General features: G+C 36.3%; 11 protein-coding genes and 2 non-coding genes across 18 annotated transcripts; 8 read left to right on the forward strand and 5 right to left on the reverse strand.

Moving 5' to 3' along the window:
* The first annotated feature begins 4,732 nt into the window (after window positions 1-4,732).
* LOC116204117 (uncharacterized protein At1g28695-like) lies at window positions 4,733-14,280 on the forward strand. Its single transcript, XM_031536198.1, has 3 exons — window positions 4,733-4,888; window positions 4,995-5,402; window positions 13,640-14,280. The coding sequence occupies exons 1-3, from the start codon at window positions 4,733-4,735 to the stop codon at window positions 14,138-14,140; spliced, it is 1,065 nt and encodes a 354-aa protein (XP_031392058.1). The 3' UTR covers window positions 14,141-14,280.
* A 6,515-nt stretch (window positions 14,281-20,795) lies between these two features.
* On the reverse strand, window positions 20,796-38,212 carry LOC116206220. Of its 2 annotated transcripts, none has more exons than XM_031539033.1 (3): window positions 38,079-38,212; window positions 21,792-22,182; window positions 20,796-21,595 (listed from the first exon to the last, which is right to left on the reverse strand). In XM_031539033.1, the coding sequence occupies exons 2-3, from the start codon at window positions 22,072-22,074 to the stop codon at window positions 20,928-20,930; spliced, it is 951 nt and encodes a 316-aa protein (XP_031394893.1). In that variant the 5' UTR covers window positions 22,075-22,182; window positions 38,079-38,212; the 3' UTR covers window positions 20,796-20,927. The 2 variants fall into 2 exon arrangements, with proteins under 2 accessions (XP_031394893.1, XP_031394894.1); XM_031539034.1 differs by having other exon boundaries at window positions 21,792-22,177; window positions 38,079-38,198.
* On the forward strand, window positions 37,763-45,364 carry LOC116206219 (uncharacterized protein At1g28695-like). The gene is made up of 3 exons (XM_031539032.1): window positions 37,763-38,009; window positions 38,091-38,498; window positions 44,596-45,364. The coding sequence occupies exons 1-3, from the start codon at window positions 37,854-37,856 to the stop codon at window positions 45,133-45,135; spliced, it is 1,104 nt and encodes a 367-aa protein (XP_031394892.1). The 5' UTR covers window positions 37,763-37,853; the 3' UTR covers window positions 45,136-45,364.
* Window positions 45,365-47,420: 2,056 nt separating this feature from the next.
* Window positions 47,421-47,492, forward strand: TRNAW-CCA. The gene has a single exon. It is a non-coding gene; the product is annotated as a tRNA-Trp (tRNA).
* An 11,089-nt stretch (window positions 47,493-58,581) lies between these two features.
* Window positions 58,582-68,915, forward strand: LOC116203288 (uncharacterized protein At1g28695-like). The gene is made up of 3 exons (XM_031534963.1): window positions 58,582-58,804; window positions 58,910-59,317; window positions 68,213-68,915. The coding sequence occupies exons 1-3, from the start codon at window positions 58,652-58,654 to the stop codon at window positions 68,711-68,713; spliced, it is 1,062 nt and encodes a 353-aa protein (XP_031390823.1). The 5' UTR covers window positions 58,582-58,651; the 3' UTR covers window positions 68,714-68,915.
* A 20,098-nt stretch (window positions 68,916-89,013) lies between these two features.
* On the forward strand, window positions 89,014-96,211 carry LOC116202644 (uncharacterized protein At1g28695-like). The gene is made up of 3 exons (XM_031534240.1): window positions 89,014-89,567; window positions 89,682-90,089; window positions 95,596-96,211. The coding sequence occupies exons 1-3, from the start codon at window positions 89,418-89,420 to the stop codon at window positions 96,133-96,135; spliced, it is 1,098 nt and encodes a 365-aa protein (XP_031390100.1). The 5' UTR covers window positions 89,014-89,417; the 3' UTR covers window positions 96,136-96,211.
* Window positions 96,212-98,355: 2,144 nt separating this feature from the next.
* On the forward strand, window positions 98,356-103,385 carry LOC116202261 (uncharacterized protein At1g28695-like). The gene is made up of 3 exons (XM_031533740.1): window positions 98,356-98,814; window positions 98,896-99,303; window positions 102,625-103,385. The coding sequence occupies exons 1-3, from the start codon at window positions 98,659-98,661 to the stop codon at window positions 103,162-103,164; spliced, it is 1,104 nt and encodes a 367-aa protein (XP_031389600.1). The 5' UTR covers window positions 98,356-98,658; the 3' UTR covers window positions 103,165-103,385.
* A 3,888-nt stretch (window positions 103,386-107,273) lies between these two features.
* TRNAW-CCA lies at window positions 107,274-107,345 on the forward strand. Its single transcript has one exon. It is a non-coding gene; the product is annotated as a tRNA-Trp (tRNA).
* A 1,125-nt stretch (window positions 107,346-108,470) lies between these two features.
* LOC116205359 (trihelix transcription factor ASIL2-like) lies at window positions 108,471-109,968 on the reverse strand. Its single transcript, XM_031537940.1, has one exon. It carries the CDS (start codon window positions 109,802-109,804, stop codon window positions 108,743-108,745), a length of 1,062 nt encoding a protein of 353 aa, XP_031393800.1. The 5' UTR covers window positions 109,805-109,968; the 3' UTR covers window positions 108,471-108,742.
* A 5,947-nt stretch (window positions 109,969-115,915) lies between these two features.
* Window positions 115,916-116,797, reverse strand: LOC116203070 (agamous-like MADS-box protein AGL62). Its single transcript, XM_031534736.1, has one exon. It carries the CDS (start codon window positions 116,616-116,618, stop codon window positions 116,043-116,045), a length of 576 nt encoding a protein of 191 aa, XP_031390596.1. The 5' UTR covers window positions 116,619-116,797; the 3' UTR covers window positions 115,916-116,042.
* Window positions 116,798-121,156: 4,359 nt separating this feature from the next.
* LOC116205518 (dol-P-Man:Man(7)GlcNAc(2)-PP-Dol alpha-1,6-mannosyltransferase) lies at window positions 121,157-128,565 on the reverse strand. Of its 2 annotated transcripts, XM_031538146.1 has the most exons (20): window positions 128,390-128,565; window positions 128,203-128,288; window positions 127,886-127,927; window positions 127,745-127,790; window positions 126,720-126,806; window positions 126,184-126,239; window positions 125,253-125,370; window positions 124,970-125,028; window positions 124,764-124,835; window positions 124,412-124,475; window positions 124,225-124,328; window positions 123,337-123,408; window positions 123,156-123,242; window positions 122,995-123,062; window positions 122,524-122,592; window positions 122,360-122,442; window positions 121,976-122,075; window positions 121,768-121,833; window positions 121,505-121,598; window positions 121,157-121,422 (listed from the first exon to the last, which is right to left on the reverse strand). In XM_031538146.1, exons 1-20 carry the CDS (start codon window positions 128,424-128,426, stop codon window positions 121,342-121,344), a joined length of 1,491 nt encoding a protein of 496 aa, XP_031394006.1. In that variant the 5' UTR covers window positions 128,427-128,565; the 3' UTR covers window positions 121,157-121,341. The 2 variants fall into 2 exon arrangements, with proteins under 2 accessions (XP_031394006.1, XP_031394007.1); XM_031538147.1 differs by lacking the exon at window positions 121,157-121,422 and having other exon boundaries at window positions 121,503-121,598; window positions 121,768-121,844.
* A 2,583-nt stretch (window positions 128,566-131,148) lies between these two features.
* LOC116204049 (nucleoside diphosphate kinase B) lies at window positions 131,149-133,192 on the forward strand. Its single transcript, XM_031536100.1, has 4 exons — window positions 131,149-131,385; window positions 131,640-131,688; window positions 131,778-132,009; window positions 132,760-133,192. The coding sequence occupies exons 1-4, from the start codon at window positions 131,335-131,337 to the stop codon at window positions 132,872-132,874; spliced, it is 447 nt and encodes a 148-aa protein (XP_031391960.1). The 5' UTR covers window positions 131,149-131,334; the 3' UTR covers window positions 132,875-133,192.
* A 94-nt stretch (window positions 133,193-133,286) lies between these two features.
* LOC116204048 (ELMO domain-containing protein A-like) lies at window positions 133,287-137,130 on the reverse strand. 4 transcript variants are annotated; one of them, XM_031536099.1, is made up of 10 exons: window positions 136,907-137,130; window positions 136,403-136,599; window positions 135,437-135,531; window positions 135,096-135,164; window positions 134,610-134,725; window positions 134,451-134,505; window positions 134,230-134,350; window positions 133,976-134,023; window positions 133,740-133,834; window positions 133,287-133,627 (listed from the first exon to the last, which is right to left on the reverse strand). In XM_031536099.1, exons 2-10 carry the CDS (start codon window positions 136,485-136,487, stop codon window positions 133,526-133,528), a joined length of 786 nt encoding a protein of 261 aa, XP_031391959.1. In that variant the 5' UTR covers window positions 136,488-136,599; window positions 136,907-137,130; the 3' UTR covers window positions 133,287-133,525. The 4 variants fall into 4 exon arrangements, with proteins under 4 accessions (XP_031391959.1, XP_031391958.1, XP_031391957.1 ...); XM_031536098.1 differs by having other exon boundaries at window positions 136,403-136,619; XM_031536097.1 differs by having other exon boundaries at window positions 135,437-135,540; window positions 136,907-137,127.
* Window positions 137,131-144,179: the final 7,049 nt, after the last annotated feature.

The following is a 144,179-nucleotide window of genomic DNA, read 5'->3' on the forward strand; positions in this document are numbered from 1 at the left end:
AGATTGGGAGAATGTTTCCCACTCGTAACCTAAAATTTGAAAATAAAAAAAAACTTGCATATATTCTAGTTCTATTTCAAATATTTTCCCTATGAAATTTCTTTTGATTCTTCTAGACAAATTTGAGGAATGAATTTTTTTTAGGAAATAATCGATCCGAGGACCAGATCATTTGTCCCGATGTCTTAACCGAATCACTTACTACTTTATTTAAGTCGAATTTAAAATACAAACAAATGGGTTAGAAAATGTAAAAATTAAAAATGGAAATTTTAAAAAATTAAAGCAGTCGCTAGCACATTGATCGGATCATAACAACTTGATCTTATGTCCAGACAGATTGATCGAATTATCTACTAACTTGTCCAAACCGTACTTAAAAATACTGATGAAGGGGGAAAAATATAAAGTAAAAGAATAAAAATTTAAAAATTGAAAAAAAAGCAGTCGTGAGTGAGGAAAAGCGTCCCACTCGCCAGCTTGTCCTAGAATGGGTGCTGAAATCACATATTGGTTAATTGTATTACTTTTCATGTCTTAGAAACATATGGTCCTATATTTGGCTCAGTCACGGATTATTGTAGGCATTATCTACTTCTCCAAAAAGGGTCTTTATTTAATCATTTTGGGGCTAGCTAGATTGCTATATATTACACCTGTCCGTGTTGCATTTTTTTTTTTATAATTTCTTTTGCCGAGCTACTCTTCTTCTTCTTCTTCTGTTTTTTTATTTTACTTTGAGAATTTTGCCGAACTACTTTTATTACTTACTTGGATCTATAACTTATATAAATTATTATCGCATTAACTGTGTACGTGATTGCGGTACTATATAATTGACAGAAAATCTTCTATATCACCCGGGGCATTGCATGAGGTTTCTACGCGGTACATATAATAGTTTGTCTATATATAGACTCAGTGAAACAACTAAACTCAAATACAGATCATCATTATGTCAAAATAATATCTAAATCGGATATATTGAAGTAAACCAATGATCTTAGTATACATATTTCTATTTTACCTTTCAGTATAATATATGCGACCTGTACGATCTTAGTTTTAAATATTTTATTTTCTAATATTGTCTCTAATAATGTTTCTTCCTACCATGCGGGTTCTTGTGGACCCGTTTGGGTACATGCACGCGTCGAATGACTTATTATTGACTTATCATGGTCAAAATTGGTGCAAAATGAACAATTTGGTCACGAGATACTTTGGTTAAGTTCTTATTCTCCGATCCGGCATCGACCTGCTAAAAAAATATCATATCAATTCTCCTTCTACTTTTTTCTAAAACAATTTCGAGAAAGAAAAGCTTTGAAGAAAAATTTAAGGAAGGACAGAGCTATAGTTTCAAATTAAGGTGAATATAGGACAATGCCCCACAGTTGGAGATTTTATTTTTTTTCCCTCGTAATTAGGAAAACCTAGATAAAAGACCCGCGCATATGCACATCTTTAAGTTATTAACATAATAAAATAATCGATAATCTATATTTAAAATGACAATTAGTATTATAATATTTTTTAACTCCAAATCACAAAGTAGAAGTCGAGTCAATTCTTCTGATTGGCTAGAGAGTTTATTCTTTTGTTCTCGTAGGGTTTGAGAACATGTGTGTTTGTTAGAATGTATATATTTTATTCTTGATACTGGAGAGCCTGGAGATGATTGAGGTTTTTTTTTTCTTTATAGATCACAAATAAAACTTTTTACAACTGACTCTGGAAGTACTATCTTAAAGACAGTTAATTTAACAAATATAACATTGTCAATACCTTTTATAATATAAAGTACTGACACCCAGTCACAACCTATAGTATGAAATTCTTTTCATAATTATGAAGAACATCTCCACTATGTCAAAGTAGAATTCTAGTACTATTGTTTTTGCTTCTGATGTAAAGCAAACACCGTAATCGATTTAATCAACTTTAAAAATTGTAAGATTTGTTTTAACGCACATGTTCAATATCTCTTCGATGACTTCCTTCGATGAGAATCACCCACCATAGTCTCTTTTCTATTAAAAATAATAATTACATTTAACTTATTATAAATGTAAATATATAACCCCTTAATAAGTGTAGGTCCTTGCAAATTCTGTGGCAGCATGATGTCGTGCCACATGCTACGTCCTTATTGGTGGCGAAATGAAAGGTCATGCAACGAAAACCTCGCTTTGTCCTACGTGGCGCATCCAAGCTTATTGTCTTAGTTTTTATAATTGTGCAGATTTAAGATCTTCTCTTATATATATTAAAATTAAATGGAATGCAATAAATGTAGTTGAATATAGCTAAATTTCTTAATAATTGTAATTAAAAGAAAATTCAAATAAAATAAAGAAACAACATAATCTATACATATAGTAAAATTAACTTGCAAGCAATAAATGCACTTCAATTAATTAAATGAGAATTATTAAAAAAGTAAATCATATTTTCATATTATGAACATGATATAATTCGAAAATAATAAAATACTAATAAGAGAATACACAATCTTTTTTTATGGGGTAAGAAGAATACGCAAAACACAATCTTTTAAATCAAAATCCATTCATATAATAAAATTAATAGCAAGCAATAAATGCACTTCAATGAATGCAAAATTATAAAAAAGTAAATAATATTTTCAAAATTATAAACAAAATCTAATTTGAAAATTAATAAAATACTAATAAGAGAATAGACAATCTTTTAATCATGGTAAGCAATAATAAACAATAAGAATTATAAAATCTTACAATATACCAAGGAAGCATATAATGTTAAAAAATGAAATCTATGAAAAAATGTAATGGGCACTTTTCTTTTTATTAGAATGATACCTTTTGTTTTGTACACAAGTTTGATAATCATGTTAGACAGAGTGAATTAATAATGTATATATTAATATTATAATTTTAAAATTATAAATGGTCAAATATAATACTAAATATATAGATAACATTTTTAAAATGTTCAAATATAGTACTAAATATATAGATAAAACACACCCGCCCAATGGACGAACGATTAGTTGTAAAATTATTATTAGATCGCTAAACTTACTCTAATTTTATTGTTTAAATTATTTTCAATTAATAATTAAAAAATATTATTATTCTTAATAAATATATTGATTGTTTTAAATGTGAATACAATTATAATAACTGATATATGAAAATGAACCTGTGCAAAGTAATGGATAGAGCACTAGTATTGTTATGTAATTTAAACTACTCACACGAGAGTTTCTTGTTCAATCAATAAGAGCTTCCCATTTGACCAATGAGGATGACTCGTTCGTGAACCCTCAACTTTTTGTGAAGTGTCCCGTCGAGTCTCTGCATTAATATATACTTTGACTTTTTAAATTTTTATTTTCAAATTTTCATAAACATCTTCTTTTTCCCTTCTTGGGAAAGCAATTCTTTGTGATAAATTCTTCCTCTTTCGATATGTATGTTGATTGTAATTATGATTTTATTATTACGCAAATCAACTTTTAATTAAGCATTATTGATTTTTTTATTTTCCAATATTTTTCTATATCATATATCATTATTTTTCAGGGAAGAAATTTTTATATTAGATTGTTCCGCTTTACTGCTATGTATATATTTTAATGATAATTTCATTTATTATGCACCTCTGATTTGAAATGAATAATTTTTTTTTGGTTTTTTGCTAAAGCCACAGACAAACTATTTGAACATTTTGAAATTTAATTTATAAGATATTTATTAATTTTCCCATAAAAATAATTATTAAAATTTTAAAAATGTGGTGCCCCGTGCAACATGTGGGTTTCCATGACTAGTTATATATAGTAAAATCAATTTAAGTGCAATAAATTTAATTAAATAAAGCTAAATTCACGTTAATAATTATAATTAAAAGAAGATTAAAACCAAGAAAGGACAATTAAGCTATTCAATAAGATAAAATAAATGAGACCTGGTTCACAATATTAATGACGGTTACAATTAATTTTTTTTACAAATGAACATTTCAAATTTTGATTGGGAAAAAATATTTAAAAGAAAACTTCACCAAGAAAAATGATGGGAAGATATACTTAAAAAAAAATCGGGTGTATAGAATTAGTTGCATCTGAATTGAAAATGTTATGAAATGACAAGGAGTTACAATGAATAAAATATTGAAAGTAGAAACCAATCTCATTATACAAAATAGAGGACTTTAAAAGACTCAAAATTGGTGAAAATTTTATAATTTCTTAATGCAATATGTGTTTTTAATTTCTTTGAAGATATTGTTGATCATAATTATGCATGGAAATATACATTTTTAATTATTACTCTTTTATTTGGTCATATTTATTGAAATATTTTAATAACAATGAACCAGTGAAAGATTTCAACTTATTATAAGCAATAAGATGTTAGGTAATATTCCTAACAAATCCATGCAAGGCGCGGAATATTGAACCTAGTTTAATTTATTATGCGAGGTTTAGAGGTTCCTCTGTTTATAGGGTAAAACCTTTGGCTCATTAATGTAGCTGCCAAAATTTATGGTTGTGTATATATTGGTCCCCATCCCCAATTGCCAATACATTCCCTCCACTAATGTTCCGCTGCATAGCCATAGCATCGCATCAACGTGACTAGAACCGTACATTATATAAATCATTAACCAGAAGTTTGGTTCAACACGTATTTCAGATTTCATTCGAACTGATCATCGGGCCATCGAAGCGGTAACATTGTTCATGGAGATCTCCAAGACCTCTAGCCTGAACCTCACAATCCTCGCCCTCCTCTTGATGACCGGGCTTCTTTATATCTTCCTCAACTCTAATTCATCTCCAATCTCACTTTTCCCTACGAGAATTGCATCCTCGTCCTGCTCCGAACACAGAATACCAGTATGCTTTCCATTTTACATAGTATTTTTCTGTCAATGATTCGTCATAAAAATATGTACATTGTGAATGCAACATGAACGTGGTTATTATCTTAACATTATTTCAGGCAGAGTCTGCGTCCCATGAAGCCCCGCCGCCAGATGACCTCGACCTTGCACTGAGAAGGGCCTCCATAGCAAACCGGACCGTGATCATAGCCATAATGAATAAAGCTTATGCGGATCCTGCAAACTCGGTGGACTCAGACCAGACCATGCTGGACCTGTTCTTGGAGAGCTTCTGGCTCGGGGAGGGCACGAGGAAGCTGCTCGACCATGTCCTGATTGTGGCAATGGACCGGACGGCCTACATGATGTGCAGCTTCCGCAGGCTCAACTGCTACAGGTTAGTGACGGAGGGTGTCGATTTCGCGGGGGAGAAGCTCTACATGTCAGAGGATTTCATCAAGATGATGTGGAGCAGGACCATCTTCTTAACTGACGTTCTGAGACGGGGTTACAGCTTCATTTTCACGGTACATATATATATTCATTAAATTTTTCTTGATTATACAGAAAATCGTAATAATATATTGATGAATCGTTGGCACTGTATCAGACCTAGATATTGACATGTTAAATTTTCGAATACGAGGTGATACATAACGTAAAATGTTCATCATAAAAATAATAATTGATTAAGATGGATCATATTATGATATATTTAAGAATAAATCAGTAAATTGATGTATTTTTTAGTATGTGCATGGTATCTGGAAGCCTAAAAGTCTCCGATTAATCTAATTTGAGTTGGGTCGGACCACTAATGGGGTAAAGCACTCCAAGTATAGATTTTCTCCATTTACAAGACTCAAACATAAAACCTTAATTAAGAGGAATAAACGTCGAATCGAATAAACCAAGTTAATTGATGTATTTTAACCAAGCACCACTTCTTCATAATTTTCTTCTTACCCTTTCTCTTTTCTTCCTCTCTCTCTTTCGCGAGTGGGCGGGGGAGAGATCGAGCTTCAAGAAATAAGGAATGTTTGTTATCTCTAATTTTCGTTTTACCATATTTGTTACATCATTCAATAATAAAACTAAACTATTATGGTTCTCACTCAATAACGAGAGTTAAAAAAATTTCATCAATTTTGTATTTACCATAAAAGTTTATTTAATAACCAATATGGAGTCTAATTGAAACTAATAATCTAAATATAAAAGAAAAAAATTATGAACTCTTTACTAATAGTAAATGATCCGAAATTTTCAAAATCAATACTAATTGATATTTCATATAGTATAAAAGCTAACATTCTTCTCCACTAATCTTAATTTGAAATTTGAATATTTAGAATTTAAAAAGTACGATCGTAATTTAATAGGCTGTGTAATTGGCCTGCTAATTTATGTAGGCAGACTTTACTTGCAGTAGGCTTGATATTCATTAAAAGTATCTTGTAATCATAGACAAATCAATGCCTAAGCAAGAATTAGTATCCATCAGACTGGTCTAATTTTGCGTCGTTAAAAAATAAGGACATTTCTCATCCCATATAAAAAGAGACTACTTAAATTACTTATAAATTGAAATAGACTTTTTACTAACACAAGTGCGAATCTTGTGACTGAATAAATGATAATATTATCTCTTAGTAGGTAAAACTCACTGAACTTAGATTAATCGAACCTATTAAACTTTTGAAGGCCATGTGGTGCATACTCACTGAATTGGTCGATTCGATCGGTCGGACCGAGAACCAACACTATGACCGGTCTGTCAAAATAGTTATGATTGGAGAAGGAATTGAACCTTAGACCTCCAAGCTATTACAGTGAAGTCTTTCACTCACTAATCCACTGAGCTATCAAGTTTTTCTTGTGCATTTTTTACCACTCCTTTGTGATTTATCTTAGTGACCATCCTAAATGTCTATTCATAACCGCATTTTAATTATTTTTCTTAGTAATATTGTAATTATTGCGTATTTATCAAATTATAATTATTTTCATTGGTAATATTATTATTTATTTAATTTTTTTATCAAACGTGCGGTCTGACCCATCAAACCCCCAATTGAACCCATAAACCCATGAACCCATGCCTTAATCGGTTCGATATCCGGTCCAGTTCTGATAACACTTTTTGCATACTGCAAAAAAAAGAAAAAGTCTCGCATAGTTAAATTAAATTAAAAATTAAAAAAAATTAAAAGGGAAGGGTGGTTTCCACGGGTGGGGGAAACCCACCCTATGGGAAGGATGGACTTTTTTAATTGTTTTATATAAACTATTTTCCTAATAGTGTTTAGTTTTAAGAAAAATTTAGTGAAAAGCTAATGAAAAACATATAGGCAATAAAAAATGCAAAACTTGGCAGAAAATACACAACTGTTTATGGACACAACTTTCGACTTTTTCTCTATTTAAGAAAGATAGTAAATTACTGGTTTCTTTTTTCTATTTAACCTTTAATTTTATTACTTCCATTTTTTTATATAAAAACCTATACTTTGACTTCTAAAAAGGATCTAATAAGAAAACATAAAAAGCGGTTTACCATATAACTAGGAAGTAGTCCGCACTATGCCACGGATATCAAAGAACTCCTTTTATCAACAATTAATATTTTCATGCGATTGAAGTTAGAGAATGGATATTAGTAATCAATATAGCATGACTCATTTTAAAACTGATTCAACACTCTAATTTCGGATTTGTTTCAATGTTGTGAACATACATGAATGTGGGGGAAAAATAAATGAGAAGCTTAATTAAACTAGTGAACTTCCACGTGTGTTGCACGTGAAACTTTCTTTGATAAGATCAAAATCTATAATACTTGATCGACATAATATATGCTTGAAAAAGGATACACAAATTAATGGACCACAAGATATTCATGAGTTTAAAATCAAGAAAACTCTTTTAGAAAAAAAAATATATAAATTATAAGTAAATTAATAATATCTCTTTTGAATGAATTTATAACCATTTCTAGTAAGAAATACATTCTTGCTTTAATTTATAAATAAATAAAATATAAAATAGTTAATAATATATATGAGGGTTGATGACTCAAAAAAGTAAAAATTTGCCCCATTCATTATTTTTAGTATGAAATTTTTTAAGGGAAATTTACCTAGAATTACTCATGGTTTACCCGTTTTGTCAAATCTATCATATGTTTTTTTTGTTAAATCTATCCCATGGTTTACTTTTTACATCAAATTTATCCTGGCGTTATCTTTTCCGTCGATATCTAATGGCCGTGCTGATGTGGCACCCACATGGCAAGTGTGGCCCACTATCCCTCCACGTGCCACGTCAGCACGGCCGTTAGATGTTGATGGAAAAGATAACGTCGGAATAGATTTGATGCAAAAAGTAAACCATGGGATAGATCTGACAAAAAAAAGCATATGATAGATTTGACAAAACAGGTAAATCATGGGCCATTTGGGGTAAAAACCCCCATTTTTTTATTGCACGAAGAATTACAAATTATGAGTTTCGTATCACGTCTAGTATGCTATCATTTCTCCGTCAATTTTAATGGATTGTTCTAACATGGCACTAATATGGTAGACATGACACATGAAAATCTTCCAAGTGGACACCATAGGTATTTAAATACTAAATTAAAAATAAAAATTATTAAACATAACTATTAATAAAAATACTTAATTTAATTTAATAAAATAAAAAAATAATATTAATTTCGATGAAAACATATATGTATATATATTGATAATAGTATTTACATATGTGTAATATAAAAGGAGTATATACAAAATTAGCATACTAATTACAAATCACTATATCTAAGTATATGTACCAGTTTTTGTACAATTTTACGAAATTATCTCAATTATAAAATTGCTCAAATTTTCAAACTCATATCTCTTATGTTGCTCCTCCATCAATTCACATGTCATCTTCCACTCTACTTTTTACTTATTTCTCCTCAATTCCCATTCTATATTTACCTCAATCTAAGTTATTTTTCTTTTTCTTTCACTAAAAACATTATTTTTTCAATTTTCATCACAATGTTTTAAATTTTTTAATAATAGCACAACTATGTAGAATTACAAATGGTATATAATGATGAAAATACAAAGGGAAAGTTTTAAACTATGTTTTTTTCACACTGCATGTAGTGTTGGTACATAATCTAGTATATGAATGATAAAAATTTGATAAGCACAATTAAAATAATAGAATGATTTTTAAAAATAAAATTAATGCAATTAAACTTATAATTAATTTAAAGAAAATATTTTCAGTTGATATATTTTTCTAACTTGATCTTTAATTTCAATAGAATATCCTAAAGAAAAAACAGCGAAATGAATTTAAATTTTTAATAAAATTTTACAAAATAATTAATAGAAATATTATCTTCAAGAATAGTCTTGCAATGACACCCATAACTCGAAAATTAAGAAAAACCCGACCCAAATCGATCAAAAAATTCGGAAAATTAAAAATCTTAAGGGTGGGTTTAAGTTTTAAAGAAAGAAAATCCAAAGTTGATTGGACTCGATTTTATGTATATATAAATTTATATATTATAATTTATACTCAACAAGTAAAATTAATAAAAACAAACAATACACTTGAGATCCCACCTAAGGTACAAGAGTAAATTTAATTTGAGTTGTAAATTGATAAGTTGTATTGATAATCGATATTAGATTTATATTGGAAGCAAGTTACCTCTCATTTTTTACACACATACCCTTGAGGATTAAGAACAAAAATGTACCTAGAGCTCGTGAATGGAGGACATTGACATCATAAGAACTCTAAGCTTGTGCAACATTGTTAGTAGGTGGTGGTGATAGACACTATGGTAGCAATGGCTAGAACGGTAGCCAATGTTTGTGGCCAAAAGAAAAGAAGAGAACAAGAATATGGTAAGAAGAAGAAACTTGAGATAAAAGAAAACAAAATAAGATAAAAAAATAAATTAATGATATAATATATCTTTTCTTCGAAACTCTTTTTCTCTTTCTTTCTTTTTTATTCTCCCAAATGCGACTTTTGTATCCATAGAATCCCATAAAAAATTTGATTGGCACTTTGAAAACAAATTACCGACACCATAATGTCCTAAATAGTTTTTTGAATAAATTAATATAAATTTTGAAAAATTCATAGACAAATTGTTTGAATTTCTTCGGTATTTTTGAAAAGACATAATCACATGATATATGTCAGTAACTCATTGGAAAATATTAATCTATAAAATAATCTTTAATAATTCTTAATATAAATTTTGAAAATCCATACAAATGTAAATAAGAAAGGGGACAGATGAACTGTGAACGTTGAAAGGAAAAGTTATTTTATATTTGATACATTCGTCAGAGTAAATAATCATGAAAAAAAACATGCTAGGTAATTTTTATAGAAATCGAAAGGTCATGTGAAAAAATAGTTATAAGTTGATTTTTGAAACTTTAAAAAAAATAAAGGGATTATGGTAGAAGAAAGAGAATGCGCGAAAATTTTTCCAACGACTTTCAAAGTCAAAGAATAAGAATAATTAAAAGGAGAAGTAATTAAAAATCGAAAGAGAAAGTAGAAAGAGATACAAATGTAAATAGGAAATGGGGAGAGAGGAACCGCGAGCGTTTATTGAAGAAGTTATTTCATATTTGATACATTTGTCAGAGTGAATAATTATGAGAAAGCACATGCTAATTTTTATAGTGACAAAGTATGAAATAGTGCCTTGAAATCGAAAAGTCATGAGAAAGAATACGCCTAAGTTAGTTTTTTTATTAAAACGAATGAAAGGATATCAAGCTATTTAAAAAATGTAACGTTTAGAATCATTCGTATTATTTAAATAAAGGGCAAAATAATAATATTATTAATTTACCAAGGGCAAAAGAAAAAAAAAAGGTTGGAGAAACACTTTGAGAACGGTTGTACTTTAGAAGAGATGTACAAAGTTTAACTCGGCTAGAGCAATGTATGATATAATATGTGAGGCAATGAATATTAAGAATGTGCAATGAATTGAGAGTAAAAAATGTGTGAAAAAAATTATACTAACAGAGCACACCAAAAGTGTGTGAGTAAAATGTATGAAAAGAAAAGTAGAAATTCATGAAGATACAGATTATTTTTTGGAACAAAAATTGAGAAAACATGAATTTTTAGAAACAACAACGTGATTCATAGCGATGAGAGAAAAAATGTATGAACTTGTTAGGAAAATAGATGTTGAAAACAAACATATGATGCTCGAAATTTTAAAACTTTAAATCGTTATGAAATAATAATAAAATAAACGTAACTGTGATAAATGGCTAACTTGATTGAGAGAGATGCGAGACGATAAAACGTCCAAAATGAGCAATGAATAGAAAGATCATGTATATATATATATGTGTGTGTGTGTGTATACATATATATATATAGTAAAAATGCGCGTTCAAAAGTTATGAGCTTATAAGTTGGGAGGAAAAACGATGGTATAGGAGAATTTTTGGAATATTAAAATTGGAGAAACTTGTCATGCCTTTATACATAGTATAGATAATAATATAAGATAAGCATGATATCACAAAAATTTATATGAAATCTTAGAAATAATGATTAAATAGATTTACATGAAAGAGGGAGAAAAAGTGAGGAATATATATGAATAAAAAGTGCAAGATCAGAAGGAAAAAAAATGCAACAAATTAAAGGTTGTAGTAAGTTATAGAAACTAAAAGAAAATTGTAAAAAAGCAATCATTAGGAAAGTCCACTAAGCCATATGGCTCCCTAAGGTTAGGATGGATCGATATTAATGTATAGTTAGAAAAATAAAATATATATTTCAAGTAATAGGTGGTTAAAAATCTATTTAAATAGTTTTTATTTATTATTTATGCTTTTAATTATATAGCATTTTGTTTAAAAGGGTAAAACAGAGAGTTGGAAGAATTAAAATAAATCAAACTAAATACCTATATTGTTATATAAAATATCATACATAATTTACAAACAAAATTTAGTTCGACATTATTAGTAAATATATATATATATATATATATATGTATACTTGAGTTTATAAATAAATTTAATGAAATTGAGTCATGTTAGACTTCCTGAAAATGGAATTAACTCATTTTATCATATAATGTATAATAAATTTTTTAAGATTAATTAGTTGAGATCTTATAATTTTATTAGTTATGAGTCACAACAGTATTCTAAAAATATGTATGTATAGAGAGAGAATAATTTAATGATAATATTTTTTGCTTAGTAAAAAAGACAGAGAAAAGAATCGAGAGATCCATTAGAACTAGACATCATAATGGAGAAATATTCTAACACTCTAATAGTACCCATTTCGTCGCTATTTCTCTACGAATTTATAGAGATAAAAGTTGTGTGTGATTTATCAAAAAAAAAGTTGTGTGTGGTATTATTTTGAGAACAAATACGTATGAGTGTCAATTAATATATAAATAGTTAAGACGTGATTTTTTTTTTTGGAGGATGTATGAAATATCAAAAGAAGGGGTAAAAATGAAAAACAATCCAAATTTGTGGCTAGATTTTAAAAAAGAAGAAAAGAAAAGGTTAGAATGAAAAAGAAAGAAAAATGTGGGACACGTGTCCTTGTCTAAGTTAACACTGCTAAAACAACTGTTTAGTTTTATTAAAGATAACTTACCATAATAAAATTAGTATCCCAAAAATTAATTAAACAAAATGTGCATAGCATATGAGAATGCGTTCAGTGTAATATTATATTGGAGATTTTACGTCCAATATTTCATGATTTTTTCATTTTCTCAGATCTATCTCATGCTTTAAAATTTTATTAGAAAAGCCTATAGTTTACTTCTTGTTTTAAATCAATCACAGTGTCAAGTTTTCCGTCAATGAAATATAAGTGGGCTCCAAACATATCTTATAGTTTTAATTTTTTTATCAAATTTATTCCATTATTTTAACTTTCTTCTCAAATATATCACGGGCAAAGGGTCTCGGTGGCAAGGATAGGCCACTTACGTTTCACGCTAGCAACACCGTTAAAAATTGACGGACAAATAATGTTGGGATAAATCTGAAATAACATGAAACCATGGGTTTTTTTTTTTGCCATGAACTTTTTTGAGTAATTTTTAAATCATGTGATTAATTTGAAAAATGTGATCAAATCATGAAATATATGACGTTAAAACCCTATTATATTTGTTTGTTTGACAAATGTCGGTACTATGGAACCATGGAGTTGACACCATGATTTTTCCCCATAATTTATATTAGGATTTATTAGGAAAATTGTATATTTGACCAAATACCTTTTCTTATTTTTCTATTTTAGTTCATTTTCTTGTTTTTTTTCGATTTCACACGATATCTTTATTTGCTTTGATATTTTAGTCTTTTCCCTTTTCTTTGATCATTTCACCATGTACCATTTGCTGAATTTTCTGTTTTCATCATTTTATTTAATTTCCAATTTGAGAAATTCAAATTAATGGTTTCTAACAATTTCATCCTAGACTACTAGTTCTCTCTTTTTCTTTTTAATCGTGTACTCGGCGTTGTGCACTATGTTTGCCTTATTTATATTATTTAATTTGGCATCAAAACGCTAACATGACATTTAGTGGAGTAAAAAATTATTTCTAGAAAATTAATTTATTAATTCCTGATTCTTATTAATTAATTAGCAGCTGATACATTCACTAGATTTGATATATTCTGAAAATTAACAAATTTCTTTTTCCTCCTTTGAACAGGATACAGACGTTCTGTGGTTGAGGAATCCGTTTGGCCGATTAAGCAGTAATGAAACCGAAGATCTCCAGATCAGCACCGATTATTTCAACGGTGACCCTTGGTCGGAGGCAAACTCCATCAACACAGGCTTCTACTTCGTGCGATCAAACAACCTGACAGTCTCATTGTTCGAAAAATGGTACTCCATGAAGGACAACTCTACGGGAAAGAAGGAACAAGATGTCCTGTTGGACCTAATGCGATCGGTCACATTCAGAGCACTGGGACTTAAAGTTAGGTTTTTGGACACCCTTTACTTCAGCGGGTTCTGTTCCAATAGTAGAGATTTTGAGGCAGTCACCACCGTGCATGCCAACTGCTGCCGAACCATAGTCGCGAAGATATTAGACCTTACAGCAGCTCTTAGGGACTGGAAGCGCTACAAGTTTTCAAACCGGAATGGCACAGCTCCTTACGTGTGGTCGAAGCATGTCAATTGCTTGAAATCGTGGAGCCCATAAATAATATGGTTTATTAGGGCATAATATTTGAAATTTTTATATTTAATTTATAACGAAGAAAAGAATCTTATCAGAGTTATAAATAGAAAGAGTAGTTTCATTTGTTATTATCACATTAATCTGTATTTAATTACATATCTATCTATATAATCTAAATCTAAATACTATAAAAAAGTTGTCTCTTTTAAATTTAAATACTATAAAATTAGATTATTTCTGAGTAAGATGGGGAACTTTCCTCATTTCTCGTCACGTGATATGAGGAAACACCAATCAAAATGCATGAAACTGGGAACTTGGTGATAATCATTCGAATAGTTACCATAATTATTCTTCATTATAAAATTCTTACTGGTTCTTCCTCACCACGTCATTTGAGGTACGATCATCTAAAATTTTCTCCATTAGCTTATGTTAATACTTATATTTTAATTTACTAGTAATATAGCACATGTTGCACGTGCCAAGTAGCAATTTGCAACTCACATAAATACAGTAAGTCATTTTTTTAGGTAAATTTCGACTGATTATAAAATGACCAGCGACACTCTTCCTTTCAAAAATTAGTTCCACTTGGTGACTTTGTTATGGAATTGTCATGGTCTTGCTAACGATAATGCGGTGAATACCATTCGAGATCTGATAGCAACACACCGTCCTGATGTGCTGGTGCTCACGGAGACAAGACTAAACCTTAGCCGTGCACGGGTGTTTGCAGACAGATTCCCGTTTGATGGCTGGGAGGCTACTCCAACTATAGGACACAGAGGCTGAATCCTTCTTTTGTGGTGCTCGGATTTTGTCCTCGTTAACACTCTTGAATACACGGAACAAGAGATTCATGTCATTATGGGGGTAAGAAATTCTAACTTCAAGTGGCTTTTTTCTGCAATTTATGCAAGCCCTAGGCTAGAAGAAAGAAGAGTTTTATGGAATAATCTAGAGTCTGTTGCTTTACTGCATAATATGCCTTGGTGGGTTATAGGTGACTTTAATGAAGTTTTAAATGAATCTGAAAAATTGGGTGGTAATCCAATCTGCATGTCTAGAGCACTCAGGTTTGCCGAGGTCTTAGATAATTGTTCCTTTACGGATTTGGGTTTTTCTGGTCCCCGTTTTACCTGGACCAATCTTCGTCAATTTGGGGGCCTCATTCAAGAAAGGCTAGATCGAGTGGTAGCCAATTCTGCTTGGAGATTGTTATTCCCTAACGCTAAGGTCCATCATTTACCTCGAGTACACTCGGACCATTGCATAGTGCTGGTGAATTTTAATCCTCTTCCTCGGTTTAGATCTGATAGGCCCTTTAGGTTCGAGACTATGTGGCTGTCTCATCCCCCTTTCAAGGATCTAGTCAGAGAGGCTTGGGAGGAGGGGGATAATAATCTTTCCTCTTCTGTTAAATGTTTTGCTCTTAGGGCGTATCAATAGAACATTGATATTTTTGGAAACATTGTTTTTATAGAAAAAAGAGGATTCTAGCAAGGTTAGAAGGTATCCAAAAGAAACTTACTTTAAGACCTTATTCTTTTCTTGTTAATTTGGAAAAATCCCTTCGTCAGGATTTCAATTCTCTCCTTAGAAATGAGCATGATCTATGGCTTTTAAAATCTTGTTCAGAATGGATTTTGGAGGGTGAGCGTAATACAAAATTTTTTCATGTGTCTACTTTGGTCAATGGGCGTTGCAATAAGATTACTGCTTTGAAAAATTCTGTGGGGGAATGGATTTCAGATCCTGTCCAGCTTATGGGGTCTACTAATCAATTTTTTATTGACCTTTATACTTGTGGCTTTTCTGAATCTCATCTGAAATGTTCGTGTGACATGAATGCTTTAAAACCTACTCCTGAGGATCTTTTTCAAGCCCTGCTTGCTCCAGTGAATGAGACTGAAATTCGTGGGGCCCTAAATTGTTTAAAACCTTTAAAAGCCCCTGGCCCTGATGGGCTTCACCCCATCTTTTTCCAAAAACAATGGGATGTGATTGAGAATTCTCTTGTGGAATTTGTCCAAAGAGCTTTAAAGGATAGAACTCTCCCGGAAGGGGTCAATGATACTCTCATTTCTTTAATTCCTAAATGCCTTAATCTGGAGAGTATATCGCAATTTCGCCCTATTAGCCTTTGTAACACTAGCTACAAAGTCATTTCTAAGATTTTGGTTGGTCATATTCGTCCATTCCTTGATAGTTTCATATCGCCCTTCCAATCTAGTTTTATACCGGGGAGAAGGGCTAGTGACAATGTTGTTATTTTGAGAGAAGCCATTCATACCATGAAAAAGAAGAAAGGGAAAGAAGGGCTTATGATCTTAAAATTAGATTTGGAAAAGGCTTATGATAGACTCGAGTGGAGTTTTGTTAGGAATACTCTTGCATTTTTTAACTTCCCTGAGTCTATCATTCAGCTTATTATGCATTGTATTTCTTCATCCAAAGTGAATGTGCTTTTTAATGGGGGCCATTTAGCTTCCTTTCTCCCATCTCGGGGACTCCATCAAGGGGATCCTCTTTCTCCATATCTCTTTATCTTGTGCTTCGATTATTTTTCTCATTTGATTGACAAGGAAGTACAAAGTGGAAATTGGAAAGGGTTTCGTCTTTCAAGAGGTTCTCTAACCATTTCACACTTGTTTTTCGCGGATGATATCATTTTGTTCGGGAAGATGGATGATCATACTTGCTCTTCTATGGCTAACCTGCTTGATCTTTTCTGTTCCTTATCTGGACAAAAGGTAAATAGTGCGAAATCTCGGATATGTTTTTCTTGTAATGCTTTGCCTAATTCGAGGAATAGAGTCAGCAGTCTATTTGTGCTATCAGAGGCTTCTAGTCTAGGGATATATCTAGGCTTTCCCATGGATATGTTGCTAGTTTCACAGGATCTACGGAAGCGAAAAAGAAACAAAAATTCAAAATTTCCTACCCGTGAAACTAATTCCAAGACCTATTAGAAGAATAAGAGTAAATAAAAGCGTACCTGGAATATTTAAAATTGTCGACCGAGCGTCCCACGGGTGACGCCTCCACTAGTATCCACACCGACTTTGTCGACGAGTTTTCGAGATCGGCGGTGCTAGCGGCCACTACTCGAAAGAAACACCGATGCAATACCCGAAATTTTAAGACTAATGGACTTAATTTGAGTTGAACAATTCAACCCAAATTATATAAGCTTTATATGCATACACATATATTCACGCATACATATATGTATCAGAACATATATATATATATAAAGCATACACACACATTTGCATACACCTGTATATATATATATCTATATCATATATATAAGTAAGTATATATGTATGTTGTCCCCCCCTTTTATAAGCAACAGGGGGAGGAAGAAATCAAAACCCCACCGATGTGGGATAATGAGAATTAAGAGTTTGAAATTGCCATGTGTCATCACATGGATCGTGCATCAATTGTGTCCATTTAATCTAATAAATCGAGTCTAATTAATCGACAAATTTAATCTCATTAAATATCCGATTAATTGGTCGCACCATAAATCATCTAATCTCTATTAGACGATTTTGTTTGTTTCAAAATATCTCATCAATTTAGTCGTAGTGTATGACCCTGTAGGTTCCCAATTACGTTGATAGTAATATCGAAATCTCTATTTCAATATCACAAACAGTGAGCGGCATCTAGCAATGCATCGCTGTTACTCAAGTAATCGGAAAGTCAATTTCTCGACGAACCTTGTGACTTACGTTACCGTGTAATATAATCCATTGTCCTCTATATCTCTATTGAGCCCAAGGCATGGTCGATGACATCCTTGTATGGCTCAATATCTCTCTTTCTTGGTTTACCGGGTAAGTCTATTAGAACAAATGAGTTCGATATCATTATATCGACTCATTTGGGTATGCATACACTTTTAGACTTAACCACCAAGTGGCCGTGAGATATCGCTCCCGTTTCGTAGGAGGGACAAATCCTATCTTGGTCACTCACATTCTTTTCCATGTTTTATGGCATACCCAATAACTATCTTTATAACCAGCCTGTTACGGTGGCGTTTGACAGTATCAAAATATACGACATTACACGTAGGAATCCATGGTGACCTCAAGTCAAAGGACCATTACACTATAGTCACTTTGAGATATGCTAATGACAGTCACGTAACAACCCATGTAGCAATCTCATGGCAGATCAGTCCAATACACATTACTCTTAATATATACATGTGGTGTGATTTGATATCTCCATATCCATGACCTATGAGACTTGGTCATCAATCAACACCCACACTAGTTTAACCGTATTATCGTTGTCCTAATTAACGATAATACTTTGACTATGGACATTTAGGAATAATGTTCGATAATTATAGGATCTCACAATCAAGTCACACTTGATGCCTATTGAACATACTATTCCAAGAACATTATTGTATAAAATCATATTTAGCGCAATCTACACAATAACAGAAATGCCTCGTATTATACTGAAATAGATATCATATTACAGAACTGATGATAGATTGCATCTAGGGCATACACCAATTCCCAACATATGTCGGCCACTAAGTCCAGTTCCTTTAGTTTCTTAGTGGATAAAGTGAAAGATAAACTCGGGGGGTGGACGTCTAGGCTCCTATCCATGGCTTGGTTGTGCTGTCTTGATTGATTCTGTGTTAAATGCAGTTCCTTCCCATATTATGCAATGCACACTTCTACCCCAAAATGTGTGTGCAGCTCTTGATCGTCTTGACAGGAACTTCCTTTGGGGCTCTTTGGAGGAAAAAAATAAACTACACTTAGTGGGTTGGGATACAGTTACACTCCCAAAAAAAAGTGGGGGTTTGGGTATTAAGAGTGCAGAGGGCCGTAATCTGGCCTTGCTTGGGGGTTTTGCTTGGAGAGTCCAACAAGACAGCAGGCCTTGGACTCGCATCTTATGTCATAATTTTCAAGTGAGGCCTTGACCTGGAAAAGGGTGCTCCCTGAATAGATTGGCCCTGCAGCATGGTAATTTTGTTTGTAGCTTGGGTACTAAATGGGCCATTGGAGGTGGTCAAGAAGTTAACTTTTGGTTTGATACTCGAGCTGATGCTGGACCACTAAGGTCACTTATCTTGGGACCTCTAGTTGAAAGGGAAAATAACATTTTTGTGGCTGATGTTCTCAAACAGGACGGATCATGGGACTGGGGAAATATCTCCTTTCATATCCCTGACTCGATTTGCGATGCTATTCTCAGTGTCCCAAGGTCTATTGGGAGCCATTCAATGGATATTCAAGTGTGGAATTACTCGAGCAATGGCCAGTTTAACACCAAATCAGCATATGAACTGGTTTGTGGGCGGGACCCTAAGGTCCCTGATAAAGAATGACAGTGGCTTTGGAAAACTCTCTCTCACCCAAGGATTATCAACTTCCTATGGCTCTGCTGTCATGAGAAAATTGCTACTACAAACTTGTTGCATCATAGGGGCATGAGAATCACTCCTACTTGCTCCATTTGTCATAATCATGTTGAGGATATCTCCCATGTTCTCAAACAATGCCTGGTAGCGATGGATTTCTGGAATTCTTTGGAAGTCCCTCTCTCAAAGCGGGACACTTTCATATTGCTTATTTGGAAGAAACGGGATGAAACTATATTTCAAAGAGCTTCAAACTCCGTAAATCTTCCTAATCTTTGTATCTGCAAATCAGCATAGTTCCAAGCACTCTTGTCCAGTACGGTTATTCGGACGACTCATTCTATGAACATTGCCTGGACTTCACCACCCTCGAGATGGATGAAGCTTAACACGGATGGGTCGGCCTCGGGTAACCCAGGCCACGCTGGGGCTAGAGGGGTTTTGAGAAACGAGTTAGGTCGTTGCATTCGAGGCTTTGCTTTGTTTCTAGGAACGACCAACAGCCTTGTGGCAGAATTGTGGGCGATACGTGAGGGGCTTGTTATGGCCAAATCCCTGGGTATCCGGTCACTTTGGGTTGAGTTAGATGCCAAGGTGGTTGTGGAACTAATCTGGGGGTCATCTCAAGATAATTTCTTACTAAAACCTCTTATTGATGATTGCAGGGAACTCGGGAGACACTTCCGAGAGTTTCGGGTGCAGCACGTTTATCGTGAAGTGAGCAAGGTGGCAGATGCTCTTGCATGGATTGGACGGGACACCGGTCAAGACCTCATGTGCTTTGATAATCCACCATCAGATGTGGCAGCTCTTGTAACTTATGATACAATGGGGATTTCTTCCCCTATATTTGTACGAGACCACACCACGGATATGGTTAGGGGACTAAGTTCGTTTGATTAATGTTATTTCCTTTCTACCAAAAAGAAATGCTAGCTAACTTCGAGTTCTCGCTCAAGTCCTACTGTTGCGGTGGCTTCTTGGCTGAGGGAAGATCTCGGTCTATGAAGATCTAGACTTGAATGAGACCAAGGCAAGCCTCGATTTTAGAGGGAAACGGATAGCCTTGCTTGGGACCCAATCTATCTATCTTTCAGCCGAAAGATGCACGATGCTACATTTGCATGTCATTTCTGCAGTAATTGCTGCAAGTGAGAGATACATTTCCCTGGAACATGCAATTGCCATTTTCTTCACCGGATATGCACAATATACTATATATACGATCAACCAGCACACCAGCATCTTCATCTTCATGAGCTCTTACTTGCACAAACAATGCACTTACTATTTCACCAATTTTCGTCATTTAATACAAGAACTCAGCTCATCATTTAATAGAAACACCGTGGTAGGGATTGACAAAAGTAGCAGATGAAGATGTGAGTTTCCATATGGTCATAGACACAGTGGTCTCTTCTGGTGCTTGAGGCTGCGCACCTTCTTGAGAAGCCCTTTGCGCCCGGGGAAGGGGTTATAAACCTCTTCTAGTTCTACCATATTCTTGTTTGATCCCGACCAGGATGCCTCTTCTTCCCCTTCTCCTCTGCCCCCATCGGCATTGGCATTGGCGTTGGCATTGGCATTGGCATCAGTATTTCTGCCTAGCTTCTTCATCACCTCATCAACTACGTTAGCCCCAGACTTGAATCCGTACTTGTGTCTCTCCGATCTCTTCGATTTCAGCCTCTCCCTCCTCTCTCTCCTCCTCTTCTCCTCTTCTGACAAGACGAGCCCCCCTCCACTTCCACCTCCCCCTGTGATCCTGAATCCATCCCCTCTACTTGTCTCACCTGATGCACTCATCAAATCTCTACCTTCTTTGCCGTTGCTCGAATGAATCCTTCTGGGTATCCTCCCACCTTTGGATGTGCCTAGGAGCTCGAAATTCACCCTGCTCCAGCCCACCTTGTCGTTATTATCCCACCCGAATCTCTCACTGATCTCCAGCAGTTCGGAGACAGCACTCTCAGTCTTCGATGTGGTGGCCCTATTCCCGTTGAGCAGCCCTTCAGCAAACTCCCACTCGATTTTGTCCTTGTACACCGGATCTTCAAGGACCTCATCTGTTGTGCCAGGCCACAGTTATTCGTTCACTCATTAGTTTACATATATTTAACCCAATCGACTATCCTCCATCGTAAAAAGAAATAAAGATCGGACTGAACAGACGACAAGGGGAATGTATGGATAAAATGAGAGAGAGAGAGAGAGAGAGAGAGAGAGAGAGAGAGAGAGAGAGAGCATCATATATAAGCTCACCCGCTAACCTGGACCACTCCTCGAAATCGCGGGCTCGGAGGTTCTTGGATATCCACCGGAGGTAGGTTGAAGGTAGAGTTCCGAGCATCTGGCCTTTGTACTTGCCGAAGTCCATGACTCTGTCTCGGGCTGGGATGGCGGCGGCAATGGTAATGTGGGGTTTATTGATAAAAGGTCCACGACTGCGAGCTGCCAACCTCATGGTCCGATCGGATGTGAATCTTGGGAATAATAAGAATGATGAAGAAGAAGAAGAAGGACTGGGAGGAAGGTAAAGGATCATTGGGGTAGGGTTCTAGGGTGCAGTTTGGCGTAAGAGGCGAGTTATCAATTCTAGTGTAGATGGAGGGGAAAGAAGCCTAAGTTGGCGCCAATAATCCAGAAGTCTGCCCTAATACGATAAAAAAGCAAACCAGAAACTCACCGGTCACAAAGGTCTAGCAAGTAAGATACTCCGACATGTAAAAGATTAGAAACTAAAGATCAAAACCAAATGCACCAGCATCAACCTATGCAGAGGAATTAACAGATCAGCCATCGGCATCCAACAGCATCCATGAGAAAAATCAAACAGAAGGGGAATTTTTGTTTTTTTGGGCCTAAACCGACAAAGAACCAATTACAAGGTAGCAGCTCCTTTTGATTTTTCTCCTGGGGCTCTCCGAAATTGGGGGAGGAAACAGTCAATCTGAAGATGTTTCGACAGAGGAAGGACATAAAAAAGCCATCAATTACCTCCATTTCACACGGACTCATACACCAGCTACCATTTCAAGACCAAAAAAGAAAAAAATCCCCCAGAAATGCAAACCCAGAGGCGCTACTACTGAATCAGACAGAGCAGGAAGAAGCAGCAGACCGCGGAAGAAAGGGAAAGAAAGCATACCCAGATCGCCAATTTCGAGCTAAGAACCTAGAAAACTAAAACGAGGTAGCGGCTATAGATTTTCACGTGTCGGAAGGGAAGGGGAATGATGCGGGGAAGGGCATAACAGGGAGAGGAATGGTATATGTAGGAACGGATTGATTCTCGATGAAGACTACAAATTATAAGAGAACAATTAACAGAGAAGCAAAAATGGGAGTAGACTGCAGTTGAGTATACATACCTGAAGAAGAAGGAGGAGGAGGAGGAGAGGGGGGATTAATGGCGGAAGGACAATGTAATGAATCGAAGGGAGGGAGAGCAGCAGGTTCAAGTGGGACGGCCGACGGAGTAGCAGGAGACGGAGCATTGATAACGTTGGTGTCCGTTAATAATGGTGCTCAAAATAACCAATTAGCCGAACCGAACCGAACCGATCCAAAGGAGAATGCAAACGATTTAGGAGATGGGGTGGTCGATGCTCTAATCCCGACCACCACTGCTCCAGACAAGGTAGCTGCCAGTTTTTGAATTTAGAGAAAATATTCAATAAGATAACTTGAAAATACGAGGTCAAAATTGGAAAAATGAAATACAGAGTTGCCGAGTGAATGCAAGATCGATTGTGTTGATTTAGACTTAAAATTTCAACATTTAAATTAAATGTTAAAATTTCATTTATTAAAGTAAGTTCTTTAATAGACAGTGAATTATTTCCTGCCAAGAAGGAAAATGAAGGCAGTAATAGCGAAGATTAGCATGAATATTTTCATTATTGCTTACCATGTATAGTTTATGTATTTTAGTCATGTATAGATAGTTTACATACTTAGAACTCTGTACATCACTATTTATTCTAATGAATTCACCTCACACAGCAAGTGAGGATTTAGCTAATACACTGTTCTTTATGGTATCAGAGCTTTAAACGGATAACTCCGATCAGCTCATCTGCTTCCGCTCTTTCTTTCTTTTTTTTTTTTTTCAGTGATTATGGCTGACACCACATCCTCACTCGACTCTTCCTCATCTTCCTCTCTTACTTCTTCTGCATCCTCATCTTTCATCATACAAACACCGTCTACTATTCCGACGATTCCCGTCAAACTTGATGGCCAGAATTACTTATACTGGAAAGGTGTTATGAAACCTTTGCTAGCTACCTACGGTTTGCTAGACCATGTTGAGGGTCGGGCTACTGCTCCTAGCAAGACAATTGTCGGTACTGATGGTGTTCAATTCTCTAATCCTGACTTCCTAAAATGGGAATCGAGAGACAATTTTGCTCTCACCTGTGTTATGCTTGCCGTCACCGAGGCAATTGGGGTGACTATCCTCACTGCTAAAACCTCTCACGAGGCCTGGATTTCTCTGGAACGTGCCTTTGTGAATCAGACAGCTGCACAGGAGGATTTACTCGATCAACAATGGCGTGATTTGAAGAAGGGCTCTAAATCGATGGCTAAATTCATCAATTCGGTGAAGGAACATGCTCTTAGATATGCTCAGATCGGGAAGCCCAAGAGCACTGCCGAGATCAACCGCCGAGTTTATACCGGTCTCGGCCCGGAATGGGAACCCATCGTTCTAGCTCAATCCGAACGCATGCTAATAATCAGCACAGACGAGCTTCAATCGCTACTCGTCGGGCACGAAGAACGACGCCTATATGCAGCTAGCCATGGCGCTCCGTCTTCGTCCGAAAGTGCCCCTCTCTCGGGGATTCTTGGTCCTCCTCCGGTCGAGATTCACTACACTGATGGCCGAAGCAACCACAGCGGTCGCAACAAAGGCAAAGGAAAAGGAGGAAAAGGCAACGGGAGAGGAGGAGGCTCGGCATGGGTGTCTGATCGAGGGACAGGAAGAAGAAACCCTAATCAAGGGGGGTCGGGTGGAGAAGATAATCGACTCGGGTCGGGTTATGACAGCACGGGTCAAGCTTACTCGGGTAGCTTACTGTTGGGAATTGGTGTATGCCCTAGAGGCAATCTATAATCAGTTCTGTAATATGATATCTATTTCATTATATTACGAGGCATATCTGTTATTGTGTAGATTGCGCTAAATATGATTTTACACAATAATGTCCTTGGAATAGTAGGTTCAATAGGCATCAAGTGTGACTTGATTGTGAGATCCTATAATTAATGAACATTATTCCTAAATGTCCATAGTCAAAGTATTATCGTTAATTAGGACAACGATAATACGGTTAGACTAGTGTGAGTGTTGATTGATGACCAAGTCTCATAGGTCATGGATATGGAGATATCAAATCACACCACATGTATACATTAAGAGTAATGTGTATTGGACTGACCCACCATGAGATTGCTACATGGGTTGTTACGTAACTGTCATTAGCATATCTCAAAGTGACTATAGTGTAATGGTCCTTTGACTTGAGGTCACCATAGATTCCTACATGTAATGTCATATACTTTGATACTGTCAAACGCCACTGTAACAGGATGGTTATAAAGACAGTTATTGGGTATACCACAGAGCATGGAGAGGAATGTGAGTGATCAAAATAGAATTTGTCCCTCCTACGAAACGGGAGCGATATCTCACGGCCACTTGGTGGTTAAGTCTAAAAGTGTATGCATACCCAAATGAGTCGATATAACGATATCGAGCTCATTTGTTCTGATAGACTTAACCGGTAAACCAAGAAAGAGAAATATTGAGCCATACAAGGATGTCATCGACCATGCCTTGGGCTCAATAGAGATATAGGGGACAATGGATTATATTACACGGTAATATAGGTCACGAGGTTCGTCGAGAAATTGACTTTCCGATTACTTGAGTAACGGTGATGCATTGCTAGATGCCGCTCACTGTTTGTAATATTGAAATAGAGATTTTGATATTACTGTCAACGTAATTGGGAACCTACAGGGTCACACACTACGACTAAATTGACGAGATATTTTGAAACAATAAAATCATCTAATAGAGATTAGATGATTTATGGTGCGACTAATTAATTGGATATTTAATGAGATTAAATTTGTCGATTAATTAGACTCGATTTATTAGATTAAATGGACCAAATTGATGCACGGTTAATATGGTGACACATGGCTTTTATGTGGATTAACATGTGTAAGGACACATGTCATAAGGGAACCTTAATTCCCTAAATCCCACATCGGTTGGGATTTCATCTTCACCCCCCATATTGTTTATAAAAAGGGGCAGTAAGCATGATTATGATTATATATGCTTATATATAAAAGCGCACACATATTATATATATATGCTAATATATATATGTACGTGCATATATGTGTGCATATAAAATATATATAATTTGGGTTGAATTGTTCAACTCAAATTAGGTCCATTAGTCTTAAAAATTTCGGGTGTTGCATCGGTGTTTCTTTCGAGTGTTGGTCGCTAGCACCGCCGATCTCGAAGACTCGTCGACAAAATCGGTGTGGACACCGGTAGAGGCGTCACGCGTGGGACGCTTGGTCGACAATTTTAAATATTCCAGGTACGCTTTTATTTACTCTTATTCTTCTAGTAGGTCTTGGAATTAGTTTCACGGGTAGGAAATTTTGAATTTCTGTCCCTTTTTCGCTTCCGTTGCGCCCCGTGGAACTAGCAATTGGTATCAGAGCCTAGCTAGTTAGAATCTGAGTAGATAATAGCATAAAATATGATTTTATGCTTGGTACTCGTGTGATTATGTTTGATATTTGCGGTGCATGACTGTTAGACATGGACTATGTCCTAGTTGTGTTAGTATAATAGTTATACGTGTGGACTATTATGTAATAGTTACTTAATAGTGTATAGTGAGATCGATTAAATGTTAATCAAATCCCTCAAAATATTAAGTCCATAACCTTCCACCGTGTAACGCTCGTCAAGACCAAGATCGATGAGTGTGTAGACCTTGCCTTCGCAGGATGCCCTTATCTATCCTAGTAAGACGTTGTGTTTACCAGTGGGTCGGACTTAACTGAGCAAGCCTAATAGGATTAGGAGTTCAGAGGCATGTAGTTGGGCATCGATCTATAAGATAGATTTGAATAAGGAGTTATTCACCCAACTAATCAAGAGTTGCATGTGATGCAATTGGGAAAGTGAGTTCCCTACCTAAATAGCCAGTTCTGGGTGAATCAGCCCTCGCTGACTCAGAGCTTGGTGAGATATGGATCTTGAGCTACTATGAGAATGATATTCTCTGAATCAAAACTGAGGGTCATTGATTTGATATAAATAGTGGGAGCAATATTTATAAAGTCCTCATTAAATATTGTTGTGTCATAATACTTATTTTGTATATTTCTATGGTAGTTACCATGGCAGGGAGCACTTCTAGTACTTTCTGTTTGCGATCCGTCCTTGATAAGGACAAACTGTCAGGGAATAATTTCCTTGGTTGGTATCGAAACTTGAGAATTGTTCTCACCCAAGAAAAGAAACTATATGTCTTAGAGCAACCTCTTCTTGCGCCACCACCTGACGATGCCCCCCAAGCTGAGAAAGATGCTTATAGTAAGCATCATGATGATGCCGTAAACGTCGGATGTCTCATGTTAGTCACCATGGACTCGGAGCTTCAGAAGCAACATGAGAACATGAAGGCGTACGATATGATCGTGCATCTCAGGCAGCTCTATCAAGAGCAGGCCCGACATGAGAGATTCGAGATCTCTAAAGCACTTTTTCAGGCAAGGTTGACTGAGGGTAGCCCGGTGGGTCTTCATGTACTCAAGATGATTGGGTACGTCGAGACTCTGGGAAGACTGGGATTTCCTCTGGGTCAAGAGTTGGCCACAGATTTAGTCCTACAGTCGCTGCCCAGCAGTTATAGTCAGTTCATCATGAGCTATAATATGAATGACTACAATAAACCATTGCCTGAACTGCTTAACATGTTGAGAACAGCTGAGCATGATATCAGTAAGGGGACGTCTGTTCTAATGGTCCAGGGGACCAAAAGAAAGGGCAAGGGCAAGAGTAAAGGCCAGAGGGCTAAAGGTGCATCCAAGTATGACTTGGGTGCGTTGAAGCCTAAAGCCAAGGTGGCAAAGAATGATTACTGCTTCCATTGTGGCAACACTGGACATTGGAAGCGGAATTGTAAGGTATACCTAGAGGAGTTGAAGAAGAAGAAGGGAAGTGAGACTTCTACTTCAGGTATCCATGTTATAGAGATCAATGTATCTACTACTTCTACATCTTGGGTATTAGATACCGGGTGTGGTGCTCATATTTGTGGAAATATGCAGGACCTAAAGAACAGTAGATCGTTGGCAAAGGGCGAGGTGGACCTACGAGTTGGAAATGGAGCAAGAGTTGCTACATTAACTGTAGGGACTTATCACCTAGTTTTACCTACTGGGCTTGTATTAGATCTTAACGACTGTTATTATGTACCTGCTATTAGTAGAAACATAATATCTGTTTCTTGTTTGGACAAGAAGGGATTTTGTTTCACTATAAAGAACAAGTGTTGTTCTATGTACATGAATGATGTATATTATGGCAGTGCACATTTAAGTAATGGTCTGTATGTTCTTGATCTAGATACGCCTATTTATAATGTGGAAACCAAACGGCTCAAATCTAATGATTCGAACCCGACTTACCTCTGGCATTGTCGTTTAGGCCATATTAGCGAGAATCGCATCTCTAGACTCCATAAGGATGGATTACTGGACTCGTTTGATTTAGAATCGATCGAGACATGCGAACCTTGCTTAATGGGGAAAATGACTAAGGCCCCTTTTACCGGAAAAGGTGAGCGAGCTAGTGATCTTTTGGCTCTCATACATACCGATATATGTGGACCAGTGAACAAGCTTGCTAGAGGTGGGTATCTCTACTTCATTACATTTACTGATGATTTCAGTAGATTTGGATATGTGTTTTTGATGAAACACAAATCTGAATCCTTTGAAAAGTTCAAAGAATTTAAGAATGAAGTGGAGAATCAGTTGGGTAAGAGCATTAAAGTTCTTCGATCAGATCGAGGAGGTGAATATTTGAGCTATGAGTTCGCTGACTATCTTAAACAGTGTGGGATTTTATCTCAACTGACTCCACCTGGAACACCACAATGGAATGGTGTAGCTGAGAGGAGGAATCGAACTTTATTAGATATGGTTCGATCTTTGATGAGTCATGCAAACTTACCTGACTCCTTCTGGGGATATGCTCTACAGACAGCTGCTCTCATATTAAACAATGCTCCGTCGAAATCAGTTGAAAGGACACCATATGAGATGTGGTATGGGAAACGTCCCAAGATGTCTTTTCTAAAGATATGGGGTTGCGAAGCTTATGTGAAGAGATTGTCTTCGGATAAGCTTGGCCCTAAATCGGACAAATGTTACTTCGTGGGGTATCCTAAGGAAACTCGAGGATACTATTTCTATAATCCCATCGAGGGCAAAGTGTTTGTCGCTCGAACTGCGGTATTCCTTGAGAAAGAGTTTCTCTCCAAAGGAACTAGTGGGAGGAAATTAGAACTTGGGGAATTTCTACCACAAAATGACATTGACCAATCGACGGGCGATGTTGCAGAACAAGTACCACAAGTTGTTGTGGCACAATCTTCTACACAGGTGACACAGGAGCCTCGTAGGTCTAGTAGGATACGTCATGAGCCCGAGAGATATGGATTTCTCGTGACTCAAGACAATGACGTATTGCTCATAGATAATGATGAGCCTACAACCTATGCGGAAGCCGTAATAGGCCCAGACTCTGAGAAATGGCTGGAGGCCATGAAATCTGAGATGGAGTCCATGTACACTAACCAAGTATGGACTTTGGTTGATCCACCTGAAGGGGCAAAACCCATTGGGTGTAAGTGGGTCTTCAAGAAGAAGACTGACATGGACGGTAATGTGATTACCTTTAAGGGTCGACTTGTGGCAAAAGGTTTCAGACAAGTTCATGGTGTTGACTATGACGAAACCTTTTCCCCGGTAGCTATGCTTAAATCCATCAGGATCTTGCTTGCAATTGCAGCTTATTATGATTATGAGATCTGGCAAATGGATGTCAAAACTGCTTTCCTGAACGGGAAGCTCCTCGAGGATGTGTTTATGACACAACCTGAGGGTTTTGTCGATCCACATTGTGCCGGAAAAGTTTGTAAGCTACAACGGTCTATTTATGGGCTGAAGCAAGCTTCTAGGAGCTGGAATCTTCGTTTTGATGATGCAATCAAAGAGTTTGGCTTCATCAAGAATGAAGATGAACCCTGTGTTTACAAGAAGGTTAGTGGGAGCGTAGTAATCTTCCTGGTGTTGTATGTAGACGACATACTTCTGATTGGGAATGACATTCCTTTCCTACAGTCTGTGAAGACTTGGTTGGGAAGGTGTTTCTCTATGAAGGACTTAGGCGAAGCTACCTACGTGCTAGGTATTAGGATCTATAGAGATAGATCCAAGAGACTGCTTGGTCTAAGTCAGAGTGCATACATAGATAAAGTGCTTCGGCGATTTAGCATGCAGGATTCTAAGAAAGGGTCGCTGCCTATGTTACATGGCATAAGCCTTTCGAAGGCTCAGTGTCCTTCTACTCGAGAAGAGAGGGACCGCATGAATAGGATTCCATATGCGTCAGCTATTGGATCCATCATGTATGCTATGTTATGCACTCGATTAGATATCTCGTATGCTTTGAGTATGACGAGTCGATACCAATCAGATCCAGGTGAAAGACACTGGATTGCAGTAAAGAACATCCTTAAGTACTTACGAAGGACTAAGGAGATGTTTTTGGTATATGGAAGCGAAGAAGAGCTCGTTGTAAGAGGTTACACCGATGCTAGCTTCCAGACCGATAAGGACGACAGTAGATCGCAGTCAGGGTATGTGTTTTGCCTGAATGGAGGTGCTGTGAGTTGGAAGAGTTCCAAACAGGAGACAGTAGCCGATTCTACCACAGAGGCCGAGTATATTGCTGCCTCTAACGCTGCAAAAGAGGCCGTTTGGATCAAGAAGTTCGTGACAGAACTTGTTGTGGTTCCTAGCATCGCAGACCCAGTGGATCTCTATTGTGACAACAATGGAGCCATTGCGCAAGCTAAGGAACCCAGGTCTCACCAGCGATCCAAACATATACTCAGGCGCTTCCATCTCATTCGCGAGATCATCGACAGAGGAGATGTGAAGATATGCAGAATACCAACAGATGAGAATCTCGCAGATCCACTTACGAAGCCTCTTGTGCAGCGCAAGCACGAGGCTCACACTAGATCTATTGGCATTAGACAGATGCCAGATTGGCTCTAGTGCAAGTGGGAGATTGTTGGGAATTGGTGTATGCCCTAGAGGCAATCTATAATCAGTTCTGTAATATGATATCTATTTCATTATATTACGAGGCATATCTGTTATTGTGTAGATTGCGCTAAATATGATTTTACACAATAATGTCCTTGGAATAGTAGGTTCAATAGGCATCAAGTGTGACTTGATTGTGAGATCCTATAATTAATGAACATTATTCCTAAATGTCCATAGTCAAAGTATTATCGTTAATTAGGACAACGATAATACGGTTAGACTAGTGTGAGTGTTGATTGATGACCAAGTCTCATAGGTCATGGATATGGAGATATCAAATCACACCACATGTATACATTAAGAGTAATGTGTATTGGACTGACCCACCATGAGATTGCTACATGGGTTGTTACGTAACTGTCATTAGCATATCTCAAAGTGACTATAGTGTAATGGTCCTTTGACTTGAGGTCACCATAGATTCCTACATGTAATGTCATATACTTTGATACTGTCAAACGCCACTGTAACAGGATGGTTATAAAGACAGTTATTGGGTATACCACAGAGCATGGAGAGGAATGTGAGTGATCAAAATAGAATTTGTCCCTCCTACGAAACGGGAGCGATATCTCACGGCCACTTGGTGGTTAAGTCTAAAAGTGTATGCATACCCAAATGAGTCGATATAACGATATCGAGCTCATTTGTTCTGATAGACTTAACCGGTAAACCAAGAAAGAGAAATATTGAGCCATACAAGGATGTCATCGACCATGCCTTGGGCTCAATAGAGATATAGGGGACAATGGATTATATTACACGGTAATATAGGTCACGAGGTTCGTCGAGAAATTGACTTTCCGATTACTTGAGTAACGGTGATGCATTGCTAGATGCCGCTCACTGTTTGTAATATTGAAATAGAGATTTTGATATTACTGTCAACGTAATTGGGAACCTACAGGGTCACACACTACGACTAAATTGACGAGATATTTTGAAACAATAAAATCATCTAATAGAGATTAGATGATTTATGGTGCGACTAATTAATTGGATATTTAATGAGATTAAATTTGTCGATTAATTAGACTCGATTTATTAGATTAAATGGACCAAATTGATGCACGGTTAATATGGTGACACATGGCTTTTATGTGGATTAACATGTGTAAGGACACATGTCATAAGGGAACCTTAATTCCCTAAATCCCACATCGGTTGGGATTTCATCTTCACCCCCCCATATTGTTTATAAAAAGGGGCAGTAAGCATGATTATATATATATGCTTATATATAAAAGCGCACACATATTATATATATATGCTAATATATATATGTACGTGCATATATGTGTGCATATAAAATATATATAATTTGGGTTGAATTGTTCAACTCAAATTAGGTCCATTAGTCTTAAAAATTTCGGGTGTTGCATCGGTGTTTCTTTCGAGTGTTGGTCGCTAGCACCGCCGATCTCGAAGACTCGTCGACAAAATCGGTGTGGACACCGGTAGAGGCGTCACGCGTGGGACGCTTGGTCGACAATTTTAAATATTCCAGGTACGCTTTTATTTACTCTTATTCTTCTAGTAGGTCTTGGAATTAGTTTCACGGGTAGGAAATTTTGAATTTCTGTCCCTTTTTCGCTTCCGTTGCGCCCCGTGGAACTAGCACTTACCACATGCTGGCCCGACTAATCTTGGGCCCAATAACTTACAACATGCTGGGCCGACTAATGCTGGGCCTAATTTTGGCCGGCCCAACTTACTTCCTTCTTCAGCCCGTGGCCCATCTCCTCTTGGGCTAAATCAACATTTTGGATCAAGGCAACACTTCAGGCCCGGTCCATCTGCTATATGTCAGATTTGCAATCGCGCTGGCCACACCGCGCCATTCTGTCAGTTTAATCAATTTTCTGGGGCTCAGGCTCATCTAACCTACGGCTCCTCTCCAACACTTTATGATCCAGACTGGTATATGGACTCAGGAGCTACACATCATGTGACTTCAGATTTCTCTAATCTTAGTGTTCGTGATGCCAATTTAAGTTCAGATCATCTCCATGTGGGTGATGGTAAATCTCTTCCAGTTTTAGCCTCTGGTTCTTCTACTATTAAACTTCCTTTACGACCTTTGCATTTGAAACATATTCTTTATGCACCTAATATTTCCAAAAATCTCATTTCTATATCTAAATTTGCCAAAGATAATACCTGCTTCTTTGAGCTTCACCCAGATTGTTTCATTGTGAAGGATCGTCATACTCATCAGGAGCTTATGCGTGGCCCAGTTAAGGATGGACTTTACTGTTTCCACCCGGGAGGCAGGCACATCGAACGTCCTGAAGCTCATCTCTCTGTGTCTGGATCTAGTGTCCTATGGCATCAACGCCTTGGTCACTCGTCTTTTTCCACTATTCGTCATGCATTAAGTACTTCTTGTTCTCTGAATAATGATCATATTGGTCATATTTGTCCTGCTTGTCAAGAAGGAAAAATAATAAATAATTCTTTTCCACCTACCTTTCATAAAAGCACATCCTTATTTGAGCTTATTCATACAGACATTTGGGGTCCTGTACCAATCACTTCTCATACTGGTCATCATTACTATATTCACTTTCTTGATGATTATAGTAAATACTCATGGTTTTATGTTCTCAAATCTCGATCTGATGTACTTAGTGTTTTTCGAGCTTTTCGGCTTCAAATAGAGAATCTCTATGGACATCGAATCAAGTATTTTCAATCAGATGGTGCGAAGGAGTTCTTATCTGCGGATTTTCAATCTGAACTGCAGAAAAATGGTATTTTTCATCGTATCTCGTGTCCTCATGTTCCTCAACAGAATGGTTCTGCTGAACGCAAACATCGTCATATTGTTGACATGGGTCTTACATTACTTTCTCATTCTTCCATACCATCAAAATTTTGGGATTTTGCTTTTGAAACAGCGGTATACCTTATTAATAGGTTACCTACTAGATCTATTAATTCCAAATCTCCTTATGAAGTACTTCATGGCAGTCGACCCGATTATTCTATCTTACGGGTATTTGGATGTCTCTGTTTTCCATATTTACGTCCTTACACCCGTCATAAGCTAGAACCTCGATCCCAACCCTGTATTTTCCTCGGATACCCTTATCACTATCAGGGTTATCGATGTCTAAATCCTACCACTGGTCGTATTTTTTTATCTACTCGAGTTGTTTTCGATGAGCATTCCTTCCCTTTCAGGACAGGTGCGCCTATCTCGGTGGATGCTGATCGATCCTCTTCTAGCCCCGCATTTGCTACTGGTATGTCTTTTCCCTCTTCTTCCAATATCAGTTCCACTTCTATTCCTATTCCATCATCTGTTTCTATGCGCATCCCTAGCTTCAGTGATCCCGTCACTTTACCCACTGAGTCACCTGTATCTGCTCCTGAGGTTCATAACCACTCTACAGATCCTACAGTTCAGGTTGAGGATGCTGTGGGTGCTGTTGTTGCACCTGCTACTCAGAACACTCACAGGATGATGACGAGGTCTAAGGATGGTACTCTGCCTCCTCCTCGATTCTCTATCTCTCGCCACCCTTCGGCTTTTTCTGTTTCTGCTGCGCTACAGGAACCTTGCACATTTGCTCAGGCTAGCAAACACTCTACTTGGCGAGCAGCGATGGAGGAAGAATATACAGCATTACTCCAGAATCACACTTGGGATCTTGTCCCACCTTCCTCTGCGCAAAATGTTGTTGGTTGCAAATGGGTTTACCGCATCAAACAAAAGGCCGATGGCACTATCGATCGTTTTAAGGCTCGACTGGTGGCAAAGGGATTTAATCAAAGAGAATGAGTCGATTATTCAGAAACATTTAGTCCAGTCATCAAGCCGGTTACCATTCGGACAGTTCTCTCTATTGCTGTCTCGTCCCAGTGGCCGATTCGACAACTAGACGTGAAGAACGCATTTCTTCATGGGCATCTCGCTGAGGAGGTTTATATGTCTCAACCTCCCGGTTTCATCGATGCCTCTCGTCCTAATCATGTCTGTAGACTTCGCCGATCTCTTTATGGACTCAAGCAAGCTCCCTGGGCCTGGTTCCAACGACTTAACACTTATCTTCAGAAACTTGGGTTTTCGGATTCCAAAGCTGATCCCTCGTTGTTTATCCTCCGAGGACCTACTTTTCTTGTCTATGTACTCGTCTATGTTGATGATATCATCCTGACGGGAACCCCAGGTGCACCCTTCCACTCCATAATTACTGCCTTACAACAGGAATTTGCCATGAAGGACCTCGGTCCTCTTCACTATTTTCTTGGAATGGAGGCACGCACTGATGGTACTGGACTCTATCTCACACAGTCCAAGTACATTCATGATATCTTAGCTCGCACTTCTATGCTGGAATGCAAGCCTATCAGCTCTCCAGTCTCATCAGGATCTCGGCTTTCTCTTCATCATGGAGATTCTTTTCCAGACCCTTCTCTCTACAGGAGTACAGTTGGTAGCCTCCAGTATCTCTCGCTCACCAGGCCTGACATTGCCTATGCGGTAAATCAAGTATGTCAGTTTATGCACTGTCCAACTACTGTTCATTGGATAGCGGTGAAACGTATCCTACGATATCTCAAGGGTACAATCACATACGGCCTTCATATTCGTCCAAGCCCTATCTCATCTATTCATGGTTTTTCGGATGCTGATTGGGCGGGTAATCCTGATGATCGTCGTTCTGTCAGTGGTTTCATTGTTTTTCTTGGCTCCAATCCCATCTCTTGGAGCTCCAAAAAGCAGAGGACAGTTGCCCGATCGAGCACTGAATCTGAGTATAAGAGTCTCGCCAATGCTACTGCGGAGATTCTATGGCTCCAGTCCCTACTTCAGGAACTTGGGGTTTCACAGCATCACCCTCCGACTCTTTGGTGTGATAATATCTCTGCGATTTATCTTACGGCGAATCCCGTCTTTCATGCTCGAACCAAGCACATTGAGATTGACTATCATTTTGTGCGGGAGTGTTTCATGCGCAACCAACTATCAATCCGCTTCATTCCTTCCGATGACCAACTAGCTGATGCACTCACAAAAGGCTTATCTTCTTCTCGCTTTGTTGACATCAGCTCCAAGCTTCACGTGGCACAGTCCCCGTTCGGCTTGCGGGGGAGTAATAGCGAAGATTAGCATGAATATTTTCATTATTGCTTACCATGTATAGTTTATGTATTTTAGTCATGTATAGATAGTTTACATACTTAGAACTCTGTACATCACTATTTATTCTAATGAATTCACCTCACACAGCAAGTGAGGATTCAGCTAATACACTGTTCTTTAGGCAGAAACACACATCAAAAACTTCCCTTTGGTTTTACATTTTAACTCTAATTTTAATTTTTTTCACTATACAATAAAAATTAATAATACAATTATTACTTTTTATTTTTTAATTTTTTTAATCATTCAATTTAATTTTTAATATTAAATTATTTTGCATATCTATTACTTTTTTCACAATTTAACAACACAATCATGATTTTTTCTCAACTATTTATCATTTTTTTCATACTTTTTTTTTCATAATTTAACAACATAATCATTATAATCCAATTAAAATCAAAATTCAATTCTATTTAATTCTAAAATTAAACGCATCACAGCCTTCAAAAGTTCAGCTATTGTACTCTCTGGATAAGGATAAACAAACATAACAATGAGAGCCCCACTAAATTCCAAAATACCATTTTCTTTTATTTTGCTGGAAAGATTCTTAAATCCGAAATATCAATTACTCTTCATGTATCTCAAGAGATGCATGGAATGAAACCTGACTATATATAGATTACTTTACTATATACAGATTATAGTAGATTCTAGCAAATATGGACTTTGTTCTACATATTTACGACCTTGCAGGGCAAGACAATAGTAACTTGTTTGAATTGTAAATTATGGATTGTTATGGAGGGTTATCATAATTCATCCCTTCATAATTATTCATAATCTGCAATCTAACCAAGTAGTTATAAGAGAATTTGAAGAGTCAAAGGAGTGAGAAGATGACTACAGAGGAAAGCATACGATAAAGAAGGGACATTGTGCTATAGTGGTGGCAAGAGACAATGCAGATATCATGTATCAATGATGGAAGTGGATATGCATGAATTTAAATTAAAAAAATTCAATAATTGATTGTCCTTTTTATCAGAAAACAATTTTGACAAAGAAAAGCTTTAAAACAAGAAAGGACGGTGACATGACCCGTAATATCGTGGGCTTCTCTTTGATTTTTCTATAGGCTTTACTTTTTTAGGTAGATGTATAGGCTTTACTTTAATCTTTTGTTTTCTCCCGTAGTTAATGAAAACCTTAACTATGGTTAATTATGTGAGGCATTGCAGGTTTCTCTGTTTAATTTATGAGCACCGCTAAATCATTCGAATTGGGAAGTGTCGAACACTTTAGATGGGGTTGCATGGAAAAGCGTGCACATTTAATTCATACGAGAGAGTCGAAAGCCTTATTTGGATTGTAGATTAAAAAATTTTAATTTTACCTTTAATTCAATACATTATATAATAAAAATTCATATTTTTTAAGTAAAATATTTTAATTTTAATTTTAACTCAACACACTACACAATAAAAACACACGTTTTTTAAGTCAAATTTATAATCTCATCTTATTTGTCATTTTTTTATAATCATAATCAAAATCAAAATTAAAAATCAAAATTATTTTAATTCAAAAATCAAATTCACCGGAAGGCTCTTTCTAAGAAAATAGTAGGAGAAAAAGTAATTTCCCTTAATTTATAGGGCAAACTATTGGCTTGATTAATTAAGCTGCCAAAATTCATTGGTTCCCTACTAAACTTCAGATGCATACCATTCATTCTACTTTTTCTTCCTTTCCTTCCTCTCCTCTATTGTTTCATGGAGAAATCCAAGACCCCTATTCTGAACCTCACAATCCTCCCCCTCCTCTTCACTGGGCTTCTCTATATCGTCCTCATTTCTAATTCATCTCCAGCCTCACTACTCCTCCCGCCGAGGGCCACATTCCCGGCATGCTCCGGACACAGAAAATCGGTAAACTCCCCATTTCTCTTGCTAGTTTTTCATCCCTCCGTTGTAATGCAACACAAACATGGTTCTTACCATTAACTTCAGGCAGAGTCGCCGGCTCATGAAGCCCCGCCACGAGACGACCTAGAGCTTGCACTGAGGAGAGCATCCATGGGGAACCGGACCGTGATCATAGCCATAGTGAACCAGGCTTACGTGGACCCTGCGAACTCGGAGGACTCGGACTGGACCATGCTGGACCTGTTCCTGGAGAGCTTCTGGCTCGGGGAGGGCACGAGGAAGCTCCTCGACCATGTCCTGGTCGTAGCATTGGATCGGACGGCCTACATGATGTGCAGGTTCCGGAGGCTCAACTGCTATAAGTTGGTGTCGGATGGGGTCGATTTCTCGGGCGAGAAGCTCTTTATGTCGGGGGACTTCCTCAAGATGATGTGGAGACGGACCAATTTCTTGACTGACGTTCTGAGACGAGGTTACGACTTCATTTTCACGGTATGTTCTATGTTTATATATTTTGTTGATTTGCTCTAGAAATTGTTAATAACTCTGATTAATATGGCATAGCCTTCCTACTAAAAAAAGAAATTGTTAATAACTCTGATTAATATGGCATAGCCTTCCTACTAAAAAAGAAATTGTTTAATAACCCTGATGAGTATTGGAATGACGCACAAGATGCAAATTGAGGTAAAGATATAAGGCCTTGTTTGGACAGTAAGAAAAAAACTTTAACTCAACACACTACACAACAAAAACACATATTTTTCAAGTCAAAAATTTTAACTTTAATTCAAAAGACTATACAACAAAAACGCACGTTTTTCAAGTCAAATTTATACTCTCATCTCATTTGTCATTTTCTAAAATCAAAATCAAAATCAAAATCAAAGTTATTTTAACTCTGAAACCAAACACACCATAACAGTGCGTTTGATTTCAGAATTAAAGTTTTGAATTTATAATTTTGATTTTGATTATAAAAAAAGATAAAAAAAAATAGAGCCTGTGGACCCTATCAATTTTGTTATGTAGTGTATTGGGTAGTGTATGAAATTGTATATTGAATAATATACGGGGCCACCAATTTAACTTCGAAAAAGCATGTTTTGTTATGTAGTGTATTGAGTTAAAGTTAAAGTTAAAATTTTAAACCGCGACTTCGAAACCAAACGGAGCAACACTTCTTTCGCAATTGAAGTTTAAGATTTTAACTATAACTTTAATTATACTCACTATACAACAAAAATTAACTCTTTAAAATAAAAAAAGGTGGACTCATACATAAACTCACATATAAATCAATTATATTCAATTCAATCTTTAATATTAAATTCTTTCAACTATTCATTATTTTTTTTATATTTTTTATCATAATTCAATAATACAATCATTACAACCCAATTAAAATCAACATTCAACTCAACTTTAAAATTAAACCTACCTAATTCATGTTAAATAGTACTTTAATTCTCGAATAAATAATATAGACACAAAACCGTCAGTCCAATCACCCCTACGCCGATGCTCGAAGAAAGCATCGGTCCTAGATCCCTTTCCCACCGCTTTCAACTATTGTCATTTTAGAAAATTGAAAATTCAAACACCTTTTAAAACAGTTCACCAAGCTTAATAAAGCGTGGGTGTGTTGGATAAATTTTTATATAAAATGAGCTTAATTTAGATTTGAGTCCACCTTCAACACAAAAGTCTGTGGGATTATTGTCCTCTTACACCTCCAATTGTTCTCTAACATTCCGTCCTTACGTGGTATCGTGTTGTCTTAAACGTTCTACATAGCCTAAACCATTTGACAGAACCACTCGTATACACACATCCGACCTCACTACAAAGTCCCAAAATTGGACACAACAGATGCTTGTTCGAGGCGTAAGCTACGCTTATACTCGAGCCTACGGGTCGTACGGACCCACACATACACACACATTATGCACGGTACGTGTCCAAGATTGTTATCTTGGGCTCTAATACTAGCTGAATAATTTTTATATATATAAAATGATTTTAATTCGAATTTGAGTGCATCTATAACCTAAAAATCTAAACTTGTAAGTTGCTGGACTTTTATCTCATATAAACTGCTCAATATTTCTTTGTTTAACTGGTTTGGGACAATTGCCCTTTCATATCTCCAATTTTTCTCCAACATGGTGAAGGTCTACCTTCGTTTACGCTTTTGAAAGTATCGAGTTAGGACGGTTACGTGTTAGTTTTGACTATGCTTTGCCAAGCATCGGCAAAAAGTGTGGTTTAAAACCGACACTATAGTGAAATAAATATATGTTGGGTATAATATATACCCTCATCTCTTGAGGTTTTATTGAATGACTCCATATATTTTTTAAATTTATTAATATTTTTAAAATTATTTCATTATTCTTAAAAATTTGTATGATAACAAATTTATTTGGGAAATGTTTCCGTGGTAAATGCTACTACCACTCCAACGAAGTTACGGACGATCTAGTTTCATAGTTTGTAGCATCAGGTGGTGGTGCGGTGGCCAACAAAGTCTCCATTTCGAATTCTAAATTTTAGAGTTCCTAGTTTAAAATATTGATGTTATGATTGAGGTCTCGCCAACTGTAAATGCCATCATTGTAGATAACTGAAGGCTTAAATGTCCTCCGACGATCTCGAATGGGGTATCTACAAGCGTTATTTTTCTTTTCTTTTTATAATTTTCATAATTTTAAAAAGATATATTTCATTCGCAAAAAACAAGGGTAAATGTGGACCAAGTGTGTTAGGGGTGTACGAGTCCGGGTATTCTGTTTTTTTCACGATATCCGGACTCTACCCTGTAAGGAACGCGTTTCAAGATTTTGGAAATGGACCATACCTTATTGAGTCATAGAATTGGAACCTATCCGGAACATGCATGATACCATGGATCCGGGTACCTTGTTGGAACCTGTAAAATTTCATCCGTAATTAGTAATAACGCAAAATCGAATGTCGACATAGATTTAGATTTTTTAAAATTAGTGACTATATTTTCTAAACATATGAATATCTTAATATAACTATATATATAATTGAGAAATTATTATCCGGGTCACAGTATTGGTTCCGGTTCCGATTCTAAGTACTATATATGCAAGAATCAAAACCAGAATATGTTTTTCATCGATTTCTTATTTTAATACTCGGATCTTACTCAATTTTTAATATGAGTTATCCGGATTCTACCCTAATTGGTAGCTTTCCATCAGTTTCGGATATACCCGGTATCCGTATACACCCCTAAAGTGTGTTACCTTAAGAATAATTTTAAATAAAAGATAGGGTAAAATTGAAAAAAAAAACTAAAAACTAAGGACCAATAGAGTTTTTCCTTTAGTTCACATGGTCAAAGGGGTGCGGGGTGCAGAATGAGAGAAGGTATGATGGAACAAAATTACTTTTGATGGTAAATTTTTATTTTTATTTTTTATTCACGAAGAAAAACTTTGTTCATATATAACTTTGTTATTGTAAATAACTGTGTTCATATATAAATAAGGGGAAATTCAAACATGACATCGAGTTACGATGACACGCTTTGTACTTTAATTTAAATACTTAGTACTTTAGTTCAAATGTTTGGTATTTTTGCTATTTGTGATGGATTATATAAAGGGTAAATTGTACTGGTGGATCAAAATGTTTTACAAATGTTTCATTATGGTCTAAAAAGTTTTTTCCGCTACATGATGGTACAAAATATTTAAAAGTTGTTTTATAATGGTACAAACCGTCAACTCGAGCTTGACGCCGTCAAGCCGACGCTGACAAGCCGACGCTGACGTGGCTACTACATGTCACTTCCTTGCTGACGTGGCCGAAAAATTTTAAAACTTTTAAAAATAATTTTAAATTGTAAAAACTTTTAAAAAGAATTTTAAATTTTAAAAACTTTTAAAAAAAATTTAAACTTTTAATTTAAAATTTAAAAGAATTTTTATTATTTTAAATTAAAAATAATTTTTATATTAAATTAAAAATAAATTAAATTTAAAATTTAAAATTTTTTACAAAATTATTTAAAATTATTTTTAAAAATAAAAAAATTATTTAAAAAAATTTAAAATTTTTTTAAAATTTTTCTAAAATTTTACTCTTTTTTTTTTTTTTTTTTTGTATTTTTTTAAAAGAAATTAAAATATTTTAAAATATTTTTTTCAAAATTTTTACTCTTTTTTTGTATTTTTTAAATTTTTATTTTTATTTTTTAGGACTTTTTAAAATTTTATTTTCTCTTAAATGACGTGGCATACTATGATTGGTTCCACGTAACAAAAGTGACACATAGGACACGCCACATCAGCTAAATGTTAACAGCGTTAGGGCCAATTGACTGTTTGTACCATCATGAAATAACTTTGAAACATTTTGTACTATCATGTAGCGAAAAAAACATTTTGGACCATAATGAAACATTCGTAAAATATTTTGGACCACCAGTGCAATTTACCCTTATATAAAATACTAAATACTTCAATTGTAATACTAAATCCTTCAATTCGAAGAAGAAGTAAAAAAATATTTGTACTAATCAAGATTATTAAAAGTACTTAAATACTTGAACTGAAGTACTGAGCGTTTGAACTGAAAGTATTAAATGTGTTACGGTAACTTGATGTCATGCTAAAAAGACCCATGAATGAAACCGATGATGCGTTTGACACTACAATATTGAATATTGAACTTTGACATTGCTCCAATTCCCCTTCTTGGGGATGCAGTGAATTTAATATTGAATGGCGAGCTCGACCATGGTATGATTCCTCCGATCGGACTTATCGGGGAGGCAATGAATTTAATATTGTTTGCTCCACTTTATCGTGTAGGCAGTGAATTTATTTGACTTACAATGCCCTAGAGGTGGAATTGTCATGAAACGACTGTCGATCAATAACAAGAAGAATTTAGTGCAGTAAAACTCATTCTCGATTTGTAGTAATGAAATACTAGAGATACCCAACAATGAGATGATACAAGTCGCGAAACAGATTCCGATCATGTATAACAAAAGAGGGGAACCACTGTCATGGAGCTTATAGTGATGAGAACATCAAGGATGTACTTGGACTACCTAAGGTACAGCCCCTTGGAGTAGAACTAAAAAGGCAAAGCCAAAATTTATACGAATAATTAGAAGAAAAATTATACAAATAATTAGAATTATCATTGTTTCATAAACTTTTTTTATTTAAGTTGGGCGAAATTTTAAGATGACTGGGCATTACGATGACATATTTGGTATTTTAATTCAAATATTTAGTATTTTTTTCAAATATTTAGTATTTTAGTTTGGTATCAAAACACTTGAACTAAAATACTGACTTGTTGATAAAAAATACTAAACAATTGAAATAAAATATTAAACGGTGTCACCGTGTCACCATGTCATGCTAGAAAGACCCTGCAGTTGGATACAGACACATAGCTCATCAAATTACAACACATAAATGTCTGTCATATTTTATGGAAAAAACCAAACTTTTAGCTGAGGTCAAGGGTTGTCTACCCAACCTCAAATTTCACCAGTAAGTTAAAATCAACTATTTTCACATCATTTGATGGGAGCCTTATAATTAATCCGTCCCCCACCATCTAGTTATTTCCCATATCTTATTAATTAACTAAGAGCATCCCGTATTACGAGAGTGTATGAAAAAATTAGCCATCTATATATCAGTGCATTACGCGATTGTGTGAAAAAAAAATTAACAATCTCTATATCTATATATAAAAGTAAAACAAATTACGTCAAGTGATAAATACTCATAATAAATGTTATCAATATTCTAAAGTAAATACTATAATCACTAAATAAATATTATAAGTAAATTACACAAAGAATAAATAAGTATATTATACAACAAATAATTTCTCATCATATATATACAATACCACGCATAGAATTAAAGTATAATAAACAACTAAAAATTATTTTAATTTGTTTTGGGTCCCTCAAGTTTTTAATCATGAAAAATTGCTTAGAAAAAGCCACCACAAGCCACCACATTAGCTTTCTGTCTACTTTTTGACGGAGTATAGACAGGCACGCGCCGTGGAGTGAAAAATTTTATTTTTGTGTGCTATACAATGAAATCGTTTTGATTTGTGGTGCAGCGTGAAAAAATTTTACTTTTCATGCAATATGGTGAAATTATTTCAACTTGTGCTGCAACGTGAAAAAGGTCTCCATACTATGTTGTATAGTGTAATTTTACCTAAAAAAATTTATGTTAGTAAAGTGGCACAAAATGTCGACTCATGATCAAGAGATTATGAGTTTAGTCCTCACAAATGGGACTTATGTGTATTCTTTTATTTATTTTTTTATTTCTTGTTCTTATATTACGCCATGTGTGCCTCCCTTATGACCGGAAAAAATTATATCGTCGGAACTTTTGGGATTAATAACTATGGTATATAGCTTATAGTTAACGGAATTTTTGGGAAAGAGCAGGTGTTATATATTGCATTATTTTTCTAATTGACCGAAGATAGCACTGGTAGCAGTTAACTTAATTTTGAACAGTTCATTTTCATTTTCAATTTTCTCCTTGCCTTTGAACAGGATACAGATGTTATGTGGTTGAGAAATCCGTTTATCCGATTAAGCAGTGACGAAACTGAAGATCTCCAGATTAGTACTGATTCGTTCAACGGTGACCCTCGTTCCGAGGAAAACTACATCAACACAGGCTTCTACTTTGTCCGATCGAACAACCGGACCATCTCATTGTTCGAAATGTGGTATTCCATGAAAGACAATTCCACGGGAATTAAGGAACAAGATGTCCTAGTCAACCTAATGCAATCGGGCAATTTCAAAGCATTGGGACTCAAGGTTAGGTTCTTGGACAGCCTTTACTTCAGCGGATTCTGCACTGATAGTAGAGATTTCGGATCAGTCAGCACAGTCCATGCCAACTGCTGCCGAAGCATAGTAGCCAAGATATTCGACCTCACAGCGGTCCTTAGAGACTGGAAGCGGTACAGGTTTTGGCATCGGAAGTCTGGATATGCTCGGAATGAAACCTTTCCTTACAAGTGGTCGAACCATGTCGGCTGCCTGAAGTCATGGGGGATACCAATAAATAACACGCTTACTTAGGGGAATTCTGGAAGAAGAACGCTCTAACCATAGCAGCATATTTATTTATAGGATAACATCTCCGAGTATCCGTTATCTTCCGATAATAATAAAATTCAAGGAATATATGTTCTCAGTGATTAGGATTAGTCTAGACTAGATATAGTTGGGATTATATGAGTGTTTCACGATAGATGCAAATTCCAACATTTTCCATCGACAAATACCCATTGAATATTTACTCACGAAATGCCCTACATTATTGTCATGTCATTTTCATCCCAAGACCTACGCACACGTAGGAAAGTTGTAGCAACTAGGGCCATAAGAAATTCATGGCGCACTGCCAAAAAGGTACATAAGAATGTCTGTCTTTTCGATTAGCCCTTTTGTTTCTGGTCATATATTTCTTTTCTTGCTTTTTGGATTACAAATCAGATTCACAGAACTATATAAGAAAACTAGAAAAAGGGAAAATAAAGGAGCACCATGAATATGAGAGTAACGTCTCTCACTGTCAATTGGACATGCGATACCACTACATCCGATCTCCTTACTCTGCTCTAGTCGTATTTTCATATAGGGAACGGTGTCAAGATTCAATGTTGATGACTCGATCTCCACATCGAGGGGTCTCAAACAGGCTTTGCCAATAATTGATGAGGCGAGTTGACGATATATATGCATATATGTTTGTTTGACAAATTGCAGTACGAACCATGGCCTGCACACTGCTTTCTGCCGACACATATATAATATCCATATTTACATGTTTCTATGTACATTTTCTTGCTGCGATACAAATCTTCTGTAATATCTTTCTAACCTTCGAAAACTTACAAGAAAATTTTAAGGAAAAATATGAATATACGAATAATTAAAATTTATCCCCGTCTTATAGATACTTTTGAATTAGATGCAGACTTTACATATGTGATGAGTTCGATGTTATTGGTTATATCTGTTCCTTTACGTCTCATAGTTTTTCTTTCCTAGCTACTAACTGATGATCAATTACGAGATCTAAATGGCTTAGTATCAAAATATTATGGGCTCCAACCGATCGAGGTCGCTAAATCTCAATCTAATAACTGCCACAAAACCAAACTTTGCTTAGGTCAAGGTTGCCTACCCAAACTCAATTTATTTCACCGTTTGATGGAAATCAATTATTTTTCACTTGATTTGATGGGAAAAGGTTTCAATGGGTTACCCCTCAAGAACTAATTTCCCGAGTCTAATGAATTAACAGCTCATAGATTAGAGTTGATAATGTCAATAGCAAGTATCGTTGCCAACCAAATTCAAGGATTCTTTTTTCCTTCCAAATGATCAGGTGATTTGTGTTGTATCCCGATGTTCATGAATTTATCTAATTACTTATTCTTTTTGGGCGAGAACGAGAATGAAATCCATAATTAACATAACCTTTGGGTAATAGAGCTGGTGTTATATGTTGCACTACTTTTGTATCCTCTGATGTTTCAGTTGTAGCACCTAACAATTAATTTTTGAACAGGACATCGATGTTATATGGTTCAGGAACCCGTTCGCCCAATTAAGCGGCAACGAAACCGAAGATCTCCAGATCAGCATCGATGTGTTCAACGGCAATCCCTGGTCCGAGAAAAACCTCATCAACACGGGCCTTCCACTTTGTTCGATCAAACAACCGAGCTGTCTCCTTGTTCAAAACATGGTACTCCACGAAGGACAATGCCGCGGTGAAGAACAGGATGTCCTGCTCGACCTGACGCGACGGGGCACATTCAGAGTATTAGGACTCAAGGCTAGGTTCTTGGACACACTTTACTTTAGCAGGTTCTGTACCGACAGTAGAGACTTCGGATCAGTCACCACAACGCACGCCTACTGCCGAATCATAGTTGCCAAAATATTCGACCTTAGGAAGGTTCTTAGGGACTGAAAGGGGTACAGTTTTTCGAAACAGAGGGCAGGATATGCTCGGAGTCGAACCATTATCACAAGTGGCCAAAGCATGTCGGTTGCTTGAAATCGTGGAAAATACCGAAGAATAATACGATTCATTAGGAGAACTCCGGATGAGGAACGCTCAACCCACACCAGCATGCATATATATAAGATAACAACTCCATGTATTCGGTCTGATGACAATGATCGAGGAATTTATATCTTGTGTTTAGTCTTAGATTAGATACAGTTGGGATTTATAACTATATGAAGTCTCATATTGTTTTTATTTATGCAGTATTTTTACAAAGTTATATGGTTGTATGGTTAGTTCCTTATTAAAATAAGAAAATGGGCACATTCTTAGCATCCAAGGATCCGTGGCGCAATGGTAGCGCGTCTGACTCCAGATCAGAAGGTTGCGTGTTCGATTCACGTCGGGTTCAAATCCCTTAATCAGGTCCTAATTCTTATTTTTGGCCGCCTCCCATTTCGCATCTTTTCTTTCCTCCGACCTGCAGCTTCAGTTTTAAGAGAAGTTAATCCTCTGCAGCAGTTGAAGCAGATCAACAACCTCTGCTTTCGCTCCGAACCAGTGGCCCGTCTCAATTTACCTTCGACTTCGCATGTGCGGTTTTAATGCTCATTTGCTATTTGAAGTTTTCAATTTCAACCTTAATATCCTTCCTTACTACAAAAGTTGATCTTGAACCAAGTCACTTTGATGCCCTTCAAATCCATTTGCAGAGAGAAATTCTGGCTCTGCTACTGCTAATTGTTTCCTCTGAAACTGAGGCATCCGTATAGTGTATAACCTCTCACTGATTACTGAGGTCCTGTCATTGTCCACTCCTTTCTTACAGCAATACACATGAAAAACTGCTCGTTTAATGTGCTTGGATGACCAAAATTCAGCTCAATTTTAGACCACCGACTACATTGGAACGCTCTCGCTTGATTACGATATCTTCCCTCTATTTTCAGATATCCTTCTCATTTGACAGTGTAATTCCAGTAAGGAACCCATCGAAACTGCAAAGACCCGCACTAATATTCTCAGCAGAATCTGCAGAAATACCGACTCTGCAGTAGTTCCATGCCTGACACAACCACTTGATCTTTGATCTTAGTTCTTCATAAACAAATATGTGACTGTGTCACGAATTGGCAAAATTCAGAACGATGTAGCCACCGCCTCGATTTGCATGCAGTTTCGGATTTAGACTTCAAACTGAACTGCTTATTGTTGGTTAAGTAACAACTACACGCAAAGAACATTAAGCAGACATGCAACTTCATTCTAGCACTGATGAGTAGAAGATACCAATCGAGTTAGTCCTATGACAAGACAGAACATATACTGCAGTAGTTCGTGAAGACATACCACATTCCACAACAACTATACCTAGTCGGGAGTGCAATGTAATTCCGGATTCAACATTGCCCGAACAAAAGATAATCTTTGCAAAACCTCAATCATCCATACTTCATGGTTTAAGACACCAACTGCTAATTATCGAGACAGCAAGGAGGAAAGAAAGATAAAGGAGAGTGAAGAGCGAACAACACTGGGTGAATTCGAAAGCTATCACTGCAAAGAACCGCCATAAGAAATTCACAAAGAAGCTTGAGAACTATCAATTGAGAGTCAAGTTCCCACTCAAAATCTCCAGGTATCCAATCCGATAATAGTAGTAATCAAGGAATATATGTTCTTATTGATTAGGACTAGTCTAGATATAGTTGGGATATATAAGCATGTCATGACTGAAACATTTGTTTGACTTTGACCACATAATATTTCTAGTGAGTTTCAAATTAATTTACATACTGTAGAGAAAGTGTGCCCATAGAAATCTTAATTTTTCGCTTAGTCACTTTCCCATGGTTGGAAATTACTGAAGAGTTTCGTTTGTGTCGTGAAGTTATGGGAACCAATCACATGACTTACGGGAAGCAGTCGGTCCTCTCTCTATTATGGGACTCGAGAGATTAATGGTCATATGTATGTTTAGGGCACAGAAGTGGAGCAAGCAATTTGGAATTAAAAATAATGCACGTTAACTAAAATGGAGGGTCACTTTAGACATACACGAGCCCTGGGATTGGTAAACATTTAAATTGAATTTGATCTGAAATAGGGATGGATCGAGGGGGTTAGTTGTCTCCTTAAAATTTTCGATGCTAAAAGAAAATTTATGTATATTAAGTTTTTGTTGAAATTCCTCATGTCCACCCCCTAACTCGTGGAAGTTACTATCCTATTTGTTCCTTGAAAGAGTTTACCCCTAAGTCCAAATCCTGGGTCTGACCTTCATCTGAAGTAAACCCAGCTTTTGTCAAGTCAGGATTATTGTTGCTTTTCTTTCAACTAAAGATTATTTAAAAAGAATTAACTGTATCTGACTAACTAAAACTGGCCAAGAGACAATCACATGGATATGCATTTACCATACGTGTGTTAGTTCAGGTGATTTTACACTTTTTTTTTTTCAAATCTTAAGCATGTCTCAGATTCGAGTTCTATGTACGAAGAAAGATCAATCAACTGGGATTGAATTTCAAATATAATGTGCCTCAAACAAAACGAAATAAAGTACACAACCAATTTTCATAGGTTGGATATTTCAAGGATGATTTTCTTTGTTAAAGCTTACGTGTATAGGCGTGTTTCACATTTTGACTTCTATGTTTGGCCTTTGCCCTTTTGGTATCTTTTGACAGCTGGTTACCCCCTGGGTGAGGTAATGAACATTACGTGCTATATGTGCCTTTGCCCTTTAGGAATTTGGGTACAGCTTCTCGTAATGCGGCTAAATATTCAACGAGCACTAGATGAATAATAACTAATTAAAATACAAGTAAAATTTATAGGATCATTGGATCATGTTTACTGCTTATATATATTTTTATTGAATATTATACGATTCTTGACTGAATATTTACTCACGAAATGTCTTACATCATTTTCTTTTTCTTTTTCTTTTTTTGGTAAATTGCCCTACATCATTGTTGAGTCATTTTCATCCGGAGACCTACGCACACCTAGGAAAGTTGTAGCAATTAGGGCCATAAAGAAATTCATGGCACACTGGCGAAAAGGAAAATAAGAATGTCTCTCTTTTCAATTAGCCCTTTTGTTTCTGGTCATATATTTCTTTTCTTGTTTTTTGGTTTCTGTACCGACAGTAGAGACTTCGCGTCAGTCACCACCGTGCATGCCCATTGCTGCCGAAGCATAGTTGCCAAATTAGTCGACCTTAAGATGGTTCTTAGGGACTGGAAGTGATACAGGTTCTCGAAATGGAGGACGGGATACGCTTGGATTCGGACCATTCCCTACAAGTGGTCGAAGCATGTCGGTTGCTTGGAATCGTGGAGGATACCAAAGAAAAATACGGTTCACTGGGGGAACTCCGGATGAGAAGCGCTCTGACCATACCAGCATTCGTATGTATAAGATAACAATTCCATGTGTTCGGTCCGATGACAAAGGAATTTATATTCTTGTCGTATAGTCTTTAGATTAGATATAGTTGGGATCAATATCTATAAAAATTATCACATTATTTTTTTCTTATTTATGCAGTAAATTCAGTTACAAAGTTATATGGTTCCATTTATGGTTGTTTCCTTTTGTGGATATGTTTGAGGATTACCCTTATAACAATACCCAATTTTTACTAATAAAGGTTAACGGTTCGGTGCTTGTTCCCCTTAATCAAGGTCTCGGATTCGAGTATTAGGAATGAAGAAAATATTTGATTGAGAAAGTTTTACCCCTTAGTGGACTGACTTAGCTTAAACTTGATTAATCATAGTCCGTTGGGTTTCTGGATACCATGGTACTCACCGAAAATACTTTATTTTGATATTGATTTTATCCGGCCAAAAAAAAATTCACCTCACGCTTATCATTGGGGGAATTCTGTCAAATGAAGTCTAAAGTTCATAACATACAAATGGAAGCTTGATATTATGTCTTGCCTCTTGCATTCATCCTCCAGAAAGCATGGGAATCCATGGAGACATACTTTTCATGACCAAGATCTTGACATCCGCCATCCGGCAACTTTTGAGTTCATTAGAGGCAATTGCTGACAATTACTTTTCTGAATTAATCTATAATAATAATAATAATAATAATAATAATAATAATAATAATGATGACAATAATAATAACAATAACAATAACATATATAAAAGTGTGAAACTCACAAAAGTATTTTTAGATTTTTCAAAATTCCAACTTTGCCCTTCAATGTATATAGACATTTTAAAATGTCTATCTTGCCCTTTCAATGTATTTGAACAAATTTTAATTGTTTTTGCACCTTAATTATTGTAACTAAAACACCTCTTCAAGTGGTATCTCTTTGTAACTATTGGTTTTTTGGGTTATTCCTAATTCAATAATATAATTTTATTCTATGAAGCTCAACCAATATTTCTTACATTACAAAGTTCTGAATTAATCCTTGGAGATTTTTATTTTACATTAAGTGTATATGGGAAGTTATTTACAGAAAGACATGACTATTGAATTATTGGAGATAAGTCCCCTTAGTTGTAGAAAGTCATGAACTTTAATTATAAGGATGTGTTGATTCATTTTGTGATTGAATGTGTCTATTTATTGAAAAGGCACGATAGTGATGTTTCACTAATATAAATATTCATTTTTTCTCAGTTTTATAATATTTAGAAAATTCTCTTGTCTTTCAATAATTTTCTCTCCATTATCTCCGAAAGTCCTTAAAAAATATTCCAAGATCCAAAACCTCATTTTTGTTTCAAAATTTTCCAAGAGCACCCGAAAGATTTTCAAGTTTTTCGGATTTTCTATTTGAGTGCATATTAGAAGATTTTGAGTGGTTCATTATATCTCCGGGAGTAGGACATCATCACTCTATTGCACCAAGGTAGTAGCGGAAATCAACTTTGAAGTCAACGCCTTCCATAATGTGCCTCGAACCGGTTCTGCATGCAAAACTTTTCCTCATTTTTCTTAGTTATTAATTGCGTGTGTTCTTCCTGTTTTGTTTCTTTTTGTGAATAAAGTTCCAACATTCTTCCCTGTTCCTTTCCAGATCAGTCTATATTAATGTTCTAAATAGTTTTTTCCCCTTTTATTATAGAGTTAAATTAACGCAACAGTTATTGGACGAAAAGGTATTTTGGTTGCCTTCATTTTGCGATTCATTAAAACCTATACTTATTGAATTAGTATATGATTCATTAAAACCTTTTAGAATTCTGGATTGATCTGAAAAATTGAAAAGAGTCGCAGGGACTAAATTGAAACAGCGTGAAAAGTTTGTAAAATCGGGTTTGGAGTAATTCCGTTTATCAACGCGGTCCACAAACAATTATCTCACTTTATTATCACCCAAACAATCATTAATATACGAAAATGAGGTCCTATACATGCCACTAAGTCGGGATTTATACCAAGTTCAGAAGGAAATCAGATCGCAGGAGTTGGGTCGGATGACCCGATCAAGTCTAGCAGACCTGACTGGTCGGAAAAACACCCGGAAGGAGGATCTGGGCGGCTGGAACGACTCTAGCGGCTTCTCCGGGCTGGCGCGGAAGCTCTGGGCTCTCTAGGAGCTACCGAAGGTGGTCGAGAATGACCATCAGCCGGCGGGTACCTGTTTAAACCCGAAAGAGAGAAACTGACCCAGTTCAAAAAAATGGAACAAAGAGAAGGAGAGGCGATCCGGGTGGCTCCGGCGGTTCGGGTGTCGCGACTTTAGGTTCCTGAGACGTCCTGGTGATCCGTTGGAGCAGTCGTCTGGTCGAGGAGCGAGGACTTGTCCGTATGTGTCGTGGAGCTCTCGGCTGAGGGAGTGAGCTGAGAGTTGAAGGGGGACCACGGAGCTGAGAGTTGAGGGCGTGGAAGAGGTTGCGGATCAGGGAGCCAAGGGGAGAGCGAGGAGTCGTGAGAGTGTGTGAAAGTGTCGGTGAGTTAGGAGTGTGAGGGTTTTCTTCGAGCTGGGGTGAGCTGTGAGGTTTTTTTGGTTCTCCGAACTGAGGGCGTCCGCGAGCTGAGGGCTTGACAGGAGAGGGGCGAGTTGAGGGTTCAAGGGGAAAGAGACGAGCTGCGGGTTCGAGGGAGGAGCCGAAAAGGGGGTTCGAGCTAGGGGAGTCAGAGAGAGAGAGAGTCCAGCCAAGAGAGAGAGTCCCAGATCCTTTTTTTAGGGTTTTTCCGTTAGGGTTTCTTCATCTCCGCCCGTAAGGAAAAGAGGGAGCGGAGGGCTTTTTTGTTTTTTTTTTCGAGCCCGCAATGTTGCGGCTAGGGTTTCAAAAAAAAATGAGAGAGAGAGTGAGGTGAGTAGCTAGGGTTTTTTTTTCTATGGTTTTTCGGCTGCCTTCAATGAAAAGAATAAGAGAAAAAGAAAATGAAGAAGAAGAAGAAGAAGTGGGGGCGGGATCTGGGAAACGATCGGGCAGGGCAACGGTCATAAGTCCTAACCGACTTCTGACTGGGTCTGACCGGTTTGTCCCTTTTTTTTTTAGATTTAGAAATTCAAATTTAACGCGCGTAAAGATTAAAATTCTCGTCTTTGCAATTGGATGTTAAAAAAATGATCCGGGACTGGTATTGTGTTCGGAAAAATTTACAAATCAATTTTATGCAATAAAATACTTTTCAGCCTTAATTTTAGTCCCAGATTTTGAAAATTGACATTGACGCACGTGAAATTCAAAGACTACCCCATGGGGTATTTTTTTTCGAAAAAATGGTAAATTAGCGTTAAATTGAGAAAATGTCATATTTTCAGAAGTCGTGAATGCTCGAGTAATTAACCGAAAATACTTCCCTCATACAGGCGACAAAATGATGATTTTGCTCCTCTGGAGCCGGTAGATCAAAATGGGGTGCTGAAAGCTACATTTGAAGGAAAGTTTTCCAGTATTATACAATTTTTACATACAATTTGAAGGACATATGGAGATTATGTTTAATTTCTATTCCTGCATATTAAATTAATTACAATATTTTTATATTTAATTAAATAAAAAATAAATAAAAAATTTCACGTGTACCTTCTAGTTATACAAAAGGTGTAGTACTTATAAAAAGATCATGCTAATATTGAGGATTAACACTAATAGTATTTGAAATTTGAAAACCATGGTATTTCGTTAGAGGGACATTAAGTACAAAGAGAAGAAAAGGAGTACCAAGCGTTCCTTACGTTAGTCCTCAAAATTCCAGGAGTTGTGGTACTTTTATGAAAGCGCGTAATACTTATTATGAAAAATTAACCCTAAAAAAATTAAAAGTATATACTTATGATAAAATTTGAAAATTATATTACCTTGTTACAGAAATATCAAATATAAGCAGAAAGAAATGGAGCACCAAGAATTCCTTAACTCAATACTAAAATTAAGTTGTGGTACTTTTATTATAAAACGAGTAGTACTTATGAATTCATATAAAAAAGAGTAGTACTTATGAAAAAACCATGCTAGTAGTTTGGGTAAGAACTAATAGTACTTAAAATTTGAAAATCTAAGTAGTTTATTAGAGCTACATTAATCACAAAGATGAAGAAAAATAGAGTATTAATTGTTCATGTGCTTAGTACTAAAATTTACAAAAATTGTGATACTCCTATATAAACGCATAGTATTTATGACAAAACATTTCTCATATTGAGAATATAAACATAAGCAAAGTTCAATTGAGATCAATAAATACTTCTCAATGTAAACTTCACTTGAAGTCATCAAATGCTCTTCAAGTAAATGTAATGATTATCAAAATAATCTATAAACATATAAATATGAAAATTGATATAAAAATTATTTTCATTCTATTCAAAATATTTAATTGAGCGTATATGAATAGATTATTACAAAGTCACTAATTATAATTTCTGGTCATGTGTAAGAAATAAAAGTCTCACGTATAAAAATGTGAATATCGAAGAATACTACTTTAAAAAATATATATATATGGAAAACGAGTATTGTCTAAACTAAATATATGTAGTAAATAAATATGCAATACAATTATCACTAATTAAAATAACTTTATCTGAAAATAATTAAGTCAACTCGTACATCGGATTTGCAAAAGATTTCTTTGTAAACACTAATTCTACGAACTTATGTTCAAAAAGAAAATAAAAGTATGATTTTAAAAGTAAGAGTATCATTAAATGTTATATTAAAAGTTGCCTCTAAATTATTTAATTTTACCCTATTATATTATAAATTATTGTCTGAAATTTGAAATAAACTAACTTTTTATTGTCCTTAAGAATTAAAATTTTTATTAAAACTGTTAAATTTATCATTCAAAACAAGTGCAATGCAAGGGATTGAACACTAATCCTATATAATAGTACCTAAAACATTTCAACAGAAAGACATTAAATACAAAAGGGTACCAAATGTTTTTAGCTCAGTACTAAAACTATTTAACATATGTAATACTTAAACTATTTAACATATGTAATACTTTGTTTGGAAAAGCTAGTACGTACTTGTACCAAACCTTATAATTAATAGTACTAATTTTCGCATGATAGTTAGTACTCTAGTTCATAATGCAGTACTTTACGTTAGCCAATAGCCGAGTACACGTATTATAATAGTCTATAAAATACATAGTCATCTGGGGAGTTTGCTACATGCAACTTGAACCTCCGGTATTGCTTTTCCACCACTGGATCTTGTTTTTGAGAATCCAAGGGTGGAGAAGGCCTTTGTCATGGTGACATTTATTATATTATCGATACTGAAGAAAAAATTATTAAAACAATGAAAGAAACAAAAAAAGAAAACAAATTAGATTCACTTTGCACCCTGATTCTTGTATCATCTACGGGTTTGAAGTCCGTAATAGTGCCTATTCAATCTCTCGGGATGCCTCGCATTAAACTCCTAGAACTAAAAAATGCAAGCAGTTTGAGTCTTTGACCTACTTAGCTTGCTGATATTAAGTCATTTTTGTTCTCATTTTATCCTGATCGCTCATCAGAAAATAAAAGAAATGGTCAGAAGAAAATAACTTGTTGAGAGGTAATTTACCAATTTTTGTATCTTCTTAGTAAGGAAAAAAATATTAAATATAATTATTTGCAAATTTAATTCATAAATATTAACTTAAAACTAACGTCAATGTTTAACCAGGTTACATGATTTTAAATTATTATCAATTCTTATTAATTTTTCAATCATGTAAGTGGCATTACCTGCGCTTCGGTGTCACTCGGTGTGGCCAGCACGGAGCCAAACTTGCCACGAAGAAAGTGGACTGGATGCTACCGTGTCCGCCTTTTCCAATCACGGCAGTCTATCATCTAATTAGTCCTAATACTATGTTCTCCAAACTTGACCGTCGAGCTCTAGAGGAAGGGGATGTTATGCTTTTTACTTTTTAGTAAGTCAATCGATCATGAGAGAACTAGCGCATGTTATTTTTTTTTTAATTTTGTTTGATTTAAATTTGATATTTAAAATATCGTTTCATGAGAGTGATTAATAAATTGTGTTTCAATATCTCTCCAATTTATTGCTAATGCAATCACAATATAACCTCCACATGTTAGCTCAAACTAATCTCTGATCTGGTGTTAGTTGCTTCAGACTAATAATGTAAATTCTCCTTTTTTCCTTTTTAAAACAACTTAGAGATAAGAAAATTTTGCAAGTAAAAGGAAAAAGACGATTAGAGAAAAGGTGAGAGGAAAGGGGGGGGGGGGGGGGGGGGGGGGGGGGGGGGGGGGGGGGGGGGGGGGGGGGGGGGGGGGGGGTTGCAATTGCCAACCTGAGATTCTCAAATCCCCCAATTATACATATATGGTGATGTAGAAATTCATATATTATTCCATAAGTAATGAAAATGACCCCTAGAAGTTAAGAATTTTTTATTATTTGTCTAATTAAATGCCCCCTTAGATTCATAATCAGATCGGCCAAGAAAATGCCCCCGAATGCATTTTGCGTGCTCAAATGTTTTTGCAAATCTAATGCAACTACCTAATTTAATTGAAAAGGAATGACTATATTTTAGAAATTTCAAAAACTAATAATAAATAATCATGTTCCAAAAATATAATATATTATTGAAAATTTATTGGCAATTTAAAATTTGAATTTAGTAGGCGGAGAAAATTTTAGTAATTTATATATAATATATTATTTCTTATTTGCAAATATTAGAATTCCAATCCATGCAGTATCCTAAATACTAAAATCCAGTTTTCAAAAACAAAACAGTGGAAAGAGAAGAAAATCACAGTGAAGTAATTGAAGAGAAGAAAGTCACGGTGAAGAAATTAAATTGCAAATGTTCAAAGCAACGACGAGTAATAGCTAACCTCTTTCTCTTTGAGTTTTCTCACAAATCTTCATGGCATTATCTACATTTATTTTGATTTTTTCTTCTGTGAAAGATAAATTTTTTAGCATCGAAGATTAAAAAAAAATTCTTGAATGATTTTCAGATAATTAGACCTCGTCGAGACTATTTGTAATTTATTCTGCTTTTCTTTCAATCAATTTGATTTTTCCATGTCGGTATTATACATTAAGTATAAATATATATATATCCCCATTTTGGTTTTATCTTTTGCCCCACCAGCAAATTTTCTGACTCCGTCCCTGGTGAGGACAATGACCCACAATATCGTGGTTTTTTCCCCTCTCGTGATTGGTGACAAAATTCATCGTCATGTAAAACTTTCTCTAATTATGCTCACAAAATTCATCCTCGATGTGTATGTCTCCAACTACGACCAATCTATTTGACTCCATTAAGAAGGAGTGTAATGCAACATCACGTTTTCTCGCCTAAGAGTTTTCATTAATTTCGCTTTCAATTTTTATCAATGATACTTTTTAATTATATCATTTCATTTTTTTTTTTTTTGCGTGTGCGTGGGGGTGGGTGTGCTTTCTTTTTTTTTTTCTTTTTTCTTTTTTTGAATAGACTAGGGACCAAAGTCAAACAAGAAAAGTATATTCCTTTTTCAATTTCGTTTTCTCTTTTATTAGATTGACGGATCTCCCTCCAAATAGAAAAAAATACATTGGCTCGTATGAACTTCAACCCGATTACATAATCAACATGACAATTATTCTTCTTTTTTTATTACAAGATAGGTTGATATTAAAACAATAAAATAGAAATCCTAACAACTAATAAAAAGACATCGGTTATCAAAAGAGGCGTAGCGTAGTGGCGCACTCCTATATTTAGTAAGCAAAAGTTTTCATGTTCAATATTTAGTTGGATTATATGTATTCTTTTATTAGTTATCATGATTTTATTTTATTGTACTAAACTCACAGGCTTCATTCGTAATCGAAAAAATAAAAAAAATATTGATATGAACTTAGAACCTCTTGGCTCAATCCATTATGGGTCTACTGGTTATTTAATAGTTATTATGATGCGAAAGCGTGTGGGAGAATGCTATGTTCTCTTTTGATTCTTCTTTCTTCTTTAACTTGTTATGAGTCCTGATCATGTTGTGCATCCTCCAATGAGTGTACATATATATATATATATCATTAACCAAAAATTTGGTTTCACAGCTCAGGTTTAATACGAACCGATCGGACCCGGTAAGCATCGTTCATGGATATCTCCAAGACCTCTATTCTAAACCTCACAATCCTGATCTCCCTCCTCGTCACTGGGCTTCTCTATATCTTCCTCATTTCTCCATCTTCAACCTCACTCTTCCTCCCGAGGACTGCATTCTCGGCCTGCTCTGGACACAATAAATCAGTAAGCTCGCTCACCACTCCGCTCAATAGTTTTTCATCCCTCCGTCATAGGACACGCATTGCGAATGCGACTTGGACATTGCTATTATTTTATAATTAATTTCAGGCAGAGTCAGCAGCCCATGAAGCCCAGCCACAGGACGACCTCGAGCATGCACTCAGAAAAGCCTCCATGGCGAACCGTACCGTGATCATAGCCATAGTGAACCAGGCTTATGCAGACCCTGCAAACTCGGAGGACTCAGACAAGACCATGCTGGACCTGTTTCTGGAGAGCTTCTGGCTCGGGGAGGGCACGAGGAAGCTCCTCGACCACGTCCTGGTTGTGGCGATGGATCGGACGGCCTACATGATGTGCAAGTTCCGGAGGCTCAACTGCTACAGGTTAGTGACGGAGGGTGTCGATTTCGCTGGGGAGAAGCTCTACATGTCAGAGGATTTCATCAAGATGATGTGGAGCAGGACTATCTTCTTAACCGACGTTCTAAGACGGGGTTACAGCTTCATTTTCACGGTACATACATATATTCATTAAATTTTTCTTGCTTATAGAGAAAATCATAATAATATATTGATGAATCGTTGGCACTGTATCAAACCTAGATATTGACATGTTAAATTTCTGAATACCAGGTGATACATACCATAAAATGTTCATCTTAAAATAAAATAATTAATTAAGATGGATCATATTATGATATATTTAAGAATAAATTAGTGAATTGAAAAATATTTCAATATCTATTTTGAAAAATATTTCAATATGCTTTTTTAATAAATAAATTCATAAGCATCACTTTTAATCTCTAAGTGGATTTAATATTAACATAAAACTTGTAATAGCCTTTAAATATTCCAATTACGGTTTCAAGAATGTACAAGCATTTGTAACATTGGAAATTGGAAAAAGAAAATAATTTAATTAATTAAATTTGAAAAGATTATAGTTATTCCTAAATTGCATTACATTTTTTTAATCTTTGAGTTTATTTGGTGTTGGCAAAATTTTTTTTAGATATTCTAGTTAATAACGATTTTCTTGTGAAACCAAATATTGGAAAATGGAAATAATTAATAAATTGAATTTACAAAATTATATTTATTCATGTATTGCATTAATTTTGAAATCCATCAATTCTTGCATTAAAGAGGGTATAGAAGATGACACATGAAGATCAATTTATTTGCATCAATATGGGTTGAGAAGATGCCATGTTGTGGAATTTAGAGAAGTCAAATGTAATACATAGTAGATTTCAGTGATGGTAAGAGTGACATTTGGCGAAACCACATTCATTCTCTCCCTTCATATTGGCATTATATATTACATATAGATGATCATACAATAAAACTTATTGTGTTACATGGCGAGGTAGGATAAAAAGAATTTCTCCAAGTGGAATAAATTAGTGAATTGAAACATATTCATATTATGATGATACCGTAAAATGTTCATATTAGTGCATTGACATATTTTTTGGTATGAACATGGTATCGGTAAACCCAACAGTCCCCGACTAATCTAATTTGAGTTGGATCATATCACTAAGGGGATAAAACTCTCCAAGTATAGATTTCTTCATTCACAAGACTCGAACATGAGACGCCTTATTTAAGGGAAAGAAGTACCGAACCGCTTGAATTGAGTTATGTTGGTAAATTGATGTATTTTAACCAAGTACCACATCTTCATAATTTTCTTCTTACCCTTTCTCTTTTCTTCCTCTCTCTCTTTCGCGAGTGGGCGGGGGAGAGATCGAGCTTCAAGAAATAAGGAATGTTTGTTATCTCTAATTTTCGTTTTACCATATTTGTTACCTCATTCAATAATAAAACTAAACTATTATGGTTCTCACTCAATAACGAGAGTTAAAAAAATTTCATCAATTTTGTATTTACCATAAAAGTTTATTTAATAACCAATATGGAGTCTAATTGAAACTAATAATCTAAATATAAAAGAAAAAAATTATGAACTCTTTACTAATCTTAATTTGAAATTTGAATATTTAGAATTTAAAAAGTATGATCGTAATTTAATAGTCTGTGTAATTGGCCTGCTAATTTATGTAGGCAGACTTTATTTGCAGTAGGTTTGATATTCATTAAAAGTATCTTGTAATCATAGACAAATCAATGCCTAAGCAAGAATTAGTATCCATCAGATTGGTCTAATTTTGCATCGTTAAAAAATAAGGACATTTCTCATCCTATATAAAAAGAGACTACTTAAGTTACTTATAAATTGAAATAGACTTTTTACTAACACAAGTGCGAATCTTGTGACTGAATAAATGATAGTATTATCTCTTAGTAGGTAAAACTCATCGAACTTAGATTAATCGAACCTATTAAACTTTTGAAGGCCATGTGGTGCATACCACTGTTATCAGATCGGTCGGACCGAGAACCGACACTATGACCGGTCTGTCAAAATAGTTATGATTGGAGAAGGAATTGAACCTTAAACCTCCAAGCTATTACAGTGAAGTCTTTCACCCACTAATCCATTGAGCTATCAAATTTTTCTTGTGCATTTTTTACCACTCCTTTGTGATTTATCTTAGTGACCTTCCTAAATGTCTATTCATAACCATATTTTAATTATTTTTCGTAGTAATATTGTAATTATTGGGTATTTATCAAATTATAATTATTTTCATTGGTAATATTATTATTTATTTAATTTTTTATCAAACGTGCAGTCTGACCCATCAAATCCCCAATTGAACCCATAAACCCAAGAACCCATGCCTTGATCGGTTCGATATCCGGTCCATTTCTGATAACACTGGTGCATACTGCAAAAAAAGAAAAAGTCTCGCATAGTTAAATTAAATTAAAAATAAAAAAAAATTAAAAGGGAAGGGTGGTTTCCACGGGTGGGGGAAACCCACCCTATGGGAAGGATGGACTTTTTTAATTGTTTTATATAAACTATTTTCCTAATATTGTTTAGTTTTAAGAAAAATTTAGTGAAAAGCTAATGAAAAACATATAGGCAATAAAAAATGCAAAACTTGGCAGAAAATACACAACTGTTTATAGACAAAACGATATGAAAGTACATATTTTAAGTTCTAACAACTTTCGACTTTTTCTCTATTTAAGAAAGATAGTAAATTACGGGTTTCTTTTTTCTATTTAACCTTTAATTTTATTACTTCCATTTTGTTTATATAAAAACCTATACTTTGACTTCTAAAAAGGATCTAATAAGAAAACATAAAAAGCGGTTTACCATATAACTAGGAAGTAGTCCGCACTATGCCACGGATATCAAAGAACTCCTTTTATCAACAATTAATATTTTCATGCGATTGAAGTTAGAGAATGGATATTAGTAATCAATATAGCATGACTCATTTTAAAACTGATTCAACACTCTAATTTCGGAATTGTTTCAATGTTGTGAACATACATGAATGTGGAGGAAAAATAAATGAGAAGCTTAATTAAACTAGTGAACTTCCACGTGTGTTGCACGTGAAACTTTATTTGATAAGATCAAAATCTATAATACTTGATCGACATAATATATGCTTGCAAGAGGATACACAAATTAATGGACCACAAGATGTTCATGAGTTTAAAATCAAGAAAACTCTTTTAGAAAAAGAAATATATATAAATTATAAGTAAATTAATAATATCTCTTTTGAATGAATTTATAACCATTTCTAGTAAGAAATACATTCTTGCTTTAATTTATAAATAAATAAAATATAAAATAGTTAATAATATATATGAGGGTTGATGACTCAAAAAAGTAAAAATTTGCCCTATTCATTATTTTTAGTATGAAATTTTTTAAGGGAAATTTACCTAGAATTACTCATGCTTTACCCGTTTTGTCAAATTTATCATATGTTTTTTTGTCAAATCTATCCCATGGTTTACTTTTTACATCAAATTTATCACAGCGTTATCTTTTTCGTCGATATCTAACGGCCGTGCTGATGTGACACCCACGTGGCAAATGTGGCCCACTATCCCTCCACGTGCCACGTCAGCACGGCCGTTAGATGTTGACGGAAAAGATAACGTCGGAATAGATTTGATGCAAAAAGTAAACCATGGCATAGATCTGACAAAAAAAAACATAGGATAGATTTGACAAAATAGGTAAATCATGGGCCATTTGGGGTAAAAAACCCCATTTTTTTATTGCACGAAGAATTACAAATTATGAGTTTCGTATCATGTCTAGTATGCTATCATTTCTTTGTCAATTTTAATGGATTGTTCTAACATGGCACTAATATGGTAGACATGGCACATGAAAATCTTCCAAGTGGACACCATAGGTATTTAAATACTAAATTAAAATAAAAATTATTAAACATAACTATTAATAAAAATACTTAATTTAATTTAATAAAATAAGAAAATAATATTAATTTCGATGAAAACATATATGTATATATATTGATAATAGTATTTACATATGTGTAATATAAAAGGAGTATATACAAAATTAGCATACTAATTACAAATCACTATATCTAAGTATATGTACCAGTTTTTGTACAATTTTACGAAATTATCTCAATTATAAAATTGCTCAAATTTTCAAACTCATATCTCTTATGTTGCTCCTACTTTTTACTTATTTCTCCTCAATTCCCACTCTATATTTACCTCAATCTAAGTTATTTTTCTTTTTCTTTCACTAAAAACATTATTTTTTCAATTTTCATCACAATGTTTTAAATTTTTTAATAATAGCACAACTATGTAGAATTACAAATGGTATATAATGATGAAAATACAAAGGGAAAGTTTTAAACTATGTTTTTTTCACACTGCATGTAGCGTTGGTACATAATCTAGTATATGAATGATAAAAATTTGATAAGCACAATTAAAATAATAGAATGATTTTTAAAAATAAAATTAATGCAATTAAACTTATAATTAATTTAAAGAAAATATTTTCAGTTGATATATTTTTCTAACTTGATCTTTCATTTCAATAGAATATCCTAAAGAAAAAACAGCGAAATGAATTTAAATTTTTAATAAAATTTTACAAAATAATTAATAGAAATATTATCTTCAAGAATAGTCTTGCAATGACACCCATAACTCGAAAATTAAGAAAAACCTGACCCAAATCGATCAAAAAATTCCGAAAATTAAAAATCTTAAGGGTGGGTTTAAGTTTTAAAGAAAGAAAATCCAAAGTTGATTGGACTCGATTTTATGTATATATAAATTTATATATTATAATTTATACTCAACAAGTAAAATTAATAAAAACAAACAATACACTTGAGATCCCACCTAAGGTACAAGAGTAAATTTAATTTGAGTTGTAAATTGATAAGTTGTATTGATAATCGATATTAGATTTATATTGGAAGCAAGTTACCTCTCATTTTTTACACACATACCCTTGAGGATTAAGAACAAAAATGTACCTAGAGCTCGTGAATGGAGGACATTGACATCATAAGAACTCTAAGCTTGTGCAACATTGTTAGTAGGTGGTGGTGATAGACACTATAGTAGCAATGGCTAGAACGGTAGCCAATGTTTGTGGCCAAAAGAAAAGAAGAGAATAAGAATATGGTAAGAAGAAGAAACTTGAGATAAAAGAAAACAAAATAAGATAAAAAATAAATTAATGATATAATATCTCTTTTCTTCGAAACTCTTTTTCTCTTTCTTTCTTTTTTATTCTCCCAAATGCGACTTTTGTATCCATAGAATCCCATAAAAAATTTGATTGGCACTTTGAAAACAAATTACCGACACCATAATGTCCTAAATAGTTTTTTGAATAAATTAATATAAATTTTGAAAAATTCATAGACAAATTGTTTGAATTTCTTCGGTATTTTTGAAAGGAAATAATCACATGATATATGTCAGTAACTCATTGGAAAATATTAATCTATAAAATAATCTTTAATAATTCTTAATATAAATTTTGAAAATCCATACAAATGTAAATAAGAAAGGGGACAGATGAACTGTGAACGTTGAAAGGAAAAGTTATTTCATATTTGATACATTCGTCAGAGTAAATAATCATGAAAAAAAAACATGCTAGGTAATTTTTATAGAAATCGAAAGGTCATGTGAAAAAATAGTTATAAGTTGGTTTTTGAAACTTTAAAAAAAATAATGGGATTATGGTAGAAGAAAGAGAATGCGCGAAAATTTTTCCAACGACTTTCAAAGTCAAAGAACAAGAATAATTAAAAGGAGAAGTAATTAAAAATCGAAAGAGAAAGTAGAAAGAGATACAAATGTAAATAGGAAATGGGGAGAGAGGAACCGCGAGCGTTTACTGAAGAAGTTATTTCATATTTGATACATTTGTCAAAGTGAATAATTATGAGAAAGCACATGCTAATTTTTATAGTGACAAAGTATGAAATAGTGCATTGAAATCGAAAAGTCATGAGAAAGAATACGTCTAAGTTAGTTTTTTTATTAAAACGAATGAAAGGATATCAAGCTATTTAAAAGATGTAACGTTTAGAATCATTCGTATTATTTAAATAAAGGGCAAAATAATATTATTATTAATTTACCAAGGGAAAAGGAAAAAAAAAAGGTTGGAGAAACACTTTGAGAACGGTTGTACTTTAGAAGAGATGTACAGAGTTTAACTCGGCTAGAGCAATGTATGATATAATATGTGAGGCAATGAATATTAAGAATGTGCAATGAATTGAGAGTAAAAAAAGTGTGAAAAAAATTATACTAACAGAGCACACCAAAAGTGTGTGAGTAAAATGTATGAAAAGAAAAGTAGAAATTCATGAAGATACAGATTATTTTTTGGAACAAAAATTGAGAAAACATGAATTTTTAGAAACAACAACGTGATTCATAGCGATGAGAGAAAAAATGTATGAACTTGTTGGGAAAATAGATGTTGAAAACAAACATATGATGCTCGAAATTTTAAAACTTTAAATCGTTATGAAATAATAATAAAATAAACGTAACTGTGATAAATGGCTAACTTGACTGAGAGAGATGCGAGACGATAAAACGTCCAAAATGAGCAATGAATAGAAAGATCATGTATATATATATGTGTGTGTGTATATATACATATATATATATATAGTAAAAAAGCGCGTTTAAAAGTCATGAGCTTATAAGTTGGGAGGAAAAACGATGGTATAGGGGAATTTTTGGAATATTAAAATTGGAGAAACTTGTCATGCCTTTATACATAGTATAGATAATAATATAAGATAAGCATGACAACACAAAAATTTATATGAAATCTTAGAAATAATGATTAAATAGATTTACATGAAAGATGGAGAAAAAGTGAGGAATATATATGAATAAAAAGTGCAAGATCAGAAGGAAAAAAATGCAACAAATTAAAGGTTGTAGTAAGTTATAAAAACTAAAAGAAAATTGTAAAAAAGCAATCATTAGGAAAGTCCACTAAGCCATGTGGCTCCCTAAGGTTAGGATGGATCGATATTAATGTATAGTTAGAAAAATAAAATATATATTTCAAGTAATAGGTGGTTAAAAATCTATTTAAATAGTTTTATTTATTATTTATGCTTTATATTATATAGCATGTTGTTTAAAAGGGTAAAACAAAGAGTTGGAAGAATTAAAATAAATCAAACTAAATACCTATATTGTTATATAAAATATCATACATAATTTACGAACAAAATTTAGTTCGACATTATTAGTAAATATATATATATATATGTATGTATACTTGAGTTTATAAATAAATTTAATGAATTTGAGTCATGTTAGACTTCCTGAAAATGGAATTAACTCATTTTATCATATAATGTATAATAAATTTTTTAAGATTAATTAGTTGAGATCTTATAATTTTATTAGTTATGAGTTACGACAGTATTCTAAAAATATGTATGTATAGAGAGAGAATAATTTAATGATAATATTTTTTGCTTAGTAAAAAAGACAGAGAAAAGAATCGAGAGATCCATTAGAACTAGACATCATAATGGAGAAATATTCTAACACTCTAATAGTACCCATTTCGTCGCTATTTCTCTACGAATTTATAGAGATAAAAGTTGTGTGTGATTTATCAAAAAAAAAAGTTGTGTGTGGTATTATTTTGAGAACAAATACGTATGAGTGTCAATTAATATATAAATAGTTAAGACGTGATTTTTTTTTGGAGGATGTATGAAATATCAAAAGAAGGGGTAAAAATGAAAAACAATCAAAATTTGTGGCAAGATTTTTAAAAAGAAGAAAAGAAAAGGCTAGAATGAAAAAGAAAGAAAAATGAGGGACACGTGTCCTTGTCTAAGTTAACACTGCTAAAATAACTGTTTAGTTTTATTAAAGATAACTTACCATAATAAAATTAGTATCCCAAAAATTAATTAAACAAAATGTGCATAGCATATGAGAATGCGTTCAGTGTAATATTATATTGGAGATTTTACGTCCTATATTTCATGATTTTTTTTCATTTTCTCAGATCTATCTCATGCTTTAAAATTTTATTAAAAAAGCCTATAGTTTACTTCTTGTTTTAAATCTATCACAGTGTCAAGTTTTCCGTCAATGAAACATAAGTGGGCTCCAAACATATCTTATAGTTTTAATTTTTTATCAAATTTATTCCATTATTTTAACTTTCTTCTCAAATATATCATGGGCAAAGGGTCTCGGTGACAAGGATAGGCCACTTACGTTTCACGCTAGCAACACCGTTAAAAATTGACGGACAAATAATGTTGGGATAAATCTGAAATAACATGAAACCATGGGTTTTTTTTGCCATGAACTTTTTTGAGTAATTTTTAAATCATGTGATTAATTTGAAAAATGTGATCAAATCATGAAATATATGACGTTAAAACCCTATTATATTTGTTTGTTTGACAAATGTCGGTACTATGGAACCATGGAGTTGACACCATGATTTTCCCCATAATTTATATTAGGATTTATTAGGAAAATTGTATATTTGACCAAATACCTTTTCTTTTTTTTCTTTTTTAGTTCATTTTCTTGTTTTTTTTCGATTTCACACGATATCTTTATTTGCTTTGATATTTTAGTCTTTTCCCTTTTCTTTGATCATTTCACCATGTACCATTTGCTGAATTTTCTGTTTTCATCATTTTATTTAATTTCCAATTTGAGAAATTCAAATTAATGGTTTCTAATAATTTCATCCTAGACTACTAGTTCTCTCTTTTTCTTTTTAATCGTGTACTCGGCGTTGTGCACTATGTTTGCCTTATTTATATTATTTAATTTGGCATCAAAACGCTAACATGACATTTAGTGGAGTAAAAAATTATTTCTAGAAAATTAATTTATTAATTCCTGATTCTTATTAATTAATTAGCAGCTGATACATTCACTAGATTTGATATATTCTGAAAATTAACAAATTTCTTTTTCCTCCTTTGAACAGGATACAGACGTTCTGTGGTTGAGGAATCCGTTTGGCCGATTAAGCAGTAATGAAACCGAAGATCTCCAGATCAGCACCGATTATTTCAACGGTGACCCTTGGTCGGAGGCAAACTCCATCAACACAGGCTTCTACTTCGTGCGATCAAACAACCTGACAGTCTCATTGTTCGAAAAATGGTACTCCATGAAGGACAACTCTACGGGAAAGAAGGAACAAGATGTCCTGTTGGACCTAATGCGATCGGGCACATTCAGAGCACTGGGACTTAAAGTTAGGTTTTTGGACACCCTTTACTTCAGCGGGTTCTGTTCCAATAGTAGAGATTTTGAGGCAGTCACCACCGTGCATGCCAACTGCTGCCGAACCATAGTCGCGAAGATATTAGACCTTACAGCAGCTCTTAGGGACTGGAAGCGCTACAAGTTTTCAAACCGGAATGGCACAGCTCCTTACGTGTGGTCGAAGCATGTCAATTGCTTGAAATCGTGGAGCCCATAAATAATATGGTTCATTAGGGCATAATATTTGAAATTTTATATTTAATTTATAACGAAGAAAAGAATCTTATCAGAGTTATAAATAGAAAGAGTAGTTTCATTTGTTATTATCACATTAATCTGTATTTAATTACATATCTATCTCTGTATAATCTAAATCTTAATACCATAAAAAGTTGTCTCTTTTTAATCTAAATACTATAAAATTAGCCTCTTTTTGACTAAGGTGGGGGAGCGGTGCTAGTTTCACAGGATCTACGGAAGCGTAAAAGGAACAGAAATTCAAAATTTCCTACCCGTGAAACTAATTCCAAGACCTACTAGAAGAATAAGAGTAAATAAAAGCGTACCTGGAAATATGTCGACCAAAATTGTCGACCAAGCGTCCCACGCGTATGCCTCACCGGTGTCACACCGACTTTGTCGACGAGTCTTCGAGATCGGCGCGGCGAAGTCAACAACACTCGAAATGAAAACATGACACGTTTATTATATGACTAATGGTACCTAATATGTGAGTTGAACAATTCAACCCAAATATATATATATAATGCATAATATGCACATATATATGCACATGTCACACTATATTAGCACATATAAATATGTGTATATTAGGATGTATCATATTATATATAAAGTATATGCATATACACACATATATATCACATATCACATCACTACATAATAATCAGTATAATGGCAGAATGTACATGCCCACACGAGTATATGATACATTAAAATAAGCAGTTTACTATAGATATGATGTGTCATACATGCAACATGTGATCGTTGTGTGTCATAATCTGATAAGTCAGTATCTATATAATCGAATGAATCAATAATCGCTCATCAAATTAATCGATCATTATTGAAATTGCCGTCACATGGATCGTGCATCAATAATCTATCAATCTCTAATTAATCGACAAATTAATCTCATTTATCCGATTAATTGATCGCACCATAAATCATCTAATCTCTATTAGACGATTTTGTTTGTTTCAAAATATCTCATCTAGTCGTCGTGTGTGACCCTGTAGGTTCCCAATTACGTTGATAGTAATATCGAAATCTCTATTTCAATATTACAAACAGTGAGCGGCATCTAGCAATGCATCAATGTTACTCAAGTAATCGGAAAGTCAATTTTCGACGAACCTCGTGACCTACGTTACCGTGTAATATAATCCCTTTGTCCTCTATATCTCTATTGAGCCCAAGGCATGGTCGATGACATCCTTGTATGGCTCAATATCTCTTTTTTGGTTTACGGTTAAGTCTATCAGAACAAATGAGCTCGATATCGTTATATCGACTCATTTGGGTATGCATACACTTTTAGACTTAACCACCAAGTGGCCGTGAGATATCGCTCCCGTTTCGTAGGAGGGATAAATCCTATCTTGATCACTCACATTCCTCTCCCATGCTCTGTGGTATACCCAATAACTGTCTTTATAACCATCCTGTTACAGTGGCGTTTGACAGTATCAAAGTATATGACATTACATGTAGGAATCTATGGTGACCTCAAGTCAAAGGACCATTACACTATAGTCACTTTGAGATATGCTAATGACAGTCACGTAACAACCCATGTAGCAATCTCATGGTGGATCAGTCCAATACACATTACGCTTAATGTATACATGTGGTGTGATTTGATATCTCCATATCCATGACCTATGAGACTTGGTCATCAATCAACACTCACACTAGTCTAACCGTATTATCGTTGTCCTAATTAACGATAATACTTTGACTATGGACATTTAGGAATAATGTTCATTAATTATAGGATCTCACAATCAAGTCACACTTGATGCCTATTGAACCTACTATTCCAAGGACATTATTGTGTAAAATCATATTTAGCGCAATCTACACAATAACAGATATGCCTCGTAATATAATGAAATAGATATCATATTACAGAACTGATTATAGATTGCCTCTATGGCATACACCAATTCCCAACAATCTCCCACTTGCACTAGAGCCAATCTGGCATCTGTCTAATGCCAATAGATCTAGTGTGAGCCTCGTGCTTGCGCTGCACAAGAGGCTTCGTAAGTGGATCTGCGAGATTCTCATCTGTTGGTATTCTGCATATCTTCACATCTCCTCTGTCGATGATCTCGCGAATGAGATGGAAGCGTCTGAGTATATGTTTGGATCGCTGGTGAGACCTGGGTTCCTTAGCTTGCGCAATGGCTCCATTGTTGTCACAATAGAGATCCACTGGGTCTGCGATGCTAGGAACCACAACAAGTTCTGTCACGAACTTCTTGATCCAAACGGCCTCTTTTGCAGCGTTAGAGGCAGCAATATACTCGGCCTCTGTGGTAGAATCGGCTACTGTCTCCTGTTTGGAACTCTTCCAACTCACAGCACCTCCATTCAGGCAAAACACATACCCTGACTGCGATCTACTGTCGTCCTTATCGGTCTGGAAGCTAGCATCGGTGTAACCTCTTACAACGAGCTCTTCTTCGCTTCCATATACCAAAAACATCTCCTTAGTCCTTCGTAAGTACTTAAGGATGTTCTTTACTGCAATCCAGTGTCTTTCACCTGGATCTGATTGGTATCGACTCGTCATACTCAAAGCATACGAGACATCTGATCGAGTGCATAACATAGCATACATGATGGATCCAATAGCTGACGCATATGGAATCCTATTCATGCGGTCCCTCTCCTCTCGAGTAGAAGGACACTGAGCCTTCGAAAGGCTTATGCCATGTAACATAGGCAGCGACCCTTTCTTAGAATCCTGCATGCTAAATCGCCGAAGCACTTTATCTATGTATGCACTCTGACTTAAGCCAAGCAGTCTCCTGGATCTATCTCTATAGATCCTGATACCTAGCACGTAGGTAGCTTCGCCTAAGTCCTTCATAGAGAAACACCTTCCCAACCAAGTCTTCACAGACTGTAAGGAAGGAATGTCATTCCCGATCAGAAGTATGTCATCTACATATAACACCAGGAAGATTACTATGCTCCCACTAACCTTCTTGTAAACACAGGGTTCATCTTCATTCTTGATGAAACCAAACTCTTTGATTGCATCATCAAAACGAAGATTCCAGCTCCTAGAAGCTTGCTTCAGTCCATAAATAGACCGTTGTAGCTTACAAACCTTTCCGGCACAATGTGGATCGACAAAACCCTCAGGTTGTGTCATAAACACATCCTCGAGGAGCTTCCCGTTCAGGAAAGCAGTTTTGACATCCATTTGCCAGATCTCATAATCATAATAAGCTGCAATTGCAAGCAAGATCCTGATGGATTTAAGCATAGCTACCGGGGAAAAAGTTTCGTCATAGTCAACACCATGAACTTGTCTGAAACCTTTTGCCACAAGTCGGCCCTTAAAGGTAATCACATTACCGTCCATGTCAGTCTTCTTCTTGAAGACCCACTTACACCCAATGGGTTTTGCCCCTTCAGGTGGATCAACCAAAGTCCATACTTGGTTAGTGTACATGGACTCCATCTCAGATCTCATGGCCTCCAGCCATTTCTCAGAGTCTGGGCCTATTACGGCTTCCGCATAGGTTGTAGGCTCATCATTATCTATGAGCAATACGTCATTGTCTTGAGTCACGAGAAATCCATATCTCTCGGGCTCATGACGTATCCTACTAGACCTACGAGGCTCCTGTGTCACCTGTGTAGAAGATTGTGCCACAACAACTTGTGGTACTTGTTCTGCAACATCGCCTGTCGATTGGTCAATGTCATTTTGTGGTAGAACTTCCCCAAGTTCTAATTTCCTCCCACTAGTTCCTTTGAAGAGAAACTCTTTCTCAAGGAATACCGCAGTTCGAGCGACAAACACTTTGCCCTCGATGGGATTATAGAAATAGTATCCTCGAGTTTCCTTAGGATACCCCACGAAGTAACATTTGTCCGATTTAGGGCCAAGCTTATCCGAAGACAATCTCTTCACATAAGCTTCGCAACCCCATATCTTTAGAAAAGACATCTTGGGACGTTTCCCATACCACATCTCATATGGTGTCCTTTCAACTGATTTCAACGGAGCATTGTTTAATATGAGAGCAGCTGTCTGTAGAGCATATCCCCAGAAGGAGTCAGGTAAGTTTGCATGACTCATCAAAGATCGAACCATATCTAATAAAGTTCGATTCCTCCTCTCAGCTACACCATTCCATTGTGGTGTTCCAGGTGGAGTCAGTTGAGATAAAATCCCACACTGTTTAAGATAGTCAGCGAACTCATAGCTCAAATATTCACCTCCTCGATCTGATCGAAGAACTTTAATGCTCTTACCCAACTGATTCTCCACTTCATTCTTAAATTCTTTGAACTTTTCAAAGGATTCAGATTTGTGTTTCATCAAAAACACATATCCAAATCTACTGAAATCATCAGTAAATGTAATAAAGTAGAGATACCCACCTCTAGCAAGCTTGTTCACTGGTCCACATACATCGGTATGTATGAGAGCCAAAAGATCACTAGCTCGCTCACCTTTTCCGGTAAAAGGGGCCTTAGTCATTTTCCCCATTAAGCAAGGTTCGCATGCCTCGATCGATTCTAAATCAAACGAGTCCAGTAATCCATCCTTATGGAGTCTAGAGATGCGATTCTCGCTAATATGGCCTAAACGACAATGCCAGAGGTAAGTCGGGTTCGAATCATTAGATTTGAGCCGTTTGGTTTCCACATTATAAATAGGCGTATCTAGATCAAGAACATACAGACCATTACTTAAATGTGCACTGCCATAATATACATCATTCATGTACATAGAACAACACTTGTTCTTTATAGTGAAACAAAATCCCTTCTTGTCCAAACAAGAAACAGATATTATGTTTCTACTAATAGCAGGTACATAATAACAGTCGTTAAGATCTAATACAAGCCCAGTAGGCAAAACTAGGTGATAAGTCCCTACAGTTAATGTAGCAACTCTTGCTCCATTTCCAACTCGTAGGTCCACCTCGCCCTTTGTCAACGATCTACTGTCCTTTAGGTCCTGCATATTTCCACAAATATGAGCACCACATCCGGTATCTAATACCCAAGATGTAGAAGTAGTAGATACATTAATCTCTATAACATGGATACCTGAAGTGGAAGTCTCACTTCCCTTCTTCTTCTTCAACTCTTCCAGGTATATCTTACAATTCCGCTTCCAATGTCCAGTGTTGCCACAATGGAAGCAGTAATCATTCTTCGCCACCTTGGCTTTAGGCTTCAACGCACCCAAGTCAAAATTGGATGCACCTTTAGCCTTCTTGCCTTTACTCTTGCTCTTGCCCTTTCTTTTGGTCCCTTGGACCATTAGAACGGACGTCCCCTTGCTGATATCATGCTCAGCTGTTCTCAACATGCTAAGCAGTTCAGGCAATGGTTTATTGTAGTCATTCATATTATAGCTCATAATGAACTGACTATAACTGCTGGGCAGCGACTGTAGGACTAAATCTGTGGCCAACTCTTGACCAAGAGGAAATCCCAGTCTTCCCAGAGTCTCAACGTACCCAATCATCTTGAGTACATGAAGACCCACCGGGCTACCCTCAATCAACCTTGCCTGAAAAAGTGCTTTAGAGATCTCGAATCTCTCATGTCAGGCCTGCTCTTGATAGAGCTGCCTGAGATGCACGATCATATCGTACGCCTTCATGTTCTCGTGTTGCTTCTGAAGCTCCGAGTCCATGGTGACTAACATGAGACATCCGACGTTTACGGCATCATCATGATGCTTACTATAAGCATCTTTCTCAGCTTGGGGGGCATCGTCAGGCGGTGGCGCAAGAAGAGGTTGCTCTAAGACATATAGCTTCTTTTCTTGGGTGAGAACAATTCTCAAGTTTCGATACCAACCAAGGAAATTATTCCCTGACAGTTTGTCCTTATCAAGGACGGATCGCAAACAGAAAGTACTAGAAGTGCTCCCTGCCATGGTAACTACCATAGAAATATACAAAATAAGTATTATGACACAACAATATTTAATGAGGACTTTATAAATATTGCTCCCACTATTTATATCAAATCAATGACCCTCAACATTGATTCAGAGAATATCATTCTCATAGTAGCTCAAGATCCATATATCACCAAGCTCTGAGTCAGCGAGGGCTGATTCACCCAGAACTGGCTATTTAGGTAGGGAACTCACTTTCCCAATTGCATCACATGCAACTCTTGATTAGTTGAGTGAATAACTCCTTATTCAAATCTATCTTATAGATCGATGCCCAACTACATGCCTCTGAACTCCTAATCCTATTAGGCTTGCTCAGTTAAGTCCGACCCACTGGTAAACACAACGTCTTACTAGGATAGATAAGGGCATCCTGCGAAGGCAAGGTCTACACACTCATCGATCTTGGTCTTGACGAGCGTTACACGGTGGAAGGATATGGACTTAATATTTTGAGGGATTTGATTAACATTTAATCGATCTCACTATACACTATTATGTAACTATTACATAATAGTCCACACGTATAACTATTATACTAACACAACTAGGACATAGTCCATGTCTAACAGTCATGCACCGCAAATATCAAACATAATCATACCAGTACCAAGCATAAAATCATATTTTATGCTATTATCTACTCAGATTCTAACTAGCTAGGCTCTGATACCAATTGCTAGTTTCACAGGATCTACGGAAGCGTAAAAGGAACAGAAATTCAAAATTTCCTACCCGTGAAACTAATTCCAAGACCTACTAGAAGAATAAGAGTAAATAAAAGCGTACCTGGAATATTTAAAATTGTCGACCAAGCGTCCCACGCGTGACGCCTCTACCGGTGTCCACACCGACTTTGTCGACGAGTCTTCGAGATCGGCGGTGCTAGCGACCAACACTCGAAAGAAACACCGATGCAACACCCGAAATTTTTAAGACTAATGGACCTAATTTGAGTTGAACAATTCAACCCAAATTATATATATACTTTATATGCATATATATGCACGCACACATATATCAGCACATATAAATATGTGTTGCTTTTTATATATAAAAAGTATATGCATATACACACATTATATATATACATTCACACACACATATATCCATACAACCTCACTGCCCCTTTTTATAAGCAGCTGAGGGGGGAAGAAAATTTGTAACCCACCGATGTGGGACAAAGAATTAAGAGTTTGAAATTGCCATGTGTCATCACATGGATCGTGCATCAATTGTGTCCATTTAATCTAATAAATCGAGTCTAATTAATCGACAAATTTAATCTCATTAAATATCCGATTAATTGATCGCACCATAAATCATCTAATCTCTATTAGACGATTTTGTTTGTTTCAAAATATCTCATCAATTTAGTCGTCGTGTGTGACCCTGTAGGTTCCCAATTACGTTGATAGTAATATCGAAATCTCTATTTCAATATTACAAACAGTGAGCGGCATCTAGCAATGCATCAATGTTACTCAAGTAATCGGAAAGTCAATTTCTCGACGAACCTCGTGACCTACGTTACCGTGTAATATAATCCCTTTGTCCTCTATATCTCTATTGAGCCCAAGGCATGGTCGATGACATCCTTGTATGGCTCAATATCTCTTTTTCTTGGTTTACCGGTTAAGTCTATCAGAACAAATGAGCTCGATATCGTTATATCGACTCATTTGGGTATGCATACACTTTTAGACTTAACCACCAAGTGGCCGTGAGATATCGCTCCCGTTTCGTAGGAGGGATAAATCCTATCTTGATCACTCACATTCCTCTCCATGCTCTGTGGTATACCCAATAACTGTCTTTATAACCATCCTGTTACAGTGGCGTTTGACAGTATCAAAGTATATGACATTACATGTAGGAATCTATGGTGACCTCAAGTCAAAGGACCATTACACTATAGTCACTTTGAGATATGCTAATGACAGTCACGTAACAACCCATGTAGCAATCTCATGGTGGATCAGTCCAATACACATTACGCTTAATGTATACATGTGGTGTGATTTGATATCTCCATATCCATGACCTATGAGACTTGGTCATCAATCAACACTCACACTAGTCTAACCGTATTATCGTTGTCCTAATTAACGATAATACTTTGACTATGGACATTTAGGAATAATGTTCATTAATTATAGGATCTCACAATCAAGTCACACTTGATGCCTATTGAACCTACTATTCCAAGGACATTATTGTGTAAAATCATATTTAGCGCAATCTACACAATAACAGATATGCCTCGTAATATAATGAAATAGATATCATATTACAGAACTGATTATAGATTGCCTCTAGGGCATACACCAATTCCCAACAAGCGGAACAAAACGTTTCCTTACTTTTTTGCAAAGTTTCTTTAAGTAAGCACATTAGCTTATGTTAATACTTATATTTTAATTTACTAGTAATATAGCACATGTATTGCACGTGACAAGTAGCAATTTGCAACTCACATAAATACAGAAAGTCATTTTTTAAATAAATTTCGACGACATCCCTTATAGTTTATGAAACGGCCAGCAACACTCCTCCCTTCAAAAATTAGCCACACACCACCCCTCCTTTCGCTGACGTGACACCAAGAGTACATTCACTTTGTCACGTGGATCCCATATCACGGAACTGCACAAACCGATCTGTTACCTGATATCTATACCCGAACCAAATCTGACCCGATTTAAGGGGAAAAAAAAGTAGAAATCATTGAAATGAGGGATGGTGTGTGGTTAATTTTGAAAGGAGAGGGTATCGCTAACCATTTTACAAACTATAGGAGGTGTCGTTGTAATTGAGCATTTTCTTTTTTCAACACAAAAATGTAACTGCTGGAATTTGACTGAAGTCCCTAGTCCAACTTGCAACATTCTGATTCTTGACAATAAACAAGAATGAACCGGACAATCAATCTCAAAATAGATTTAAGCAAAGGACAGTCTTCCGACCACCTGCACGTACATGAAATGGAATTCACATTTTAGAGGAAATATAAAACAACAAATGCACCCATTGACCCCGTAGCCTTCGCTGTTAAATAAGCGGAGATACTTGTCGAGGCCGTGCGAGGAAGAATATGAAATAAGTAGATCTAGCATTTTGCGGAGGCTTTTACTTTGATAGGAGCATGCAAAAGGCGTAAAAATATCAATATATAAAAATAATGATAGCGTAAAACATAATAATGATCACGAATAAATGATAATTCTACGAAGTAAAAGATAAAAACGAGGGTGATGCTTATCTGAGCATTGCATGAGAGCTACTTAACAGGAGTGATCGCTTGATGCATGGGTAATTAAGCGATACATGATGCCAACTTCGATGATAAATTATTGGCGTAAAATGAATGGGATTAATAAAAGTAAGGAAAAGATCTAATTTTTGCTCATAAAGGAAAGAAGAGATTGAGGAAAAAAAGCACTCCCTTTTCCGAATAACCGAAGTTCTTGAACGTTTCTCAAAGAATGTTGAAGAGCCGCAACCGACACGAGGGGCGTCATGATTAGCAAGGGGAGTCGCTAGGTAACTTCCAAGTGCTTGTTCGAGTCTTACTGTTGCGGTGGCTTCTTGGCATAGGGAAGATCTCGGTCTATGAAGATCTAGACTTGAATGAGACCAAGGCGAGCCTCAAGTTTAGAGGGAAACAGATAGCCTTGCTTGGGACCCAATCTATCTATCTTTCAGCCGAAAGATGCACGACGCTACATTTGCATGTCATTTCTGCAGTAATTGCTGCAAGGGAGAGATACATTTCCATGGAACATGCGATTGCCATTTTCTTCACCGTATGTTCATCTTCATGAGCTCTTACTTGCACAAACAATGGACTTACTATTTCACAAATTTTCGACATTTAATACAAGAAATCAGCTCATCATTTAATAGAAACACCGTGGTAGGTATTGACAAAAGTAGCAGATGAAGATGTCAGTTTCCATATGGACGGTCATAGACAAAGTGGTCTCTTCCGGTCCTTGAGGCTGCACACCTTATTGAGAAGCCCTTTGCGCCCGGGGAAGGGGTTATAAGCCTCTTCTAGTTCTACCATGTTCTTGCTCAATGTGGCGGCCCTATTCCCTTTGAGCACCCCTTCAGCAAACTCCCACTCGATTTTGTCCTTGTACACAGGATCTTCAAGGACCTCATCTGTTGTGCCAGGCCACAGTTATTCATTCACTCATTAATTTACATATATTTAACCCAATCGACTATCCTCCATCGTAAAACGAAATAAAGACCGGACCGAACAGATGACAAGGGGAATGTATGGATAAAATGAGAGAGAGATAGCATCATATATAAGCTCACCCGCTAACCTGGACCACTCCTCAAAATTGCAGGCTCGGAGGTTCTTGGATATCCTCCGGAGGTAGGTTGAAGGTAGAGTTCCGAGCATCTGGCCTTTGTACTCGCCAAAGTCCATGACTCTGTCTCGGGCTGGGATGGCAGCGCCAATGGTAATGTGGGGTTTATTGATAAAAGGTCCACGGCTGCAAGCTGCCAACCTCATGGTCCGATCGGATGTGAACCTTGGGAATAATAAGAATGATGAAGAGGGAGAAGGACCAGGAGGAAGGTAGAGGATCACTGGGGTAGGGTTCTAGGGTGCGGTTTGGCGCAAGAGGCGAATTATCAACTCTAGTGTAGATGGTTGGCGCCAATAATCCAGAAGTCTGCCTAATACGATAAAAAAGCAAACCAGAAACTCACCGGTCACAAAGGTCTAGCAAGTAAGATACTCCGACATGTAAAAGATTAGAAACTAAAGATCAAAACCAAATGCACCAGCATCAACCTATGCAGAGGAATTAACAGATCAGCCATCAGCATCCAACAGCATCAAAGTCCAATAACGTATAAAATGATATACATTCAGCGCAACAACTGGAGAATAAGCCCAAGTCCACAGAGGGGGATTTTTTTTTTGGCCTAAACCGACAAAGAACCAATTACAAGGTAGCAGCTCGTTTTGTTTTTTCTCATGGGGCTCTCAGAAATTGGGGAGGAAACAGTCAATCTGAAGTTGTCTCAATCCATATCTGTGTGATACTTTGAATGGATACTATAGTGCAACTAGTATACCATAGTGCAACATTTTACCATATGAAGAGTTATATTTTTTTTTTTATCAAATGCCAATTGGATCATACTAAGAGCAATTTTGAGAAAAATCTCGATAAATTAAAAAGTTTCTTCATAAATATTGAATAATTTGAATTCATTAAATTTTCATGCTCATGTGCAGTGCGTAGGCTTGCACCTAGTTTAGTTAAAAATCTTTTATAGAATTATTTTAGACCCCTGCGACGAGAGCTCGTCATTTGTTCAATGAGAGACTTCCATGAGCTTTCCTTAAGCTAATAATCAAACGTCCATTCACATTCCATGTATTAATCTATTATGTGATTACCAAGATGAATTCATTACTTAAATAGAAATTACACCGAAAATGAGATGGAGAAACTTTTTCAAAGTTTATCCTAATAATATTCATGAATTCAATTTTAAACATTAATTAAAATTAAAAAAAACACAAATGCCTGTGGAACTCGTGGTTCATGTGACTAATTAAATTATATTTATAGTATTAAGATTATCAATGTTAAAACATACAATAACTCAAAGAAATATAAGAGAATATACATTTACGAGGCACTTCTCTCTAAAGTAAATAGAAAAATGAAGTTAAAAAATGAATAAAATAGGCCAAATAAGAAGCATAGCTTGGTTGGTTAATTTGCAAGCTCCAACATTGGAGAATGGTGGGAGGTTACATGTTCGAATCTTATGGTGAGATTATTTGTGATCCATTATTAGTTATCAAAATTTTTATTTCATTGTATTAGTATCTAGGCATATCTTGTAACCAAAAAGTATATATAAGGACTCGGGGAATACCAGTACTGAAAATCAAATTTAGAACCTCTTGATCCCAGATCGAGAATGATGCCTCCACTCCAGACTCCATTACTCCACTCACATTAATTGATGAGGTAATTATTTATTATAAATTTTGCAAATTAAATAAAACAACTGTCGATTATTAGGTGAAAAATGAGTTGATGAAGTTTAGTTGTCATAAGAATGAAAAAAAAATATAAAAGGTTAACTTGAAACGCCAACATCGAGAGGGACTGAAGTACTTACATTTTATTACTGTTAATTATTTAAATTAAGAAATGCCAAATATGCAAAATCTAATTCATTCTACTGTTGAAGTATTTTCGCTTATTTAATATAGCTAAAAAGTTGAAATTCGAATAAACTTTTTTCATAATCAAATTGAGTGGAGAACAATTTGATGAAATTTTAATAATTATAATAAAATATTCCGAAACATAAGTTATATTAGAGTTAAACAGCTAAAATAAGTAAAAGTTGTTTTAGTGACTTTCTAGCGGAAAATGGAACTGATCCACCAAAAGAGTTTTGGAGTGATACTAGTGCAATAGCACGCGCGTTGCCCTTGCATTCCTATTCTTTGATTGATTTCAATTTCTCACTACAACTTTTTTTTTATCATAGACATTTACAACCTAAAAAACAAAGAACAAACAATATAGTTCTTTGAGAAATGTCAGTTTCCTATTCTTTTTTTTCTTTTTCTTTTTTGATAAATAAAAAGGCTGGCATCAATGATGGCAACCTTATTGCACTCCGCTACGTAATGTCGATTTCCTTATTTATCTTTGACTCTTACTGCAAATCCATGCCTTCATCCCCCTATGAGGAGTGAAGTAATCAAAGAAAGAAGTGAGAACATTTCTATTCTATCCATGTCTATGGAAGACGAGAATGAGCAAGAGAAGCACAAATTGATGTTATCACACCAATATGAAAGGGATGTGAAGAACGACAAAAACTTATTCGCAGACTGGCTGAAGAGCCTTCTCCAACAATATCGAAATGCTATCATATCCTATGGTTAATAAAGGATTAAAAAAAATGCACCTTAAAGAGTAAAAGAAAATATTAGCAAGACTCAATTTGATATGTGTGATGCTATATTAGCAAAAATTGCATTCTTATATGTTTGGACTTTTGTTCATTGTTGAAGCTTCTTGCACTTTTTCCTTCAGGCATGTTATTATACAACACCAAACTTTTCTTGAAGCAAAACAAAGTATCTCATCATAAACTACAATATATGATTGATCTTCGGGGTAAAATCTGGAGCGGCTGTTCAGCAGGAAAGGAAGCAGAAGACAGACCAACTGATGAAGATGGTTATGGAGAGAGGGCGGGATAAGTGTCGGTGGCAAATCGAATGGTGAAAAAGAGACAATTGAGAGGGAAAGCGAGGGAATGGGGAGGGGAAGTTTTATTCTTTTTCTTCTTTTGACATAACATATGTGATTGAGGAGGCACGGTTCCAACTAAAGCACCCGAAGAAATCTAAAAAAGGCATAATTGATGTCTCTAGGTGCGAAAATACTTCAAATAGTGTAGTATCCATAAGTGTGAAAACGGTCAATGAGGTCCACATTTTTTATTAAAGGTATATATCGATATAATTGAAATGAAAAATACAATTAAATAGATAAATATGCAAGTAGACCTTGGCGTGAAAAATTTCATTTAATTTAATTTATATTTTATACTAGTAAATTTAATATAACAATTAAATTTTATAGTATGTAATCACGTTATTAATTTTTTCGGGGTAACTGCATGAAATTACGTATAATTAACTCCATAGTCTACGACAAAAGCTATATTATAAGAAATCAAATAGTATATTGTACTAGTAAAACTGAAGGATTATACGATAATTAACTCTTTAATGCCCAACAAATTTCTATATTAGAAAACTAGCTTGTATCGTCATCGTCATAATTATGCCATGCGGCTCAAACTGACGATTTTCAATATCAGTTTACTTGAAACATTAACTCCCTTTTCGGGACGTCTCATGCCAGCAAGGTTTCGTGTTTCCCCTCATTGCCAGCTACCGCGTCTTTTTTTTTTTTTTGGTTAATTTAGCATTGATTGATAATTTTTACTTGTCATCGTAATCCACGTGTTTTTCCCCCCAAAATGAGTGTGATTAATAAATTACTTTTCCCTATCTCAATTCCTTCGGTGAAATCACGAAAACCCCTCACTTATTAGCTAAAATTAATCATCGAGTCCAATCAATATATATATTATTGTTCATGGGGGTAAACTCAATATCAACCGTGCGCACCCGAATTTCATCTCGTCGGAGCACGCATGCGCGTGCCTATATAACGCGGCTTGAGAGTATCTACCTTCCCGGGGACGCGCGACAGACACACGTGAGAAGGAGTCGTCACTACCTGTTTATGAGCCGAAGGTCGAGAGCCGGTGAGTTGCCCGGGTCTAAGGGTATGGGATACACCTAGTATGCTAAGGCAATAATCTGTACGGAACCGGAAATTTCGAATTCGGGGATTCTATTATGTGTCAGCCTATATCCTACATGCCCTTTCGGTACTCTAGCTTACTAAGCTTATCATTTTATTTATTTATCGCATGATTTAGGGTTGCACTTGACTCACCCGTTTTGACATTGTAAATTCAAAAAAACACTCCGACCATTCACTATCCGACCGGGATTCTTACATGAATAAATGTACATAATAAATCCTTACATTGTTCTCTCAAATAAGAATACAAATTACAACAACTGAATCTCGATCGGTTCGTATTCGGTCATTATTTCACTCATGCTCACCGTATGGTTTTGGAAAAGACTGAAATTTAAATTAAAATACACACTCGATGTATGGGGGCATTGGACCCCGTGATCTACGATTAGAGGCATTGGACCCCATGCGAATTGTGTCCTAAATGATTGGGCTCAACCCGCATAATAAACAAGTGCAAAAATTGTAATAGGTAAGCACAAATAAACAAACAATGGAATTTTGTTATTGTCAAATTTACGTGAGTTAACCGATTATTAACTAGATATCTTGGCATGCAAATTCTACCCTAAAACAGACAAAATTGGTGATGGAGAGGACATGGAGCATTCGACGTTATTTTTGTGGACCCGACAAACACAATATCTGTAATCGAGTCCCAAATGCGTGGGTTGTTTTAAAATTGTTCTGTATCATGACAATGTAGCTTTTTTATAAATTAAAATAAGAGTGTTTTTGCCTAAAACCCGAAATCTAACCCTTTGCTCGACTATTTGCCCGTGTTTAATTAAAACGAGTTTGTGATTAATCCGTTTTTTCGCGTTTTGACCCATTCTTAGCACAAATCTAGGGAAATGGGAGCACGAAACACCACTTGGATGCCAAGATCTCTGCACATGACCAATATGAGACCGGACAACCTTTCACAGGCCGTCCTCGCTCATACCTCTAATCCAATTCCCTAAGTGCCCAAATCTACACTAGGGTGACGGTAGGATAAGAATCGATAGTCATGCTCTTGAACAGGAAAATATGTGTGTGCATGAAAAATCAAGATTACATGGCATGGACTATCGAAAATCGATAGCTGGTGTCGACTGATCCCTTGAATCCGTCGGGGTCGTGGAGGCCCCGAAAGACTCGAGAGACCGATCACTCAACCCAGAAGTGGTCCAAAAAGGACTCGTATACCTCGACTTAAGCCGCCTCAAATCGGGCCTAGACTTAAGTCAAGACATACGAGTACTCCCTAGATATCCATGCTACGCGTGACACGTAACTCGGTGTTTTTAAAATTGTGAATTTTTAAAAGGGGCAATGCCAACAGTTTTTGAACTGTCGACGCGATTACAAATTATTGACCGGTTCGTGCATTTCATTTAAAAGAGTCGAGTGATTCGTTTTAGCCAAGTTTAACGTCCCGATTGCCCCATATGTGAAATTTTGAGTTAATTAAAAATTTGCTGAATGCATTAATTTACGGGTCTCAAGTCGTTGGAACGGTCATTGATGGACCGCCCCGATAAAATTGCAATTCCCGACCGTCTTGGGGTTTAATCCAATTTTTAATCAAATTTACGTGATTAAACCGATTCATGCGAGATTTTAATCAAAGACAGTTTTAAACATTCCAAGCACGCTAATATGGACAAAATGATCACAATAAAATTAACTCGTCGGTTTTAAGTCCAAGTGATTAATTAAACCATTTGATGTATCTTTTGCCTTAGAAACTATGGATTTACAAAGCAACTTATTTGAATCTAACACATTTAACTTACGATTTATCATCCAATCAAAATCAAATATGAAATACGGTTGTATGCAATCATATATCACTCACGATCATATCACACATTTTATAAATTGTTCAAAGATCAAATTAGAATAATTTCGAAAGAACGGGGACTGATTTGGAAATTCGGCTAAAAAAATCTCGGGGACTGATTTGAGACGACTTGAAAAGTGTTCCGGACTAACTTGGAAAGTTTGAAAAGTTCTGTGGCTGAATGGGAATTAAAAATGACCTGGGACCTGATTGAAACAGATTTAAAAGTTTGGGACTGATCTGGAAAAAGAAAAAAGGATTCACAGGGACTTAACTGAAACGAATTAAAAAGTTTCCTGGACTGATTTGAATGACCTGAAAATTATATGGCTGACTGAAAATGTTGAAAATGGCCCAGGGCCTGATCGAAACAAATTTTAACGTTCGGGAATGATCTGAAAAAAGTGGAAAATCTCTCAGGGACTGAACTGAAACAAATTTAAAAGTTTTCTGCACTTATTTAGATCATCAGAAAATTCTATGACCGAACTGAAAATGTTGAAGATGGCCCAGGGCCTGATTGAAACACATTTTAAAGTTCGGGACTGATCTGAAAAAAGTGAAAAATGTCACAGGGACTGAACTGAAACAAATTTAAGAGTTTTCTGGATGGTTTAAATCATCTAAAAAGTTAAGGACTATGCAGAAAATACTGAAAATGGCCTGGGACTTGACTGAAACGCATCTGAGAGTCTGGGACTGATTTGGAAAAAAGTAAAATGTACCCGGGACTAAAATGAAGCAGATTGGAAAGTTTATAGAACCGGGTTCAAAACAAAACCCGCTCATCTCCACGGTCTGCAATCGTTCATTTCTCATCAACACCACCCAAACAAACATTAATACATGAAAAAGAAGCCCTAAACATGCCATTAAGTCAGGATATTTACCTAGTTTGGGGAAGAAAGAAATCCAGAAGTCAGATCTGTCCTGGACGAGTCGGGTACCGGTCGGGTTTGGCAAACCCGATTGACAGAGAAATGTCCGGAAAGGGTAGTAGGCTAGAGCAAACGGTCCTGGCCGCTCCTCCGAGCTGACGGAGTGGCTTCAGGCTCCTTGTAGTTTCTAAAGGTGGTCGGGATGGCCACGAACTAGGGCGTATTTGTCCAAACCCGGAAAGCAATTAGCAGACCCGATTAGAGAAAAAAAAATGAACAGAGAGAAAGAGGGGTAGTCTGGGGTGGCTCGGGCGTCGCGACTCAGTTGTTGCTGCTGAGCTCAAGGCTCGTTGCCACTGAGCTGAAAGTGTCGGAAGAAGGGGGTTAGCTGAGAGGAGGAAGTGTGGGAGTAGGGACAAGCCGAGAGAATGCTAGCTGAGGGTTTTTTTTTTTTAGGAGCGTGAGTTGAAGGGAAAGTTTGTGAGCTGGAGAGAGTTTTCAAGCGGCTGCGGAAGATGAGCTGGGAGAAAAAGGGAGTTAGGCGGTTGAGCTGAGCTGCGGGTTGTGTCCAAAGGAGCTGCGGGAACCGAGAGTGGGAGGGGAGCTGCCGGTGTGTCTCAGCTGAAGGCGCAAGCTTGGGTTGGATGAGAGAACTGCGGGTTTTTTTTTGGGATGCCGAGGGAATGAGAGCTTCAGCTGGAGGGAAAAAGAAAGGCGGTCAGTGTGTTGCTTAGGATTTCTTAGCTGGAGATTTTTAGAGAGGAGCTGTAGGCGGTCCAGTGAGGGAGTCCCAAATAGAGGAATGAGCTCAGGTTCTGATGAGGTTTTTTTTTTGTGGAGGGTGAAGCTGTTCGAAGAAAACGTGAGGAGTCGGGGTTTCGGAAGGCGATGGTGATGGATCCATTTTTGGCTACAGTAGAAGAAGAGAGGGGAAGGTCGCCGAGGAAGCGTATCTGAACCCGAGGTTTCAAAGAGTTGGTTCGAGCTTGAGGGTTTCCGGGGCAGAGGTGGCGTGTGCCGAGGGAGAAGAGGATGACATCGAGGAGAAGATGGCTGCAGGTTAGTTAGGGTTTTTTTTTCTAGGGTTTCTTTTTTGTTCAGCGGGGAAGAAGAAGAGGAGAGGAGAGGAAAGAGAAGAAGAATAAGAAGAAATTGGGGGGGGGGGGGGGTCTTGACCGACTTCTGACCGGCCCTGACCCCAACTGTCCTTTTTTTTAGATTAAAAATTTAAATTTGAAGCGCGTAGAGATTAAAATTCTCGTTTTTGCAATTGAATGTCGAAAAAAAAATATCCGGGACCGGCATTGTGTTCAAAAAAATTTATGGAACAATATTGTGCGATAAAATATTTTCTGACCTTAAATTTTCGTCCCAAATTTTGAAATTTGACATTGATGTACTTTAAGTTCAAAGACGTCCCGTAGAGTTATTTTTTGAAAAATGGTGAATTGGCATTAAATTAGGAAAATGTCATGGAGGGTGAAGCTGTCCGGAGAAAACGTGAGGAGCCGGGGTTTCGGAAGGCGATGGTGATGGATCCGTTTTTGGCTGCAGCAGAGGAAGAGAAGGGAAAGTCGCCGAGGAAGCGTATCTGAACTCAGGGTTTCAAAGAGTTGGTTCGAGCTTGAGGGTTTCCGGGGCAGAGGTGGCGTGTGCCGAGGGAGAAGAGGATGACATCGAGGAGAAGATGGCTGCAGGTTAGTTAGGGTTTTTTTTTCTAGGGTTTCTTTTTTGTTCAGCGGGGAAGAAGAAGAGGAGAGGAGAGGAAAGAGAAGAAGAATAAGAAGAAATTGGGGGGGGGGGGGGGGGGGGGGGGGGGGGGTTCTTGACCGAATTCTGACCGGCCCTGACCCCAACTGTCCTTTTTTTTAGATTAAAAATTTAAATTTGAAGCGCGTAGAGATTAAAATTCTCGTTTTTGCAATTGAATGTCGAAAAAAAATTATCCGGGATCGGCATTGTGTTCAAAAAAATTTATGGAACAATATTGTGCGATAAAATATTTTCTGACCTCAAATTTTCGTCCCAAATTTTGAAATTTGACATTGATGTACTTGAAGTTCAAAGACGTCCCGTAGAGTTATTTTTTGAAAAATGGTGAATTGGCATTAAATTAGGAAAATGTCATGGAGGGTGAAGCTGTCCGGAGAAAACGTGAGGAGCCGGGGTTTCGGAAGGCGATGGTGATGGATCCGTTTTTGGCTGCAGCAGAGGAAGAGAAGGGAAGGTCGCCGAGGAAGCGTATCTGAACTCAGGGTTTCAAAGAGTCGGTCTGAGCTTGAGGGTTTCCGGGGCAGAGGTGGCGTGTGCCGAGGGAGAAGATGATGACATCAAGGAGAAGATGGCTACAGGTTCGTTAGGGTTTTTTTCTAGGGTTTCTTTTTTGTTCGGCAATGAAGAGGAGAGGAAAGAGAAGAAGAAGAAATTGGGGGGGTGGGGGGTGGGGTCGGTCTTGACCGACTTCTGATCGGCCCTGACCCCAATTGTCCTTTTTTTTCTTTTTTTTAATTAAAAATTCAAATTTGACGCACATATAGACTAAAATTCTCGTTTTTGCAATTGGATGTCGAAAAAAAATTATCCGGGACCGGCATTGTGTTCAGAAAAATTTATGGAACAATGTTGTGCGATAAAATATTTTCCGATCTCAAATTTTCGTCCCAGATTTTGAAAATTGACATTGATGTAAGTGAAGTTCAAAGACGTCTCGTAGAGTTATTTTTTGAAAAATGGTGAATCGGCATTAAATTAGGAAAATGTCATATTTTCAACAGTTGCGAATGCTTGAGCAATTTACTAAAAATACTTCCCCCGTACAAGTGACAAAATGATGATTTTGCCCCTTTTGGAGCCAGTGGATCAAAATGAAGTGCTGAAACCAACGGTGCATCTAGAGGAAATACCAGGCTAGCGGGCTCTTGGGGGGTGTTTCAGGATGCCGGCAACCAGTGGGTGTCGGGATTTATCTATAATGTAGGATGTGCCACTTCAGTTATGGCCGAATTATGGGCCGTCCTCATGGCTTTGGAGCATGCGGGGTCTTTGGGCATGAGAAGACTGGTGGTGGAGGTTGACCCTGACGTAGTTAGTAACTCGGTTGTTTGGTTGGGCTCAATTGTCTCCTTTCAAGGGGAGAATGGTGGGGACATCCCTTCGGTGCTGAGTAGGGAGCAGGCCGTGTTTGATAAGCTAATAGCTATGCGGATTGGATGGCCGTTGGTTTTTTCCGCGTAGGCACTTAGTTTTTTTTACTCGCCACCATATGGCATTAGGTCGATCATGTTTGGTGATTGTGTTGGGACCTCATTACCCCGTCTTTTTGTGCCTTAGTTTCAGCTGCTTGTAATTTGATCGGGCTTCCGCCTCCTTTTATTACCGGGGGGTGGAATCATGGATTTGTATTGGTCTCCAGCTACCAATATATTGGCTCCACTAAACTTCAGCTGCATAAATCGCATCGCATCAGCATGACCATTCTTCTCTCTTCTTCTCCTTCCTCCTCCTCCACATCATCTATGCAAATTGATCTGATGTGTGTATATAAATCATTCCCCGAAACCTTGGTTTAACAGACGAGGTTTAATTCGAACTGTTCGGACACCGTACCATTGTTCATGGAGATATCAAAGACCTCTATTCTAAACCTCACATTCCTCACTCTCCTCTTCACCGGGCTTCTCTATATCTTCCTCATTTCTCCATCTTCAACCTCATTCCCCCCCCTGAAGGCTGCATCCCCAGCCTGTCCCGGACAGCGGAAATCGGTCAGCTCCCCATTTCTCTTATTAGTTTCTTCGTCCCTCCATCGTAAAACATACGTACGTACACTGTGAATGCAACAGGGACATAGTTGGTTATTATCTTAACGTTAATCTCAGGCAGGGTCTGCCACCGATGAAGCCGTACTCGCAGATGACCTCGATATTGCATTGAGGAGGGCCTCCATGGCAAACCGGACCGTCATCATAGCCATAGTGAACCAGGCTTATGCGGACCCTGCAAACTCGGAGGACTCGGACAGGACCATGCTGGACCTGTTCCTGGAGAGCTTTTGGCTCGGGGAGGGCACGAGGAAGCTCCTCGACCATGTCCTGGTCGTGGCGATGGATCGGACGGCCTACATGATGTGCAAGTTCCGTAGGCTCAACTGCTATAGGTTGGTGACGGAGGGGGTCAATTTCGCAGGGGAGAAGCTCTACATGTCAGAGGATTTCATCAAAATGATGTGGAGCCGTACCATCTTCTTGGCCGACGTTCTGAGACGAGGTTACAGCTTCATTTTCACGGTACGTGTCGCACGTTTTATTCAATTTTTATATCGCTTATATAAAAATATATATCATGCAGTTGTATCCATGGATCGTTGGCATGATCTTGATCATGATTATATTTGGCTCCGCTGATAATAGCCCGCTCGTGCGAGTAATAAAGAAAACCCGTACATGATTGGTTCTTATAATATCGATAGTTAAATCGAAAAATACAATTTAATGTTTGATGGGTTTTGACGCTTTGGTGTAATCTACGTCATGTCAAAGTGGTTTAATCTAATTAAAACTGTGGGTCCGTGAATATTCCAATATCTTGTACTTTATTATTTCATTGTCAAAGAAGCCTTCAATCACAGAGGGTGTAGTGCTACTTACAGAAAGAAAAATGGTATAATGCTAATTAAGATATTTTAGATTCGATAAAGGGATCACATGTATTCATTTATTAGTTATTAAAATTTTTATTTTATTATACTTAGATTTATGAACGAATTGAAAAGAAAAAGCCTCCCAATATGGAAAAAAAAATTATCAGACTGTCTTGGTGATAGAAAAGATGCAAATTAATTTAATGGGTTTAGCAATAGCTCCCCGGATGGAACGACTGATGAATGATGAAGGGGGAAATTGATTAATTGGACTGAGAAGAGAGAGAATCAATCCAAAATTTAATGGTTTCCTCTATTTTATTTTTTTCCTTTTTGCTTTTATTATTACGAAGTGGGAAATTTTAATGAGTTTGTTTGGTCATATAAGACCAATGCCTTTGAGCGTAGTATTGAACGGCGAGATCGCTCCGCCTTCTCGGGGATGCCATAAATATAACTTATATAAAGGCTCTAGAGGTGGCATACTGGCATATGTCATGGGATGGCCCTCGGTATCAAAACGAATTAATGCAACAACATTAACTCTTCATCTTACCAAAAGAGGGTATAGCACAAAAGCGGTCCTCGTCTATTAACGTAAAGATCGCATGTTCAATATCTAGTAAAATTATGTGTGCCTCTTTATTAGTTATTTAGAATTTCTCTTTCATATTTTAGCAATGAATCTCATTTGTAATTGAAAAAAAAAATTGAATTTGATTTGACCAATAAGACTTCTCATATGATCTATATTTTCTTTTTCTATCAGCCTACTAGCCCTGAAATGAAAGAAATGGGGGGGAAAAAAAAAGTACCGCTATGAGGAGGCAAATTGCATCAAACTTACGAGCAAGAATATCCCATCAGAAAAACTCTGTTTGGATTATATGGAAATTTAGGTAAAAAGAAAGGGTGAAGAGTGTAACCGGAAAAAAAAAAGGAAAAAAAAAGGACGATGAGAGAAAATTGTATAGAAAATTTAAAAAATTCTATACAAAATCCCCTTTACTTTTTTTTTCCTTTCATTTGTATAGCTTCTCCATCTCATTTTCAGTGTTTTATTATTATATAATGAATTTATCTTAGTAATCACTTAATGGATTAATATAGGAGATATAAATGGATAATCGTGAGCTGAGGGAAAATTTATAGAAGCCTCTCATTGTATGAATAGAGTGCTCTCACTGCAAGAGTTTAAAATGATTATATAAAACTAGGTACAGTTCCGTGCATTGCGCGGGTTATTAGAGAAATTAATAAAATATAATGATTTGTTGTATATATGGATAAATTATTTAATTTCTCTAGGACAGATTATTAAAAAAACTTTTAATATTTATTGGAATTTTTTTTAGAAAATAATTAGGTATAATCCTGCGCATTACCCGAGTGATTAGAAAAATTAATAAAATATAATTATTTGATATACATATGGAGAAATTATTTAATTTCTCTAGGTCAGATTATTAAAAAGAAACTTTTAATATTTATTGAAAAAAATATAGAAAACTTTTAATACTTATTTGTGATTTTTAATATAAAATTAATTGCTTTGGTTGTATTAAAATTGAAATTCAAATACATAATTCTTTTTTCAAAGAATTAATTATTTGAGTAATTAACTATGAGCTGAGGGTTAGTAATTAGAGCTCTCACAACTTCTGTTACATCCGACCACGATACGAGGGTTAGCAAATGGAATCCTCGCGTCTCTCGCTTCAGCTTTTATATAATATAAATAGATTGCGATAGTGCACGTTAAGTACACATACACAAGAGTCGTGGATTGGTAACCCCTCAAACCAAAGCTGATCCGAATTAAACCAACTTTATTTTTTTCTTTTTTAAAATGTTAGTTTGAATTATTGCGTTGTAGCAGTAGGCACAACCGTTTTTTATCGGTCGAATATTATAGGAATAATTTGGCTACGAAGAGGTTCTTGGGGAGAGACTGTTCGTTGAATCTGGTTTGAGAACACTTTTCACGGAGGCAGTGCCACCATTGTCATGTCTTTCTCTTACATGTGCAAAGAAATTGTAGCAATTAGGGCCACGAGAGAAATTCATGGCGCACTGCCGAAAAAATACAGATGATTGTTGCGCAAATGGACAAGCAACTTCTCTTTTCAAACCTTTTTTCTTGTTCTTTTCTTGGACATGTTTAGTTTCCTTCAACAGTATGGCAATGAAAGGGTGATAAGATTAAAAATGTTACAAAAATGCTAAGCTCTCGTAAATTACGTGTCTAAAAATCTTCATAATTCAAAATTTCACTCATCTCTACTTAATGACGTTAGATGTTATATAAATTACAACTATTATGAGTGAAAGTTTGAATTCTTTTAATTAATTATTAGAAGATTATAGCAATACTCTAAATATTGATCAGACAACAAAAGACCTCCTTGTCCAAGGATCTCGAACAGGCTTTGCCATTGCCATTGCGAATATTGAGTTTTGCTTTAAAATTGAGTTCAGTTGAATTTTGATTTTAATTTGTTTATAATGATTGTGTTGCTGAATTATGAGAAAAATGTGAAAAAATAATGAATAATTAATATAAAATAATTATTGTATTGTTGAATTATAAAAAAAAATAATAATTGTGTTGTTAAATTAAAGATAAGTAAAATTAAAATGGAATAAAATTGAATAGAATTAAAAATAATTTTAAAACCAAACACCGAGACAAGTTCACGCTGTGGATGTTGATTACTATTTGTCTCTTTGTTTGACAAACGGCAGTCTGATGGAGCAATGACGCCTACCCAAATGTTCTCTGCCGACACTTATGTCAACCTCCATTGAAATCTAAAGAAAACTATCAATATGATTTTTTTTATATTACCATTAATTTGATTCTTCAAAGATTTTTACCATCAATATGATCATTCAAAAATTTTATTGCTGTCAATTTGATCCTTCAAAGATTTTTGTCATCAATATGGTCCTTTGAAGATCACATTGCCATCAATTTGATCCTTCAAAAGTTTTTGCCATCAATATGATCCTTCAAAGTTCATTCCATCCGTCAAATTAGTCATCCGTTAAAAACAACATTAGTATTGCTCAACTTCATCAAATAATTTCTATCAAAAAATAAAAATAAAAATAGTAAAAAATCTATTTGCTGAAATAAAAAAATCGACAATATTTCTCATTCTAACACATGCACTACGATTCTGTCAATCACCCGATAGTCTCCATCTCCACCGCCATCTCCATTCATCTTCATCTTTCCCATTGATATTGAGAAGAAAAACAAAGAAACCAAGCAGGCACGTACATTTCTAACATGAACATACACAAACTAAGTTTTACAAAAAGAGTGTGAGAAACACTGAGACAGAGCGGTTTTTCTTTTGTCTAAATTTTTTTTCTATTTTTCTATTTTTTATTTTTTTATAGAAATTATTTGACAAAATTAATCAATTTTAACATTTTTTAATAGAGGATCAAATTGATGGCAATATAATCTTTGAATGACCAAATTGATGGCAATATGATTTTTCAATGACCAAATTGATAGTTTTCTCTTGAAATCTACATAAGTAAAATTTACTTGAGTAACAATAAATGCTACTCAATAAATTTTTTTATATTAATGTAATTGAAAAATAAAAAAAATTGATTTTTAATTTATGAAATTAAAATTGTAATTGAAATACTACTTAAAATGTATTATTCACGTAACATTGATCACATATAAAATACAAAATAGAATTTATCAAAAAATAAGGATTTTGATCACAATATTTCAAAAAATGTGCAAAATAAAATTTATATATCTAAATGTGATATCTTCAATATATATTCGTATTATATTAACAATATTTAACATGTGTTACTCATGATTTTAAAAATAATATAAAACATGACTCTAATTCTATGAATAAGGGTCATAAAAAGTAAAACTTTAATAAACGAAAGTAAGGATTTAACAATATAAAATTTTAAAAATATTTGCAAAATCAAATTAGAATACTTGCATTTAATATTTGGAGCGAATCTGAATAATATTAATGATTAAATAAATATGCAATGCAATTAAATAGGAGAATTAGTAGCAAATTTATACTAAACTATTTAAAGCTAGTTTAATATATTAGGTCTGTAACTCAAAACATTAAGTTATTATTGAAAATTTTCATTATACTAAAAAAGTAAATTTGTTTTTAAAATTTATGAATTATTCTATTGAAAATTGCATGGGTCATAACACTAGTGTTCTTCTATTATATTTTTTTTTCCTATAATACAAATCAATGAAACTATGAGATCTGATTCAAAGACAAATTAAATTTAGTGGACGGACTTAACTTTCAGTGCATGATTTTAAATATTATTAAAAACTCCATGTTTGTAGTCAAGATTAGACAATGCCGAAAGAAAAATTAAAATGATAATAAAGTATTTACCAAAAATTAAAGTGAAGATATTTCGTGCTTAAGAAAAAGAAAAGAACAGAACTTCTACAAAAAAAAAAAGACTTTTTTATAATTAAAAAAAAACAGGTCACTAAATTTAGTAACTGCCACAAAACCAAACCTTTTGCTTAGGTAGAGGTTGTCTACCCAACCTGAATTATCTCCGTTAGATTGAAAATCTATCGTTTTCACATGATTTGATGAGAAACCTTTTAACCAGGCCGCCCCCACCACACTAATTTTCTGAGTCTTATCAATTAATTTGCTGATAGATTAGACTTGAAGATGTCAATTGCACGTAAAGAATCTCTGGCCATCCAATTTCATGGATCTTCTTTGTCCAAATCAATTAAATTAGGAACCTAAGAAGTTTGACCTCATGATTCGAGAGGAGTTCATGCATTCGTTCGATTTCGGATTTGAAATCACTTCGGGCTATCGAAACGTTTTTAGTATGATTATTCATTTTGTGCCGTTAGGAATTCACGGAGCCCCATAATTAATAGGAATTCTGACATCTCATGTAAAAAAGTGAAATATTCAATTAAATAATGTTGGATTTATATACTCTGATAATTCACTAATTTAATTTTTTTGGGTAAAGATAGAGACCGAAATCCATAGTCAACATAATTTTTGGGATAACAGAGCAGGTGCTACATATTGCAATGCTTTTATGTTGACTAAATTTCCAGCTGTAGCACTTATAACTTAATTTTTGAACAGGACACAGATGTTATGTGGTTGAGGAATCCTTTGGCCCGATTAAGCAGCAACGAAACCGAAGATCTCCAGATCAGCACCGACGTGTTCAACGGCGATCCTTGGTCCGAGAAAAACCTCATCAACACGGGCTTCTACTTTGTCCGTTCGAACAACCGAACCATCTCATTGTTCGAAACATGGTACTCTACGAAGGACAATGCCACTGGAAAAAAGGAACAGGATGTCCTGCTCGACCTGATGCGACTAGGCATGTTCAGAGTATTGGGACTCAAGGTTAGATTCTTAGACACCCAATACTTCAGCGGGTTTTGTACTGACAGTAAAGACTTCGGGGCAGTCACCACTGTGCATGCCAACTGCTGCCGAAGCATAGTTGCCAAGGTATTCGACCTCACAGCGGTTCTGAGGGACTGGAAGCGGTACAAGTTTTCGAACCGGAGGCCTGGATATGCTCGGAATCGGACCGTTCGACACATGTGGACGAAGCATGTTGGTTGCTGGAAATCTTGGAGGGTAACAATGAATAATACTGTTCATTAGGGGATAATATTTTTTTAAAAAAAATTCTTGTATATAATTTGTCATGAAAATAATCTCATGAGATCAGTTACATATAGAAGATTGGTTTCATTGTTGTTAATGCATTAATCTATATATATATCTACAATCTATCTATCTATATCGATATCTATATATTAATTAAGTTCACTCCTCTACATAAATTAGGGAAGAAAATAATCACTATCAGATTTCAAGTTTAATTATATAATTACTAGTCACAAAATTGATGACAACATGGTGATATATATTACATATAATTTCCAATTAAAATGACAAATCGTTGTTCTACCAAACACACCACCTATCTCTTTTTAGATTTATGAACTGCCTTTGTAACCATAAAACGACAACATACTGCAGTAACTATAACAAGTTGAAATGGTAATTACTGTCTCTTATTTTATAGATATATATTATATAAATATACATACACACATGATAGTCGTTTCTTGACTTGTTAGCTATTATTTCAATTTAATGTGTCTAACAAGTTTTTGTTTAGGTAAAGTATGAACTTGATTAGTTTACCGTTTTATTATTTTGATTGATTGGTAATCTTCCTTTGATTCCTTCAGGTTTTTGTGTATTAATCATCCCAGGATCGACTTCTTAATTCTTTTTTTCTTTTATTATTATATTTTACGATTTATGAACTTCAAATTTGACATTGTTTCAAGCATTTATCAACTAAAATATGCTAAATACAGGTTGCTTTGAACTTTAACGTGAGAGAGTATTTAAAATGGTCTCGTGTTTTTCATTTTATTACTTCAATTTTTTATAATTTGTTGTCATAAAATCCTGTCATGATTTTTAAAAAAATTATTGTTGTAATAAATTTCTTTCAGAAAATAACTTTTTATATTTGTATATTTACAAAAGTTTCCGATAAAAATCCGTTGAAAGATTCTGTTGGAAACTCTGAAACTGATATTTGACAGAATTTCATGGAAATTTTCTACGGGGCATTCCTCAGGTGCACTAAATTTTTTCTCCTATTTATGGCTTGCTTCAATTTCTATTAATTACATTCATATGATTTTGACGTCTTTGTGAAATGGACAGAAAATAATGATATCATATAAGGTCATATTTGATGCGCTGGAATAAAATGAAATGGAAATAGTTCGACACAGAAAAATATGAATATATTAATTAAGGAATATATGCCCTATTTATGTTTAACATGAACATATAAAGGAGTATGATTTGAAAAATATACTTGTTTATCAAAATGTAATATATTTAGATATAAGAGTTTTAAATATATGATAGTGGTGAGAGAATTAGTTGTAATAATGGAATAAGCATTATTTATATTTTATGAAGGAATGACCGTTCCATCAAATTTATTATAGGTGAGATCAGGGAAGTGCAATAGGACTAACACCCTCGAGCTAGAAGAAGCCGATACCATGCTCTTTATCGAGCTTCACAGCCTAGATAGTGAATTGTTTCCCGCCAAAAAGGAAAATGATGGCAGAAACGCTCATCAAAAAGCATTAAGTAGCCTTCAAAAGTTCAGCTATTGTACTTTCTGGATAAAGATAAACAAACATAACAATGAGAACCCTACTAAATTCCAAAATACCATTTTGGTTTTTTGGCTGGAAAGGTACTTAATTCCAAAATGCAAAGTACTCTTCATATATCTCAAGAGATGCATGAAATGAAACCTTACTTTATATAGATTACTATATACAGATTATAGTAGATTCTATCAGATATGGACTTTGCTCTACATATTTATGACATTGCAGGGCAAGACAGTAGTAGCTTGTTTGAATTGTAAGTTATGAATGGTTATGGACGGTTATCATAATTCATCCATTCATAATTATTCATAATCTGCAACCCAAGTAGTAATAAGAGAATTTTAAGGGTCAAAGGAGAGATAAGATGACTCTATGGAGGAAAGAATACGATAAAGAAGGGACACTGTGCAATAGTGGTGGCAAGAGACAATGCACACATATCAAGTATCAATGATAGAAGCTGATATACATGAATTTAAATTAAAAAAATTCAATAATTGATTCTCCTTTTTATTAGAAAACTATTTTGACAAAGAAAAGCTTTGCCAAACAGGAAAGATGGTGACATGACCCGTAATATCTGGTGGGCTTTTCTTTGACGTTTTTTTTATAGGCTTTTCTTTAATATTTTGTTTTCTCCCGTAGTTAATGAAAACCATGATTAATTATGCGAGGCATTGCAAGTTTCTCTGTTTAATTTATGAGCACTGCTAAATCATCCGAATTCGGAAGTGTTAAACACTTCAGAGGGGATTGTATGGAAAAGCGTACATATTTAATTCATGAGAGAGAGTTGAAGGCTCTTTCTAAGAAAATAGCAGGAGGAACAGTAATTTTCCTTAATTTATAGGGTAAACCATTGGCTTGATTGATTAAGCTGCCAAAATTCATTGGTTTCCTGCTAAACTTCAGCTGCATACCATTCATTCTACTTTTTCTTCCTTTCCTTCCTCTCCTCTATTGTTTCATGGAGAAATCCAAGACCCCTATTCTGAACCTCACAATCCTCGCCCTCCTCTTCACTGGGCTTCTCTATATCGTCCTCATTTCTAATTCATCTCCTGCGTCACTACTCCTCCGGCGGAGGGCCGCATTCCCGGCATGCTCCGGACACAGAAAATCGGTAAGCTCCCCATTTCTCTTGCTAGTTTTTCATCCCTCCGTTGTAATGCAACACAAACATGGTTATTACCATTAACTTCAGGCAGAGTCGGCGGCTCATGAAGCCCCGCCACGAGACAACCTAGAGCTTGCACTGAGGAGAGCATCCATGGCGAACCGGACCGTGATCATAGCCATAGTGAACCAGGCTTATGCGGACCCTGCAAACTCGGAGGACTCGGACAGGACCATGCTGGACCTGTTCCTGGAGAGCTTATGGCTCGGGGAGGGCACGAGGAAGCTCCTCGACCATGTCCTAGTCGTGACATTGGATAGGACGGCCTACATGATGTGCAGGTTCCGGAGGCTCAACTGCTATAAGTTGGTGACGGACGGGGTCGATTTCTCGGGCGAGAAGCTCTTCATGTCGGGGGACTTCCTCAAGATGATGTGGAGCAGGACCAATTTCTTGACTGACGTTCTGAGACGGGGTTACAACTTCATTTTCACGGTACGTACTATGTTTATTTTGGATTTGCTCGAGAAATTGATAATAACCCTGACTAATATGGCATAGCCTTTCTACTAATAAAGAAATTGTTTAATAACCCTGATGAGGATTGAAATGACGCACAAGATGCAAATTGAGGTAAAGATATTAATTCATGTTAAATAGTACTTTAATTCTCGAATAAATAATATAGACACAAAACCATCGGTCCAACACCCCTTTCCCGACGCTTTAAACTATTGTCATTTTAAAACATCAAAAATTCAAACACCTTTTAAAACAGTTCACCACGCTTAAAACGTCGGTGTGTTGGATAATTTTTTTATATAAAATGAGCTTAATTCGAATTTGAGCATATATGCAATGCAAAAGCCTAAACTTATAAGTTGCTGAGCTTTTATCTCATATAAACTGCCCAAAGTTTCTTTGTTTAATCGGAGTGGGACAATTGTCCTCTTACACCTCCAATTTTCCACGTGAACTAAACCACCGACGGAACCACTTGTATGCATACATATGCCCTCACTACAAGTTCCAAAATTAGACACAACGGATGCATACCCGAGGCGCACGTTGTTTACAATACCCCCACTATAGATAACCAAAGGCCTAAATATTCACCGGCAATCTCAAATGGGTACCTGCAAGCGTTATTTTTCTTTTCCTTTTATAATTTTCATAATTTAAGAAAATTATATTTCATTCGCAAAAACTAATGGTAAACGAGGACTAAGTGTGTTACCTTAAGAACAATATTAAATAAAAGATGAATTAGGGTAAAATTGAAAAGAAAAACCCTAAAAACTAAGGACCAATATAATTTTCCTTTAGTTCACGTGGTCAAAGAGTGGTGGGGTGCAGATTGGGAGAAGGTATGATGTGACAAAATCTCAAAGATTGGCAATCGCTGGCTCCCAAGATGGATGGATTGACAACGATTGATGAACTGGGAAATTAAATGAGTTTTTTTTTTTTTCGATAGGTAAATTATGGAAGATATTACTCTCATAATTTCAAAATAAATGTTATTCTTCCTTTCATAAAGTGTATTTTTCAAAACTCGAACTTATATTCTCGTACTTATGGGATTGTAATTGCTTATCATTTAATTATTTTTAAAATGATTTTGTTTTTTTATTGTAAAGTTGGAAACTAAATAACTTATATATAAATGAACGAAAATTCTAATATGATATCGAGTTACAATACGCTTAGTACTTTAATTTAAATATTTAGTATTTCACTTTAAGCGTTTAGTACTTTACTATTTATGATGGATTACACAAAATACTTAATACTTTAACCATAATACTAGATACTTAAATTTGAAGTAGGAGTAAAATACACTTGTATTAATTACGATTATTAAAAGTACTAAATGCTTGAACTGAAGTAGCGAGCACTTACCAAATATGTGACGGGGACTCTATCTCATCTAGAAGGACCCATGAATGAAACCGATGCGTTTGACACTACATACAATATTGAATATTGAATATGACATTGCTCTGATTCCCCTTCTCGGGGATGCAATGAATTTAATACTCCGATCCGACTTGTCGGGGAGACAATGAATTTAATATTGATTGCTCCACTTTATCGTGTAGGCAGTGAATTTATTTGACTTACAAGGCTCTAGAGGTGGGATTGTCAAGAAATGACTGTCTGATCAGTATCAGCACGAATTTAGTGCAGGAAAACTCGTTCGCAATTTGTAGTAATGAAATACTAGAGATACCCAACAATGAGATGATACGAGTCAGGAAACAGATTCTGATGAAGTATAACAAAAGACGGGAACCACTACCGTGGAGCTTACAGTGATGAGAACATCAAGGATGTGCTTGGACTACCTGAGGTACAGCCCCTTGGAGCAGAGCTAAAAAGGCCAAGGGCAAATTTATATGAATAACTAAAATTATTATCGTCTCATAAACTTCTTTTCTTTTTTTTTTTAAATTGGGGAAAATTTTAAGGTGATTCAGTGTTACGATGATACATTTAGTATTTTAATTCAAATATTTAGTGTATTTTTTAAAATATTCAGTATTTTAGTTCGGTACTAAACACTTGAACTAAAATACCGACTTATTGATAAAAATATTAAATAATTAAATTAAAATATTAAACAGTATCATCATGACATATTGTCATGCTAAAAAGACCATAAAGTTGGATATGGACGCAGAGCTTATCTCATCAAATTACAACCTAAATGTCTCTCTATCATATTTCATAGAAAAAACCAAACTTTTAGCTGAGGTCAAGGGTTGTCTACCCAACCTCAAATTTCACCAGTAGGTTAAAAGCAACTATTTTCAAATCATTTGATGGGAGCCTTATAATTGATCCGTCACCTACCACCTAATTATTTCCCATGTCTTATTAATTAACTAAGTGCATCCCGTGCATTCCGTGAGTGTATGAAAAAAATTAACAATCTATATATCTGTGCATTACGCCAGTGTGTGAAGAAATTAACAATCTATATATCCATATATATAAAGTAAAACAAATTACGTCAAGTAATAAATGCTTGTAATAAATGTTATCAATATTCTACAGTGAATACTGTAATCACTAAATAAATATCATAACTAAATTAGACAAAGAATAAATAAGTATATTATACAGCAAATAATTTCTCATCTTATATATACCTCACATAGAATTAAAATATAATAAACAACTAAAAATTATTTTAATTTGTTTTGGGTTCCTCAAGTTTTTAATCATGAAAAATTGCTTAGAAAAAGTCACCACATTAGCTTTTCGACTACTTTTTGACGGAATATAGATGGGCTCGCGCCATGGCGTAAATTTTTTTATTTTTATGTGCTCTATAATTAATTTGTTTTGATTTGTGTTGCAGTTGGAAAAAATTTTTGTTTTTCATGCGATATGGTGAAATTATTTCAACTTTATGTCGTGGCGTGAAAAAAGTCGCCATATTGTATAATGTAATTTTACCTAAAAGATTTATGTTAGTAAAGTGGCACAAAATGCCGACTTATAACCGAGAGATTATGGGTTTAATCCTCACAAATTATACTTATGTGTGTTCCTTTATTTATTTATTTATTTTTTGTTCTTATATTAGACCATCTGTGCTTCCCTTACGACTGGCAAAAAATTATATCGACGGATATTTTGGGATTAATAACTATGATATATAGCTTATAATTAACGGAATTTTTGGGAAAGAGCAGGTGTTCTATATTGCAATATTTTTCTAATTGACCGAAGATAGCACTGGTAGCAGTTAACATAATTTTGAACAGTTTCATTTTCATTTTCATTTTTCTCCTTGCCTTTGAACAGGATACAGATGTTATGTGGTTGAGAAATCCGTTTATACGATTAAGCAGTGACGAAACTGAAGATCTCCAGATCAGTACTGATTGGTTCAACGGTGACCCTCGTTCTGAGGAAAACCACATCAACACGGGCTTCTACTACATCCGATCGAACAACCGGACCATCTCATTGTTCGAAACGTGGTATTCCATGAAAGACAATTCCACGGGAATTAAGGAACAAGATATCCTAGTCAACCTAATGAAATCGGGCATTTTCAAAGCATTGGGACTCAAGGTTAGGTTCTTGGACAGCCTTTACTTCAGCGGATTCTGCACTGATAGTAGAGATTTCGGGTCAGTCACCACAGTCCATGCCAACTGCTGCCGAAGCATAGTAGCCAAGGTACTCGACCTCACGGCAGTCCTTAGAGACTGGAAGCGGTACAGGTTTTGGCATCGGAAGGCTGGATATGCTCGGAATGAAACCTTTCCTTACAAGTGGTCGAAGCATGTCGGCTGCCTGAAGTCGTGGGGGATACCGATAAATAATACGGTTACTTAGGGGAATTCTGGAAGAAGAACGCTCTAACCATAGCAGCATATTTATTAATAAGATAATATCTCCAGGTATCAGTTATCTTCCGATAATAATAGAAATCAAGGAATGTATGTTCTCATTGATTAGGATTAGTCTAGACTAGATATAGTTGGGATTATATAAGTGTTTCACGATAGATGCAAATTTCAACATTTTCCACCGACAAATATATATCCATATTCATACGCTGCCGCATGCAAATGGTGAATTAACCTCATGTAGTCTATATGGCGATCATATTATACATGTTTATTATTTAAGGTCACTAATAACCTATCAAATTACAGTTGTAAATTTTCACCCAAGAAAAGTTATAATTGTAACTCGTATATTATGCTGGTCTAAATTTTCAAGGCGTGCGCACTAAAAACGTGTCATTTCCCATCCCTGTCTAAATTTTATGCAATTGAACAACAACAACAAAAAAAGAGGAAATGCTATTGATGAGTAGGAGGGAAATTCCAGCAAATTACTTAGGGCTCAGGATTGCGACCTTGTATTGTAGGCCGAAAGGCAGCACTAATCTGGGGTTGAGCGGTTTTTTTTTTTTTCGGTGTGTACCTTGGTATCCAGAGCCCAATGGGATCTGATTAATCCAGTCGGAAAATCGAGCATTAAAGGTTATTCTCCCTCCCAACAAGTACGCTTTCCGGGATTCAAACTTGTGTTCTCCTCCTTACGGGGTGGGCTGAGCGGTCATTTGTTTGGTATGTTGTCACCTATTATTTCCTAGTTTTCAAGGATGACCTATTTGATCTCCTCCGATCTTATAATTTTTTTTGGTTTCTTGAGTGTTTTGCCATGTACTCTTTTCAGTAATAAGAACAAATCCTCATTACTTCCAAAAAAATAAATAATAATAGGGCCCAAGATTGCAACGCGTTAATATCAACTGACCCACTTTCTCCTTCACGGAACAAATTTAGAAGAAAAAAAATGGGGAAGGGAATTTGTGAGTTTTTTACATGAGATATTATGATGTAACCATCATTCTATTGACGGAAATTAATTTCCGTTTTAAACATTTGTTTGACTTTGACCACATAATATTCCAAGTGTGTTTCATATTAATTTTCATATTGTAGGTAAAATCTGCTCACTCAAATATTAATTTGTCACTTTAGTCACTTTCTCATGGTCGGAAACCATTGAAGAGTTTCATTTGTGTCGTGAACTTATGGGAACCAGTCATAAGACTTACTGGAAGCAGTCGGTCCCTCTCTCTATTATGGGACTCGAGATATTAATGGTCATATGTATGTTTAGGGCACAAAGGTGGAGCAAGCAATTTGAAATTACGATAATGCACGTTAACTAAAATGGAATGGTCATATGTATGTTCAGGGCATAAAGGTGGAGCAATCAATTTGAAATTACAATAATGCACGTTAACTAAAATGGAGGGTCAGTTTACACATACCCAAGAGCCATGGGATTGGTAAACCTTTAAATTGAGTCTCATCTGAAGCAGGAATGAATCGGGAGGGGCTAAGGGGGATAGTGACCCTCCAGATTTTCGATGCTAAAAGAAAATTTACGTATCATTATTAATTTTTTTATTGAAATTCCTTACATTCGCCCCCTAACTCTGGTAATTACCATTCTATTTGTCCTCTCAAAGAATTTGCCCCTAATTAATAACAAATCTTGGATCCGTCCCATTCTGAAGTAAACCCAGCTTTTGTCAAGTCAGGTTTATTGTTGTTGTTCTTTCAACTAAAGATTATTTAAGAAAAATTAACAGTATCTGACTAACTAGCTAGTTGGATTCACGTCAAACCGGCCAAGAGACGACCACATAATTAAGTATGCATTAACCAAATGTGGGTTAGCTCAGTTGATTCAACACTTCTTTTTCAGTCCTTCAACATGTCTTAGAATTGGGCCCTGTGTATAGAAAAAGATCAATTAAATGAGATTGAATTTCTAAATACAAACTGCTTCAGGCAAAAAGAAAGAAAGTATACAACCAATTTTCATAGGTTGAATATTTCAAGGATGATTTTCTTTGTTAAAGCCCATGTATATGTGTGTTTCGCATTTCGACTTATATATTTGGCCTTTGCCCTTTGGCTCTGGGTGGGATAGGGAATATTCCCAAGTCATTGGGAAATTGAGAACAGCTTCACGAAATGTGGTTAAATATTCAATGAGTGTTGAATGAGGTAATAAACAATCATAGTATATGTAGGTGAAAATTTGTGAGATCATTATGACTCTTAATTAAGTAATACTGAATATTTACTCACGAAATGTCCTACATTATTGTCATGTCATTTTCATCCCGTGACCTACGCCCACATAGGAAAGTTGTAGCAATTATGGCCATAAGAAGTTCATGGCATACTGCCAAAAAGGCACATGCGATACCACTACATCCGATCTCCTTACTCTGCTCTAATTGTGTTTTCAAATAGGGAACGGTGTCAAGATTCAATGTTGATGACTCGATCACTCCATATCGAGGGATCTCAAACAGGCTTTGCCAAAAATTGATGAGGCGAGTTCACGATATATATGCATATATGTTTGTTTGACAAATTGCAGTACGAACCATGGCCTACACACTGCTTTCTGCCGACACATATAATATCCATATTTACATGTTTCTTTGTACATTGTCTTGCTGCGATACAAATCTTATGTAATATATTTCCAAACTTCGAAAACTTACAAGAAAATTTTAAAGAAATATATGGATATACGAATAATTAAAATTTATCCCCGTCTTATATGTACTTTTGAATTGGATGCAGACTTTACATATGTGATGAGTTCGATGTTATCGGTTATATATGTTCCTTCACGTCTCATAGTTTTTCTTTCCTAGCTACTAACTGATGATCAATTACGACATCTAAATGGCTTAGTATCGAAATATTATGGGTTCCAACCAATCGAGGTCGCTAAATCTCAATCTAAACTGCCACAAAACCAAACTTTGCGTAGGTCAAGGTTGCCTACCCAAACTCAATTTATTTCACCGTTTGATGGAAAGGTTTTGTTGGGTCACCCCTCAAGAACTAATTTCCTGCGTCTAATCAATTAACAGCTCGTAGATTAGAGTTGATCATGTCAATAGCACGTATCTTTGTCAACCAAATTCAAAAATTCTTTTTTTCCGTCCAAATGACCAGTTGATTTGTGTTGGATTGATACATTCCGATGTTCATGAATTTATCAAATTACTTATTCTTTTTGGGTGAGAACGTGAACGAAATCCATAATTAACATAACCTTTGGGTAATAGAGCTGGTGTTATATGTTGCACTACTTTTGTATCCACTGGTGTTTCAGTTGTAGCACCTAACAATTAATTTTTGAACAGGACAACGATGTTATATGGTTGAGGAACCCATTTGCCCGATTAAGCAGCAACGAAACGGAAGATCTTTATATCAGCATCGATGTGTTCAATGGCAACCCCTGGTCCGAGAAAAACCTCATCGACACGGGCTTCTACTTTGTTCGATCAAACAACTGAACTGTCTCCTTGCTCGAAACATGGTACTCCATGAAGGACAATGCCACGGTGAATAAGGAACGGGATGTCCTGCTCGACCTGATGCAACGGGGCACGTTCAGAGTATTAGGACTCAAGGCTAGGTTCTTGGACACACTTTACTTTAGCGGGTTCTGTACCGACAGTAGAGACTTCGGGTCAGCCACCACAATGCACGCCAACTGCCGCCGAATCATAGTTGCCAAAATATTCGGCCTTAAGAAGGTTCTTAGGGACTGGAAATGTCACAGGTTTTCGAAAGGGAGGGCAGGATACGCTCGGAATCGAACCATTATCACGAGTGGCCAAAGCATGTCGGTTGCTTCAAATCGTGGAAAATACTGAAGAATAATACGGTCGATTAGGAGAACTCGGGATGAGGAACTCCATGTATTTGGTCCGATGACAATGATCGAGGAATTTAAAGCTTGTTGTTTAGTCTTAGATTAGATACAGTAGGGATTAATACCTAAATGAAGTCTCACATTTTTATTTTTAAAATTTATGCAGTATTTTTACAAAAGTACTGTGAATATTGAAATAATAAGATGGGCACATTGATTGCATCCAAGGATCCGTGGCGCAATGGTAGCGCGTCTGACTCCAGATCAGAAGGTTGCGTGTTCGATTCACGTCGGGTTCAAATCCCTTAATCCGGTCCCTTTTATTTTTTGCCGCCTCCCATTTCGCATCTTTTCTTTCCTCCGACCTGCAGCTTCAGTTTTAAGAGAAGTTAATCCCCTGCAGTAGTTGAAGCAGATCAACAACCTCTGCTTTCGCTCCGAACCGGTGGCCCGTCTCAATATACCTTCGACTTCGCATGTGCGGTTTTAATGCTCATTTGCTATTTGAAGTTTTCGATTTCAACCTTAATATCCTTCCTTACTACAAAAGTTGATCTTGAACCAAGTCACTTTGATGCCCTTCAAATCCATTTGCAGAGAGGAATTCTGGCTCTGCTGCTGCTAATTGTTTCCTCTGAAACTGAGGCATCCGTATAGTGTAGAACCTCTCACTGATTACTGAAGTCCTGTCATTGTCCACTCCTTTCTTACAGCAATACACATGAAAAACTGCTCGTTTAATGTGCTTGAATGACCAAAATTCAGCTCGATTTTAGACCACCAACTACATTGGAATGCTCTCGCTTGATTACGATATCTTCCCTCTATTTTCAGATATCCTTCTCATTTGACAGTGTAATTCCAGTAAGGAACCCATCGAAACTGCAAAGACCCGCACTAATATTCTCAGCAGAATCTGCAGAAATACCGACTCTGCAGTAGTTCCATGCCTGACACAACCACTTGATCTTTGATCTTAGTTCTTCATAAACAAATATGTGATTGTGTCACGAATTGGCAAAAATTCAGAATGATGTAGCCACCGCCTCAATTTGCATGCAGTTTCGGATTTAGACTTCAAACTGAACTGCCTATTGTTGGTTAAGTAACAACTACACGCAGAGAACATTAAGCAGACATGCAACTTCATTCTAGCACTGATGAGTAGATGATACCAATCGAGTTAGTCTTATGACAAGACAGAACATTTACTGCAGTAGTTCGTGAAGACATACCACATTCCACAACAACTATACCTAGTCGGGAGTGCAAATGTAGTTCCGGATTGAACATTGATCGAACAAAAGATAATCTTTGCAAGTGGAACCTCAATCATCCATACTTCATGGTTTAAGAAACAAACTGCCAATTATCGAGACAGCAAGGAGGAAAGAAAGATAAAGGAGAGTGAAGAGCGAACAACACCGGGTGAATCCGAAAACTATCACTGCAAAGAACAGCCATAAGAAATTTACAAAGCTTGAGAACTATCAATTGAGAGTCAAGTTCCGACTCGATATCTTTCCATCCCTATGAAATCAACCAAGATAAAGGCTAAACATAATAATCTAACTTTTTCTCACCTCCTAAATCCGAATTCTAGCCGAAACAACTAACTTGTCTCTATCACTTTGATCAGTTCCCATCCCCTGTTCTCGACAGACTCATAAACCCAAAGTAATTCACCGAAAGCCGACTATGAGTTCTCAGGTGAGGGCATCCTCTTGGCCATCTTCTTCTTCCTTGCCGGCTTCTCCGTGACAGCCCTTGTGAATGCATCCACGATTCTCTGCTGCGACTCAAGGACCATCTCCGTACGCTTCATCTCCATCTCCATCCTCATGTTCTCCATCTCTCGAGCCATCTCCATCTTCATCCTCTCCATTCTCACAAACCCATCCCCCAGGCCCCTTATCGCCCCCACCATCTCCTCCATGGGATCCCTCTCCCTCTTCCCCAATCCGACTTTTCCCGATTCCGACTCCCTCAGGACCCTAGCCCCATATCCTCCACCAGCACCCCCACCAAACCTGGCAAACCTATTACTTCCACTAGCATTAACGCCGGAGCTGGGGCCAGAACCGAAACTCCTATCAAAACTCCGATCGAACTTCCTGTGGTCAATCCCAGGCTGGGCTATACTAACGGCACTCGGGATTTTGATCCGAAACCCACCTCCGGATTTGCCCGCAGCAGGGGTTTCATGTCCAACTCCATTCCCGTAAAGACCATAGACGCTTCTCGAATTTGGGGCTATACCTTCGAAGAGCTCGTCATCATCTTCATCGTCCATGTCTTCGTTCTCCTCTTCACTTTCAGGGTCTTTAGGAGCCCCGGGGCCCTTCTCCATGGCGTCCATGTGCTTGAAGTGTGCCCAGGAGGAAACGAATCTCGCCACGGGAAGGGACCGGGCGCGTTGAAGCTCAGCCCTGTAGCGCTTCCTCAGCTTCTCCATCTTGTGCCTGCACTGCACGGCAGTCTTGGGCAGGGACGCAGCGGGGCAGCGACGGGACACGACGTCGGCGACATCCTGCCAGTGGGGGGCCTTGAGGTTGCCACGGCGGAGGAAGTACCACTTGTCTCGGTAGGCATCGATCAGCGCCACCGTTTCCTCCTGGGACCAGCAGGGCGGAGGGAGACGTCGGGGGTTCGCGGAGGAGGGTTGAGATCTGGTCTCCTTCGCCGGTGAGGACGGTGGATCATCGTGCATCGGGGAGCCCATAGGAGGGGAAGAGTCGGGGGCTGCCTCTGTGGTCATCGGAACCGAAGAAAGCGGCTGCAGCTAGGGTTTGGTCCTGTAGAGATCTGAAAGCAGTGCAATGGAGAAAGAAGGGACCGGCGCCGGCGGCGTCAGCAGCGGCGGTGGGTGAGGCTACGAGATGAAGGAAGAATTGGGTGGTGGGGGAATTAGGTTTAAGGAGGTAAGATGGGAGGTGGTGGTGGTGGGTGGTGGGTGGTGGGGAGATGTTAAAAAGGATGGTGGTGGCGTTGCGGCTGATTAGGCCACCGATTAGGTGGTGGTGGCGTGGGGCTAACGTGCGCCGCCTAGGGAGGGGGTGCGCACAGCGCACACCCCCGACGGAAACGGGGCGGCGTTTGTGGGTTGGGGGTGGCTGTTGTTTTGTCCGTTGTGGAGATCTGACCTCGTTTGGGGATTGGTGGGGGGCCATTAACGGCGTCAGTGGAGATAACGGGGGCGCCGCCCCAGACGGTGGCTCTGACTGGGTCAGGGGGCTGACGGTGTCGTGAGTTAATTGGGCTGTCCCCTCTTTTGGGCGGTGGACGGTGACGGTGTTAGCTCCCGGTCCATTCCTAGTAATGATCCTAGTAATTGCTTGTTGGTTCCCACTAGGGCGGGCTTGGCTTTGATAGCTCTGCACAACTTCAAAATATGTTTGTGTTTATGTTTATGTTTATGTTTTTTCCTGAATAACTTCAAATTACTTTTAGAGTGAAAATCAGTTTGCCCCCGACTTTTGAGAGTACAGAACATTTGTCCCTGATTTTTAAAAATTTGCCTGTTACCACCTTACTTTTATGAAAATAGGCACTTTGTCATGTCCGACAATTTTACGGTCAAAATCAGTCACACGAGTGGCGCATGACACTTTCAAGGGGAAAAAAATGTCATTTTATTATGGTAAATTTAAAAAGGAAAAAGAGAGAAGCAATGCAAGAGTTGGAGATGGGTGAGGACAACCCCGCCAAACATCTCAACCCCCGACCAAAGTTGCCGGCGAGGTCAAACCCCGCCGGCGACCTTGGACTGGGGGTGGGGTTGTGCAAACGAGTTGACTTTGCTGAGGACCTTAGTCGGAGGGTGGGGTGCCCCAGCGCTCTTCTCAGATTCCAAAAATCTCAATAGGCATCTCAGCGGCGAATTCTAGAATAAGAGATAGGAGTACCCCGAATCTAATTCAATTGTTTTATTGGTTTTCTCTTAAAACAGAAAATTAATAATCACACAAAATGATAATTAACCTCTCCCAAACCTTCTTCAACTATATAGTTTTTTTTTTCCCAGTTCTTGGAAGTATTATCATTTATGTTTTAATCGGTCCTCTTGGCTCCTCAATTTGCATAGTGAAAGCGGATTGTTCTATTTCCAGGGATGCAGAAGATAAATCCATTCAACTTGAAACAATGAATCGATCGAGAATATAAAACAGATCCGGAAAGCATTAACAGCTTCTCTTGGTGCAGCAACTGATTTTAGTGAGAATATTATTCGTTTCAGTTCGCGTTGTCTTCGGCTTTCTATCATTGGATTTTCTTTTAACGTACTAAGAAGGACATATCTTATTCGTTTGCAATTTCGAGATTAACCCAGGGCAAAACTTAAGGATGCTGAGTTAGAAGAACAACCTTTTCATCTTGCCAGGACAACTCCTGCAGCTTCAACGCATGTTCCAATCAACACGAAACCTATTCGTCCAACACAAAGCAAACAACTGAGCAAGATGGGCTTGTTGTTTTACAAGTAAAGATGGTGCCTTAGCCAGGTTACTCTTACCGCATATTTGGTAATTGAATTCGTTAAGAATAGATGGGACAAGGAATAGATAGTTTTCCACAGTTTGTTAATGCGGAATGTGTGAACGGAATTGACGGAGAAGAGAAGATTATTAAAAATTAAATTATCAAAATAGCCTCGACATATATGTTACTTTAAATTATGTAAGATGATATATATTATTAGAACTCCCCAAAAAGATATATTACTCTATATATTAACAAAAGGCATCAGAACGAGTTCTGTCGACATGCTTCGTATATTTCGGTCAAAAAAACATGCTTCATATGTTGTAATCGTATTTATTTTCACATATACTATAGTATTTTAATAAATAAAATAAAAAATAATAATTGCTTCTACAAATTCGAAGGAAGAGACAAATGAGTTGTCCGTCCAATTGGAAAATTAAATGGACACTCAAGCCAATATTGGTATTTTCCAATTTTCAGTTCACAATGGGCCTAGAGAATTGGCCTGGAACACCCAATACATATGCCATGATCAGGAAAAGCATTTCTCCATTCGTCCGGAATAAGTATGGATCCGGAAATCTCATTACCGACGCAAAATTGCAACCAAACGAAGGAGTGGGCCTTCCCTTATGGAACCTGCCCGGAATCGGAAAGCCCATTCTGGGCTACGAAACAGGCCATAACTCTTTTAAGAATTGCATCAAGGATACTACTGATGGCCAGAATTAGTCCTAACTATCTACCAATCCTAAACATCCCCATCGATAGTTAAGATTAAATTATGGCCTCCAACAACACTCCCAATATTGAGGATTACAACAGAGGATAGGCATTTTGTATACCTATCTCATATGTAGTGTCTTAGTATTATGAAATAAGAGGAAACTAAAGAAGATTTGTTTTCCAATTTATAGTTGCTTGAGTTTGTTTGTTATGCAATTGTATGCATTTACTTTTTAGTGAATACAAGCAATGTCGAGAGTTGATTTTAAACTTGGTATATAAGGAGGAATCTCTCGTAAAACCTGTATTTCTAAATTCAGAGTTTTAAGATAGCTGTTTTACACTCTCTTTTTTCTTATTACAAATGAGACTTGTGAATTTAATACAATGAATTAGAAATTTTAATAGCTAATAAATGAGCATGGTAGTCCCACGAGTACCGAACTCGAAACCTCTAATTATCGAGAAAAAGTATGCGTCACTGTGCTATACTCTTTTTGAATTTTTGCACACGGGGGGCCGATGGCAGGACGAAGGGAGCTTTTTGGTGCTCATGGCCTGCGCCTCGAAGGTGTATATAGTTCTCGGGAGGTGCACTACTGCCCCAGGACGACCCATGCCTTCTTCGCGAGCTTAATGTCGAGGATGCCCCAACCGGTGATCGCCAAATACTCCGATGTATGTTTGTAGATCGATAATAAAATGAGGAAGAAAGTTTTTATGCAGAAGACTGGTTTTGTGCTGTACGTTTTTATGATAGTACGTGAATGTGCGCGCGCGCGCACAGAAAGAGGAAAATTGCTTATGAGAATATATATCTTCTCCATCTATAAAGATTGTGTATTTGTTAGTGGATATTTAGGATATTTGTGAATTTTGTGTAATGTTGCTTTTACTTTTGGAATTCCAAATTTGTTTTAAATATTCGAGATCATATAATTCCATATTTATGGTATGTGAGGCAAATTATACTCTGATTAATCAATATCTCAGTTATATTATTATTATATCATCTCGTGAAAGTCGACTTAATGAAGTTTCAGAGAGGTAATTTATTATTCGATGAAATTTTTTTTATATGAACCCTGGTATATAAAAGTCCAATTGGGTCCCGACTAATTCAGTGTAATCGGATCGGCTCGCTAAGGATAAAACTCTCACAACGTGGATTTTCTGTATTCACAAGAACTCAAATCTGAGACCTTACTTAAGCGAAATAAATGTCGAACTGTTTAAATTAACACATGTAATATTTTGAATATCACGCTTTAGTTTACTTAGCAAAAAAAAAAAAGAATATCACGCTTTAGAGTAAAAAATAATACATTACTTTTACTGGACAATATCGCTATCCTTCTTCAACCTATTACCCTTTAATCGTCAATTTCCCGATAGTCAATTTCCCGGACAGCCCTTTCTTTTTTAACTAGTTGTATATATACAAGCCAATCAAGGGTAAATTCTAGTTAATTCTCTCCGTAATGCATTGACATCTCTTTTTTTTTTTTTGGATAAACGAATTATATGCCACTTATCTAATGCGTTTATTTACTAAAGTTTAATATTTTAGCATAATATAATTGTGCCTTGTCTTAGTAAAAGTATATGTTTATTCTAATCTTATAAATCCTTTTTAGTTGCAAGACCAGACTCACTTAATGGATAGACTTGGAATTTACTTGGTAACATGTATCTTGCAATATTTTGTTCTTGACTTATGTTTATTCCATCGTCTTCTTATTGTTGATTTACTATTCAAGTGAACAACAATTTCCCTCTCGATTTTTTCTCTTAATCCTTGGCTACTGCCACAAGATATTTTTCCTATTTGTTTGAGATCGGTCCAGGCCATTCAGGTACTTTATATACTAAAACATTCTGAATTAAAAAAATTACTATTTTAGATTTATCTATTACTACTAGTGCATTCAGAAAGGTTCTCAATTAAGTGCTAAAGCGTAATACTTATAAAATGCTGAAAATACATTTAAAAAAAACATTTAGATTTCACTGGAAAAATATATAATTGGTTATATACCATGATTACTTATCTTATTGATTGGTTTAAAGATACCAAACAATAAATATGAAATTACTTAATATCATTAAAGAATATTGATAATTCTTTATTTAAATAAAACATAATTGATGTTATAAATAATTAATTCGATTTTTCCATAATTAAGTGGATTTTCCTTAAAAATTAAGGTTAATATCGGAGTGAATTAAGGTATAATCTTTTAATAATGTACATTACCAAACTATTATATATTTGATGGACTTTTGAAGTAGTTAATCGGCAAAAGAAGAAAAAAAATTTCAACTCTAATATTTAACCAAAATGAAATTGCGATAAATATTCATTTTAAATACATTAGTAATTTAATGTTCTTGTTGTATGGCACTTACAATAATTTTTAAAATATCCAAAAATAGAAAATGAGCAATAAATTAAATAATACAAAAAACCCTAGCAAAAAGTAGGATTAAAATCACGAAAATAAGTTTAGATTTAAAACTACAAAAGGGTTAAAAGTTGAGGACCGAAATTGACCTTTTCCCTTAATATAATATATTTATGCCATATTCAATATCACATTGTATCCTTTTTTTCCAAAAATATCACATTGTATCTCATGTCTTGTATTAGACAAATCTTCTATATCATTTCCTAACGCAGCTCCTCTTGGCTACCCCTAATTCTTACCGCACCCTTTCGTCGTCTTGAAACATTTCGCTTAACGTACCTATGTCTCTCTCCTCGCTCTCTCTCAATGGCTTTTCGAAATCAAAATTACCAATTAAATTAACGTGAATCCTGAAAGAGCTTCATTAATAACATAAAAGATGAAGCCAATGCTCCTCAATCCAACAAAAAGAAGAATAAAAAGATGATCTCGACTTAATAACTTGGAACTATTCACTATAACAAAACATTGAATTTAAGAACAAGAAGATAAGAGGCATAATCCTAATTGAATTAGAATAGGTTATCCCGTAAATCTAATAAATTATTAGGGGCATTTTAATAGTTTTATGCCTTAACGAGTTTGAGCCGAATTTTGAGACAAAATACCATACTTTTCCATTCCACACCCTATATGGTTTTGGTCAATAATCCATAAACTCTTTTCATGACCCCAGGAGCAAAAACCCTTTAATATCCCATTAAAATTAGGGAAGAGTCAAAAACCCATTTATGAACATCGCTAAGGTTTCTCCTACGCTTTATGTTATGTCTTTGCCCATCTATAAACCACAGGTGTTTGTTTGATTGATTAGCTCTTCTATTATCCCTCACATGCCACTTGACCCACAAAGACCGTGAACATTTTGTCGTACAAATTGAGCTAGCACCGTCAGATTTTCCTTTTCCTTTTCCTTGTTATGGAGAAGCGCCAGACCTTCGTGGATTCATGAGTTCCGTGTACTGATTCTTTTCGAGATTGGTTTGGAGTTAAGTAGGTAAGGAAAGTCGGGTGCGGCGATCCGATCAACGAAAACCATCCTGAAATGATGTAAGCGATAAAATCATTCAGTAGGCTAATCTTGACAGTTCCATTGCCGATCTAAGGACGTGCTCTTGGACGATTATAAGAGCATTATTGGATTTATATAGAAAGGACATGAGTTCTAAGTTCTTCCTCGAAATTTCTTCTTTCATGATAACTACTCATATCAATTAAGAAAGAAATAGTTAAAGATATATAATTCAAGACAGCCTACTGCCTAATCAAGAGCTTTCCCCTTGAAGAAAAGATTTTCAGAGGACACGTTTCTATAGTCTACACAAGTAAATTGTTCCCCTGCGGGTCCAAAGAGCTCAAGCCCGATGCCGGTCCCGGTTCCATGTTTGATCCTTCTTCAATCTTCGCCGTGACGGTCTTCATCATCCTCTCCAGAGCGTTGTGGTAGTACTCGAGCTCTTCTGGGCAAAGGCCATCCATCGGGCTGGCCCACCAGAACCCTGGAGGCCCTGGCTGAACAGCGCACTTCGCCTTGGTCCTCTCCCTCTCCAGCCTCATCGAGGCTTCGAGGTAGAGCTGCTTGGACTCATTCAGGGCCTGGATGTATGCGCCAGAGGGTTCAATCTCGCCCAGGCTCCTCCCGTTCAAGTAGCCCTCCAGCACCGCATCAGGGTCAGGGTTCCCGAAGCAGAAGGCCTTCCTCCCCTCGGAGAAGGTCAGGATCGCAACCTTCGACCCGCACAGGATGGACATCTCGGCAGCCTTCTCGAAGAGGCCCTTCCGCCGCTTTGTGAACGTGACTCGGCGGATTTCCACCTTCTCCCGCTTCTTGATCTCGATCTTCTGCCTTCCTCGGGTCGATCTTGGCAGGGGAGCTTTCGAAGTGTCGGCCATCGGATAATAAATGGATGGGCAATGAATAAGGATATAGAGTGACAGTTTTTGAGCCGAAATGTGCACCCTATAAATGCAAGTCCTCCCGCAGTATATATCTTAAGAGATTTCCCTAATGGAGACATTAGAAAGGAAATCTTTTCATAGATGCATTAACGAGATATTACAGTCTCCAGTCTTTCTAAATTTCACGACATGAATAATCCACAAGGGAGACAAATTGTGTCGGGATTATATGCCGCATTACTGGCAAATGGTCATTTCTAATTTTATGAATATTGCGTATCTACGAAGATGCCTAGCAACGAAGGAAAGTAGAAGCCTCTTTGTTAAGGAGACTAGTACCGATACACGCATCGCGTCCTCTGATTATATAGCTCAACAGCAGCATTGCGTTCTCTGATCGTTATGGATGTGCTTTGATCAATCGGGTGATTCGTTGGAGATTATGTGACATGGTCCGATCCAATGTACCTGTTTATCGTCAGTATGGAATTAGGCATGTGGATGGGTTGAACCCCCAGAAAGAAATTGGTTGGACCAAACTCCGTACGATATCGTTAAGATTGGATTGCCCGCACAAGCTTCTAGGTTGGGAATTATCATAGTCGTATACATGCATGTATATATATATATATATATATATATAATTTACTAGGCCTTGTGCCCGCGGTACGTGCATTTCCAATTTAGGGTTAATGACATAGATAGACACATGATTTGCAAACACATGCTAGATGTGGGACAATAAACAAACTACGTGCCTATCCGTATCATTAACCATTTAATTTATAATAGACCCATGGACATCTTTATAACTAAAAAAAATTTTTGTATTTTCATGATGATTTTTATTTTGTTGTTTGTCCTTCCGTCTAATAGATTCTATGCCCAAACACGACAGTCCTATATATGTACACCAGGGTAAGGTGCCCGCGCGATGTAGCAGGGCTGAAATTGTTTTAATCAATAATATCATAATCGTAATTTATTCAATACTCGATATATCACATAATCTCAATATATACATATAGTAATAGAATTAAAATCATGACCTCTTAATTGTTAGTAAAATTTTATACATCATGATTAGGTGTATTTATTAATATATCTGACATGATATAAAAACTAATATTAATCTTTTATGCTTTGTCCCGAATATATTTTTAATAGTTAAAAAACCATTTTTATTATTCCATTGAATTACTTTGTTCAAATGATATTAGTTAGGAATTAGGATGTTGAAGTAAAATATATATATATATATATATATATATATTTGATATATCTTATTAAGAAGAAAATCATTTTACCAATAATGGTTGGTTCAAGCGGTTCGGCATTTGTTTCCCTTAATCAAGGTCTTGGATTCGAGTCCTGAGAATGGAGAAACTCATTAATTGAGAGAGTTTTATCCCTTAGTGAACCGACCCGGCTCGAACCAGATTGTCAGGACCCATCGGGCTTCTGGATACCAGTGTACAAAAAAAAAAAAAAAACATTTTCATACCTTTAATAGATTTTATCAAGTAATCTGTTACTTAGGGTCCATGGACTTTATCTGAGTTTAGGAGAGAAGCAGATAAATGTGAACGAACACCCCAGTAATTAAGATATATCTATTGAAATCTGGCGGAGATGCGGTTCTAAGTATTAATTTATTTTCAAATTGTACGTGTGGTACGCGCATTGCCCTGTAGTAGTCATTATAATGAGATAATCATCCCATTAATTGATGATCGAAGGAGTGGTCTTTAGGTGGATAGGTATAGAATTGCTCGTAATGAGAAGAATACCTTACCTTTTCTAGCTAATTCAGGGCCCGACGCAAGCGATCTCGGCAAAAAAATCATTTTTATGGATAATGTATTGGCCATTTCACTAATATATTGTGATGCTATGTCGTCATACATGTTCTACAATGAGTATTAAACTTGAAACATCTTAATTGTCAAGCAAAATCATACGTCACTATATTACACCATGTTTATTTCCAGAACTATATCTTGGAACTAATGATCATAAAGAAACATGATAAGGGTAGAGAAAAACGAGCTTTCATATATCCATCACACTTCATCCGTTGACAATATATTCTCTTTCTCTTTGGGCTTCCTTTCCAGCAGAAAAAACAGCTCACCCGGGTTATAGGCCTCCTCATTCAAGCATAGATCATCCCTTCCCCTGAAGAACGCATGGACGATTATGATCGGAGTCCCGATAGCCAAAGTGACCATGAGATGGATCCCAGCCTTAGTCAAGACGAGCTCTACGGCTATCAATATGGCCAGGAGCGTGAGAACAAGCCTCCTGTCGATAAGCCTGTGCAGGACAGCGGTGCTGGGAAGGAGCCGCAGGAGGAGAAGATACGAACAGGCGACTGCGCTCGTGGCTATCAGGAGGAGCAGGGAGAGCTGACGCTTTGGTATGAGGCTTATGGACAGACCAGTCCATAAGAAGAGCGTGTAGAACAGCCAGAAATAGGCAACGTTCTTCACGATACGAACTGCGGCAACCTCAGGGCCAGGAGGGACACTGAAGGGGCACAGCAGGCGAATATCAGCCCGTTCTTTTGGATCCGGGATTTCCGAAGAACGAACTGATGATGAAGTATAGGTAGATGGTCGGTTTCTTATTTCTTGACTATCCATTTCCAATTTTGGAGTCAGAGGTGTGAGGCTTTGAAGAGTATTCTATATCTATATATAAGATCTATACATATGTTTGTTCGACGTGTTTGAGGGGGTCAGGTCAAGTCTATTAGATATATGGTAGAATTTTCCACTATATATCGTAGAATTTGGTTCAGCATCCATAGGTCAAAGCTTGAGAATTCTGTGGCACATATAGTTGAAATGCAGATACGATAATAACGTATATTTACTTGAAAATTTTCAAATTATTTTGCTATAATTCAAGTCAATTATGTAAAAAAAAAAAAGCATGTAATTTATTTTAAGGTCAAATAATTTTCATGATTTTCAACGACGCAACGTATTGTATTTTCAACTCCACATATTGTAGATCAACCCGTCAAATCTAAAGTGAGACGGAGGGGAAAAGTTCAGATAATAAGGTTACCTTTCTGCTGAATAGCAATTAATAAGGTTAGATAGCTACAAACGACATACTTTGGTAGTGGCCTAGTGATTAAGAAGTTTACTCTCGAGGGATTCTATGGTGCAATCAATTAAAATGATTGCATCATACAATCAAGTAAATTTCCAAAAATTTAAGTAAAGAGTATATATTTTACTAAAAAGTTAAATAAAATTCTTTAATATTTGTGTAAATGACTTTGAAATTTATATAACTTGCCTTGAAATTTGCATATTGTACTTTGAAATAAATGTAATTTACTTTATTTGTTTGTAATTTCTAGACAATTAAGTAATTTACTATTAATTAAAGTAATTTATTTTGATTTTAAAGTAATTTACTTCGATTGTATGGTGTAACCACTTTAAAGTGATTACATCATAAACCTTCATGTTTACTCTCATATAATTTGGTAACCCGAATGTCCCAAATTCAAATTCCCTCTAATGCATTTGTTAAAAATATTTGCTAGTTGTGTGCTCTTTGGCTTGGACTTAAGAGACACCGGCTTCTGTAAACTATACTGAGCATTTAATGTTGTTACGCTGACAAAGTCAGTGTTTGTGCTAATTGGTCAGTTCATTTGATATGTTCATGGTTGAATACGAGAGTCCAAACATTGCGTAGCGGGGATGGCAAGACCGCCACTACTCCAGCCCACCATTTTTATTTAGCAAAAAAAGCTACAAACAACGTACTTTTTCACATAGAAAATGAGTCTAGCTAGGCGGGGGCTGTATCTCTCTCGAATCTTTGCATCCTTCGGAGCACTAAAGCTCGTGGCATTCAACTTCTGCATTGTTTTCCTCGAAGCCCCACCACCAGGTTCCTCGAGTAGTACTGGGACTGCCGCGGTTCCCAGACAGGCCTGCATCTCCTGCAATAATAATCTCAAGACCGCTACTTGTCGAACCACCTGAACTTCAGTGATCTCCAGCTTCAATCACACATAAAACTTCTTCACATACCCTCCAAACACCTTGTAGACGTATGATGGGATGCCTCGAGCAATCTCATGCACGGAGCCGGGCTCCACATTGATCAGTTCAGTGAGAGTAGTCTCCATGGTGGTGAGCAAGAGTTTGGGTCGACGGAGGATCTGAGCAGCACGACGACAAAGTGTGACCATGCTGCAACCTCATCGTACTCAGAATCATCAATTACGAGCCACAGGCGTCTTGCATGACAAGCCGATGCTTCCAAAGTAGAAAAACATCGAGAAAGCACTCCTGCAGGTAGGCGTAGACGGGATCGATGCTGCCCCACGTCCTTGAACTTCCAGTCCGTGCAAGGTGGGGTATGATTTAATGATGATGAGATTACCTTGGCAGCGTCATTGCACGCTAACACTTTGATGAGTTAGCAATTCTTTTACCGAATCACGCATACGGCAATGACAATGAAACCTGGAAATTGAAATTTCTAAAGAGCTCACACAGGAGAAGCTTATAATAATTGGTAGGAAGAGAGTTTCAATGACTTCAAATATGGGAATAGATGGAATATGATCTGAAACAGTTCAGAATTTCCGTTTTCATATTTCCATTCCGATAAACAGTATTTCCATTCTTCTGGCCCTGCCAGTTTTTTCTGCCAATTACAGATCTAAAGCAAAGTCATGGTATCAAAAGCATCCCGGCCAACTCCTATCAAATATGTCTCGGTAATTCAGATTCCCGTGAACGAAAACTTTAGGCACTTTAACCTGCAAATTAGATGAGAATGATACCCTCAGTCTGCCGAACTGTCACAAAATATTATTGGTGAGAGGGAGAGGAGATATGTACCAGTGTGACCGGAGGAGACCTGTTCTGAAGACTGATCCTCGAGAATCCCTTCACCGAGAATAAGCACTTGTATCCACCAACAGCAGCATGCTCACTATGCAAAAATATTTTTACGACAATCAACCCAGACTCTTCTTAAGCATTTTTAACAAAAGACTTCAGTCGTTTTAAAATGGGTTTCCCTTCCTGCCTTGTGGAATGCATGCTGGCCCACACAAAATTTAAGAACAAAATGAGTAGTGATTCCCGACGATCAAAGTTACCTTATAAGATAGGTGAAATTTCTCCGGCTGAAATCTTCTAGGAGAATCCCTTCTTCCTTAGAGTACCTGAAATACATCTAAACTAAAATTAGTACACACAAAAATTTTAATGTTATTGACCTTTAACAGACTAAGGTGACACTAATTTTCAGCTGAAATTGTTGATTCCTGTTCCCAAGATAATGTAAATGGAAACTTCTTAATATACCTGAAAAGATTATCATCTTCGCAGAAACGAGATATTCCATTCATGGCTGAGAACGTGTCAATGTGGACCCATTGCTCTTCTGTGTCTTTAGCGAGATGGCCTGCATATGTAAAAAAGCACATTTTCGATGACCAATACCACTGAAAACAGAAGAATGGGCTTAGATGATGAATAGTAAGGTAAAGGTATAATAAACTAAGGTATCACAGACCAATGATAGCAATTTCTCTATTCGGTCTTCGGTTGTTAAAAACAACCGAAAATATCTTGATCAATCGTGTTGCCATTCACAACGTGATATTCACTATATAGTACACTCATAGAGGGAACTGTCTTGAACAGCCAAACCTGGTTGAGTTTATGAGAGAGAGCCGTAAGACTTACCACTCTTGTGCAGGTATTTCAATGCATAGCCACTGGGATAATTCTCATACGACGCCAAGAAGGTGAGCACTGTGCACCCTAGACTAAAAGAAGTGGAAAAATAAGAGAACGAGCAAAATGACAGATTGAATTACTTCTCTGAACATATAGCCAAGAGATCTAACCTGACCAAAAATGATCCTACCATCGCGAGAAAGAGCAGCTTCCAGAAACTCTTTTTTCGGTTATTATAGCTGCAAAAATCATTTGAAGGATAAATAAACAAGTTAACCCAAAGCAATTTGAATCTTAGACAATTTCAAATCCAGCCAGAGCATATCTTCACTGGAACTAACCAATGTTTAGATGGAGGGATTTCAAGGTAGAAAATTTGGGGGGACCTGTTATCCTCCAAATCCTTACAGTCAAATAGGGAATTCCTTTATCTTGAATGAAAAATGAAAGGATTCTTTTTGAATCAAGCAAAAGAATTCCCAAATTGATGGAAGTGATCTAAAGGACGAACACTCTCCTTTTGAATCATCTCCCCTCTAATCCCGCCATCCATACAAAGCTTAAAGGACCCATCCAATAATGTCCAAGCAGACCAATTTAGAGAACAGTAGGAAATATTATAAAATGTAGCAGCCACATACATTCTGCTAGCTGTAACTGCCGCTGCTAAGTTGAACATTGGAACCGAACCAATTATGAAACGCAGCTCCTGCAAAACAAACATGATACTAACTTTGTCACAACTCAAACCTCTAATTAGAAATCAAATAAATTGCTTCCATGTACATCTGCATGTTATTACCTTGTGTGGAAGTTTAGAGTAAAGCAGAATGAAGGAATATACGGGAATCACATAAAACAGTAGTCTCCTATCAAGCAACACACCAAGCTGCAGGAAAGTTAAACCACCAGAAAAAAGAAAATGTCAAGAGTTGAGATTTGATAATGAGATTCTCAAGAAAGAAGTTAGTTCCATAACCCACCATGGAAAGAGGGTAAGCTATGAGCAACATGCGAGGTAGGGCTGAAGTAAAATACCAGTGAATAGGGTGAGTCTGAAAAGATATATTAATTAAGGAAAATACCAGATATTATCTTCAAGAAGAACACATGCTTAATAGAACAAGAGAACAAGCAAAAATCACACTCAATTTAATTGGTACTTGAGATGCATGGATATTATCTATTGCGCCACAAAGTAAATGCATATAACAACTACTCTCAAAACCCGACTTGATGGATCCTGTGAATGAATGCAAAGACATTAGAAGAACCTAAATCGACAAAAAGGTTCAAAATGAACGAGAATGACAAGATTTGACATAGACCGAGTCAGAGTCTAAAAGTGACAAGCCATAAACACCTCCATAAGCTTTACCAAATTTAAATGACCATGCACAGCTGATTGCCTGATCACATATGTTTACCAAGTGTCGGTCACAGACAGTTATTCCAAGCTTCAGTATATTCTTCCCTGAGAAACCATTTATAAAATTCAAATTTACTTCTTGCATCCCGGTCAACGTTCTCAAGCTTCTGTGGAACAAGCTGCAAATGGCCTCTCTTTGGTCACATAACCAAATAATAACAGATATCTCATAGATGACAAAAAGGATCTCTACCACAAAATGCATGTTAATCATCAGAACAATGAGGTAACCGTGACAAGGGAAAAATTCCTACTTTTTCCAATAAAAATAGCTGAAAGAATAAGACGTAATCAAGGATTTCCTAGGGCATGCTACCATCATCGACTTTTAACAAAGGGTTAAGTGAAGATCATCTCATCCTGTATGCAAGGACTAATTCTGAACCATTTATGATTAAAAGAAGCAGCAAAAGGGACAGAAATGTTCCCTAAAAGAGGATACACCCCATTCAGAGCTCCTATTCAAAACAGAGTTAAACCAGAAGACTTCAAATTCAGGCCACAAGAATCTCCTCCACATGATTGTGTCAACCAAAGTTGTAAGACCTGCAACAAGAAGATTTCATAACAACGAGTCCAGCACCATTCCAATATTACTATTAAGTTAAAGTGACGGAGGAACAACTAACCTACACACAGAAGAGCTGCTCCAACGCAGTATTTAAGGGCTTGCAGTAATGAAATTGATTTCGTCTGTAGTTGAAGAAGTATTATGGTAGGGCATTAGTTCCTATCTACAAGTGCAAAAAGCCACAACATACTAAACAGGTCACACATTACAGGGTATGATATCAGAAAATAGTTCTAAAGACTAAAATAAAAAGGGAAATAAAGGTTTGTGACAGATAATTATATAGGTCTAAATGCGCTTCCCTACTTGAAGTTGCATGTCTTAGGAGGTATCATGTTAATGCAAGAGCTGTAGTACATACTTTTCACAGAGGCTTCTGTAAGAGGGGATCTCTTAATGGGATGTCTTACCAATAAAAGTTCTACACCAAGAGGGGCAAGGAGCAGCAGAATATCACATCTAACGACAAGTGTTGCAAAGATCTGATGATTAGAACCAGAGCCATTAGCAAGTGTTACAATGAAAAATGCCTCTTTTGATGACCGCTGTATGATGAACGAGCATAGATTTATTGAACATAACATAATACAATTTCAACCAAAGTAGCAGGATATACCAGCGAATTCAAGGCTAGATAAAATTTCCCTTTCATCCAAAACCCATATCCAATGTTCACTGCAAAATAGATTTTTAAAAAGAGAAAAAAGGAATGTGAGAAAAGCAGAGTGTGAGAGACGAAAGATTGTTAAAGACAGCCAACAGACCCATGAAAGAGAACAGTCCTAAGATTGCTTGCTTGCTCTCTAATCTAAGGATATATATTAAAGAGGATATCTATCATAAGCAAAGTGAATTCCGAGTCAGAGTAGTAATATGAGTATTTATATCAAGTAATTTACCTAAACCAAGTGCCAATGTATTAGGAAGTGGACGGCTACAGTAGAAAAGCAAGTGAAACTGCAGTGCACTTAATATGACAAAGAAAGCTTCTACTTGACGTCCCAACTTGTTTCTAACCTGCACAGATAACAAGAAGCCTTAACATAATCGTCTAACATACCAGTCCTTAACACCATCCAAAAGAAAAAAAGAACGAAGAAGATTAGAGAAATATATAGCACTCCAGTCCTAAAAGAAAATGATCAAATCAGAATAACAGAATCCATGAGCAAAGCATAATATGACATCAAATTGCATTATAAAAAATTCAATATTCCAAACATCAAATGCAAGTTAAAAGTCGAGAATATCAGATCATACATCAAACTCAATTTCATCTTCATTAATTAATAGTGATAAAAATTTAAATAAATTTATTTAGTTAAGGGTACCTTAAGTATGAACAAAATCTTCCATCGCATCATCACGCTGAAGTAATTGGCTTACTAATGGGGTTTACATTCTTAGCCATTTCTAGAATTCGGAGGCATAATGGGCAACAAATACATTATTATTATTGAATTTGGGCGGTGGAGATAATTCGGTAGGTTCAACAAAATGGTTGGACTTAGACAGCCAGAAGCTCGTTGTAGACCAACCAAGTACATATTATTCTTAACAGTGATAACAACCATATGAGTTATATGTCAAATATAAGAGTACTCCAATAATTGATCTAGGATTTGATAAAGAAAACCAGGAAAAGGCCCCAGACATCCAAATGAAAGAACCCATTGAAAATTTAAACATATGTAAAGCATAGTCAACAAAATTACAACAGAAAAGATGACAGAAAACTCATGCGGAAATGTCCATTGAACCACTGCAAGAAGCATTTACAAGAACTAACAAGTGATTACTGCAGGAAAGAAATCAAAATTGAACATATACCTGGATGCGAAAGAACCTTAACGTCAATAATATGATCCCACCTAACACCAGTCGAACTGGCAACAACAAAAAAAGGCAAGTCGATAAAGCAAATAGTGATAATAAGCTTAACATATTAAGGAAGCAAATAAAAAATGGGAAAGACTTTGTACAAGTAGATGTGGTTTACAAGTGAACTGCCGCCAAATGTAATAGATCGAAACAGTTGGCAGAATCTACAAATACCAATAACTAGTTTTATATGTGAAGGAGAAGCAAAAGAATTTCAATGAGCAGGACTGTTGGGAACAAACATCCAAATAAGGTTCAAAGTGAGTTTTCCATCAGCTATAATGCAGGAGAAATCATTCTTATCTACATCCCTAATCCACCTCTCATTGAAATTTAACATCAGGAGAGTCAACTCCATCGAATGCCTGTCTATTCCTCTCTTCCATGTCATCCCAAAAATGAAGGAGAAATCTTAATGCGAGAAACCTTGTTGCAAGATATAAAACATAACCAGTGCAAGTATCCAACTACAGCAAATAACTCACCTGCTATAAGACTATAAATCTTAGGAAACTGCAGCAAGCCCATCACAAATACAAACGGTGATGCTAAAATTGACACCAGGAAAGCACCTGCGAGGAATTAGAAACAACAAAGGAATGTCATTAATGTCTCTCAAGGAGGAGTATTCACTCATTTCCATCAATCAAATCAGAATAAATTGCACCCGCATTCGATATGGTGATCCATTAACTTAGTTTTAGGTCTTATTGGAGGTAAAATAAATCCAACAGAACTTCTGTCCAGAGATTCTTTTCTTTTCTTTTCTTTTCTTTTTCCAAAAGGTAAATAAATCCACGCACGCACACACGCACGAGCGCGCGCATATATATAATACAGAACTACACGAGCATCGAACAAGTGCAAACGCTATATGCATATTGAAATAGTGTATTTTTTCCATTCTCATACTTTTTTACTGCAGTTCTTCTCCTTTCTCTGGAAAGGGAAGTCAGTTGTGCTAAGACATAAAACCATGAAGAAGAAACAAATATGACATTTTGGACAAAGGAATAAAAGGGCATTTAAAAGAAATGTGACAGAGATATTTATGTTTCAAGATGGTTGCCCGTCTTTCGCACGCACTGCTGCATTCTATTATTATATATAGTTTTTATATAAGCGTGAATTTGAATACGCTCCAATAAGTAATTCTTAGTGAATTTAAATCTATTGATGATTTTAATTTGGCACATATATTGGACAGGCACAACATTGCATTTTTCCACTTGTAGTTATTTGAATATATAAGGTCTATCTTTGAAAAGATATTTGTAATTTCCAAGAGTCATTAGTGTCAAAATATAAGTCGAAATAGAGATAAATCACAATTTGAGAAAATTCTTTTATCCAGATGTTATCAAACAGACCTTCCACAGTTCGCGACTTAGAATTTATATGTTCTACATCTATTCCAACTTTGAGCTCATCCTTTTCTATACGGTGCAATATAAGTCGTGTAATAGAACTCTAAAATCGTCGGCAATCTCAAATTAAATGTGTAGCTTACCAATAAAAGTGCGAGGAACAACACCAGGGAACTCCAGGTGATCATACTACACAGAAAGCAGAACATCACAGTGCTGCTTAGAGCCTTTGCAAAAGGGAAAACTATGAAAACCAGGGGGGAAGTAATCACCATCAAATCTACCTTATCTAAGTGATGCCGATGGTAAAGAATGTCATGCATCGCCTGGCAAAAAATAGTAACCAAGATATTCAATGAGCTAAACTGCAAGACACAATCTACACTATTTTACTATGTTAACAACAGAATTGATCTTCCTATCAGCTAAAAGTAAACTAAAACAAAGCAGACTTTCATCTGCACTATGAAAAGGATCACATAAGCAACGGGGATCCGCCAAATCGCGTTCAAAAGATACCATTCGTAAAAAAGCTTGAACCGCTTAATCGTCCCACTGGAAGCTAATGGAACACTGAGTCAAAGCAGAAAAGAAGCAGTACCTGAACGTTGAAGCTCTCCTCGACCTTAGTGTAAGGTGCCATGAACACATAAAAGGCGGCAATCGATCCCAGAAGCAGGTCATAACCTATCAGAAACAATTCATCAAACATATCATAGACGGATGCAAACTTCTGCTTATGGAATGTGAAGCTCCAATGGGGAAGAGGTCCGAAATGTAGGACTTGCCGTAAAGGCTGAAACTTTTTGAAATTTTAGACGCCATTGCTGCCGCTGTTGTTCAATTCAGTCGATCGAGGGGAATGGGACTGATGAGAAAGGTCGGGAGAGGAGGGAGAGGAGGGAGAGCGAGGAGTTGCAAAGAAAGAGAGAGAGAAAGTGGAGGAGAGAGACAGAGATAGGTTGGGGCAATTTCGGGAAAAAGAAAAATTTTGGGCCACTTTTTATATGTTTCAAAAAGTTAAGAGTGAAACCCAATTTTATAAGTAAATTTTACTTTTCATGGTTTAAATTTAATGTACTAAATTACAGTGTTATCAAAACCGGACCGGACGTTGAACCGAAAGGAGTATTGGTTGATGGATTTACGGGTCCAATCGGGGGTTCGATGGGTCGGACCGCAAGTTTAATTAAAATTAAAATTTTATTTATATCATTAAGAAAATTGGGTGTGTTTGTTTTCGCAACAAAGTTTAACTCAACTCCACTTATCTTCAATTCAACATCACAATCATTACTTTTTTATTTTTAAAATATTTTTAACCATTCAATTCAATTTTTAATATTAAATTCTCTCAACTATTCATTACTTTTTCACAATTCAACAATACAATCATTACTTAATCATTATTTTCTCTCAATTATTTATTACTTTTTCACACTTTTTCTCATAATTCAACAATACAATCATTATAAATCAATTAAAACCAAAATTCAACTCAACTCAACTCTCAATCAAAACACACTCTTGATGTTTAACGTACTCCGATTCAAAAAAAATTACACAGAATACATTCATGCAAGGGTAAAAAAATAATTATTCAATGACTATAAAGCTTTTAAAGTCGAGTACGTAGACCAAATAAGAAGCATGGCTTGTGTGGTTAGTGAATGGTGCATTAATGGCGGGCAATGAAGGTCAGGCGTTCGACTCCTTCCCCAAACATCTTAATTTTGAACATTTTCAAACACAAAAAGAAAAGCCATAGAACCTATTAAATCGATCGGTTCAAAGAGATTTTGCTTAAAAATCGATCGGTTTCTTGGGTTCAACAGTTTAATCCTGCATATCCGATTTTCATTGAGAACTGAACCTGTGAGAATGCCAATTTTCGATCGAACCGGTCGGTCTGGTCCGATTCTGATAACAATGCTAAATTCTCTATCAATATCAATATCATCAATGTAAGTACTTGTGCTTTACCCCCTATATTGCACGTGTTTGTTTATAGTAATTTTTTACGATTTTTGAATGATAAAAATTCAAAATCTTTAGTTTTTATTTGATGAGAAAATGATAATTATAGAATTTTTGTAATTTTAGTATTTCTTGTACTTTATTCTTCTATATTACATTAATTAAGTTTCATGAATTTGAATAATTTTAGATGAAATGATCCAATCACTCCGATAGAATATTTACTTAATTAAGATTTAATAAGATTAGCTATATAATACTTTTGAAATTTTTTTAATGTAATACAATCAATGTAATAAATTAAGAATAATATACGGTTAATAATATTAGGTTGTGCTTGGATTTAGAGTTGAGTTTTGATTTTAATTGATTTGTAATGATTGTATTGTTGAATTATGAGAAAAAATGTGAAAATGTAATGAATTGTTAAGAGAAAGTAATGATTATATTGTTGAATTATGGAAAAAATAATGAATAGTTGAGAGAATTGAGAATTTAGTATTAAAAATTGAATTGAATTGTTAAAAAAATTGAAGATAAAAAAGTAATAATTGTATTGTTGGATTGAAAATAAGTTGAGTTAGAGTTGAGCAGAGTTAAAAAAATTTCTTTAACCAAACAGGCCATTAATCATTATATATAAACTTGGTTTATATGTATACTTATCTTCATAAAAATAATTTGTATTATGTTTATTTGTCATACTGAAAATTATCAATGTAGAATATTTATATTAATTAATTTGGTAGGTCAGAAAGATCACAGATGAATAATTATATGATCTTATGGTAGTATAAGAATTAAATATTTGTAAATAAAGATGTCATAAGATATTATTTTTAAAAATGCATAAAATGAAATTTTTAAAGAATTTAGATAAATCACAAGGCATAATATGATCTTCGGTTATAAAATTATAATTGAACCATTCAAAATTAGTCCAATTCTATTAAAGATTATTTTTAAGTTAATTACTGAAAATGTTTCTCTTAATCAGTAAATTAATCTTCTAAAATATGATAATTATTATAAAATGCAATATAGATATTTGAATATAAACCCATGCAATGCGCAGGATTGAACACTAGTATGTGAGTATAACTTACTCGACATATTCATAATAGATTTAATATTTAACTATTTTTCTACAATTTGAAATATGCTTTGCATATTTGTGCTACAAAAGTGATTGCATCTTAAACTTTTCTCCATTCCCGATAGTTTGCAGGTTCCAAACTCACCCACGTTGCACTTACACACCTGCTACTTTCTTATACCATGATATCTGGAAGTCTAATGGCCTCGACTAATCCAATTCGAATTGAATCAGCCTATTAAGGGATAAAATTCTCATGATCAAAATTTTTTTTCATTCATATGACTCGAATCCGATATTTTATTTAAAGAGAATATCTATATTGCATTTTGCACTGTGGTACACACATCCCACTTTGCATGATTGCAACGCATGAAACAGCATGAGACCTTAACCGATATTTGATTGGGCCAGCTAGCAAACGGTATCTATCTATCTATGGGCCGAAAGGAGGTGGGCATGAGGAGGGGACATATTCTAAGGTGACCCGAACGAATATACCGCCTGGTCCTGCAGTTCTAGGGTTTCAGGGTTACCATCATCGTTTTGTTCCTCCAAGACACATATATAATCTCACCACTCCGCCCTCTTCTTTCACCACTATCTCTACTAGACCTTTGGAGCTCAGAGCTTGTGCTGGAGCTTTCTTTACACCTAGCAATGGAGCAGACCTTCATCATGATCAAGCCCGATGGGGTCCAAAGAGGCCTGGTAATATCTCAATCCTCAAGCTTCTTGGTTTTCCATTCTTGATAAGCTTGACAGATCTGTCGTTTAAGTTTTAATTGGTAAGGAAGTGTAAGAAAAATTGTCCCTTTCTGGCTTTATCTAGATGGACAGCTCCCAACGCAGAAGCCATCTTTTTAACGATGCTCCAAACTGCTGCTACTTTAGCTTTACCGTGTGGAGATTTTATTGCGAAATGATTGATGTGTTCTTATTGTAATTATGTTTTTTTTGTTAAGGTTGGTGAAATCATTGCCAGGTTTGAGAAGAAGGGCTTCACCCTGAAAGGTAATTAAGTTTTCAATCGTCCCTTGAGTTTGATCCTAGAGATTGAGGAAAATCTAAAATTTGTACCGTGTTTGGTTTGCGGTTGTTAGGTTTGAAGCTCATGAGCGTGGAGCGGTCCTTTGCTGAGAAGCACTACGCTGATCTTTCTGCAAAGCCCTTCTTCAATGGGCTTGTGGAGTACATTATCTCCGGCCCCGTTGTGGCCATGGTCTGGGAGGGCAAGAATGTTGTGGTGACTGGTCGCAAGATCATCGGGGCCACCAACCCTGCTGATTCCGCTCCCGGCACCATCCGTGGAGACTTTGCCATCGACATTGGCAGGTAAATCCATCCCTCTTTTTCTGTCTGAGTAGGCTTGCTCGAACTGTTTAATTTATGTAGATCACGCTGTCATGAAACATAGTAATGGTGAATCGATGGGTTTAGTGAAACTGAGATGCAATGACCAGTCCGTTACGTTTTTCTTTCAGAAACAGTGTTGTACGTGTTTGAGCTGAGCTATTTCACTGGATTGAATTTGCTATTATGTTCCCAAAATAAGAGTGATTTCACGCCTTCTTAATATTATCAATTGTTGATGTTTAAGGGCAAATATCTAACTCATCATGGTCAAGCAGAAGTCAGCACATGCAAGTCGGCATTGATGTTGGTCTTTTCAATTGATTTGGATTAGTCCTTTATGATGATACAAAGTTGTTTTGTAAGTCTCGGAAACCAAAAAGTGGTTTTTACCGATGATGTTTCATATGATGATGTCTGTGATTTGCAGTTGCCTTTATTGATAATTGAAGATGCTTAACTGTCATTGTCTTACACAACAACCGATAATAATTTCATTGCTTCGTGGCCTCTTCGATTTGTGCATCGGTGCTTATGTTTTGTAATGATTCACGTTTAGCTAATAATTGGATTGGATAGAATGGCGAAGGAAAAAAAATTAAATGATTGAATGACTTTCAACGACTGACCATAGTAGTCAATCACTTGAATGGAATGCATATGTCAATTTATTTAGCTTGAAGAGTTCGTTTGGCGGAAAAACGCTGATCACCATGAATGATTTTATTGCAGGAATGTTATCCACGGAAGTGACTCAGTTGAGAGTGCTAGGAAGGAGATTGCGCTGTGGTTCCCCGAGGGTGTTGTCGGGTGGCAGACCAGCCTCCACCCTTGGATCTACGAATAGATTCCTCAGTTTCCTAGAACGGGCTGTGTTCTTACACAACTCGATGACGTACCTCTATTTATCCTGAACTCATGCTCAAAACTATCATTGGCTGAAGTTTTGACATTTAGCAAGTTGGGTTATGGTTGTGGCAATTTGCGTGCGACACCCTCTGGGTTGAGTCTACTATTAATTCGAATTAAGCTTAAGTACGATGAAAACTCTGCATTGCATATCCACTTTCTTCAGTGTGACGAAAGAGCGGCCTCGACCTTCTGCCTTTGGCCATTCTCAGTATTTTCTCATTTTTGTGTGAATCAGACTGTTATTGGTGGGTTTTATCTTGTTAGTTCGACAATGTCATGATCTGGATTGTCAAATTGAGGAAAACCAGAGCCGGTGGAAGTCCTTAAAGAAAAATCAAGGCAAAAAATACAGAAAACACGAGGCTGATGGTGTAAAGTACCTCGTAATCCTATGAATCAAGGTGAGCGTGGGTAAAAGCAAATTCTGAATGCGAACCCATGGTATAAAATACACCCAGAATCAATTCAGTTTCATATAGCTGGGGAAGGATTTGGGCCGTACACAGAGAGAGAGAGGACTGCCCGAGTTATCTGCAGGAAACCGTCAACTGTATGGGATGGTTGTTGACTATTGGAAGCAACTAAGCTAACGGGTGAGGACACTGTAGGAGGGCAATTCTTCAAGTCGCGTCACATCTTCGAGCATGAGCTCGGATTCCAATTGATGGCGGGTGGATTTCATCACCACCTAGAAGGAAAGTTTCCAGTTAGGAGCAAAACTATAGAATAACCAACCAAGTAAAGCCCCATTGCAGAGTGCAGGCCTGAAACGGAACTGTAGGGAAGAAAGATGTGCATACGTTAAATTCCATGTACGATGCACGCATTGAAAGCCACTGCTGATCCATTATCTTGAATGTGATGCAATAGAGAAGGTCAAAAGCTGATTCATTTTCTGCAAAAAGCAAGAGAAATAGATCCCTTATTACAAGCTGAGCAAACGACAGCTCCAGTCAAAGGAGTCAGAGCCACTCCGTACTTGCATGGAAACAGAGCAGGCTTTAACAAGAATATCAGATAAATCAGATGATCCCACCTGCAAGAAACTTCAAGAAATTTGCTCCGGCAATAGTTCTTGGTTTCACTGTAAATCAATGCACAAGATGATCAAAACATACAGAATTTTAAAATGCCTTCTAGATTATAAACATAAATAAAATCATGTTGGATAATAGGGTTCAGGTTGAGAATTGAAGGGCATATTGGATAGTGTGGTAAATTCTGCAGGAACCAAACAAATGATTATCATACTAAAATAACAGTGTCACATTTAGCAATAGAGTTCCGGACCTGCTTCAAGATCAAGCATTTGGATAAGCATAAACGTGATGTTCACCCCTGCTACTGCAAAGGGGTATTCCCAAGCTGACCGAACACCTTCACGCTTCAGAAGCAGATCCTGGAAAGATTTCTGCAATGAAGTATTTGTCAAGTCGCATTACAAAGCAAATTACAGCAGCACAAGAAGGTATTGTCTTTCTCGAGTCTGAGCAGAGTGAAAGAGGAGATACTGGAAAATTTCTGGCAAAGTACAGCAGGTTCTCCAATGATATAAAACCACCACCCCTGTATGTATGTTCACAATCAACATATCAGGGTAATGAAATGTGGTAAGTAAGCAAGAAACAGACACAAAGAGACCTAGTAAGCGGGGGGTTGTGTTCATATACCTAAAATCTGTTGACGGGTCCTTCCCTTGCCAACCCATTTCTTTCCATTGCTCAGATACTAACCCTTGTAGCTGTTCTTCAGGAAAGGCAGCATTCCACAATGACCTTAGAGCATCCTGAGAGGGGTAATATTCCAGAGTTTATATATTCAAGTTGGGAGAGAATTATTCTTGAACTAGAGCTTCGGGAGATAGCAGTGCGTTTTCAAAAGTTTAAAAGGGCATGAAATCTTGTCCTTCGTAGAACTTGGAGATCCTCCTAAGCTGCCCAATCAAGAAAGAGCTTGCCAAAGCTGTTAGATGTTTCCCACTTTGTATAAGAACTTCCTGAGCTACAAACTCAGCCAATACTCATCACACATTCATGCACTTACATAGGCCTCAGAATTGCTATTTGAAAAACACTTCTACATGTCCATACTAATTAATTCAATGGTTAGAATCTGAAAAGGATGTGTTATTAAATAAGTTCCAAGACTTAAGGTACCTGATGTTCCGGATTAGAGCAATCATAGGAAATGTCCATGCGGCGTTGTAGCCTTTCCAGGCTCTCCTCCTGGCAACATCAGATTGAAGGTGCTATTTTAATAGCATCCACTAATTTTAAAAAAAAGGGGGGGGGGGGGGGGGGGGGGGGGGGGGGGGGGGGGTGGGGGGTGGTGACCTATGTGATATGTGGCACGTAGTTATTGGAGAATCTGCAAATGGAATAAATCAAAGGAACCATTGAAAACCCCCAACTGAGTAGGGCACTAGTTTCGGGGAAAACTGAAGTCCCAGGTGAAAAATGTTACTAAATATATGCACAAGACAAGTTGTGAATTTTACTTGTGCAGGGGTAAGATCAAAGGATGGATGCGGGTCACTATCTCTCCCTTGTGCACAAACACAGGAAAGACCTCGGCCAAGCCATGCTGCTGAACCTGTCACAACTTTAGATGCAGCAAACTGCATTAGTTACAAGTCATTACTAATTTCTGTTCCCATTTTCACATTGAGCTGGCACAAACTAAAACAATAATGTGTTGGAGATCATAAAAACATCTTTAAGCTCATCCCAAAGATAAATTCTCACTGCAAAAGAATCTGCAGTTCATAGGAGTTCTGCATTTAACATGATGATAAAGAAACCTAAAATATGAAGGAATTTATCAGTACATACCACATTCTTATTAAAAAAATAATTTTCTACATGAATTGAAGATAATGTAGCCCCAATCCAACATTTAATTACCACACGAATGCAGCAGTATCAAATGGAAATACCAAGATCAGTGGACTGATTTCAAGAACCACATGCGTAATTCATGAACTAGCCGAATACATTTAACACTTAAGCAACAGACATCTTGAGGATTAAAATAAATGTAACAATTCCTACTGACTTTTGGCCTGGTGTAACAAGAAAATGGCATCAGATATTGGATACTTTTCATAATTAATGAGAACAAGATGATAAATAATATTGTTTATCCCATAATTCCCACGTGAAGCAAAAAGTAAGAACTGATTCTTTCACTGAGATCAATAACTCAAGGAGGCTCACCGATCAATACGATCTGCATCACTAAAAGCACAAAGTCCTGTCCAACTACAGCATTCACGAGACTAAATTTGAATTCCGGCGATCTAAACACCGAAGTTTACCACCTAGAGACACTGAACGGAATTTGGAAAACCAAGCTAAGCACTGCTAGCGTAGAAACTGCCTCGGTCGGCTACTGGCGCAAAACAAGATGCGCCTCCAGACATTCATAGCATCTAATGGCAGAACAGAGCGCAGTTGTATCATACCAGAGGGAGAATGGCTGATGTTGCTTCCATCAAGGCTCTGAGAGATTCTCCTGACGGCAACAAACGATCCTCCTGCATCATCCATCACTGTATTCTACTGCAGACCGACCGCCACCATTACTCTTCCAGAAATACTCCCTCGAATCTCCAACTTCTACTTTACTCCTCGTTCCGAGATCCAATATCCAAACGAACAGCTACAATGAGCAGCAGAAGCCTAACAGAAATTTAATAGTATAAAATAAAACCAGCCGCGTAAATTATGCGAGTAATCATCATCCATAGACTGGTGGAGCGATCAGAAGGAGCGGTGAGTCGCAGCACGAGAAGCCAAATACAGAAGTGGCCTGAATTCTACCGGAGAACTTCCATTACCGAAAATGGATGACGCGATGAAGAAGAAGCGAAGGGAGCTGGCCTGGAGGCTCCGCGCGGCAGTGTAGTCGATCTGAGTAGAAATAAAGAAAGCTGAAGCGGAGAATTGAGGAGGCGGCGCGAAGGTACCTGTTAAGAGAATCCGGAAGGGGAAGAAGACGATGAAGAAGAAGGAGGAGCGGTTAGGGCTCCGCCATCGAACTCCATCGTCGAGCAGTTGCGCAGAGAGAGAGACAGAGAGAGAGAGAGAGAGAGAGCTAAGTGCGGAGGAGAGTGGAGTTCGTCTTGCTCTCTTGGAGACTACGACGACGCACTCCCTCTCTCTCTCTCTCTCTCTCAGTGATGAGCTGAGTGGGAGCGGATTTTTTTTAAAAAAAAAAAGTTAATAAAAAGACCTTTTTTTACCGGAAAAAAAAGGAGGTTTTCTTTTATTTTGAACTTCGCAGAATGTTCCTTTCCCATCTCTGAGGGAGGGGGTGGCGGTGAGTGCTCCCCATTAATTAATTATAATTAATTTCTCCCTCGACTTGGGGTGGCATAATTTTTTTTTTTAAAAAAAAAGGAAAATGGTATTTTTCTACTAAAATGGAAGTTTAATGCAGAAAATTTATTGGTCGGTTATCGACTATTACGTACACAGTAAGCGATTTATGGCCGTGCAACACGATAATGTGGCAATCTTCTTTATGATGATGATGAAACGCATGGCGATTTGAGAATTAACGGATGGGGGATTAGCTTATATCGAATCCAAGCTATGAGATAACGAGTCTAGCCATCTTATATAATCCAAGGTTTTCTCATTTACATTTCAGTTCACTCGATTCTCAGCAAATTCACAAGTCCACGACTTGTTCGAATCAAGCCTATTCAGATTGAACTATGTATTGGGCAGTTCTCGAGCTGGAAATATGTCCTATGCCGTCGAATGACACAGTTACGTCTTTCAGCGTATGTTGCCTCTAGATCAGGGCATCATGCTAAGGAAAGATAAAATTAGTTGGGAAAATATGGAGAGCAACTGAAATAATATAATTCAGAAATATGTTATAGGCTATAGCGAAATAGAACCAAAACATATGAATAAAGTATGACATTAATAAAGAGAGCGTAGCAAAGTGACGTAGTCCTCGTTTAGTGATCAAAAGATTTCAAGTTCGATATTTAGAATTTACGTTTTATTATATTAAGCTCATGGATTTTTCCTATAATCGAAAGTATGACGATGTAACAAGAAATACTAATACAAACGCTCTAAAACAAAATCGGACAGCCGGGTTCATCGTAACTTATACGTAGCCGAGTGACTCGATTGAAGTCTGCATTGGATGGGGTTCAAATATGTAAAAAATGTGGGTCATTTGTTTAGTTATTTATTATAGGCCTCTAACATTGCAATATTTTACTCATGTCATTTCCAAGATGACGCGCCCCAACACTTCCTAACTTTGAGACACATTATCCGCAGTTTCACTCACTTGACAGCAGCAGAGAATTCGAGAGAGTTTGATTTCAGAGTTAAAGGAATTTTGATTTTGATTTTAATTTTGATTTTGATTGTGGAAAAGGACAAATGAGATTGTATTATAAATTTGACTTGCGAAATGTGTGTTTTTATTGTATAGTGGGTAGAGTTAAAACCAAAATCATGATTCTAAAATTTGATCATGAAACCAAACGGGCCCTTCGAGTCTCGGGATTTGCTTTCTGATCAAGTAAAAGTGCAAAGAGGGTTCACGTTCTGACATCACTTTCGTTTTAGGATCAAGAGGTTTGGATTTGATTTTTCACTTTCTTTTTCTATTATAAGATAGCCTTATGATTTAATATAAAGATAGCGATAACTAAATATAATGAGTATGAAAGTCTCATTAACAAGAATCGAACCTAAGATCTCATGGTTTGAAATTCCTAGTTCTCCTTCATGCACACAAATGTTGTCCTCAACTGTTCGATGGGTTTATACGGATTCGGTCATCCTCAAGTTGTTCGAATCAAACCTCTTGACCAAATTTGACTTATGTTCCATTGTTTTTTTTTTCCTTCCCTTCCTGATGAACAAACTGGACCGAGGCCCGAAGAAAAATATAAAAAGATGAAATCAAATATTGCAAGATCGGATAAGAAAGACCCAACTAAATCGGCAAAGCCGCTTTAATGCCTAACGGAATCCACCTCGAAGAAGTGTGATCCTGACGATATGTGCATACTTCATCATGGCATCCAATCAACACAAGGATAGTGCCTTTCCCTATTATGTGCGACTGACCTCCACTCACCAATCTTTTAAATCAATTCTCGGATGTGGCCTTTACCCAGCTTCTTAATTAATAGTAGACGCACGACCGAAATTTTCAATTATAATAGATTTAAATGAAAACATTAATTGATGGAAAATAAATTTTCAAAGAGAGAAAAAAAAAGAGGAGGTGATGGGCGGCAAAAAAAGGCATAGAGAGTGGAAAAGAAAGAGAGGAAAAAAATAATCAAAAGAGAATGCAGTGAAGTGGTATACGTTCTCATCTGATAAATAAGAGATTCCAAGTTTAATAACTAGTGTGCGTTACGAAAATTATCGGCACGCCTTTAATTTTAAGAAAATTTTGCATTTTTGTTATTTAAAATTAATTTGTCACCATATTCTCAATCATGAATACTACTACATTAGATGGGCATGCATCAATCCTCTTGGATTAGTTCCTGTTGAGATATATTTTCTCATATGGAAAAATTAAGGAAGAAATCATAAACTTATATGAGACTTGGATCCAGTAACCTATCAGTTTAAGTTTTTGTATTGCAGATGGGCTTAAGTCCGTGTAGGCCCAAGAAAAATTTTAACATGGTATCAGAACGGGTTATGCTTTCGCATGCTCGAGTGGGCTCACTCCATGTTAGGTCTAATGTCTCTCTGTGTTTGGCACGTGTGTGGCTAGGTACAACTTCGAGGCAACCAAAAAATACGCCTCATATTAGTCAAGCTCAAATGTGAAACTCGTAGTAATTAGTTTGGTTTGTCCCATGGTCAGTTATGGAGGGCGGGTGTTTAAGTCCATGTGGCACATCCTTGACTACACGTTGCTACGTAAGGACGGGTGTTGAGAGTGATTATCCCACACGGAAAACTTAAAAAGAAATCCAGGGATTTATAAGAGATTATATATCGCAATCTAATGGCTCGAGCTTTTTGATTAGAAATGAGCCTGACAACTTATAGGCCTAGTGAAATTTTACTGTTCTCTTGCATTATTGTTAGAGATATCAATTAATACCTCGAGTAATCAACGACCGTGACCAGCTAATACTACAACTGCGGTTCATCAGGCTCACATTGATCAAGAGAGAAATAAGTCGATGTAATGAAAGAACAGATGAGATACAATGTATATAATTATTTCTATTATCAGAAGAAAATTACCGAAACTATACGGCACGTCGACGTGGATCTTATCGAGAGAGGGGATCCAAGAGATCAAATGAAGTAGGGATTGTGCACGAGTCACATGGCATGTTGCCATGATGATGGAACATAGCTGATTTATTAACTAACAATTGATAGCTCCAAGATGAGAGTCACATTGGTCCACTCGCATGCCCCAAGCCATCAATAAAGAAAGAGTTTGTCCCTCACCTTTGCTTTGCTTTGCTTTACGTGTGAATAATTAGGAATCATGCATGCAACTCCCTTTTCGTGCCCTCTTCTTTTGATTGATGGCAGTGAATGAGTCGCATCATGCTTTGCCATGACGAGACCGACTAATTTCGAGAAAATTATTTTAGTCGACGACTTTCATCAGTTTTGTATCAATAACGATGACAGGATTCCATTTGATCGTATCAGGGTGGCCAATTTTTAAACGCAACTATATGAATGTTCTGGGACTAGCTAACAGTAATAACGCACATGGCAAAGGAATAGAATCGGAATGTAATAAAACCGGGACCTATTATCAGTGGGATTCTCTTGCACCATCCGTTCCATTGATTGGGCTTCTCTTGATCAAGTCAATCTTATGAAAATCTTTAAAAATTCTAGCATTTATTTAGTTATCAATTCGGCCAAATTTAGGAGTAAAATTGGAGGATTTCTATCAAAGGATGTATAGGTCAGTGCCGCATTTACCAGATAACCGAGAGAAAATTTGGAGGATTTCTTCTTCTGATATACTATCTATAAGCCTTAGCCATGAAAGTCATGAATAATATAGTTATTGTTTTTTGTAGGAATGATTATTTGCCTATATTTGTGTGGAGAAGTGAGTAGAATCTTTTTAAAAATATATGTATATATATATAAATGACCAGAATCACCAGATTTTTAAAGTGAATAAATAAAATAATCCTTAAAAATAAATTGGATAAAATGCAATAACCTCCCTTAATGTTTGGAGAAATAACACTTAATCCTATTTGTTGATAAAATATGCACTTAGTCCCATTTGACTTAGTTGATCAAATTATCATTTTTGTGAGAATGCTTATTAGGGTATTTAACTATGAGTTCTTTTCTTTTTTAGTCCATATATATATTTTTACTAAATAATGTTTTCACATTATATAAAATGCGATACACGATCTTTATCATTTTTATATTTAATTTTTACTAAAAAAATAAATATAATTAAAAAAAGCTTCAATCGGATAGGATAAATAAAGAGAAGGAAGGGGGTGGCCCGTTGTCAGGCACTAGGGATGAAAGAAGAGGTGAAAACGAGACCCGACCTAACCCGACCCTAAAACCTAATACCCAATTTCAATTTCTGACAATTTCATACCTTGATCCGATTTTAGGGTTTCTGAAAAAATCCGATAGGGACCGACCCTAACCAATTTTAAATTTCAAAATAAATTTAAGGTTTTTAAATATCTAAATTCGTTATATGTGACTTTGAATTTTGTAAATGAAATTAGTTTCTGTTTTGGCAAGTATTACACTCAATGTAATTTGAATTTGCTTCATTTAATGACCACCACCAGGGAAACGTTACTGGAGGCCTTTTTCCTCCCTTTTAACCAGTTTATTTTTTATTTTATTTTTATTTTTAAAACTTTTTATTTCTAAAATTTTAAAAATATATTTAAAAAAGCCTTATAAAAATATTCTATGTAACGTGGCTGCTTTATTTAGGAAAAAGTAAATGTAAAGTCTTGAAAAGAAAAATTAATACGTTATGAACTCAATTGATGTTTTTTCTTAAAATAATAGTTTGATCAAATAAGTCAAATAGAACTGAGTGTTTATTTTTTCAACAAATGAGGCTGAGTGTCATTTTCTCAAAACTCAAAGGAGGTTAATGCACTATACCCAAATAAGCTTGAGGATAGGAATTCTTCCTATGATATCTCTTATAATTAAAAGTAGTCTGAATAAATCAATCCGAATTGAGTTAGGTGATTCAAAATCTCTTCTTTCTAAATAATTGCTTAGATTTAAGTCTTGTGTAAATTTTTTTTTAAAAAAAAATGTCACGTTGTGTACACCGGCAATATATATATATGTGTGTGTGTGTGTGTGTGTATGGATATGTTGGGGTTGACTGGATAATGGTGTAAAGAGAGAGAAGTGGAGTAAGTGAGGAAAAGGTGTCATCACTTTCAGGTGGCGACACGAAAAAACTTGATATAAAAGATGGTGTCGGGTGTGGGGCTTTCGTATCTTTACCAGACATACATATATTGCCTACTCTGGGTTTCTGTTCCACTCATTTAAGCGCTAGCTGCTGTAGCTATCGTTCCAATTAGATTCAATTAATCACAATACACAAGAATTTCTCTTTTTTTCTTTTGCCTTTTCTGATAATTGGAGATTGACGTACACGTTTGATTGGATTAATTTGATTCGACGGATTTCCTCGATGACTAATCCACTTTTCACAATTATATTTTCGAGGAGAAAATTCAATTTGGCAACGTTTTCTATCTCATGTCCTGTTTATCACATGATATTGGCACAATTAAAAGATCTATTGAGGTATGTCTAATTGGCGTGTAATTATGCGGATGATATACTACATAGCAGATGCAACTGAGATATAAGCAATTATTTGGTGAGTATTACTTATTCGTTTGGATGAATAGTATCCAATAAAAAATGTATGTATGAGTAAGTATTTGGTGGGTATATTACTCTTTACTCATTTACTTAGAAAAATATTTTGATTGGTTGTTATTCATTTATAGTGAAATAGTAGTACTGTCATAATATTTAGTCGGTAGATATATAAGATGCTTTTTCAATGTGCACCGTGACGCTTGGAAGTTCAATAGATCCTAACTAATTTAAAAACCCTCCACCTTATATATAAGATAATTTGCTGGAACTATTTTTTATTACCATGGGTGCTCGTGGAACTGGGGGTAAAAATGATGTCAGCTTGCTTCATAATTAATGATAGGGATCAGAAGCACACTAGCGCAATTTTTTTTATTAAAATGTCTATATCTATATCTATTATCTATCGGGTGATGTTATCGCCATTCGCATCCAAAGACAATCGTGATGGTTATTTTAATTATGGCCATCGGATCCCATACACAATTTAGTAAAAGAAGAGTTTTTTAATCTTCTTTTTCTAATGATATTATTAAATTATTTTTTTATAATTATAGATTTGAACAATATCAATTATTAAAATACGCCCTTATCCAAAAAATAAAATAAAATATGCAGGCATTAAAATCTCTACGCATGGCCATTCATCTAGTTTTTGATAATTTGAGAAGAGATAAGTTTACTAATAAATTGAGCATTAAACAATTAATTCGACATCTTGAAATAGTTGTTTAAATAATAAGACTTAATCCATGTTACGTTTAAGGTCCTTTCATATGATCAGTACCATTAAAATCCACGAAGTTTATATTAACCAGCGTTAATCCACATATATTGCACGTGAGAGGCTGAGAGCTCATCTTTCATATAAGAATATAGAAAATTAATATAGTATAGAGGCAACTAACAAGAGAAGTCAATAGTTAATATATAGATTGCCAAAAAAACCAATTTTATAATGTAAAAACTATTTCTATAAAATTCAAATAAAGATAATATATTTTTTCAAATTTTTTCCAGTAAATTTTTTCTATGCGAACCTTGGTATCTGGAAGTCCAATTGGACTCGACTAATCCAGTTGAGCCAGGTCAGTCCACTGAAAAGTAAAGTTCTAATAGCGTTAATTTTCTGCATTCATAAGGACTTGAAGCTGGGACATTACTTTAGCGGATCAAGCGCATAACTGCTTGAATCAACCCATGTCAGTATATCTTTTCAAAATTTGAAAAAAGCAAAATCTATCTACATCCATGAAATATTGAAATTTAATAAAAGAAGTAATGTAAGTTTTGGAATGCTTAATTCAATTAGCCACTCGTAAAAGATAATAATGTTAGTCACTTACCAAA

Source organism: Punica granatum, chromosome 4 (genome assembly GCF_007655135.1).
Source record: "Punica granatum isolate Tunisia-2019 chromosome 4, ASM765513v2, whole genome shotgun sequence".
In the NCBI taxonomy this organism is placed as follows: Eukaryota; Viridiplantae; Streptophyta; class Magnoliopsida; order Myrtales; family Lythraceae; genus Punica; species Punica granatum.

What these genes read in the sequence shown, in the direction of transcription:
- LOC116204117 (XM_031536198.1), top strand. Translation starts at nt 4,733, where the DNA reads ATGGAGATCTCCAAGACCTCTAGCCTGAACCTCACAATCCTCGCCCTC. An exon ending in GCTCCGAACACAGAATACCA is followed by an intron (nt 4,889 to 4,994) that starts GTATGCTTTCCA and finishes ACATTATTTCAG; the next exon opens with GCAGAGTCTGCGTCCCATGA. An exon ending in GTTACAGCTTCATTTTCACG is followed by an intron (nt 5,403 to 13,639) that starts GTACATATATAT and finishes TCCTTTGAACAG; the next exon opens with GATACAGACGTTCTGTGGTT.
- LOC116206220 (XM_031539033.1), bottom strand. Translation starts at nt 22,074, where the DNA reads ATGATCCTTTACCTTCCTCCCAGTCCTTCTTCTTCTTCTTCATCATTC. An exon ending in GGAGTGGTCCAGGTTAGCGG is followed by an intron (nt 21,596 to 21,791) that starts GTGAGCTTATAT and finishes CTGGCACAACAG; the next exon opens with ATGAGGTCCTTGAAGATCCG.
- LOC116206219 (XM_031539032.1), top strand. Translation starts at nt 37,854, where the DNA reads ATGGAGAAATCCAAGACCCCTATTCTGAACCTCACAATCCTCCCCCTC. An exon ending in GCTCCGGACACAGAAAATCG is followed by an intron (nt 38,010 to 38,090) that starts GTAAACTCCCCA and finishes CATTAACTTCAG; the next exon opens with GCAGAGTCGCCGGCTCATGA. An exon ending in GTTACGACTTCATTTTCACG is followed by an intron (nt 38,499 to 44,595) that starts GTATGTTCTATG and finishes GCCTTTGAACAG; the next exon opens with GATACAGATGTTATGTGGTT.
- LOC116203288 (XM_031534963.1), top strand. Translation starts at nt 58,652, where the DNA reads ATGGATATCTCCAAGACCTCTATTCTAAACCTCACAATCCTGATCTCC. An exon ending in GCTCTGGACACAATAAATCA is followed by an intron (nt 58,805 to 58,909) that starts GTAAGCTCGCTC and finishes AATTAATTTCAG; the next exon opens with GCAGAGTCAGCAGCCCATGA. An exon ending in GTTACAGCTTCATTTTCACG is followed by an intron (nt 59,318 to 68,212) that starts GTACATACATAT and finishes TCCTTTGAACAG; the next exon opens with GATACAGACGTTCTGTGGTT.
- LOC116202644 (XM_031534240.1), top strand. Translation starts at nt 89,418, where the DNA reads ATGGAGATATCAAAGACCTCTATTCTAAACCTCACATTCCTCACTCTC. An exon ending in GTCCCGGACAGCGGAAATCG is followed by an intron (nt 89,568 to 89,681) that starts GTCAGCTCCCCA and finishes CGTTAATCTCAG; the next exon opens with GCAGGGTCTGCCACCGATGA. An exon ending in GTTACAGCTTCATTTTCACG is followed by an intron (nt 90,090 to 95,595) that starts GTACGTGTCGCA and finishes ATTTTTGAACAG; the next exon opens with GACACAGATGTTATGTGGTT.
- LOC116202261 (XM_031533740.1), top strand. Translation starts at nt 98,659, where the DNA reads ATGGAGAAATCCAAGACCCCTATTCTGAACCTCACAATCCTCGCCCTC. An exon ending in GCTCCGGACACAGAAAATCG is followed by an intron (nt 98,815 to 98,895) that starts GTAAGCTCCCCA and finishes CATTAACTTCAG; the next exon opens with GCAGAGTCGGCGGCTCATGA. An exon ending in GTTACAACTTCATTTTCACG is followed by an intron (nt 99,304 to 102,624) that starts GTACGTACTATG and finishes GCCTTTGAACAG; the next exon opens with GATACAGATGTTATGTGGTT.
- LOC116205359 (XM_031537940.1), bottom strand. Translation starts at nt 109,804, where the DNA reads ATGACCACAGAGGCAGCCCCCGACTCTTCCCCTCCTATGGGCTCCCCG.
- LOC116203070 (XM_031534736.1), bottom strand. Translation starts at nt 116,618, where the DNA reads ATGGCCGACACTTCGAAAGCTCCCCTGCCAAGATCGACCCGAGGAAGG.
- LOC116205518 (XM_031538146.1), bottom strand. Translation starts at nt 128,426, where the DNA reads ATGGCGTCTAAAATTTCAAAAAGTTTCAGCCTTTACG. An exon ending in ATCTAGCCTTGAATTCGCTG is followed by an intron (nt 124,836 to 124,969) that starts GTATATCCTGCT and finishes TCTAATCATCAG; the next exon opens with ATCTTTGCAACACTTGTCGT. An exon ending in AATTTCACCTATCTTATAAG is followed by an intron (nt 121,599 to 121,767) that starts GTAACTTTGATC and finishes ATTTTTGCATAG; the next exon opens with TGAGCATGCTGCTGTTGGTG.
- LOC116204049 (XM_031536100.1), top strand. Translation starts at nt 131,335, where the DNA reads ATGGAGCAGACCTTCATCATGATCAAGCCCGATGGGGTCCAAAGAGGC. An exon ending in ATGGGGTCCAAAGAGGCCTG is followed by an intron (nt 131,386 to 131,639) that starts GTAATATCTCAA and finishes TTTTTTGTTAAG; the next exon opens with GTTGGTGAAATCATTGCCAG. An exon ending in GAAGGGCTTCACCCTGAAAG is followed by an intron (nt 131,689 to 131,777) that starts GTAATTAAGTTT and finishes TGCGGTTGTTAG; the next exon opens with GTTTGAAGCTCATGAGCGTG.
- LOC116204048 (XM_031536097.1), bottom strand. Translation starts at nt 136,487, where the DNA reads ATGGATGATGCAGGAGGATCGTTTGTTGCCGTCAGGAGAATCTCTCAG. An exon ending in TTTCTTGAAGTTTCTTGCAG is followed by an intron (nt 133,835 to 133,975) that starts GTGGGATCATCT and finishes TGCTTTTTGCAG; the next exon opens with AAAATGAATCAGCTTTTGAC. An exon ending in CATCGTACATGGAATTTAAC is followed by an intron (nt 133,628 to 133,739) that starts GTATGCACATCT and finishes CTTTCCTTCTAG; the next exon opens with GTGGTGATGAAATCCACCCG.